The sequence below is a fragment of the Schistocerca serialis genome, chromosome 11 (assembly GCF_023864345.2).
Source record: "Schistocerca serialis cubense isolate TAMUIC-IGC-003099 chromosome 11, iqSchSeri2.2, whole genome shotgun sequence".
In the NCBI taxonomy this organism is placed as follows: Eukaryota; Metazoa; Arthropoda; class Insecta; order Orthoptera; family Acrididae; genus Schistocerca; species Schistocerca serialis.
The window spans coordinates 204,695,455-204,839,633 of NC_064648.1; the positions used below are offsets into that span (position 1 = coordinate 204,695,455).

The following is a 144,179-nucleotide window of genomic DNA, read 5'->3' on the forward strand; positions in this document are numbered from 1 at the left end:
ATGTTGTTGTTGTTGTGGTCTTCAGTCCTGAGACTGGTTTGATGCAGCTCTCCATGCTACTCTATCCTGTGCAAGCTTTTTCATCTCCCAGTACCTACTGCAACCTACATCCTTCTGAATCTGCTTAGTGTATTCATCTCTTGGTCTCCCTCTACGATTTTTACCCTCCACACTGCCCTCCAATACTAAATTGGTGATCCCTTGATGCCTCAGAACATGTCCTACCAACCGATCCCTTCTTCTGGTCAAGTTGTGCCACAAACTTCTCTTCTCCCCAATCCTATTCAATACTTCCTCATTAGTTATGTGATCTACCCATCTAATCTTCAGCATTCTTCTGTAGCACCACATTTCGAAAGCTTCTATTCTCTTCTTGTCCAAACTATTTATCGTCCATGTTTCACTTCCATACATGGCTACACTCCATACGAATACTTTCAGAAATGACTTCCTGACACTTACATCAATACTCAATGTTAACAAATGTCTTCTTCAGAAACGATTTCCTTGCCATTGCCAGTCTACATTTTATATCCTCTCTACTTCGACCATCATCAGTTATTGTGCTCCCCAAATAGCAAAACTCCTTTACTACTTTAAGTGCCTCATTTCCTAATCTAATTCCCTCAGCATCACCCGACTTGATTAGACTACATTCCATTATCCTTGTTTTGCTTTTGTTGATGTTCATCTTATATCCTCCTTTGAAGACACTGTCCATTCCATTCAACTGCTCTTCCAAGTCCTTTGCTGTCTCTGACAGAATTACAATGTCATCGGCGAACCTCAAAGTTTTTATTTCTTCTCCATGAATTTTAATACCTACTCCGAATTTTTCTTTTGTTTCCTTTACTGCTTGCTCAATATACAGATTGAACAATATCGGGGAGAGGCTACAACCCTGTCTTACTCCCTTCCCAACCACTGCTTCCCTTTCATGTCCCTCGACTCTTATAACTGCCATCTGGTTTCTGTACAAATTGTAAATAGCCTTTCGCTCCCTGTATTTTACCCCTGCCACCTTTAGAATTTGAAAGAGAGTATTCCAGTCAACATTGTCAAAAGCTTTCTCTAAGTCTACAAATGCTAGAAACGTAGGTTTGCCTTTCCTTAATCTTTCTTCTAAGATAAGTCGTAAGGTCAGTATTGCCTCACGTGTTCCAGTGTTTCTACGGAATCCAAACTGGTCTTCCCCGAGGTTGGCTTCTACTAGTTTTTCCATTCGTCTGTAAAGAATTCGTGTTAGTATTTTGCAGCTGTGACTTATTAAGCTGATAGTTCGGTAATTTTCACATCTGTCAACACCTGCTTTCTTTGGGATTGGAATTATTATATTCTTCTTGAAGTCTGAGGGTATTTCGCCTGTTTCATACATCTTGCTCACCAGATGGTAGAGTTTTGTCAGGACTGGCTCTCCCACGGCCGTCAGTAGTTCCAATGGAATATTGTCTACTCCGGGGGCCTTGTTTCGACTCAGGTCTTTCAGTGCTCTGTCAAACTCTTCACGCAGTATCATATCTCCCATTTCATCTTCATCTACATCCTCTTCCATTTCCATAATATTGTCCTCAAGTACATCGCCCTTGTATAGACCCTCTATATACTCCTTCCACCTTTCTGCTTTCCCTTCTTTGCTTAGAACTGGGTTTCCATCTGAGCTCTTGATATTCATACAAGTCGTTCTCTTATCTCCAAAGGTCTCTTTAATTTTCCTGTAGGCGGTATCTATCTTACCCCTAGTGAGATAGGCCTCTACATCCTTACATTTGTCCTCTAGCCATCCCAGCTTAGCCATTTTGCACTTCCTGTCGATCTCATTTTTGAGACGTTTGTATTCCTTTTTGCCTGTTTCACTTACTGCATTTTTATATTTTCTCCTTTCATCAATTAAATTCAATATTTCTTCTGTTACCCAAGGATTTCTACTAGCCCTAGTCTTTTTACCTACTTGATCCTCTGCTGCCTTCACTACTTCATCCCTCAAAGCTACCCATTCTTCTTCTACTGTATTTATTTCCCCCATTCCTGTCAATTGCTCCCTTATGCTCTCCCTGAATCTCTGTACAACCTCTGGTTCTTTTAGTTTGTCCAGGTCCCATCTCCTTAAATTCCCACCTTTTTGCAGTTTCTTCAGTTTTAATCTACAGGTCATAACCAATAGATTGTGGTCAGAGTCCACATCTGCCCCTGGAAATGTCTTACAATTTAAAACCTGGTTCCTAAATCTCTGTCTTACCATTATATAATCTATCTGATACCTTTTAGTATCTCCAGGGTTCTTCCATGTATACAACCTTCTTTCATGATTCTTAAACCAAGTGTTAGTTATGATTATGTTGTGCTCTGTGCAAAATTCGACCAGGCGGCTTCCTCTTTCATTTCTGTCCCCCAATCCATATTCACCTACTACGTTTCCTTCTCTCCCTTTTCCTACACTCGAATTCCAGTCACCCATGACTATTAAATTTTCGTCTCCCTTCACAATCTGAATAATTTCTTTTATTTCATCATACATTTCTTCAATTTCTTCGTCATCTGCAGAGCTAGTTGGCATATAAACTTGTACTACTGTAGTAGGCGTGGGCTTCGTATCTATCTTGGCCACAATAATGCGTTCACTATGCTGTTTGTAGTAGCTTACCCGCATTCCTATTTTCCTATTCATTATTAAACCTACTCCTGCATTACCCCTATTTGATTTTGTGTTTATAACCCTGTAGTCACCTGACCAGAAGTCTTGTTCCTCCTGCCACCGAACTTCACTAATTCCCACTATATCTAACTTCAACCTATCCATTTCCCTTTTTAAATTTTCTAACCTACCTGCCCGATTAAGGGATCTGACATTCCACGCTCCGATCCGTAGAACGCCAGTTTTCTTTCTCCTGATAACAACATCCTCTTGAGTAGTCCCCGCCCGGAGATCCGAATGGGGGACTATTTTACCTCCGGAATATTTTACCCAAGAGGACGCCATCATCATGTAATCATACAGTAAAGCTGCATGCCCTCGGGAAAAATTACGGCTGTAGTTTCCCCTTGCTTTCAGCCGTTCGCAGTACCAGCACAGCAAGGCCGTTTTGGTTATTGTTACAAGGCCAGATCAGTCAATCATCCAGACTGTTGCCCTTGCAACTACTGAAAAGGCTGCTGCCCCTCTTCAGGAACCACACGTTTGTCTGGCCTCTCAACAGATACCCCTCCGTTGTGGTTGCACCTACGGTACGGCTATCTGTATCGCTGAGGCACGCAAGCCTCCCCACCAACGGCAAGGTCCATGGTTCATGGGAAGGGCGCGGATAATGTGTCTGCTAATTTTCGTAGTTTCACCCGTTCTACCGCTACATGGCTGTCGCGACAGACCAGTACCGTTCGCGGCGGACCGTTGTGTAATACCGGCTGAAGTGTGGCTGGGCACCACTACTTAATATTGCCTCTGCTCGGAAATATAGTAAATCTGGGGCTGATGCACAGAGCAATCTGAGTTGAGGTGGGGAGCGTCCACGTGACCTGTGTTTACGTTTAGTGGTTTGTTGTTTCCTCTTCGTTTTATTGCTCTCACGTTAAATGATAACAAAACGGAATTTCGTCACCGGGAGCTATCAAATGAATTAAAATACGTTCGCATAATTCTAAAATATATTATTAGTTCCAGCTTTTATTTCCAGCTTTCTGACAGAACAATGAAGTTATTTTTGCCGGTTTGGTAAAGAGATTTGGCTTTTATTAATCTTTTCTGTTGAGGCAGTCAATTTATTTGAAACGAAGTGTTTAATTTCACACTATTGGCTAGTTTCAACTGTTCGCTGCATTTCAAGTGCACGTATGGCATTGTGCCATAATAAAGAACCACAGTACTGGTACTCCAAGAAAATTTACATACAAATGTGGATTTTAAGCTGAATTGTGCGTTTTACTATGGTTCACGAAATTCCGACGCTCTTGAACTATCATCTGATATCTTGTTTATTTTATGCCATACGTAAGATCATTAAATGTTTTACACGTACGAACATATGGGCTTCCTGTGTCATCGTAGCTGCACAAGTGCGGTGACGCCTGTTATTTGGCGTTCTCTTGCAACTGCTGAACGAACCTATTTCTAATAGGTCGCGAGAGTATATTGCGAATGGTGGTTTGAAAAGCGTTACATTCTAAGCAGATTTCCTTTCACGCAAGATGAACGATGTGCGAGAATGTACGATGAATTTCTTAAATTACAAAGCGTTTGACTCTCATTTAAAAATCAACTCTTTGAGGACGACCATTTAGAAGAATTTCGAGCCCAAAAGATCAGACATTTACGTCGTTTTACTGGCACATTTGTGTGATGTAGCTTAAAGTGTAACACGAGCAAAAACGATCAACATTATATATGGAAGCTTAGCTTCTCTTCCTGATTATTAATCTTAGAGACCAATATTATATGTGAATGCTATGTATATTAATTTAAACCATTAACTTTTCTTATTTGTGTGTTCGCGCTACTTACGAGTGATCCTCCTATTGGCTGACTACATCACATGTCGTATGCTGTCATCAGCTGGTGAGATCAAGTGGCAAGAGCTATGACTGTCTTACATAAATGCATCGCAATCTCGATTTCAATGTTTCGGAAAGTAACATGCGGTGTTTGGTGGTATTCAAATTTATACCTTGGTAATACGAAAATATGTAGCGTACATGTTGCTGCACATCAAAGGTCTTTCAAAACGTGTTTTCCCCCCTCTGAGTTTCGTTTTCTAAAGTACCGGGAAGTTCTACTCCTGCATATAAAACCATAGGACTGACGAGTTTCACAGTGCCGAGGAAGAGTATACTGTCACTTAACACGGAAAAAGTGTATTTTCATCCGGGAGAAAGTGTATTTTTAACCGGGAAATCCGGGAAAAATCGGTGAATTTTTTTTCCTTGACCACGTATACACCCTGATAATACTCGTGACATTTTCTCGACCTTTGCACGGAACCTTGTGATAGTACCTTTGCGTACACTGGTGGCTCTCGGAGTGACTGTGGTGTCGGGTGTGCCTTCGCGTCGGCACCGACGATTTTCAGTATCGGCTTCCGGAACACTGCCCAGTAGTTACAGCAGAGTACCCTGCCCGGTATTTGTTTGCTGTATACAGTCCACCCTGTAGTGCAACAGGTCCAGGGAATCTTCCAATTGTTCAGTCTTGATGGACCCACCGTGACTTTTATAAGTGGTGCTCCCTCACCACTTTGTGCTCACTATCGTCAACCTATGACGGTTTGCCGTTTCCTGACTGTTTGCCATTTCCTTTTTTTTTAACCACTTACATTCTGATGTGTGTTTCCGGTCTGTCAACCATGTTTTACTTTTTGTCCATCATAGCAATATGGCAGAGAACATTTAATCTTAAGTTCGTGATTGCCGTTGTCTCTACAGTGTATTTTGTGGTTCTTTCGCTCTTTGCTTCCATCAATTAGGAAATGTGTAGTTGCTTTTAACTACTTTTTCGGATTAGTGTTCCGAGGTTCTGACATGGGCGTGTAGGAACTTACTTGTTTTTTGAGACAGGGTTGTAGCCTCTCCCCGATGCTATTCAATCTGTATATTGAGCAAGCAGTAAAGGAAACAAAAGAAAAGTTCGAAGTAGGCATTAAAATCCGTGGAGGTTCGCCGATGGCATTGTAATTCTGTCAGAGACAGCAAAGGACTTGCAAGAGCAGTTGAACGGAATGGACAGTGTCTTGAGAGGAGGATATAAGATGAACATCAACAAAAGCAAAACGAGGATAGTAGAATGTAGTTAAATTAAGTCGGGCAATATACTGAGGGAATTAGATTAGGAAATGAGACACTTAAAGTAGTAAATGAGTTTTGCTATTTGGGGACCAAAATTACTGATGATGGTCAAAGTAGAGAGGATATAAAATGTAGACTGGCAATGGAAAGGAAAGCGTTTCTGAAGAAGAGAAATTTGGTAACATTGAGTATTGATTTCAGTATCGGTGAAAGTATTTGTACGGAGTGTAGCCACGTATGGAAGTGAAACATGGACGATAAATAGTTTAGACAAGAAGAGAATAGAAGCTTTCGAAATGTGGAGCCACAGAAGAATGTTGAAGATTAGATGGGTAGATCACATAACTAATGAGAAGGTATTGAATAGGATTGGGGAGAAGAGGAGTTTGTGGCACAACTTGACTAGAAGAAGGGATCGGTTGGTAGGACATGTTTTGAGGCATCAAGGGATCACAAATTTAGCATTGGAGGGCAGCGTGGAGGGTAAAAATCGTAGAGGGAGACCGAGAGATGAATACACTAAGCAGATTCAGAAGGATGTTGGTTGCAGTAGGTACTGGGAGATGAAGCAGCTTGCACAGGATAGAGAAGAATGGAGAGCTGCATCAAACCAGTCTCAGGACTGAAGACCACAACAAATGGAAACAAAACTTTACGCGTGTACGAAGTACGCAGCGTGGCGTCTCGTGTTATAAAAAAAAATGTCACACCCACTTAAGTCTGGAAATCTGACCCAAGATCTCTAAAAATGAAAAGCTGTCCCCTGATGATGACACTGTTCGCAATCGGGAGAAGGGATGAATGACAGAAACGTTTATGCTTCACTAGCTGTGATTCATAAGGGGTCTCTGTCATGGCGCGCCTTCCAAACCACTAGCGACGCTTTGTCTTGATGCATTTCACGGTCATCTCACTGACGACATAATAACATAGATCCACAGCCTAACCAGTGCTGGAGGAATGACTTCTGTGTTACAATCTCTGGATGTTAGTATAAATAAATCTGTCAAAAGTTACTTTCAGGAACAGTATGAAAATTGGTTTTATTAATCAAACTGTGAGCTGACTCTGTCAGGGAAAATTAAGAGTGCTGCACCTCAGATTATTGCAGGCTGGCTTTTGGCTGCCTGGAAAAGCGTCAAAGCACCTGCGATCGTTAAATTGTTCAAGAAATGCTATATTTCAAATACTCTGGATGGCAGTGAAGATAATGTGCTCTGGAAGGACGCAGGGAATGATAGGGAAAGAGTAAATTGAACCTATTTCTGGTGTAGGCTCCTCAGAGGATACCAGTAATTATGAAATTTGTGAATAATGATTAGTAATGCCTGTAATTTATGGTATGTATGTCTCCATGTCATGTAGGTGATCAAGTTGAGCATTCTTTTTTAATAATGACTGTATCACTTAACAGGGGATTAAGAGTTGTTGTTGTTTTGATAGTTTTGTGTATTGTGTAAAATAAATTTTGTGTACCTGTGATGTGCCAACAAAGTCTTTCTTATTATTTTAATTTTTAAAATAAGTGTCCATATTACATTCAATTGCGCTTTAGATTTGCCTAAATATGGTAGATTTGATTTTCGTTATTCTTGCTACTTTTGTCAGGTGATGGAATCTGAATGGCATGACTTACTTATTGCAGGTGTGCTGAAAAGGACTCTTAAAATGTCTTACATGTCTGATTAACTGCAGCATTACTATAAATATGCATCCAACCATTCTAAAAGTGAGTACTGTGAAACCATTGTATAAAAATAGAAGTGCGGAAGCACTCTCCAACTATAGACGACTCATTAATTCCCATATTTAGCAAGATATTTGAAATGATTGCCCTTTCCAGAATATTGACTCTTTCACAAAATTCAAAGTGGTAATAGATTTTTGTCACAGGCTCCAAAAAAGAGCTAAGCATGACCATAGCTTTCTGTCTGTTGGACCAGAGGTTGCCTATTACAGACATATTTTTAGACCTGGCAAAAGCTTTAGGCATTGTAAACCATAGGTTACTTCTAAGAAAGCTGAAGTCATAATCTACCGGGGATCGATCCGTGCACATTATAACCACATACCTGTTGAATCGTAAGCAATGCGTTAAACTAATATACAAATTGATGTTAAACTGTGAACTTTCAATGTACCATTGAAACAGTTACAGAAGGTGAACCTCAGAACTAGATCCTTTGTCCATTTCTCTTCCTGATATACACTGCCTGACAAAAAAATTGAAGCATCCACAATTGGATGTCAATTTAACTTTGTACATATATGTGCTATTGGTGGGTATAAAAACTATTTGAGTTGCAATTCTCTGTGAGAGTAGAATGGCCAGCAGAGCACATTAATGTTAGTGTTGTTATAAAAGGGACGCAAACAGGATCGGATGTTGTATGATCAATGTGATTGACATGTAGGTGACTGTTAACAGAAGTACAAGCATGTGGAATCGGTTCCCAAATACGGGTATAATGTTACAAAGCTATGCGAAATGGAGCGAGCGTGTAATGACTGCAGTAGGAAAGGCAACTTGCCAGCTTCAGCGTATTGGGTGAGTTTAAGAAATGTGTGTACCATCTGTAAAGGCATCTGCGTACAGAACTCTAGTGCGACTCATTCTTGACAACTGCTTAAGTGGTTGGGATGGAACAGGAAATGAAATGACTAGTGGTGGTTCAAGGTACCCTCTGCCATACGTCACATAGTGGCTGGAGTGTAGATGTAGATGCCACATACTTGTGTGAGGGAGCAGTATCAGTATTGGACAGAGTTGGAAAGGAGCCTCATTCTGATTCTCTTTGGCCAGTTGTTCAGATCTTGCAGTATCCAGATTTACAGTGCTTTCAGATTTGACAGTGGCTCGATGTCGTTTGCACGGGTATCTGAAGGCGCTCGTACTCACTGTCGAACTACCGGTCGACCACATCTGACTACCATAAGGGAGGATAGGCATGTATACTGAGCACATTGTAACCCCTTCACAGCTGTCGCTGCAGTTTGAGAACAGGTAATGGATTCCTTGCAACTTCTGTCATCCCACACGATTGGTTGGAGATTAGCAGCAGCTGGACTAGGGAATGGTCTGCCATTAACATCATAACACTGGCAGCTGCGTTTAGAGTGGTGTGAGAAACAGATGAAATTGTAAAATTGAACGGAGCTACAGCGCCCGATGGATTCCCTGTCGGACTGTGTACTGAATTTGTTAGCCTCTCTTCTAACTATAATCTATCGTAGGTGCCTCGAACAAAAACCGTGCCTAGTTCTTGGAAAAAGACACAGGTCACACCTGTCTACAAGAAGAGGAGCAGAAATGATCCACAAAACTACCATCCAATATCCTTGACGTCGATTTTTTGTAGAATCTTGGGGCATATTCTGAGCTGAAATATAATGAGGTATCTCGAACAGAATAACTTCCGCTGTGCCAACCGGCACGGATTTAAAAAACATTGATCGTGTTAAACCCAACTCGCACTTTTCTCTCGTGACATACCGAAAGCTTTGGATCGAGGCAACGGGTTGATGCAGTGTTTCTTGATTTCTGAAAAGCATTTGACTAGGGGAAATTTACATTTTCAGAGAAGAGCATTGCAAATGGTCACAGGTTTGTTTAATTCGTGGGAGAGTGTCACAGAGATATCAAAGGAACTGAACTGGCAGACTGTTGAAGACATGCATAAACTACCCCGAGAAAGTCTACTAACGAAGTTTAAAGAATTCGTTTTAAATTATTACACTAGGGATATACTACAAACCCCTATATATCGCTCACACGTGGACCTTGAGGATAAGGCAAGAATAATTACTGCACGCACAGAGGCATTCAATCAATCATTCTTCCTGCGCTCAGTATATGTGTGGAACAGGAAGAAACCCTAATACCTGGTACAATGGGATGTACCCTCTCCCACGCATGTCATGGTGGTTTGCAGAGTATATATGTAGATGTAGATTACTAAAGAATGGCCTCACATTGTGTTTGATGAATGATGGTTCTGCACTACTCCAGATGACAGTGGTCGAGTACGGTGCTCATCTGGGGAGAAGACCTATTCTTAACAATGCCACTGTGGTGTTACTCCTGGCATTACGATTTGGTGAGCCAGGGCTTCACACTACGAGGTGCATTCAAGTTCTAAGGCCTCCGATTTTTTAGTTAACTACTCACCCAAAATCGATGAAACTGGCGTTACTTCTCGACGTAATCGCCTTGCAGACGTACACATTTTTCACAACGCTGACTCCATGATTCCATGGCAGCGGCGAAGGCTTCTTTAGGAGTCTGTTTTGACCACTGGAAAATCGCTGAGGCAATAGCAGCACGGCTGGTGAATGTGCGGCCACGGAGAGTGTCTTTCATTGTTGGAAAAAGCCAAAAGTCACTAGGAGCCAGGTCAGGTGAGTAGGGAGCATGAGGAATCACTTCAAAGTTGTTATCACGAAGAAACTGTTGCGTAACGTTAGCTCGATGTGCGGGTGCGTTGTCTTTGTCTTGGTGAAACGGCATACGCGCAGCCCTTCCCGGATGCTTTTGTTGCAGTGCAGGAAGGAATTTGTTCTTCAAAAGATTTTCGTAGGATGCACCTGTTACTGTAGTGCCCTTTGGAACGCAATGGGTAAGGATTACGCCCTCGCTGTCCCAGAACATGGACACCATCATTTTTTCAGCACTGGCGGTTACCCAAAATTTTTTTGGTGGCGGTGAATCTGTGTACTTCCATTGAGCTGATTGGCGCTTTGTTCCTAGATTGAAAAATGGCATCCACGTCTCATCCATTGTCACAACCGACGAAAAGAAAGTCCCATTCGTGCTGTCATTGCGCGTCAACATTGCTCGGCAACGTGCCACACGGGCAGCCGTGTGGTCGTCCTTCAGCATTCGTGGCACCCACCTGGATGACACTTTTCGCATTTTCAGGTCGTCATGCAGGATTGTGTGCACAGAACCCACAGAAATGCCAACTCTGGAGGCGATCTGTTCAACAGTCGTTCGGCGATCCCCCAAAACAATTCTCTCCACTTTCTCGATCGTGTCGTCAGACCGGCTCGTGCGAGCCCGAGGTTGTTTCGGTTTGTTGTCACACGATGTTCTGCCTTCATTAAACTGTCGCACCCATGAACGCACTTTCGACACATCCATAACTCCGTCACCACACGTCTCCTTCAACTGTCGTTGAATTTCAATTGGTTTCACACCATGCAAATTCAGAAAACGAATGATCGCACGCTGTTCAAGTAAGGAAAATGTCGCCATTTTAAGTATTTGAAACAGTTCTCATTCTCGCCACTGGCGGTAAAATTCCATCTGCCGTACGGTGCTGCCATCTCTGGGTCGTATTGACAATGAACATGGCCTCATTTTAAAACAATGCGCATGTTTCTATCTCTTTCCAGTCTGGAGAAAAAAAAATCGGAGGCCTTAGAACTTGAATGCACCTCGTACAGTCATATGTTTCCTCATTTAACAGAAAATCTGGGACACTTTTGCACCTTGACCGGCCTACTTATTAACCTGATCTCGAACCTGTAGGAAAGATCTGGGACTATTTGAAGCACTGGGTGAAACATAGGAATCATTAATGAATTGGGTAGCTCTGTGGAATTTAATCATTGGTAAGTGACTTTGGCCTACCTGATAAATTTGTCAATTCTCTTCCTCACTGAATTGAAGCTGTTATAAAGGCCATATTTTCTGTTACATGGTATCAGTATGATATGTCCTGGATGGACCAATTTTTTTCTAGTGTGCTTATTAGAGATGTAGGAATAAAGATGATTCTCTCTCTCTCTCTCTCTCTCTCTCTCTCTCTCTCTCTCTCTCTCTCACACGCACACCACACACACACACACACACACACACACACACACACACACACACACACAAAGTTGATTTGATCTCTCAAAAGTGAGGATGTGTAAATGAACTTTCAAAGTATATTTATATCCCCTTTCACATGTGTTCCACTCTGTGACGGTGTTCTTTCAGAAATGTGTGTGGCTTATATTGTTGTTGTGCAATAGTATATAGTTAAAACCCATCTTAGCATCTTACAAAGCCCATTATTATTTTAGAATTAACTATGTTCGAAAAAGAATGCTCTCAAAATGTAGTCTGTTTTTAAAATGGTTCATACAAGCACCATGTGATGCCCTTGGCTGCTCAGAAGCCTTCGCCGAGGTCATTCAGGTTTCGACTTCGTTGCAAGATGAGAGAGTACCTAGTGCTAAGGAACCGTGAAGGCACTGGGGCACAATATGTCATCAGGGGAAGAAATTTCCCATTTGATGTGATTCCCTCTGTGCACAACAAGCACCAAAACTTAGAAACCCAGTAGAGAAAAAAACCCAGAATACAGAAGCCTCTCTTTGTGTCTCATTACAGTAGTACATATTTTGCTGCCGGATATAGAGACATTTCAAATATGGGGAAACGAGCTAACAGATACCTCAGCCAAGAAGGCTTGCAGGGGAGCCTGTGTGACAGTGTGTGCCAGTCCCCAGCTCTCGAGTCAGAAAGTCAGAAACTCTTACAGCAGGAGTGTCTGGCAGTGAAAGACGACAAGCTACGGTCAAGGAAATGGACTGTCTGGCCGTGGTGTAGCTCACAGCATCCACTGTGATGACACAAAGTCACCTTGAACTCTGTGATTTGTACGTTATATATAAAGCGTGGCTTTATACCTGAATTTGTTTGGGGGTGGGGGAGGGGGGATCCCACCCACTGCAGAATATGGTACTTATGGTGTACAGTCACCTTGTACCACATTTTAATAGTGCATTTTATCTTCTTACCAGGTGATAACACTAAATTTGACTGGTGAAGGTGACCTCTTTATTGTCTGACAGTCAGACGAGAGTAAGAAAGCATATTTGGGCCACAGCCTAAGCTCATAGGTGGGAGGTCGAGTGTCACCAAGTGGCTGGCCCATCCTCTTTTAGTTCAGTGCTCATCCAGACACATATATCTGCCTTTTGATCAGTTATTGTTTCCTCAAGCTCTTGCCTCCATTTCAAGTGTGTGTGTGTGTGTGTGTGTGTGTGTGTGTGTGTGTGTGTGTGTGTGTGTGTGTTCTGGAGGAGAGGCAGGGAAGTATTCCCCAGATCTTCCAGGGAAATATTTTTTTTATTTTAGTATCACTTTTTTTAACTTTTTAAACAGTGTAACCAAACACATGATTTAAGCGGGGCATGAACCGAAACATTCTTGTCACCGCCACACCAAAGGGGACTACTACTGTGTTTTCTCTCTCTGAAATAGTAAACAGTTTTTCATTATGCAGTGTTTGATAGGAAGTTTTTTCCTGGAATGAATACTGGCTCATCTGTAAGAAGCGGCTCTGGTGACAGGTCTGACGAAGGAAAATTGTTTCATCTAGTTTATACAGGCAGCACAACAGTGAATTCAGATTAATCTGAGCAGTGCTTGAGTAATGTAGTCCACAGGACAATTCAGGGTATGAAATAAATACATGAAGACAAGTAGTTGTGACCAGCACGCAGACTACAATTCTGCTAAATAAGGATGAATGCTGGGAGGAGAAATACGTGTTTGTTTGATAAGAGATGTAAAGAATCTACAGATTTGCTATTTAGTAACGTTTGAAAATTAAAGTTGTGTCACGTGTGTTTCAGAAGTGATCGTAATGGCTACAACCGACACCAAGGACGGCAGTTTCGCGAGTGATATGGGTGCTCTGTTAGAATCCGGCGAGGGTGCGGACGTGACCCTGGTGGTCGGCACCTCGCAGCTGCCGGCCCACAGTTTCGTGTTAGCGGCGAGGAGCCCCGTCTTTGCTGCCACGTTCCGGAACGACACGAAAGAAGCTCGCAGTCGTCGAATCGAGATAACTGACGTGCGGGAAGCTGTGCTGAGGCAGCTGCTGCATTTCGTATACACCGACGAAGCTCCGCAGCCAGCGAGCACGGCAGCCGAGCTGTTGGCCGCCTCTGACATGTACTACCTGCCGTTGCTCAAAAAGAGGTGCGAGCAGCAGCTGGCGCAGGGCCTGAGTGTGGACAACGCTGCCGCCACTGCAGTCCTAGCTGTGCTGCACTCCTGTTCGTGGCTCGAGAGTGCGGCTGTGAACTTCATAGCGAGCCACCCCGAAGTGATGATCTCTGCCGGTTGGATAAATGTGCTGCGGAGCAATGCAGAGGCCGCAGTACAAATCTGCACTCTGGCGGCGGCGGCAGCACCAAACATCAGGTCTGAGCAGCATTGTGTGTGTGTGTGTGTGTGTGTGTGTGTGTGTGTGTGTGTGTAAAAAAGGCAAAAAAAATTCCCTGTACTCATCACATGTGGGTTTTTTAGGTCAGAGAATTCCCTCCCTAGGCCCGACAAGACGCCTCCTGAGACGCGGCAAGGTAGGAGTAGGCAAAATGCAACAGGGAATAACAATATTAATGTGCTAATAGGCAATAGTTTGGCTTTAGGAAAAGTAAAGGGACGAGAGAGGCAATTCTGACATTACGGCTAATAATGGAAGCAAGGCTAAAGAAAAATCAAGACACTTTCATAGGATTTGTCGACCTGGAAAAAGCGTTCGACAATATAAAATGGTGCAAGCTGTTCGAGATTCTGAAAAAAGTAGGGGTAAGCTATAGGGAGAGACGGGTCATATACAATATGTATAACAACCAAGAGGGAATAATAAGAGTGGACGATCAAGAACGAAGTGCTCGTATTAAGAAGGGTGTAAGACAAGGCTGTAACCTTTCGCCCCTACTCTTCAATCTGTACATCGAGGAAACAATGATGGAAATAAAAGAAAGGTTCAGGAGTGGAATTAAAATACAAGGTGAAAGCATATCAATGATACGATTTGCTGATGACATTGCTATCCTAAGTGAAAGTGAAGAAGAATTAAATGATCTGCTGAACGGAATGAACAGTCTAATGAGTACACAGTATGGTTTGAGAGTAAATCGGAGAAAGACGAAGGTAATGAGAAGTAGTAGAAATGAGAACAGCGAGAAACTTAACATCAGAATTGATGGTCACGAAGTCAATGAAGTTAAGGAATTCTGCTACCTAGGCAGTAAAATAACCAATGACGGACGGAGCAAGGAGGACATCAAAAGCAGACTCGCTATCGCAAAAAAGGCATTTCTGGCCAAGAGAAGTCTACTAATATCAAATACCGGCCTTAATTTGAGGAAGAAATTTCTGAGGATGTACGTCTGGAGTACAGCATTGTATGGTAGTGAAACATGGACTGTGGCAAAACCGGAACAGAAGAGAATCGATGCATTTGAGATGTGGTGCTATAGAATAATGTTGAAAATTAGGTGGACTGATAAGGTAAGGAATGAGGAGGTTCTACGCAGAATCGGAGAGGAAAGGAATATGTGGAAAACACTGACAAGGAGAAGGGACAGGATGATAGGACATCTACTAAGACATGAGGGAATGACTTCCATGGTACTAAAGGGAACTGTAGAGGGCAAAAACTGTAGAGGAAGACAGAGATTGGAATACGTCGAGCAAATAATTGAGGACGTAGGTTGCAATTGCTACTCTGAGATGAAGAGGTTAGCACAGGAAAGGAATTCGTGGCGGGCCGCATCAAACAAGTCAGTAGACTGATGACAAAAAAAAAAAAAGGTAAACTGCAGGAGCGTCTATTGAAAGGTCCCAGAACTGCTGTCATTAATAAATGGTCACAATGACCACATAGTACTAGGGACACAAAGTTGGCTGAAACCAGATGAAAACAGTAATGAAATTCTAAACTCAGATTGGAATGTATACCACAGAGACAGGCTGACAGTGAAAGGGGAGGCGTGTTTATAGCGATAAGAAGTGCAGTAGTATCGAAGGAAATTGGCGGAGATCCGAAATGTGAAATAATTTGGGTGAAGGTCACGGTTAAAGCAGGCTCATACATGGTAATTGGATGTCTCTATAGGCCCCCTGGCTCAGCAGCTGTTGTGGCTGAGCACCTGAAGGATAATTTGGAAAATATTTCGAGTAGATTTCCCCACCATGTTATAGTTCTGGGTGGAGATTTTAATTTGCTGGATATAGACTGGGAGACTCAAACATTCATAACGGGTGGCAGGGACAAAGAATCCAGTGAAATTTTTTAAAGTGCTTTATCTGAAAACTACCTTGCGCAGTTAAACAGAGAACGACTCGTGGCGATAACATATTACATCTTCTGGTGACAAACAGACCCGAACTATTTGAAACAGTTAATGCGGAACAGGGAATCGGCGATTATAAAGCGGTTACTGCATCGATGATTTCAGCCGTAAATAGAAATATTAAAAAAGGTAGGAAGATTTTCCTGTTTAGCAAAAGTGACAAAAAGCAGATTTCAGAGTATCTGACGGCTCAACACAAAAGTTTTGTTTTAAGTACGGATAGTGTTGAGTATCAGTGGACAAAGTTCAAAACCATCGTACAATATGCGTTAGATGAGTATGTGCCAAGCAAGATCGTAAGATATGGGAAAGAGCCACTGTGGTACAACAACCGAGTTAGAAAACTGCTGCGGAAGCAAAGGGAACTTCACAGCAAGCATAAACATAGCCAACGCCTTGCAGAGAAACAAAAATTACGCGAAGCGAAATGTAACGTGAGGAGGGCCATGCGAGAGGCGTTCAATGAATTCGAATGTAAAGTTCTATGTACTGACTTGGCAGAAAATCCTAAGAAATTTTGGTCTTATGTCAAAGCGGTAGGGTGGCGGTAGGGTGGATCAAAACAAAATGTCCAGACACTCTGACCAAAATGGTACTGAAACAGAGGATGACAGACTAAAGGCCGAAATACTAAATGTCTTTTTCCAAAGCTGTTTCACAGAGGAAGACTGCACTGTAGTTCCTTCTCTAGATTGTCGCACAGATGACAAAATGTTAGATATCGAAATAGATGACAGAGGGATAGAGAAACAATTAAAATCGCTCAAAAGAGGAAAGGCCGCTAGACCTGATGGGATACCAGTTCGATTTTACACAGAGTACGTGAAGGAACTTGCCCCCCTTCTTGCAGCGGTCTACCGTAGGTCTCTAGAAGAGCGTAGCATTCCAAAGGATTGGAAAAGGGCACAGCTCATCCCCGTTTTCAAGAAGGGATTGTGCAGAACTATAGACTTATATCTCTAACATTGATCAGTTGTAGAATTTTGGAACACATATTGTGTTAGAGTGCAATGACTTTTCTGGAAACTAGAAATCTACTGTGCAGGAATCAGCATGGGCTTCAAAAAAGACGATCGTGTGAAGCCCAGCTCGCGCTATTTGTCCACGAGACTAAGAGGGCCATAGACACGGGTTCCCAGGTAGATGCCGTGTTTCTTGACTTCCGTAAGGTGTTCGATACAGTTCCCCACAGTCATTTAATGAACAAAGTGAGAGCATATGGACTATCAGACCAATTGTGTGATTTGATTGAAGAGTTCCTAGATAACAGAAGGCAGCATGTCATTCTCAATTGAGATATGGCTTCCAAAGTAAGAGTGATTTTTAGGTGTGCTGCAGGGGAGTGTCGTAGGACCATTGCTATTCACAATATACATAAATGACCTTGCGGATGACATCGTAAGTTCACTGAGGCTTTTTGCGGATGATGCTGTGGTATATCGAGAGGTTGTAACAATGAAAAATTGCACTGAAATCAGGCAGGAGGATCTGCAGCGAATTGACACATGGTGCAGGGAATGGCAATTGAATATCAATGTAAACGAGTGTAATGTGCTGTGAATAAATAGAAAGAAAGATCCTTTATCATTTAGCAGGTCAGCAATTCCATAAATTATCTGGGAGTAGGCATTAGGAATGATTTAAAGTGGAATGACTATATAAAATTAATTGTCGGTAAAACAGATGCCAGACTGAGATTCATTGGAAGGATCCTAAGGATATGCAATCCTAAAACAAAGGAAGTAGGCTACAGTATGCTTGTTCGCCCATTGCTCGAATACTGCTCAGCAGTGTGGGATCTGTACCAGATAGGGTTTATAGAAGAGATAGAGAAGATCCAATGGAGAGCAGCGCGCTTTGTTACAGGATCATTTAGTAATCGCAAAAGCGTTATGGAGATGATAGATAAACTCCAGTGGAAGACTTTGCAGGAGAGACGCTCAGTAGCTTGGTATGGGCTTTTGTTGAAGTTTCGAGAACATACCTTCACCGAAGAGTCGAGCAGTATATTGCTCCCTCCTACGTATATCTTGCGAAGAGACTGTGAGGATAAAATCAAAGAGATTAGAGCCCACACAGAGGCATACTGACATTTCCACGAACAATACGAGACTGGAATAGAAGAGAGAACTGATAGAGGTACTCCAGGTACCCTCTGCCACACACCGTCAGGTGGCTTGCGGAGTATGGATGTAGATGATCTAGTTGCTTGGTAACATTAACTAATTACTTGGTTGAACACTATTTGCCCTTGAGGTGATCATCTGTAGCCCTTGAACTATTATCAGAGGGCATTATAGGCAGAAAGACAGTACTATTCCATCTGCAGGTCCTTCAAAGCTTTCACAGATGGCTTCCGCAGTGTGTTCTCGGTGGTAGTATATGTTACATTATCTTTAAAATTAACTATGATGGAATGAGAGGGCACTGTTTTAAAGGCACTGGACTCATCTGGAAGGAGTGAATTTAAGTCCCTGTTTGGCTGTTTATGTTGATCACTGGTGACAAATGTTTGAGACAGTTTATTTATAAGGCCTTCAGTCGATCTCTTGCTCCCAAATGGGATTCTCGTGAGGATGTGCTCTCTGACGATTTTGTCATTGTTGTGACATTAAAAACTCATTTCCATCTGTTAACAGTGGCATTGTAGGTGCTTTGTGTAATAAATCAGTGACTCATTTGCTTGTATTGTTACTTGTGTTCTTCAAAATTTGGGAACGATCTAGAAAAATTTGCATAATATTTTGGATCTCTGTTTGGACAGTGTTATTTCATTTCATAGAATTATACATCTGTAGGATTGACTGTCGTGAGAAATTATGTGCGTAAGCCAGAAGAACAGAATAAAATTTCATTTGGCAATGGAGGGATTAAAACTATGTGCCAAAGTGGGACTCCACCCAGAACCTGTGCCTTTTGTGGGAAAACGCTGTTTCTGACTGAGCTAGTGAGGTATTGACTCATTAACAGCTCTCAAAGCTGTGACACTTTTAATCTAACAGGAAGTTTCAAATCGTTGCACATTCCACTGCACATTCTGGATGCAGTCCCTTAGGTTGTAGCTAAGCCATTGCTATACAGTATGCTTTCTTCCAGGAGTGCTAGTACCGTCAGGTATGCCTCACAACTTCTGTGAAACTAGGGAGGTAGATGATGTTCCAGTGGAGGTATAGTTGTGAGGGCGTGTTGCAAAATGCAAAGGTGCTGTATTCAAGTCTCAGTCTGGCACACAGGTTTAATCTGCCAGGAAGTTTCAAGCAGTCAGATGAAGGTCAGCATGCAGAAATGGCTGAGATAGTGACGAGGAGTAGATGCTGATGTAGGTTGGTGGAAGTCAGTAATATTCCTTTGTCATCGAGTTTTGTCTTGCTTAATTACATCTGTGCCCATGTTTCTAGGAACCTAGACACGTTCTGTTGCTTTAGTGTTGTTGGCTCCCACATTGCTGCTGCAGTCATCAACTGAACAGTACATGCTTGACAGTTCTGCCCTTCGTCTCACTGTAATTTTTTGTTTTTGAATTTTTTGTAATCTTTTGAGTGGTGAAGGTGGTCAAGGAACAGTTGTAAAGTTTGTTAATGAGACGTGTGACTGACATGTCATGTAGAGTTTCTGTGTGAGAGTAATATCTGTTCTACACAAGTCTACAAGTCTAGTGCAATATTAATCTTTTTGTCTTTGTTATTGTTTCTTGAAGTTGCCTCAAAAGTGCCAATAAGTGCAATATGTTTTTAACCTTAGTATGCCACTGCAGTTTACTACATTACTTATTGTTTTCTAGCTGTTGTCTGCAGATGTGCTTGCATATCACCGTGCTGGTGATATGCAAGCACATCTGCAGACAACAGCTAGAACACTGCCCAATAAACGAGCAAGCGCCGCATCACACTCTTCGGGGTCGATTTCTTTTTCTTGCTTTTAGGGATTGATTTTTTTTTTAATTTTTTTTTTATTTTTGAAGTAGCATATGTTCATCCTCAGCGTTCAAGCTGTCTCCAAACCAAACGTCATCCAGATCTTCAACTTTTGTACTCCTGTCTTCCTCAGTTGCATGTAATATTGTGGTATATTGATAATTTTTTGGACTGTCTGACTACTACTGAATCAAACACAATTTTCATGCCATATGCGTTTCGCCTTCATTCTCTGCAAGGAATCTTCAGTGGCCTGGAATATGTACATATTTTTTACTATTTAGTTTACATTTTGGGGCAATGTACCTATAGGTTATAAACTGTTTTGGTGGTTGCCAGAATGAGATTTTCACTCTGTAGTGGAGTGTGCACTGATACGAAACTTCCTGGCAGATTAAAACTGTGTGCCAGACCAAGACTCGAACTTGGGACCTTTGCCTTTCGTGGGCAAGTGCTCAGCCATCTGAGCTACCCAAGCATGACTCACGCCCCATCCCCACAGCTTCACTTCTGTCAGTACCTCGTTTGGAAGGTAGGAGACGAGGTACTGGCAGAAGTGAAGCTGTGAGGACGGGGCGCGAGTCGTGCTTGGGTAGCTCAGTTGGTAGAGCACTTGCTCACGAAAGGCAAAGGTCCCGAGTTCGAATCTCGGTTTGGCACACAGTTTTAATCTTCCAGGAAGTTTCAGTTCTGGTGGTTGGTTTTTGTTATGATGTAATAATATTTTAAATTCTACTTATAGGTTGAGCATACAGTTTTCTACATATTACGTTTCTATTCCATTTTTGGTGTTGATCCTTTTCTTATAATTGCCACTTTGGGTTTTTTCCACGTTTCACAGCACTAGGAACTGAACACCTAAAGATCAGGATGCAAGGTTTTGCTTTGCGTTGCCAATTGTCGGATGTTATCACCAAAGATTGAATGTTATTGTCAACTTTTGAGCGTAATTTTTGAAGTATTTGTGATCTGATTGCATGCACACATTCAATCGTTGGCAATAACATCTGGCAGTTGGCAACACAAACCAAAACATTGCACCAAAACAAGTGTTCAATTCCTAGTGCTGTGAAATCTGGAAAAAAACCCAGAGTGGCAATTACAAGAAGAGGAACAGCACCAACAATGGAACAGAAATGTAATATGTAGAAAATCGTCTGTGGAACCTGTAAGTGGAATTTAAAATATTAATAATCATACAAAAACAACCACCAGAACTGTTTATAACCTATAGGTACATTGTCCCAGAATGTAAACTAAATAGTAAAAAATATGTACATATTCCAGGCCACTGAAGATGCCTTGCAGAGAACAAAGGCAAAACGTGTATGGCACGAAAATGGTTTCATTAAGATGTAGTCAGACGGTCCAAAAAGTAAAAATTATCAATATACCGTAATTTTCATCAAAATCACTTCACCAGTTTAGTTACAAAAGTTTAATCAATAAAGATACTTTTTCATTTAATATTATTAGTATGGAAGTATGAATTAAACACGTTGACAATTGAATGAGGGCTATCCACAAAGAACATTACGTTTCGGAATTAAAAATAAATAAAGTATTGGAAATTTTTTTTATTATACAGATGAAAGCCACACTTAAATACTACTATTCTGCATAGTTGCCATTTAAATTAAGGCACTTATCGTAGCGATGGATGAGCTCGGAAATTCCGTGGTCGTCGCATCTGCAGTGACGAGCAGTCCCCTCTAAATATACTGAGGGTCTCACTTCACTGGCCGTAATTATCCTCCCATCCTTCTACAAAAACAAATCTGCCCTGCCTTATCTTTCCAGTCTCCCACCAACTCCCAAACTCCCACAGTCCGGCCACAGAGGAGCATTCACCTCGTAACTCAGTACCGTACGGGACTGGAGCAACTGAATTACATTCTCTGCCAGGGTTTCGATTGCCTCTCGTCGTGCCTTGAAATGAGAAATGTCCTGTCCACTATCCTTCCCACCCCTCCTACCGTGGTATTCCGCCGTCCTCCGACCCTACACAATATACTCGTCCATCCTTAAATGACCCCTGCTCCCAATCCCTTACCTCGTGGCTCATACCCCTGTAATAGACCTAGATGCAAGACCTGTCCCATACATCCTCCTACCACCACCTACTCCAGTCCGGTCACTAACTAAGGCAGGGCTACCTGTGAAACCAGTCATGTGATCTACAAGCTAAGCTGCAACCACTGTGCTGAATTCTGTGTAGGCACGACAACCGACAAGCTGTCTGTCTGCACGAACGGCAACCGACAAACTGTGGCCGAAAAACAAGTGGACCACCCTGTAGCTGAACACGCTGCCAAACGTGGTATCCCTCACCTTAATGACTGCTTCACAGCCTGTGCCATACGGATCCTTCCCACCGACACCAGATTTTCTGAATTGCACAGGTGAGAACTTTCCCTGCAGTACACCCTACGTTCCCGTAACCCTCCTGGCCTCGACCTACGTTAGTCACTGTCCTCACCCATCCAGCCCCCTCCCTGTTCCCATTCCAGCACTACACAGCCGTCATTTCACCGCCACACCCAGTCTTTTAATTTCTTTTACTTTTTATTTCTCTCCTTTCCACTACTTACCCCCTCCCCCTCCGCACCTTCTCTCCTGCCCTCCGTCTAAACTGCAACACTTCACTGACTGCCACTCCCCCCCCATACTATCCCTCCCCATACCTGCCGCAGCCTCCTCCTTACCCCCACCCAGTCGCCACTCCCATCATGCACTGGTGCTGCTGCTCACAGTGTAGTTTCAGCTCTCTGAGACTGCAGATGTGTGTGGAAGCTGTGAGTGTGTGTGTGCGCGTGTGTGTATGTGTGTCTACTGCTGACAAAGGCCTTAATGGCCAAAAGCTATGATTGTGTGAATCTTTTTCTTGTGCCTATCGCGGCTCAGCACATCCGCTATATGGTGAGTAGCAACTTTCCTTCTCTCGTATTGTTACATTCCATCCTGGATTTCCCCTTGTTTGACATGCTTATGTATAATGTTTGTATGCAAGTACGGATTAAACACATTTAGGATTGTGTTAGCTTTGTATTCGTTTTGTTGAATCAAACAATAAAAGTCTTTTCACAGATATGATAAAGCTCAAAAATTGAAGAGTAAATAGTTTTTCCAAAGAGTGCTTGTTGTTCCATATTTTGCATCATATGCTTCAAGTCAGTAAATATCTTGTACTACACGTGTTCTAATGTAGCCTTTATTCTTCCTCAGCATTCCAGCTATCTCCGTGCCAAATTTCATCCCACTCGGTTCAGCAGTTTAGTTGTGAAGCGTGACAGACAGTGTTACTTTCGCATTTGTAACATCGGTAATAATTACACGTGCCGTATCGCCAGTGTAGAGAATTGTGCTAACTGTGGTGTATTTTGCAGGACTTCGTCTGTGAAGCAGACACAGAACATGGCAGCAAGGCTGAGAGAGGAAGCTAAATGGGGCAGAGTGGATGAGCTGCAGAACCTGCTGGCCGAAGGCACACCAGTTGATGCGAGAGATACCAGTGGGTCTACAGCCCTGCACCTGGCAGTCATGAACGCTGGTACAAGTATGTTATCCAGTTCGAACAGAGCCTCAGATGTGGGACTGCGCACTGTCAAGTGTCTGCTGAATGCGGGGGCAAATGTCAATGCGCAAGACTCGAACAAGCAGACACCTCTGCACCTGGCTGCTTATCGAGGTGATTTGAAGATCCTGTGGGTGCTGCTAACGTCGCCAGTGCAGTTAAATGCCCGCGATCGTTGGGGGAAAACACCACTCCACTGGGCTGTCACCAAAAAGAAGAAAGAAGTGACGAGGATGCTGCTGCTTGCCAGAGCGGACAAGGATGCGAGCGATAGCGAAGGTTTTACCCCAGAAGATGTGGCGAGCTCGTCCACTAAAATATTATTCAGTTCGTATAGAACGTTGTGTAAATAAGCTTTCTGCTTTTGTACCTCTTAAATTTTGTGAAAATGAGTAATTTAAGTCTACTTTTCCAGTTGTATCAAAGAAAGCTTTCTAATAAAATATTTTGCAGGATTTCTACTCCATTGACTGCCTTCCGGGGGATAGCTGCTATTAATGTAGTGATGAAATTACAATGAGATGAATACCCCTAGCTGCATACAGGTGTCACTACATGTCGACGGGGACAGTTGAAAATGCGTGGCCCGACCTGGACTCGAACCCGGGATCTCGTGCTTACGTGGCAGACGCCCTATCCGTCTGAGCCACCGAGGACACGGAGGGTAGTGCGACTGCAGGGACTTGTGTCTGGCACGTCTCCTGTGAGACCCACATTCTCATCTCACATCTTCATATATAAATAATGTAGTGACAGTTTTGTTGTTACCCTCGACACTGTGAAACTAATTTGTTAATCACCATTAATAGTATAAATTTGCACTTCTGTGGCATTTATAATCAATATTTATGTGCTGGGTGCGCCAGTTACAGGAATGTAATTACTTTTCGTTAAAGTAATCTGTTTTATTTATGAAGTGATTTGTTTTGGGCCGTGCAACTCTACCAATCCGTGTGTGGTAAGTCGGGGATTCTTCACACACTGTTCTGTCCATATCTAAGTACTTATTTTAATGCTGAAGCATGTTACTTTGGATATGCAGAAGAGATCAGGACTTACATTTATGTCTTCAAAGGGTTCCAGAGGTCAATGCAATGTTCATCAAACACTAGTGATGAGATGTCAAATTAGTAAGCGTATTGTGATCAGTGACATAGTTCAGTTAAGTTCTAACAGGTAGTTTACCATAGAAAAGATGGTATTCTATTTTGTGCTGGTATAGTGCAGTGCCTGATGCTCTTTGTATATTTAGCTCCTTTTGAATTGTCAATTTTTTCTTGAGGAAAGTTCAGTTGATTGAAGTGCAGTACGAGATGTGTCAAGAGCTTGTTAGAAGTTGGATATTTTTCTAGTACACAGCATACTGTTTTCTCCATTTCCCTAGCTGATAGGAAGTACAGATGATATATTCACTTGCCACTCAGAAAGTCACACTAATATATATATCTTGATGAAATTTTGCACTTTGCACAAGTGACGTGCAAGACAAGAGGAAGATCAATGTCTACAGAAGACATTTGTAATCTGACTTGAAACATATATGTATATAATGTATACCATATTTACCCAATTATAAGACAAAGTTTTTCCCAAATTCATTGTTAAAAAAAAATACAGGGTCATCTTATTTTTGCAGATTAAACTGTTGCTCCTGAGGTCAACATTTTTATGTTGTTTAGTAGAGTATATAGGTGTAGGCGTACATTTTTCGGGGGGTGTCTTACATTTAGAGGTGAAGCTTTGGTTATTGAGGTAAGTGCAGATTTATTTTAAAGAATTTGGAAGGGCAGGGCTCGGGAAACAATACTTGCGTTCCAACACTCTTGATATTTTCCGGTACACTGAAGTGCTTTATACAGGATTCATGTTGCTCAAATAATCATGCAACGCTGACATCTGTGGTGCTACTGCAAGAGATATGCAAGAAGTTATGAAGTAGCCACTACAGCAGTCTACTGTTCTGACTAAAATTTCAGTTTTGTGAGACACGCGAGGAAGTAGCATTAAATTCTATCGTCTCACAAATTTTTGTTGTATTTCAGCAGATTTGCAGTAAGGTATTCATACATGCACGCATAAGATGTACAAATATTAATGCCACTCTTTGACTAAAGGTAACATTCAAAAACGGAAATGTTGTCCTTCAAAAAATATTAGTTAATTCAGAACTCAGACCAGTATTTTATTTTGTTATGAGAGGCTGTAATGATTTACTTAGTGGATTGCAAATGAGAAATTCGGTCACTGTTAGTGTATTAGAATACCATTTAAACATGTCACGGAATTTGGAAGGCAAATAGTGACCCCAGCTTGGCTGAAAGCTAGGACGATAGCAGTGAGGGTTGCGTTGAGCGAGCAGCAAATTTCGTAGTGTTGCCAACCGTGGGAATCCGTGCCACATACTTTGGCTTTTGTGAACATCATTTTTATACTACATTTAAACTGCATTTGCCTGAATCCATTTGTAGTCAGAATCAAACTGACTTAAAATTTGACAAATACTAACAATAGTATTCATTTCTCCAGGAGACTGTAAAAGCCTGGACAGTGGCCAGCGGTGTATTTGTGTGTTTTGTGTTGCAATGTTGTTGACACTCACCATGATGTATGACTAGAATGAAAGGGGATGTCCAGTTAGTTCAATACAGGAAAAGATAGTGCGTCAGGTGGGTGATATGGTTGGAAGCAAGAAAGAAAGTAAGCAAAATCTGATAGATATTTGGGGAAAAAAACAGCTGTGTTCTCAGGTCCCACCTCAAAGACAGTGTCAGAAAGAGCAACACATTAAGAAGAAACAGCCAAATGTTTGTGACAAAGAAAATATAAATTTCACAGCTGTGCTGTTAGGAGGATGATAATGATTAAAAATAATGATACCATTGACTAAAGAGTTTGCAAGCAAAAAAGGTAGGAAAGAAATGGTACCTAACTTTTAATGTAGACCATTTCTTTTCATTTATTTTACTTCTAGTATTGTCAAAATGTAGACAATCAATACATGGCATAAGTTTAGAATAGGTATGATGTTAACTTTTTGGTAGCTATTTCGCCAGTAAAACCGGGTATAATTTTGAGTAGTGAAATACGGCAAATGTTATCCCGGCTGACGTCCACAATTGAAATACGGCAATCCGACTACAGTCCACAATTGAAATATTGTATCCCGGCTGAGACACAAGTTGAAAATATGCTCACTATTTTTTATTTACTTAAATTTGCCATATTTCGTGACAGTACCTTTTCCATTAGACGTTTACACGGCGATATTAGTCTTGGCTTCAGTTGTCTAAGTATGATTCCACAATGCATCTTTGTTGGTTGCAGAATTGACGTGGTTCAACGTGTTTCTCTCATTTTGGTGTTTCAAATACAGTTTCTTCAAATGTAATTTCTTCTTTTTAGTTAATACAAAAATAATAGTAACATAATTTAAAATTATTTATGACAGCGACCTTCACATTATTCTTCCGTCAACACACACCAAGAGTTAGCTGCCGACTGACTACAGTCAAAGACGACTCTAGCGTCAAAGATATTTTACACCACACACAATCTTCCAGTTGTAATCAGTCTCTTTGCTATTCTTCGATACATTTTCTAATAGTAATCAATATGCTTTTACTCTCAAAAACAGAAGTAAATTAACATATAATAAGACAAATTATAATAAATCCTGACAAAAATATAAGAAAACATTTACAATTCGGTATCGACAAATACGGTAAAAAAATAACATCTCCCAGATCCATTACAACTGCTCCTCAGGGCTTTTGTTGTTATGGACATATACAACAAAATCCCGACCACACTCAGTAATGGATCTGTATTACACAATTAGTACATTAATGATGCAGTCTGATAACCTCTTCCAAATTTGGACTCTTTGAATCTGTGGACTTGTTACTGGCTGTTGTTGCAATGTTACTTCCCCATCAATACCATACACAAAAAATTCAAGTAAAGAAATTATTTAACATGACAAATATACATGGTATAAAACATACATGAGAAATATTCTAACATACAGCATACAGATTGAAAATAATAGAAAGGCAAAACTCATTTCCTAGAATAAGATTCAAATTTTTTTTTACTTACTTTTTTTTTGTATTTTTTTTATGATATTCTTCTTTTAGTACAGCTAACGATACATCAGTATTATCTAAATTTTTTGCAATTATTTATGTACACTTTCCTCTACAACAATGTTACTACAAATCACATTCTTGTGAAGAGTACTTTTGGTCCCCACAACATCAGTATAAACAACAATAAATTGCTCATATATCATGAGGTTTTATCTAAAATTGGTTTTGAAACTTATACCGTTGCATGCATGTCCTCACATGCATGCCTTAACCCACAGGGAAGACTTAGCTTTCAAAAATTAGAAAAATTCAGAAATGCTCACTAGGGAGACTTTTTTGTAAAAAAGTAAAAAATACATCTTTCTCTCATTTTTTGTTACAACAGTGTTTTTTCATCAGTTTCAATTAATATGTGACTTCAAATTATTAATTTATACATGCAAATATACACACTTGGTTGTACAGGCAGTTTTGTTCTAACAAGTGTATCCCAGTGGAGGACTTTTGTTTTAGATGCTCTTTCTCAACAGCAGGTCTTTTTGATATTGCAAAACTGTATGAATTTATGAAAAATGGTTCATGAGGTTTTACCTGAAGCTCACACTGATAACCCTTTACCCTACCAGGTATGTCACTGAAAACATCACTGTATTCCCACAGCAGATTTTCTAACTGTTGTTTTTTTTGCTCCCCAGATAAATTGTGTGTTTCTGAAATTTTCAAATTTACTAAATTCCCAAATTCAACTTCATCAGTATCAAATCTATAAGTTTCAATATTCTCCAATCTATTTTCTTTTAGTAAATTGATACTGTCAAAATTTCCATTACTCTGATCACCACGTGTGTTCACAAAATTTGTCTGAATGTATTCCCTTTCACTAGTTTCTACCAAGTTTTCTTCCGACCCAATCAAATGCTGTATTTACTTTTACTATCCAATTCATACCCAAAAGAAAATCCTCATTAAATTCCTGAATTACAAAACATCCATGTGTGAACAACTTGCCTTCAATTAAAAATGTCATTAAAGCCTGGCTTTTTATCAATTTACTGCTCTTCCCAGTAGCACCTTTTATCTTTACCCCAACAACTGGCATTTCAACAAAATCTTTCCCCACTTTCAATTTCTTGCTTAACCTTTCAGATATTCCCGAGATCTCACTTCCTGTATCAATTAAACATTTACCAATCCATGACCCAATTTGAACTTTTATATAAGGACTGCAAAATTGATCACGTTTCTCAGAACCTGTATCCTCATGTAATAAATCACTTTCAATTTCCCCAAACCTATACTTATCAGAATCATATGGTATATCATTACATGTATTATTTGTCACAGTTATAAAATTTGCACAAGATACAAAATTATCATTAGTACTCTCTATTATCTCAAATAGCCAAGAATTTTCATCCAAATCACATTGTATACTATTGAAGTACTTATCCTTCAGTTTTTCAAAAATAAAATATCTCGTCTTTTTCCACCACTCAGGACATACAGTTTCACATACATTAAATAGCATCTTTCTAAAGTTCTTGTCAAAAGAAATAGTTTCACTGTTCAGCCATATATTCATAAGAAATGTGTATGTGTCATTAGTATCTGTAAAAGTTTCACTTAGGTTAGAAGTTATACATGTGTCATCGTTATTTGTGTAGTCAGATTCTTTACCAACAACATCAAAATTCACACTTTCACATACATCCAGCTTGTGAGCTTTATTCATCCTGGTAACATCCCTGGGAATTTCTATAATATTCTCACTATTTAATCCATTTTCAACCATGTGCATACCCAACTCCCTATTTAAACTAATGAAATACCTTTCCTCCTCATCATCATCAATACCATTACTATCATTATCAACTTTATCATCAACATCATTATCATTATACATATTCAAGTCATACACATTCAAATTATTCCCCAAAATATTATTTCCCCTTTCTAAAGTTACCAGATCCCTTTCACCAACATTTTCATTCTCACAGCATGCATTCTCTCTTTCATACACACACGTCTCTGAACTACTACAAATTACATCATCTGACAAAGTGAGGGTCTTTTCTGCCCAAGTGTAAAACTCTGTTAAATTAAATGAATCACAATTACTTTTATCTACTGTATGTTCTTGTGTACTGAAAATTTTATCTTTATCAATATCATCATTATTTTCCTGTTGAAATTTCTTCAATAAGTAACAACTAATAACCTCATGTGATAGCTTAGGTTTGGAACTGTCATGTTTGGGTTTATGATAGTCACATCCATTGGTCCTTTCATCATGCTCACCTTCTGCCTCAACCTTGCAGACCTTCAAGGGGGCGTCTACTCGTTTTTTGTTTCCTGAATTACAACTTGTTCCTGCTTGAATTGCTGATTGTGGTTCTGCCAATGCCTCTGATCAACATTTCTGATCCCATTCCTATGCCAAACATTACCTGATTGTTGGTAGTTTCTATTGTACTGACCTCTATCAAAATTTCTGTGATTTTGATCCCTAAAGTGTTCTCTATTTTGTTGATTATTAACGCGAAAATGTTGTTCTTGTTTTGGATAAAAATTATGGTCCTTCTTCTGAAAATTGTTATATCCCCCTGAATTTTGACTGACACCATGATAATTGTTTTGTTCCCTTTTTTGAAAGTTATCATTTCCCCAATTTTGACCATTACCTTTCTGAGTAAACCCACTGTGTGTTGTTGTTGTTACCCTATCCAACTTATCAATATAATTGAGAAACTGCTCTACATTACTATCAGGACAATGAACTAAACTCAACTGCATTGCTGATGGCAATCTTCTCTTTAAGGTATCAATTTTGATCAAGTCATCCAAAGGTTTTGTTAAATGAATAAGTTTTTGAAGTTCACTTTTGCAAAATTGTTTCATGCTCCCATCTGATTCTCTATAGTATCGCCCATTCAAAAATTCACTTTTGATTCTAGTTTGTTTAAGATCATCCCAAACTTTTTCCAGAAATTTTGATTCAAATTCTGAAAAGGTCATCCCCAAAGTTACAATCTGGTTTGCCCAAGACAAAGCTTCCCCTTCCAAGAATTTTTTCACAAATTTAATTTTTATTTTATCTGATGAGTGAGGTAAAAAACAATCCTTACAATACTGCATAAAATCAACGGGATGTAAGGGTCCATCTACCGAAAAGTGCTTCACTGGAATATTAGATACAAGATTACATGTGTTGAAATTGTAATTTTTGCTTTGAAATTCAATATTAAAACTTTCAATTTTTTCGCTAAGTTCTTTGACAGATTTTTTGTTTTCTAAATCATTGCATTCTACTTTTTCTTCTAAAGTAACCAAACGATTGTCAGTTTTTTGTTCTACATTTTTTACTAAAACTTTTGTATTCTCATCCAAATTTTTAATTTCCCCTTTAATGTCATTAAAATCAATTAAATTTATTTACCTATCTGCCAGTAACTCATTTCTTACAGCATTAATTTCACCGCTCAATTTAGCATCAGTTTCATTTACTTTTGCTTCCACAGATTCAATTTTTTCCTCAGCATTGCCAACTCTGTTCGAAAGATCACCCACTTGGGTATTGACTGCTTGGACTTGCAACAAAATGTTATCAAGTTTTTCATCCCAGTAAGTCTTATTGTCGTCAAGTGTTTGTTTAATTTCTTTCGTGAAATTTACAAGAAAACTTTTTAAATCAAATTGATCGGTGCTTTCTTTTTCATTTGACCTGTCCTGATTTTCGAAGTCTATTAAATTACTACTTTCTACTTTAGGCACAATACTCTCGAAAATCTCATAAGTCATTGTGAAGAACAAAATTTATACACAATAATACAAAACAAGATAAAAATATTGTTTTAACAAAATACGAGGGTTTCGTGACTTATCTGGAACACTCTTCTACTGTTGCAAAACCACGTTTTCCATCCATGTGATTGTTGACCAAAATTCTTGAAATATTTTCTTCTGTTGAAAATTATATTTTATGCCGAAACATTTCTTCATCAAAACTTTCACTTCCCGATGAACACAAACACTGTAACACACATTCTGAAGAAACTGGTATTAACACACAAAAATTTTCTTCCTCGTAGCACTGTTGAAAATCTCGTGAACACAATATCCCGGCTGCTGAGCCCCCAGTTGAAATACGGCTAATGTTATCCCGGCTGACGTCCACAATTGAAATACGGCAATCCGACTACAGTCCACAATTGAAATATTGTATCTCGGCTGAGACACAAGTTGAAAATATGCTCACTATTTTTTATTTACTTAAATTTGCCATATTTCGTGACAGTACCTTTTCCATTAGACGTTTACACGGCGATATTAGTCTTGGCTTCAGTTGTCTAAGTATGATTCCACAATGCATCTTTGTTGGTTGCAGAATTGACGTGGTTCAACGTGTTTCTCTCATTTTGGTGTTTCAAATACAGTTTCTTCAAATGTAATTTCTTCTTTTTAGTTAATACAAAAATAATAGTAACATAATTTAAAATTATTTATGACGGCGACCTTCACATTATTCTTCCGTCAACACACACCAAGAGTTAGCTGCCGACTGACTACAGTCAAAGACGACTCTAGCGTCAAAGATATTTTACACCACACACAATCTTCCAGTTGTAATCAGTCTCTTTGCTATTCTTCGATACATTTTCTAATAGTAATCAATATGCTTTTACTCTCAAAAACAGAAGTAAATTAACATATAATAAGACAAATTATAATAAATCCTGACAAAAATATAAGAAAACATTTACAATTCGGTATCGACAAATACGGTAAAAAAATAACATCTCCCAGATCCATTACAGTAGTCAGAATACCTAAAAACTAATTTTTTTCTGAAGGAGCCTCATAAAAAAAACGTCGCCTCGTATTCAGGGCCATCTTAATTATTTGCCGATTTATTTCAGTTTCTGTATGATCCCCAAATGAACAATTGGGCAGACACAGGTTATATATTTTTTAATGTACACAATATATAAATACATATATGAATTATAAAAATGTATAAATGTATGTATGTGTGTATGAATGTATGTTCTATGTCTCCTAAACTGCTGGACTGATTTCAATCAAACTTGGTATGCATATCATTTACTGTCTGGAAAGAATCACTGTGGGGTAAGAACGACCCACTTATCAAGCGGGTGGGGGTGAGGGTGAAACAGCAGTTTATCCCATGATGCGAGAATACCCATACTTTAGTCATCCGGTGTTTGTGAATGAGAGCATTTTGACTTGCAACGAACTTCACACACAATTCTCGCTGGTGACCCCTTTACAAAATTGTGAAAGGAAGAAAGTTTGTCACTTACTAAGTTTTCGCTGTTCGTGCAGTAAAACTGCCTCGTGAAGCATGATGTTTTAATTTATTACTTCTAACTGTATTCATTTCACATTTTGCCGGCAGTATTCATTTATCCCACTGAATGTACCAGAAAAATACATCATCGCACAAAACTTAGTTCAGGAGATACAGCATCATAAACACTGAATGGATGAAAAACTGCTGTATCATGCTAGACATTTTAATTTATTACTTCATTGCAGTCAAGTCAATCGCAACACATTTTGCAGACAGTATTCACATATGCCATCGGATGTACCTACAAAAATGTTTCATTGTATGGCACACTTAAGGAGATGCAGCGTCGTAAACATGAGCGTGAGGAAGTGTCGCATTGTGCATGACATTTTAACGTATTATTTATTTACTACTAAATCTATTCACAATACATTGCAGACAGTAGTCACATATATTACTGGATGTACCTGGACAGTTGGTCATTGTACATAACATAGCTTAGGGGATGTGATGTCATAAATATTAATCTGCTTGAAAATAAAACTGCCAGGGTGAAATTTGCTAGACATACAGGTGTAATACAAGGTGTGTTGGGAAAGTAGTGATGCTGTGTTCTTGGAATTCTATACAATTCAAGCAAATAACACAAGTAGTTTTATTTCAATAAAGCAGATTGACAATACTTAGTGTCGCAAGCGGTGGGTGACAGGTAATATAATCAGTCCTGTTCTATATGCACTGTTGAGGCAAGTCTGTCACAGTTTGTGGATCACTACTAATTGGTCTCGTAGCACTGTCTGCTAGGCCGTGCTAATACCCCACGATTACTTTCCAGTAATGTCTGTATACTGAGCGGATCTCGGCAGCAGAGGCTGGCAGGAGTGGCACTCGTATTCATTTTGGCTTGAGGGCGCGCCTGTTGTGGTGAGGTCCTATTCGTGCACCATTGGCAGATGTCTTTGTTCCGGCACTTGTGATTACACCAGAACATTTTTATCCACTGAAGTTTTTATATTTGTTTATTTTTTTTTGGTAATATTGTCCCTTTTCAAAGTGGTTCCCTTTGACAGCAACACACCCACTGAGGCGTCGTACGTAGTCAGCGCTGCTGAAAGGCTTCAACTGGTTGGCATTTAACATGTCGGTAACACACTTTTGAATGCTCTTCAGAGTCCCAAAATGTCCTTTTAGGGCTTTTTCAATTTACTAAGGACTCCGATCAGGTGAATAGGGGACGTGTAACAACTGGAATGCTCTTTGAGGCCAAAAGTGCCATGATGGAAGTGGCTGTGTAACATGGGATGTTGTTACGGAGCACCCACTTGTCTGAAATTGTCACTCAATTCACCATCTTCCTGAACCTTCAGAGGATATACTTGTAAAACACTTGATTGTCAATTTGTTCTGGAGGAACAAATTCTTTATGCACAATATCCCTAGCATCAAAAGAAGCAAATCAGCTTTGTTTTCATCTTTGATTTGCTCGTATGAGCTACTTTTGGTCAAGATGTCTCTGTGTGCTACTCCTCACCTTGTCGCTTTCTCAGAATCGTACTCGCAAATCCAGAATTCGTCACCTGTGATCACACGACTGATCCATTCTTGGTCTTTGGAAATCCTTTCAAGAATACAGGGCTATTACAAATGATTGAAGCGATTTCATAAATTCACTGTAGCTCCATTCATTGACATATGGTCACGACACACTACAGATACGTAGAAAAACTATATAAAGTTTTGTTCGGCTGAAGCCGCCCTTCAGGTTTCTGCCGCCAGAGCGCTTGAGAGCGCAGTGAGACAAAATGGCGACAGGAGCCGAAAAGCGTATGTCGTGCTGGAAATGCACTCACATCAGTCAGTCATAACAGTGCAACAACACTTCAGGACGAAGTTCAACAAAGATCCACCAACTGCTAACTCCATTCGGCGATGGTATGCGCAGTTTAAAGCTTCTGGATGACTCTGTAAGGGGAAATCAATGGGTCAGCCTGCAGTGAGCGAAAAAACGGTTGAACGCGTGCGGGCAAGTTTCACGCGTAGCACGCAGAAGTCGACGAATAAAGCGAGCAGGGAGCTAAACGTACCACAGCCGACGGTTTGGAAAATCTTACGGAATAGGCTAAAGCAGAAGCCTTACCGTTTATAATTGCTACAAGCCCTGACACCCGATGACAAAGTCAAACGCTTTGAATTTTCGGCGCAGTTGCAACAGCTCGTGGAAGAGGATGCGTTCAGTGCGAAACTTGTTTTCAGTGATGAAGCAACATTTTTTCCTAATGGTGAAGTGAACAGACACAATGTGCGAATCTGGGCGGTAGAGAATCCTCAGGCATTCGTGCAGCAAATTCGCAATTCACCAAAAGTTAACGTGTTTTGAGCAATCTCACGGTTTAAAGTTTACGGCCTCTTTTTCTTCTGCGATAAAAACGTTACAGGACACGTGTATCTGGACGTGCTGGAAAATTGGCTCGTGCCGCAACTGGAGACCGACAGCGCCGACTTTCTCTTTCAACAGGATGGTGCTCCACCACACTCCCATCACGATGTTCGGCATTTCTTAAACAGGGGATTGGAAAACCGATGGATCGGTCGTGGTGGAGATCACGATCAGCAATTCGTGTCATGGCCTCCACGCTCTCCCAACTTAACCCCATGCAATTTCTTTCTGTGGGGTTATGTGAAAGATTCAGTGTTTAAACCTCCTCTACCAAGAAACGTGCCAGAACTGCGAGCTCGCATCAACGATGCTTTCGAACTTATTGATGGGGACATGCTGCGCCGAGTGTGGGAGGAACTTGATTATCGGCTTGATGTCTGCCAAATCACTAAAGGGGCACATATCGAACATTTGTGAATGCGTAAAAAAACTTTATGATTTTTTGTATGTGTGTGCAAAGCATTGTGAAAATATCTCAAATAATAAAGTTATTGTAGAGCTCTGAAATTGCTTCAATCATTTGTAATAACCCTGTAAGTGTGCACACATTTTTTCGATTGTCTTTCTGCTCGGTCACGAGGTTTTTCGTCACTGTGTTGGCACAAACATTTCGTATATGCAAATCTTCGGTCAAAATTCCTTATTGTTAAATGTCGGTCTGATCTCACGAGAGCGTGCACATCCTCAGTGTTTTCATCTGGTTTTGAAGTGGAAGGTCTTCCTGAGTGAGGTTCATCTTCAATGTGTTCTCGACCTTCTAAAAATGATTTGTGCCAGCGAAAAACTTCTGCTCTTATTCTCCATAGTGCAGAGGTCCACTTAATTCTGCTATTCCATTTTTGTAACACACGACAAAAACAAAACTTCACTGATAGCGCTTTCAAAAATCACTTGATGACTATATGGAGCTGAAATTGGGACAGAGTATTTGGATGGGATAAACACACTGGTCTGCACAAGCAGAGCAACACAGCATTGCCAGATCAATATTTTCAGCCTCATTACTTTTCTCACATCTCGTGTATGCGTGAAGTATGTTCCATAACGTGAATGCAAACAAAGCCGTGGGTAAAGAGCTCATCCTAAACTGCTGGAATGATTTTGATCAAATTTATTACATACGTTATTTACAATCTGGAAAGATACTGTGAGATTAAGAACCGCCAGCCTTGTACTGGTGTCAGTGTGATAATGTGGAGAGAGAACGGAGGACAGGCAGATGGACAGAATTGTGGGAGGGGGAGATGGACCAACAGAAGCCTGCCATACATAAAAATCCAGGCAATTTTCAGCTAGTTCCAACAAATGATACACTTACACTATAGGAGTCACGAATGATGGTGGTAGAGTTCGGGCTTGTTCTGCACCTACATCGTGCATATGTTGACAGTCCACAAGCACTCAGAAGTGTTGAGAGTGCTCTAGTCTGAATGCCGTTGCTAGTGCGTGCATTAAATGTGATAATAGCGAGTTGTTTAGTGATTTTATATTTCATTTGTTGCGAGTCATCATTGCTGATGGTGGTGGTAAGTGATAAATCCTGCATAAACAAGCGAGAGACATAATTTGTTGGATATACACTTCCTTCAACTGGAAAGCTTCCCATGCGCTTACCGTAACTGTCGCTTGGAATCGTCAACAGTGCCATTCTCGTCAGTGCCTCGAGATCTCGCCAGTCCCTTGAGATCTCGACACGCACGAAGCGCCATCATTCGTGGATTGGACAATACAGAACTAAACAAACTCTGTATACTGCAGAGTATGCTGAGATATGTCTCATAAAAGCAACAAGTACAAGTAAAGGTATATAAAAATGAGGAATTTATACAGGTCTGAAATCAAAAATTGCTAACTGCAAAGCAAATGAATGTGTTTTAAACTCTGAAAGTATTTGCAGAGTAGTCTGGAATCCCATTACAAGATCTGAATAATTGCAGTCAAGAAAATATAATATAAGTTGACTAATGATCTCGACGAATATTTGGTAAATTGCACTTATCTGTATACACTTCCTCAATAATTGTGCATTGGGTGCAGAAATCTACTTAAGCAACAGCCAAGAAATGTTAATTTTCTTGCTCACAAACCACTTTATATTAATAAGCCTATAGATGAACATAACAAGTGCAAACCAGACTATTTACTGTAATTATAAGGTGTGCAACATCTTTCCCAAATGTCTCAAGTTTACAGTTCACTGTCAGTGCACAAAAAGTGACAAAATGCTATAGGCCCCTCCCTGTTGTATTCAAAACAGAAAACTACATGCATAATATATATACTTCTACTAACAAAGAGATAGAGGGGCTGGCCAGTACTTACCTCAGCTCAGTACAGCTGATAGATACACAAAAAAACAGAACCGAAAATTTACGTTCCTAGCTTTCGGAACAGATGTTCCTTCATCAGGGAGGAGAGGGGGAGAAAGAAAGGAAAGAAGGGAAAGTAGATTCAGTTACTCACAACCCAGGTTATGAAGCAACAGGGAAAGGAAAACAGTGAGGGTAGCAAGGATGGAGGCATGGTTGTCAGAGGGAAGCCAAAGATATTTTACTGTAAGTACTATGCCAGCTTCAAACCAAAGAGGATGCATACAGAAGTAAAGAGGTATATATTATAAAGATAAACACAACTATGTAGGATGAAAAGATGCGTGAATGGCTAAAGAGGAAAGGGAAAGAGGAGAAGACTGAAGAGTAAATGGGAGTGAGGTTGTTTAACGTAGGTTCAGTCCAGGGGGATGGCGGGATGAAAGGATGTGTTGGAGTGCAAGTTCCTATCTCCGCAGTTCAGAGGGACTGGTGTTGGGTGGGAGAAGTCAAATGGCACGTACTGTGTAGCAGGTTCCTAGGTCCCTAGAATTATGCTGGAGGGCATGCTCCGCTACTGGGTACTGGACATCTCCTAGGCGGACAGTTCGTCTGTGTCCGTTCATGCGCTCAGCTAGTTTAGTTGTTGTCATACCGATGTAAAAGGCTGTGCAGTGCAGGCATGTCAGTTGATAAATGACGTGTAGTTTCACACGTGGTCCTGCCTTGAATTGTGTATGTTTTACCAGTAGCAGGGCTGCAGTAGGTGGTTGTGGGTGGATGCACGGAGCAGGTTTTGCAGCGGGGTCGGTTACAGGGGTAGGAACCGCTGGGTAGAGAAGGTAGTCTGGGAATATTGTAGGGTTTAACAAGGATGTTAGGGGGGCGACGAAAGGCAACTCTGGGTGGTGTGGGGAGAATTTTTGTTACTTCAGCAGTAACAAAATCTCAAGTGAACAACTGTTTCATTTTACATCTTATCTGTCAGTTATAGTGCTAGTTCCCACCTGCAGAGTTCTGAGAAACAGATGTCTGGAGGAAGAATCCAGATGGTGCAAGTGATGAAACAAGCACCGAGGTCATGACGTCGTGTTGTAGAGCATGTTCTGCAACAGGATACTGTGTGTTGGCTGTATACACCTTCTGCCTGTGCCCATTCATCCTGACCAAAACTGGATGGTAGTCATGCCGATGTAAAAATGTCGAATAGCATTTACATAACAGCAGGTATATGACGTGGCATTTCGGAGGTGGCTCTCCCTTTGATAGCAATGTTTTCCCAGCTACAGGACTGGAGTAGGTGGTGGTAAGAGGGTGCATAGGGCAAGTCTTGCAGTGGGGATGGTCACAGGGGTAGGAGCCATAGGTTAGGGAGATGGGTGCAGAAGGAGCATAGGGTATGACAAGGATGTTGCGGAGATTGGGAGGGTGACGACTAGCTATTGTAGGTGTGATGGGCAAAATCTCAGACAGAACTGATCTCACTTCAGGGCATTATTTTGGTTTGTTGCACGTACTAACACGAGTGCACAGCCTAACAAACTAAACTGAGTACTCAGCTAGCAAACGTGCCACTTATAAGCGTTACTTGCACTGGCTTGTTGATCGCGGAAACGCTTGTAAGTGTCAGCCACAGCGAACGTGTTAATTTTGACATGGAAAGGATGCTTTCCATGTCAAACATTCCCTCCCATACCGACTTGGCATTTGAGGCAAACATATTTGTCGAGATGCAGACTCTTTACACCAGTACACCACCACTCTCACTTTAGCCTTCACTGGACATAATTATCCCAACAGCCTAGTTCAAAAGCACATTTCCTGGGTCATCACTTCCAATCCTGGTACTGCTGATCCCTCAAAAAAAAACAACTTCGGTGCATACTACTAGTCACCCAGTATTTTCTTAGTCTTTAATGTATCAATCAGCTACTTTGACAAGGCCGTGACTTCCTAAAATAATGCCCTGAAATGATACCCGTTCTGTCAGAGATTTTGCCCACGACATCTAGAATAGCTTTTCGTTGCCCTCCCAATCTCTGCAACATTCTTTTCAGACACTGTGCTCCTTCTGCACTCATCTCCTTACCCTATAGATCCTATCCCTGTGACCATCCCCACTACAAGACTTGCCCTATGAACCCTCCTACCACCCCCTATTCCAGCCCTGTAAGTAGTGAACCATATGCTATAAAATGGAGAGACACCTGCGAAACCACACGTCATATACCATCTGTTATGTAAACACTGTTCGATTTTGGTTCCACAAAAAGTTTGGACACAAAGCTAGAAACTGTGTGGTGCTGATCAGTTTTCCTAGTGGAAACCTTAATAAGAACGCAAACATTTGTAGTGTACAGTGCTCTCAATGCTACAGTAGCAGTGCGCAGGTGTTCCAATAGAATGAAGAAAGAAATTAAATGAAATAGAATGAAAGAAAGAAATTCAGAATGCAGTTTTTTGGTCTATTTGGGTTCTGAGCCAATGTCAGCTACTTATCGTATCTCAACGGTGGCAGACAATACACACGTCAATTTGTACAGTGAATGGGAGATTTTGTTACACTTCTGTCCTAATTTTTCACCTACTTAGGGTTTTTTTGTCAGTGCCTCTATCTTAGGAGTTGATTTTCTGGAACATTTTGAAGTGACGGCAGATCTAGTGAAAGGCTGTTTCATCAGTACTAAAGTTGACAACAATTTACCTTTTGCAGATCCTGTACTGGTTTGCAATGAGTGTGTGAGTCCCGGTGTGGTCTGTACAAAGATTTCTGTGGTGCATACTTCGGATCCACGAGACTGGTACTGTTGTGTCCCAAGCGTGGGTTTTGCAAGGGACTGAGCGACACGGTTTGTGAAAGGGATTTAGCCAGTTGACTTTAGTGAGAGAGAGACTTTTCATCTGGCTAAGATGTTGAAATCCCTGGTGTGAAGGTACAAGGCTAGGAAGTGGGTAGAAGTAAAATTTCCCGAATGTTACACAAGTTCTGTTTTATTCAGAAATAGTACAGATTGCACTAACTGCTTAGTGATTGTACCTACAGGATGGCCAAGTCTATTACAGACACTGTGGGTAACTTCCACCACTCTGCCTGACTGAAGCTCTTCAGTACCTTCTGTCCACACTAGCACCCTACGTCAGAGTCCCGTGCCACTGCCTAAACATTCGGCGACTATCTCCAGATGCCTGCCTACAGCCCGCTCCTCGGCCTGAGTCGGCTGCTGCTGTCCACACTGACTACCCCAGCCCTCCCTGCCCCAGACTCCTCCTTACACCCATCCAGTTGCCACTCCCATAATGGACTGGTACCATTGAGCATCTCTGTTATTTTGAGAAAAGTTTTTCTTGCATAATTTTATAGACCAGATACTATTTTTATGAAGGCCACCCTAAACCAAATTAAATACATAACATAAATAAATAAATATACGAGGGTAAGTCTTATAATCTGCAAAGTAGTTAAAAACTTTTATTGTAATCAAATAGGAAACTTCAACTTTCAGCGTAGTCTCCTTGCGTTTCAACACACTTGGTCCTTTGTTGTACAAGCTTCCTGATGCCCTCATAAAAGACAGTTCTCAGTTGAGCTGCGAGCCAAGAATGTGCCGCTTCTTTCACTGCTTCGTTCAAGGCAAATTGACGGCCCCTTAATGCCTGTTTGAGTGGACCAAATAAGTGATAGTCTGAAGGGACAAGAGTGAGACTATATGGAGGATGATCCAGTTCTTCAAATTTGTGGTTCTGGACCGTTTCTGCAGTGTCGGCAGCAGTATGCGGACGGGCATTGTCGTGCAACAACACGACACCTTTTGACAGCAATCCTCGGCATTTGCTTCGAATTGCAGGCTTTATCCTGGCAGTAAGCATCTCACTGTAATGTACACTATTTATTGTTGTGTCCCTTTCCCCATAATGTTCCAGTACTGGACCTTGTGTCTCCCAAAAAACTGTTAGCACCAGTTTTCCTGTGGACGGTTGGGTCTTGAACTTTTTCTTGCATGGCGAACTTGGATGTTTCCATTCTGTACTCTGCCATTTACTCTCCGGCTCGTAATGATGGATCCATATTTTGTCACCAGTAACGATTCTGTCTAAGAAGTTGTCACCTTCGTTACCATAGCGATCCAATTTTTTTTTGCAGATGTCCAAGTGTGTTTGTTTATGCAACTGTGTGAGTTGTTTTGAGACCCATCTGCAAAAACTTCATGAAACCCAAGTCTGTTGTGGATGATTTCATAGGCACAATCGTGACTAATTTGCAGACAGACTTTGTCAATAGTTAATCGTCTGTATAAGAGGATCATTTCACGTGAATGCTCAATGGTTTCTTCATTTGTGGCAGTAAATGGTTGTCCGCCTCCTTCATCATGCATAACAATCCATTCGTAGACGCTCCGTTACGGCAAAACACTGTTACCTACTGTACCGAAAGTCTTCGATGAATTTCACTCCTGATACGGCTTCGGAACACAAAAAATGGATCACTGAACGTTGCTCTTCTTTGGTGCAAACAGACAGCAGAGCAGCCACGATTAACAGCACGGCAGCGATAACAAAACTAAACTATCAGCTTGAAAATTGCAAAGACATAACAACAAATAAACAGAGCATGCGTCATCAACATAAAACAACAGAACTACCAAAATAAACAAAAATATAACTAAAACTTCTTGGCAGATTAAAACTGTGTGCCCGACCGAGACTCGAACTCGGGACCTTTGCCTTTCGCGGGCAAGAGCTCTACCATCTGAGCTACCGAAGCCAGGCTCACGCCCGGTACTCACAGCTTCACTTCTGCCGGTATCTCGTCTCCTACCATCCAAACTTTACAGAAGTTCTCCTGCGAACCTTGCAGAACTAGCACTCCTGAAAGAAAGGATATTGCGGAGACATGGCTTAGCCACAGCCTGGGGGATGTTTCCAGAATGAGATTTTCACTCTGCAGCGGAGTGTGCGCTGATATGAAACTTCCTGGCAGATTAAAACTGTGTGCCTGACCGAGACTCGAACTCGGGACCTTTACCTTTCGCGGGCAAGTGCTCTACCATCTGAGCTACCGAAGCACGACCCACGCCCGGTACTCACAGCTTTACTTCTGCCAGTATCTCGCCTCCTACCTTCCAAACTTTACAGAAGTTCTCCTGCGAAACTTGCAGAACTAGCACTCCTGAAAGAAAGGATATTGCGGAGACATGGCTTAGCCACAGCCTGGGGGATGTTTCCAGAATGAGATTTTCACTCTGCAGCGGAGTGTGCACTGATATGACACTTCCTGGCAGATTAAAACTGTGTGCCCGACCGAGACTCGAACTTGGGACCTTTGCCTTTCGCGGGCAAGTGCTCTACCATCTGAGCTACCGAAGCACGACTCACGCCCGGTACTCACAGCTTTACTTCTGCCAGTATCTCGCCTCCTACCTTCCAAACTTTACAGAAGTTCTCCTGCGAATCTTGCAGAACTAGCACTCCTGAAAGAAAGGATATTGCGGAGACATGGCTTAGCCACAGCCTGGGGGATGTTTCCAGAATGAGATTTTCACTCTGCAGCGGAGTGTGCGCTGATATGAAACTTCCTGGCAGATTAAAACTGTGTGCCTGACCGAGATTCGAACTCGGGACCTTTACCTTTCGCGGGCAAGTGCTCTACCATCTGAGCTACCGAAGCACGACCCACGCCCGGTACTCACAGCTTTACTTCTGCCAGTATCTCGCCTCCTACCTTCCAAACTTTACAGAAGTTCTCCTGCGAACCTTGCAGAACTAGCACTCCTGAAAGAAAGGATATTGCGGAGACATGGCTTAGCCACAGCCTGGGGGATGTTTCCAGAATGAGATTTTCACTCTGCAGCGGAGTGTGCACTGATATGACACTTCCTGGCAGATTAAAACTGTGTGCCCGACCGAGACTCGAACTTGGGACCTTTGCCTTTCGCGGGCAAGTGCTCTACCATCTGAGCTACCGAAGCACGACTCACGCCCGGTACTCACAGCTTTACTTCTGCCAGTATCTCGCCTCCTACCTTCCAAACTTTACAGAAGTTCCCCTTGGAACCTTGCAGAACTAGCACTCCTGAAAGAAAGGATATAGCGGAGACAAGGCTTAGCCACAGCCTGGGGGATGTTTCCAGAATGAGATTTTCACCTTGCAGTGGAATGTGCACTGATATGAAACTTGCCCGCAAAAGGCAAAGGTCCCAAGTTCGAATCTCGGTCGGGCGCACAGTTTTAATCTGCCAGGAAGTTTCATATCAGCGCACACTCCGCTGCAGAGTGGAAATCTCATTCTGGAAAAATATAACTAAATTGTGGATAATAATTGACTTATCCCCATATATGCTGTCAGCATAAAATTAAAAACATAAGTCTCTATTAAGGCTACACTCAACCCGTCCCAGTATTACTATATGAATTCTTTAAGGAACACATTACATACCATACCTACATTATGTTATTACAAGAGAGATGTAACATTACCATTATTTTTTTATAGGCCAGGCTACAAGAAAAACTAACTCAATAATACCAATCAGTTAACTCTTTCGGTAAACATTGACTTGTACCTGAGTAAGACACTTTGGTCTGATAGTCTCCTTAGTAAATGTAAGAAAACAGTTGTGCACACATTCACGATATCTACACTGCTCACTGCTGCATGCAACAATGATGAAGGTAAAAAAAGATACTGGTATCATTTTATTCATTCCATATTAGTTTTCTTTCTTGCGGGAAACCTCTATTTTATACATTTCTTTACACTTTACACTGTGATCAGAATTAGCACTTTACCCATAAACAACGCAAGCTGGCACTTTGATCAAACAACTTTCATGATTGGAAACATTCAAAAAACATGAAGGTAATTTTTTGGGGCAGGTAAGATGGCAGATGTGAGCTTCAAGTTTTTGGAATTGTGACAACTTTCCTTAGTTTTACCTCAAGGGTGACTCTGGTTGCACTCTGCTCAAGCCATGGGCCCACAAGTCTCTCTTGTGGACCTCATAAAGTTATGTGTGATGTCATTATGATGTGTGCACGCAAGACCACAGACGACAGAGGCTGCATATCAACTTCTGTGATCATTGCAGAAGCTAAACTTTGGTAGCCATTTTTGCAGACGAAAGAAGCAGTTTATTATATCTTCAACTAGCTTCGCACCCACTGCTTTGCTTATGTAGACTGTATGGCCTGCAGAGATTTCTTTTTGTTTTTATTTAATCGAATTTTTATGTTGTTCAAGAACTGCAACACGTTCCTAAGCTTTCACACTAATTAGAGCCATATAAGCACGGTCTTTTCCGACTGTACTTCTGACCAAAAAAGTGATTCTCACTTATTTTACCCCTTAGTTGTTGAATTTCCAAAAATGCTAAAACACATATTTTTTTTATTATTTTCTGACTGAGAAACCAAATACCGCTATAGAGGGTCAAATGATCAGAGCAATTAAGCTAGTTAAAGATAGGAGTTTTACACTAATGAATTTAGTTAACATGTGAAGAAATGTTTGGAGCCAGAAGTCGTATGTGTGTTACATTCTGCTGTACAGCTGATTGGTATGTTACCGTGATGCGAGTGGATCAACAGAGTGTCGAGTTAAGCAACACGAGGAAGAACACTGAGTCACCAACCAGTGAAGGATGTGACAAGAAGCAGCCGTCCACACACAAGAGTGTCAACATTGAGGGCAGTACTCGGATCAGTTACAGCGACCGAGCGACACCAGAATATTCTACCGACCTACTGGTGCTGGAGAGTTGCAAAATTCAGCATCAGAAAGCTGTATTTAAGGACCGGCAGCCAGCTCGTCATCATCGACCTTTGTGAGGCGTCGGAGTGACACAGAGCTCGAGTCACTCGGCGCTGCCACCAGTTCGTAGTCGTCAATATCATCGCAGTCATAATAGTCACTATTGTAATGCAGTGCCTCAGTGATGCTGTAGTCATCAGTATCACTATTCTTGGACGCCGTCAGTAGGCAGCAGCCTGTAGTGGGAGTCATCGCTTAAGGTATTGAGGTGTCTTGTCAGAGGGGCGTTCTGAACACAATTTCAACACAAAGCAGCTCAATAGGCTGTGGAGTGGAAGGGGTAGGCTAGCAATAGAACAGTGCATCACCATTGACTAGACACTCATTTATTGAACACACAAGTCAGGTATTACCCAAAAGGAACAATCAGTACGAATTACAAAATATTATTCTTTTCCTTTAAGTCACTCAAACATTTAAACAGGCAAATAGCAATCATTTAACTGAAAGCCTTTTAAGGAAGCAAGACCAGAAAATTTGAATGACGAGTTTAAATCATATTTAAATAGACTCTGACCGAGCACATATTTTAAAACGAAATACTTCCTTTGAGGAACCAGCGATCAAAATTAATTACATAATCCTCAACAACCATTTTACATCCAAGACATTTAAGATTAAACAGTAATATATAACATCTGAGAGCTGCAGTCCCAAGTTTTAAGCAGCACGTTTCAGATGGACTGCACTGCAACAGTACAATACAAGTCTCTCAGAGGATCTCCCCGCACAGGAAGTTACTGCCGCAATCGACAAAATATCAACATCATTCCATGTACAGACCTAAAACAAACTAAAAGCTCTCTTAAGTTTGGTACAGTTAATTCCCATTCAACAAAACATACATCACAAGTCTAGCCCTAGGACGGCACCGACACCCCGCAATTTAGCACGCGAAAAACTACAGTGATGCACTCGTCACGTATCCTTACAAAATCCGAGAACAGAGGCCGGCTCTCCAATAGCGGAACATGTAACCACGCGCAGCGTGTGGGTTTGTGGGATGCTGATCTCGCCCTTTACCTCAACACCAGTTCAAATACTAGTCAGCCTACAATCTTGAACCACCATACACATTCCTTCAGTTACTGCATAGAAAGCCAATGTGATAGGCAAACAGACCAGCATATGATAAAAGCTTAAGCAATTTCCTTACTAGACAACCCTTATGAATAGTAGCCGTAATTTTTTTTTTTTTTTTTTAAATGTGAGCACACCCACAATCAAAAGACAAACAATGCCAGTCATAAGGACAGTAGCACATAAGCAAGTAGCAATGGTAACTTCTGCTTAGATTGGCTACAAATCAGCGTGTGATTTAACACACCAGAGAACAGTCTTTACAACGTAACCATCAATACAATAGAAAATTACTCACACGTGTACTCCCCCACAATTTCGATTTGAAAGCCATAGACAAAACGTGGAGAACGTATCACTTAGACCAACATAATGGTGCTCCCTCAGCTACCCCAAATAACTGACTCCCTCAGTTGCACAGCAAAGAACCAGACCTAATGAAACCACCACAGTTTTCGCCTCTAAATTGTCACAGTACAAGTGAGAATCACAAATGTAATTTTACATCACCAGTTCCCGTACGGTCAATGCGAGCGCCTGATTTTCACCCATTTATAACGGCAGGCAGCAACATCGTACAGAAAAGAGTGTAGACACGAGCTCTTACCAATTCTCTGCTCCGAAAGCAGCCACCGCAACTCTCGGGAACCACTGGGACATCCAATGCAAAAATTGTTACTCCTTCGCACAAATTACAGGACGCCCGCTTCCCGCTGCTTGCTACGGTGCCTTCCGTTCAGAGCCAATTTGTATATCCGTGCGATAGGTCCGGTCCCACACTCGCCGCATCAACCCGGCAACTGTCTTCCACCACGTCCCGGAGCACACACCCCCCACAGGACTTCGCCTCGTTACTCCTCGCGTAGGCCCCAGAGGGCACTGCTTACCGCCCTGACCGTGGCAGGAAAGATAAACCACCAGAGTGACACTATCGATATGAGCCGCCACGGCTCAGGTATGTTAGGGTAACACACTGTCACTATTGTCCTGCGACGCTGCCTCCACAAACACTGTGACCGGGGGCGGAGCCGGGGACACTGGGCTGTCGACGCTAAAGAACCACCCGCCAGGGTCGGTCGCTGAGACGGGGCACTGACCTGTCCCACTGTGTCACCACCTCACACCTCCAGCTGCGATCACAACAGAGACCCACGCAGTTCTGTCTGCCGTGGTACGACCCGGTGAGGCCGTAGTGCCACTGCTGAGGCAACAGATTCCAGTTATGCCAGAGCATCTACAGTTGCAGCAGTGGGCACACGTGTGAGCATCCACCGGTAATCTTTGGCATTGTCAAGAATATTACGAGAGGAAGCAGACCTCACCCAGAAATCCGACGTATTGCAGTTGATCGATGAATGTTGTTGTTCTGCCATCAGGAGCCATCTGTGCACACATCCCCACCGTCCTCTTCCTCATGTCCAGCAAAGAACCCACGTTCAAATCTGGAGACGGGCAGTGGATTCCGTGCCTTCTTACATCTACATCTACATCCATACTCCGCAAACCACCTGACGGTGTGTGGCGGAGGGTACCTTGAGTACCTCTATCGGTTCTCCCTTCTATTCCAGTCTCGTATTGTTCGTGGAAAGAAGGATTGTTGGTATGCCTCTGTGTGGGCTCTAATCTCTCAGATTTTATCCTCACTGTCTCTTCGCGAGATATATGTAGGAGGGAGCAATATACTGCTTGATTCTTCGGTGAAGCTATGTTCTCGAAACTTCGACAAAAGCCCGTACCGAGCTACTGAGCGTCTCTCCTGCAGAGTCTTCCACTGGAGTTTATGTATCATCTCCGTAACGCTTTCGCGATTATTAAATGATCCTGTAACAAAGCGCGCTGCTCTCCGTTGGATCTTCTGTCTCTCTTCTATCAACCCTATCTGGTACAGATCCCACACTGCTCAGCAGTATTCAAGCAGTGGGCGAACAAGCGTACTGTAACCTACTTCCTTTGTTTTCGGATTGCATTTCCTTAGGATTCTTCCAGTGAATCTCAGTCTGGCATCTGCTTTACCGACGATCAATTTTATATGATCATTGCATTTTAAATCACTCCTAATGCGTACTCCCAGATACAGTACATAGAACTTTACTTTTGAATTCATTGAACACCTCTCGCACGGCCCTCCTCACATTATACTTTGCTTCGCATAATTTTTGTTTGCCTGCAAGGCGTTGGCTATGTTTATGTTTACTGTGAAGTTCCCTTTGCTTCCGCAGCAGTTTTCTAATGCGGTTGTTGTACCACGGTGGCTCTTTTCCATCTCTTACGATCTTGCTTGGCACATACTCATCTAACGCATATTGTACGATCATTTTGAACTTTGTCCACTGATCCTCAACACTATCTGTATTTGAGACAAAACTTTTGTGCTGAGCCATCAGATACTCTGAAATCTGCTTTTTGTCACTTTTGCTAAACAGAAAAATCTTCCTACCGTTTTTTAATATTTCTACTTACGACTGTCAGGGAGACTGCTGAGGCGTCACGGAGGATGGACCTTGTGGAGTTTGGAGTCAGCAGTATGGAGCACCCACAATGACAGTGGACCACACAGGAAAGGAAGCAATTGCTGATTTCAGTTATTTTGGTTTCGAGACTGTCGGGTTGTCCCTTTTCCTGTCTTTTGCCTGGATCTTTTTTGTATTGTTTGGGTATACTTTTCTCTCGATTAAGTAGTACTCGTGGCAGAGTTGCTTTCAGCAACTGAGGTTATTGAGCAACTTAGGGATCAAGTAGGTAAATTACAGATAGAAGTAAATGGGCTCGAAACAGCAGAGAGGGAACAGTCACATCCCAACCCGTCCATTACCATCAGAGGAAACTGACTCACTATTTAGGTCACTGAACATTGGACAGTGTTTAGTACATACATAAATTGTTTTCTTACATGGACAAAAGGGTCACTTACAACGAGACTGCAGACATTAACATTGTAAGAAATGTGGACATTCATATTGGCAATGCCGTAACAAAGCAAGTTTCAAATGCAGGGTAGATCTTACGGGCAGTAGTTAAACAGCCCAGGGGGCTGGTTGTCCACTGTGCCATGATCCTTGTGAGAGTTAGCACATGTAAGAAAGCAGTTGCAGACATTTTTATGACCGGTTATGTGGGGGTTAAATTATGTAAAATGTCGATGGATACTGGTTCTCAGCTATCGGTTACGAGTAAGCGAGCATCTGGGGAAAATAGACTAAGTGCACTACACTGAATGTTAGTGGCATAGATGGAGGGCATGGGCATTCACTTGGTACTGGAGTGTTGAAGTTCAAAGTGGGTGACATTAACTCCCAAGTGGATGCATAAGTTCTTCCTGTTTTAGCAGTAGGTACGACATTATTCTCGGACAATTTCCTCATAGCATGTCGTGCCGTAATTGACTGGTATGGCATATGGTAAAAATGAATGGAAGTTTGTTTCAGCTAGGCTCTGCAGTAGCAATACCTTCACGGTCGCAAGGTCTGCCCTGTGGCCGTTGGAAGCCAACTCGGCTGCGTACAGTGTGCCTTAAAGTCAATTCGCAGGATCACATACAGGAAGGTACAGGGAAGGCAGTCTGGGCTGATATTGGTACTGACCTGCCAGTGAACTCGTGTGTCATTGAACCTTTGGCAGGTAATGAAGTACTAGATGCAGTTAGCTGTTTAATACGATGTAGCGTGTCCTATGTTCGAGAGGTAGACGGGATGAGTGTATTGCGTATCAGTATTGATATTTTTGACCCTGAGAAAGTAAAAGTTGTCACAGGGTACCTCGTTTGTGAATTTAGACGTGTTAGATGAAAATGAAATAGACTACGATTTTGCGGCAAACGATGCCGGAAGGATCTGTTGACTGGTGAGTGCTGAGGGGTAAGGTAGCACACCTGGAAGCACAGGACAGAGCATTAGTGGAAAAACCATTGAGTGAGCACATGGAATTATCTAATCTGTTGGTCCATTACCTGCAATACCACTTGTTCAGCATCGGATTCCTTCTGGAAGTGAAGCAACCATCTGCAAATGATTGTATTGAGTACCAGGGCATTTACAGCGGATTATGGAAGACTTTATAGGTCAGCACTTAGAGATGGCATTGTAGAACCTGATTGTAGTCCCTGGTCTGCTCCCATTGTAATTGTAAGCAAAAAATCACCAGATGGTGGCAAAGCTTATAGTTTCTGTCACGATTATCGGTTACTCGACTAGAAAATCTTGTCAGATGTGTGTCCTACACCTAATATAATAGAGACATTGCACAACTTGGGTCAGTGTCGGTACTTCACAATATTGGATTTGTGTAATGGTGAAGCCAGGGGGCCAACTGAAAACCGCATTTTCAATGCCAACTGGACATTTTCAGTTTTGCCACATGCCCTTTGGACTCATAACATGCTGGCAACTTTTCAGGGTTTGCTGGACAGTGTGTTGCACGGATTAAAACCAAAACAGTGCATGGCATACCAGGATGACATAACCATGTATTCAAAGCATATTCCAGAACGTTTAAGAGTGCATGCACGAAGTGTTTGATCATCTGTGTGCAGCACGGTTAATGTTGAATTTAGAGAAATGTCATTTTGTATTGCAAGAAGTTTGATATTTGTGTCACAGTATACAGCAGGGTAGAATTTGTACTAATCCAAAGCTACTTGAGGCTGTTCAGAATTTTCCAACACCCACCAAGGTAAACTTTATAACTTCAAGTTGAAAAAATATATTTCAAGGACGACACAATACATGTAAGTCACAGATCAAGTAAACAAGGTAAGACGTGTGTACACTTTAACAGTCAAATCAGAACTGAGTCCGAGTATAGCGGCCACTGGCTGGCTGGCCGCTTAGGTGTCACTGCTGCTGCACGGCTGGCAGACAGCACCACATGTAGAGGACGCACGTAACTGCGCAGCGGCACTTTGAAAGATCGGCGAGTCACAACACTTTTCCCCCCTTTGAATTTTTTGCACAGGTCTCGATGGAGGTGGCCTGTAGATTGCTAACGTCCATAGATGTTGTTTGACTGGCCGTAAAGTCTCGAGGAGGAGGCTTCCCGTACAGACGGAAGTGTCCCCGACGATAACGGGTAACGGGTCAAAATGACAGGAGAAGCGGGGGTGGCATCTGCTGGGGTCCCGTGCACCAATCTGCCCGTTGTGGCAAATCTGGTTGTTATAACAGGAGCCATGGGTGACGTGTCCGCGTCCGTAGGAAAAGGATGCGAGTAGAGTTGTTCCGACAGATGATGGTCATCTGGTTCCTGCACGGGCACGTCTCCTGTTGGCGTCAGTTCTTGTGCTGACACCGAGATGATGATGAGAGGGCTGTGTTGTGAGTAATGAGAGAGTCCAGGATCCCGAGCGTCAGGTAGAGTCAAAGGTGGTGTAGCGGCATCCGGAACAGGCGATGGCGGCACACGAAACTGAAGCTGGTCCGAATGACACGCTGCAACACCCGTGTCCGTCTGGATTTCATGCAGGTGTCGGCCACGGTGTCGTAAGATGCGGCCGGGACTCCATTATGGCCGCCTGCCGTATCCCCGTACCCATACGAGGTCACCGGCGGTAATCCGGCCCAGCGAAGGCACCCGCGGCCGTGAGGTGGAAGGCCGCAGAAGATGAAGTAGCGTGCGGGGCTGTCGGCCGTGTAAGAGCTCGGCCGGGCTGTGGTCGCCCGTGGTGGTGAAATGGTAAGAAGCCGGAAATTGGAGAAGCGCATCATCAGCAGCAGAAGAAGTCAGGAGTTTCCTCATCTGAGCCTTAAATGTGCAGACCAGACGTTCAGCCTCACCGTTTGATTGTGGATGGAACGGAGGGGCCGTGACGTGCATGACCCCGTGACGGGCACAAAAATTCGCAAAATTGGAAGAGGCAAATTGCGGACCATTATCAGTAACAAGAGTAGAGTGAAGGCCTTCCAAAGAGAAAATGCGAGCGAGAGCATTTGAGGTTGCCGCGGTGGTAGTCGACGTGCAACGAACAATGAAAGGAAAGTTAGAGTAGGCGTCAATTACGAGGAGCCAATAAGTACCTAAAAAAGGTCCCACAAAGTCAGCATGAATGCGCTCCCAGGGCTTCTCCGGTGAAGGCCACGGTGACAAAGATGACTTTGGGGCGGCGGCCTGCGAGGCACGAGGGCCGCAGGCAGCGACCGTGTGTGCGATTTCAGAGTCGATGCCGGGCCAGTACACGTGACAGTGCGCCAGAGATTTTGTGCGAGAGACAGCCCAGTGCCCTCGGTGAAGGAGGCGCAAGACCGAAGCACACAAAGATGCAGGTACCACAACACGCGGCGAAGCATTTTCGGTGGAAAGGAGGATAACACCATCCATAGCCGTGAGGCGGTAACGCAAAGTGTAGTAGTTCCGCAACGGATCAGAAGTCTTAGCGGACGGACGATCTGGCCAACCCTTCTGAACACAGCGTAAAACCCGGGAGAGGGTAGGATCAGAACCCGTAGCAGCCCCCAGCCGGTCCCCGGTGATCGGGAACCTGTCCACAACCCGCTGCTCGGCAACATCCAGGTGGAAACACATAAGTTCGTCCCTGTCGAATGCCAGATCAGGACCCGCGGGAAGGCGAGACAGTGCATCAGCATTCGCATGTTGAGCCGTCGGTTGGAAATGAATCTCATAATTGAAACGAGACAAGTAAAGAGCCCAATGCTGGAGGCAGTGTGCAGCCTTGTCGGGAAGTGACGTTGGTGGATGAAACAAGGAAACAAGTGATTTGTGATCCGTAATGAGATGAAATTTGGATCCATAGAGAAAAACACCAAACTTATGAAGAGCATAAATAATGGCCAAAGCTTCGTTTTCAATTTGAGAATATTTTCGTTGGGCATCCGTGAGCGTTTTTGAGGCATAAACAATGGGTTGTTCAGAAACGTCACAAAAACGGTGCGCAAGGACTGCACCGACTCCATATTGAGAGGCGTCCGTGGCAAGAAGAAGATGTTGGCCAGGTCGATAAGTAGCCAGGCGCGGGGCCTGTTTCAGCATAGTCTTCAATTTCTGGGAAGCTTCATCGCATGACGCGGACCAGTGAAAAGGCACTTTTTTATGCATCAGGTGATGCAACGGCTGATCCATCGAAGCAGCAGACGGTAAAAACCTGTGATAGTATGCTATTTTCCCCAAGAAGGCCTGCAGTTCCTTAACAGATGTAGGGCTGGGAAGGGCATTGATCACAGCGACAGTTTGCTGAAGTGGACAAATACCATCCTGAGAGAGTTGAAACCCCAAGTACGTGATAGATGCCTGAGAAACTTTTCATCTCTGAAGATTACACTTAAGAGCGGCAGTCTGTAAGACATGAAAAAGTGTGCGGAGATTCTGAAGATGCTCTGCAGTGGTGGAGCCAGTGACAACAATGTCGTCCATGTAATTTATACACCCAGGGACAGGGAGCAATAATTGTTCCAAGAATCGCTGAAGGAGAGCAGGGGCGCTGGCAACCCCGAATGGCAATCATTTGTATTGATAGAGGCCGAATGGCGTGTTAAGGACCAGAAACTGCCGGGAAACAGCGTTGAGAGGAAGTTGATGATAAGCTTCTGACAGGTCAAATTTAGAAAAATACTGGCCTCCAGCAAGTTTAGTGAACAATTCTTCAGGTCGAGGCATAGGGTAAGTGTCGATGAGGCATTGAGCATTTACAGTGGCTTTAAAATCGCCACAGAGACGAATATCACCATTGGGCTTAGCAACGACAACGACAGGAGAGGATCACTCACTGGAAGTGACAGGAAGCGAGACCCCTGAAGCAGTGAGACAATCCAGCTCCCGTTTGACCCGATCACAAAGGGCCCCAGGAATGGGCCGAGCCCGAAAAACTTAGGCCGAGCAGTGGGGTTGAGCGTGATATGAGCTTCAAAGTTGTTTGCACGGTCTAACCCAGGAGAAAAAAGGGACAAAAATGTCGTCGACAAGGAATCCAATTGAGCGTAAGGAATAGCATCAGAGCCAATATTGGAGAACCCAAAAACGCGAAAGGCATCGAAACCAAAAAGATTCTCCGTGTTACTATGGTCGACCAAAAATATGGAAACAGTGTGAACGACAGAAATTGTAAGATACCTCAGCATCAAATTGTCCCAAGAGAGAAATCTTCTGTTTATTGTAAGTCCGTAATTGCCTAGTGACAGGTGACAGGATTGGAGAACCCAACTGAAGATACGTCTGAGAATTTATGATAGTGGCAGCAGAACAGTATCCACCTGCATGCAAACATGGCGACCAAGTATTTGGACAGTGAGGTATAACTTCCCTGAAAGGGAAGAAGTACAATTGACAGACAACACAGAAGCAGAATCAGCATCATGTATGCATCACGTATGCGGTCGGATTTGCAAACTGATGACACATGACCCTTCTTTTTGCATTTGTGACACTCGGCCCTACGTTCGGGACAATCCTCTCGTGAATGTTTCGTAAAATACTGCGGACATGAAGGAAGTTGCTGTGGGGTTTGCTGCAGTTTCTTAGCGGTTTGTTTACGGTTAGGCCGAGGCTGCGCTTGGGAGCGTACTGCGGCCACGTCGGCCGGCGGGGACATGCCGCACGCTTCGTCAACAGCGCACAGAGGTTGTACGTCCCCGACGTCACCCCACGCCTCTATTTGCGCTCCAGTGGCACGAGAAATTTCAAAAGACTGAGCGATGGATATGACTTCATCTAGAGTCGGATTTGCCAACTGAAGGGCACGTTGCTAAACTTCTTTGTCGGGCGCCGACCGGATAATAGCATCCCGTACCATGGAATCGGCATAGGATTCTTTGTGACCTTCAGTAACAAATTGACACTTTCGACTGAGGCCGTGAAGTTCAGCAGCCCATGCGTGATAGGATTGATTCAGTTGTTTTTGACAACGATAAAAGGTAACAAGAGAGGCTACCACATGCGTTTGCTTTTGAAAATAGACAGACAGAACTGAGCACATTTCAGCAAAGGACGAAGACGCAGGATCTTTCAAAGGAGCCAATTGCGGCAATAACCAATACATTTGAGGTGAAATCCATAAAAGGAACAGAGACTTACATGTTTTGTCATCCGCGACATGAAATGCCAAGAAGTGCTGTCGAAGACGTTTTTCGTAATCAGACCAGTGTTCCGCCGTCTCGTCGTAAGGAGGAAAAGGAGGGAGAGACAACGACGAGAGACGCCCCACATCTGATGCCGCGACAAAATCATGAATCGCATTTGTGAGAAGTGTTTGCCGTTCTATGAGACCTTGCAATAGTTGCTCTAAAGTAGCCATGGAAACCTGTGGGTCAACGATGAAAAAGAAAAATTCACTACCTCGTCGCCAATTGTTATAACTTCAAGTTGAACAAATATATTTCAAGGATGACACAATACATGTAAGTCACAGATCAAGTAAACAAGGTAAGACGTGTGTCAAATCAGAACTGAGTCCGAGTATAGCAGCCGCTTAGGTGGCACTGCTGCTGCACGGCTGGCAGACAGCGCCGCATGTATAGGACGTGCGTAAGTGCGCGGTGGCACTTTGAAAGATCGGCGAGTCACAACAGTAAAGGAATTGCAATCTTATTCGGGACACACAAATTTTTACCGTAGGTATGTTTCAAAATTTGCAGAAATTGTAAGACCTCTCACGTAATAGCTACAGAAAGGTGTGTAGTTTCATTGGACAGCTGAGTGTGAGGCAGGGTTCCAGAAGTTTAAAGATCTGTTGACTAGTCCCATTTTGTTCTATCAAGATTTTGAATAACTGTTTATACTTTCAGTGATTTAAGCAATTTTGTGCTAGGGGTTATTTTGAGTCAGGAAGATGATGGACAGGTGCACCCAACTGCATGCATTTCATGGCAGCACAATAATGGTGACTGAAACTATTCCACTACAGAAAAAGAAATGCTTGCAGTGATTTTTGGAATTGGGTACTTTCATTATTACCTGTCTGGTAGACGATTTAGAGTGGTGACTGATCGTGCAGCGCTTGAATGGCGTTTAGGATGTAAAGATCCAATGAGTAGATTGAAGAGATGGATTGTGCGGTTAAGTGAGTTTGATTACAAGGTAGTACATCAGCTGGGAATGTTGCACAGTAATGCAGATGGACTCAGCTGTAATGTAAGCACTGTGGAATGCACAGACATTGACGTAAGTGAATGGAGGGCAGGACAAAGTGCTGACCCAGACTGTCAGATGTTTGCTAAACGAAGCAGTTCTGCACGGAGGAGAGATTATTGCATCAAACAACACAAAATGTGCCACAGTTACTGTTACTGCAGAGATCACATAACTAAGTATTGAGCCAAGTACATGATTTGATTTTAGTGGGACATTTGGGCTGAAGAACAATGGAGAGGTTGTAGTGCAGAATTATTGGTAGATCACACGTAGGCAGGATGTGGACCATTATGTGAAAAATTGTGTTCCGTGTGCTCAAAGAGCGGAACTTACCGGAAAATTAAACTACAGAAGTTACTGGAAGCTAATAAAGCCTTCCAAATGGTAGGACTGGACATCCAAGGACTCCTAGCACAAACACAAGCAGGGAATCATTACATATTAACCATAATTGACTATTTTTCCGATTACATTCCCATGGTAGCTTTACCAGACCAGCAATTCATGGCAGTAGCTGAGGCACTAGTCATCCAGTGGATACTTTGGTTTGGAATGCCTGAAACCCTAATCATGGATCAGGGTGCAAATTTTATATCAGAATTAATGCAGCAGCTATGCAGGCTGTTGTGCATTAAGAAGTTATGGATGAGCCGTCTACATTCTCAAGCTAACGGTTGAACACAACAAGTCCACAGGACAACTGCAAAAATGTTGCGTTATTACATAAATTCCCAGCATAAAAATTGAGATGTTCTATTCGCCTATGTCTTTCCTGCATACAACTCAAAAGTTCACCAGATCACAGGGTTATTATTCTTCTTCTTCTTGCGCTACGGCCTCTGTAGGACCACGGGTAGCCCCTTCATGGACTGTATTTTTCTCTTCTTCTCCCAGAACCTCTTCATTCTTTCTCTTCTCCTCTCCCGCTCTTCTTCCGAGATCTTCAGTTTCCGTTTCTCCTGGCGGCTCCACTGGTGACATTCTAATCTTTTCCTGTATTCTTCTCTGTCACTGATCTGCGGCATATTTGTCGGTGTATATTTCTTCCTCCAATTTTCCTTTCCTTCGACCTTGATCCCCAGTTCCAACCAGCCCTTATGAAGTTCAACAACCCACTTGGTTCCTGTCTTTCCCCTTGCCCTCCCTGTTGTTTCCCACACTCTCTTCGTCATTCTGTCCGTACTCATCCTAACTACATGCCCAGCAAACCTTGCCCTTTTCAGTCTGATTTCCCCGGATAGTGTTCTCATGTTCCGGTACAATTCTTCCCTAGGTCTTCGCATCCACCTCTCTCCACCTCTTTTAGGACCTAATATTTCTCTCAGTATTTTCCTCTCTTCTTTCTCTAGTTGCTCTGCCCCATTTCTTCCTAGTGTCATCGTCTCAGCAGCATATAATACTGCATATCTCACTGTTGCTTGTAGTGGCTTACCTTTGCCTCAGTGGATATATTCTTTTTATTGTATACCTCTCTCGTCATGCAGAAGGCTGACCTCATCTTCTTTATCCTTTCTGTTATTTCCTCCTAGCTCCTGTTGCTTCCTGTTATAAGTCCTCCCAGGTATTTAAATTTGTCCACCATTTGCACAGTGCCTTGCGGTGTTTCCCAGTCTGCAGTGGTGTTTAATGTCTTTGCCTTGTTATAGGCAATCCTCAGTCCCACCTTTCTGGTTACCTTCATTAGGTTGTCGAGTTGTGTCTTTGCATCTTCTTCCATCTCACTTACTATTGCTATGTCATCTGCAAAGGCTAGGCAGTCGACTTGAGCCCTGTTGTCCTTTTGTCCCCCACATGGGTCTTTGGTATACCCATTTCCTCGTTTATTGCTCTCCACTGCCTTATCACTTCGTCCAGTGCTATATTGAACAACAATGGTGACAATCCATCAACCTGTTTAACACCAGTCTTGATCTGAAATTCTTCAGACAGTGCTCCTCTGAATCTCACCCTTGCTTTTGTGTCTGTCAGAATTTCTTTTATCCCCATAAGAAGTAATTTTTGGGTGCAAGATGCTGTTGCCCTTTGAGTTTTGCAAAGCTCCACCACAAGAAGACACCTAGTCAGTGAAAGATTTTACTAGGAGAGTGAAATTTATGTGGAGGCAAGTACAAAAAATGAATATGAAGGCTTTAGTGAAACAGGAAAATATGCATGATGTGAAAGTAGTGTTGGCTAAGTACCACTTGGGTCAATGGGTTATGTTGGCATATCCTTATGTGCCAAAGGGGAAAATGAAGAAGTTTGTGTCACGGTATAATGGACCTTACCGGGTAATAGAGATGACGTCACCGGTTAAACTTAAATTGCAGCTCCCCATCCACCCTTTGATAATCCACGAATTGGGCCGTTTAAGGGGGGGTATGGACAATTTGCCTTGTGTGACCCCAGTTTCTGTAGAAGGGGGTGGGGGGAAAATGATGGACAAGAAGGAGAAAAAGGAAAAAGCAAAGCAAAGAAAACAGGATAATATGGCAAATCATCAGTGTATGCTAAGACCTAGAGCAGGGATGCAAGACTGACATAAGAATTTTCTTTCCCCACAGGACACACGATCGCACCTGGGGACAGGAGAAGATGGTAGCAGCATCCATGAGCATGTTCATTCCATAGAGGAGAGCTGGAGCAGAGTTTTGTTGTATTAGGCCTGTTGGACTAAGGGTGCGTGGCCGAAGAAGTTAAGGCACATTCTCTGCTGGGAGGTGTTGCATTTTCCAGGCAGACGGAGATTATTATGTTGGATCACCAGTGGACATTAAGGATAAACTGCAACATTTGTTCACTCAGGAATGACATGTGGAGCCTGGAAGAAAAGTTTGGGAAATTGTACAGCATGATGAGTCATCAGTCAGGGTATAATGGTACACATGGAAAGTATCATCTGTTGCGATCAGAGTTTGTAAAGCTACAGGTGCAACTACAACTGGCTATGGAGTTGATCCCATGGCCTAGACAGAAAAAGAGGATGGCTGGACACATGTTGTAGGATCTGAAAGACAGTCCCAATTAATAAAATATTCCAGGCTATTATTGTGTGGTCGAAGGGATTTAAGACCTGACGTTCCATCCACATCTGTGGAGGACGTTTTCGAGTGGGATCGTAACTTGTTGAACATCTGATTGACACCTACACTCGCTACCAACTACAGCAAAATTCCACTTCTGTGAGATCCTGCTCAGGGGCTTGATGTCACGTTTTGAATACGTGATCGCAATTGTCCGCTGTTGACTGCCGTCGTCTGCTGTTAATATCGTGCCGTGGTGGATGACTGATACACATCTTCAGCACAGGAATCCAAATTTCATTCAGTTTCATGCCCTCTTCCTTTCTATCAAAATTCCTGGGGTGTTTTACAATCTCTGTGGTTTCTTTGTATAGCCTTTCATGGTATCCGCATGTGGCTGCCAGAACTTGAGTCCCATAAAAATGAATGTGGTGGTCTGTGGACTGTAAAGCATGTTTCTGAGCAGCTGATCTGTCAATCTCCCCTCTTCTGCAATTGCCCTTGTGCACTTCGAGTCTTTTTTTGACAGTTCTTTTTGTAGTACCCACATACACCTCCCCACCACCATCATCATCATCATCATCATTTAGGACTGATTATGCCTTTCAGCGTTCAGTCTGGAGCATAGCCCCCTTATAAAATTCCTCCATGATCCCCTATTCAGTGCTAACATTGGTGCCTCTTCTGATGTTAAGCCTATTACTTCAAAATCATTCTTAACCGAATCCAGGTACCTTCTCCTTGGTCTGCCCCGACTCCTCCTACCCTCTACTGCTGAACCCATGAGTCTCTTGGGTAACCTTGCTTCTCCCATGCGTGTAACATGACCCCACCATCTAAGCCTGTTCGCTCTGACTGCTACATCTATAGAGTTCATTCCCAGTTTTTCTTTGATTTCCTCATTGTGGACACCCTCCTGCCATTGTTCCCATCTACTAGTACCTGCAATCATCCTAGCTACTTTCATATCCGTAACCTCAACCTTGTTGATAAGGTAACCTGAATCCACCCAGCTTTCGCTCCCATACAACAAAGTTGGTCGAAAGATTGAATGGTGCACAGATAACTTGGTCTCGGTACTGACTTCCTTCTTGCAGAAGAGAGTAGATCGTAGCTGAGCGCTCACTGCAGTAGCTTTGCTACACCTCGCTTCCAGTTCTTTCACTATGTGGCCATCCTGTGAGAATATGCATCCTAAGTACTTGAAACCGTCCACCTGTTCTAACTTTGTTCCTCCTATTTGGCACTCAATCCGTTTATATTTCTTTCCCACTGACATTACTTTCATTTTGGAGATGCTAATCTCCATACCATAGTCCTTACATTTCTGATCTAGCTCTGAAATATTACTTTGCAAACTTTCAATTGAATCTGCCATCACAACTAAGTCATCCGCTGTGATGACCTCCCCACAACTATATGAAATCACATACATTCCAACTTTTTCTAGTGGTTGGCAAGCATCTTTGGCCGATTTTATGTGATCATGTATCTTCTGTGTGGGTGTGTAAATTACCGTGATGTTCCACTTTTTCAAGATTTTTCATATGAGGTCAGTCACCTCCTTAATAAATGGCAGGAAAACTTTTGATTTCACCGGCACTTGAGCATCACTGTGATTTCTACGCAGTGGTGTTAATGCTCTTTTCACCTCATTAAATGAATAACCATTCTTGAGCAATGCATTGCTGAGATGTTTTAATTCTGAATCAGGCAGCTCTGGTTCACAGCCTTGCTCCATACGCCAACGTTTTTATGATGCCTCACATTTGTTGTGGGTGGTGGTTCAAATCCCAATGTACGTAACAGTCTGTGTTTGTGGGTTTTCAGTAAACAGTGTTGCCTGAGCTACCATCTTCTTTCCTGAAAACTGGCACATCAAGAAAATTTAATCTTCCTCCTACCTCCTTCTCCGTGGTAAACAGAATCTTCGGATTGATCCGTTCAGATGTATGTGAAAACGATTCAGTTCCTGCCTGTCAAGGCACCACAAAACAAATGTACCATCCACATAACGAAAACAAATATTCAGTTTCTTGTTTGCAGTTTCCCATGCCTGCTCCTTGAATTTTTCCATAAAGAAGTTCACTATAATTGGACTTAAGGGATCCCACAGTGATGCTATCCAACTACTCATAGAACTCTTTGTTCCACTTGAAATACTTGGTTGTAAGGCAATATTTAAACAGTTCTGAAACATCAGGAGGAAAAATCCGATTGATTCATTCATTTCTGTGTCCGGTCAGCATTTCCGGAAGGTAACAACTCTGATGGCCTTGTTGTTTCCCTTAATCAGGTCTTGTGTTGTGCCGGGTTGTTCAAGTTGAGGACAAATTAGCGGGTGGGCCGGGTTTTATGTTGTTGCGCACTTGCAAGATGTATCTCTATCAGCTGGAAGAACGCCCCATTTTCGCATGTCGGTCTTGCGAAGAGAACACCCACCCTAAAACAATTGAGTGATCTGCAAATAGGGCAGGGCAAGCCATTTCCTGGAGCTAGCTCTTCCTTTACAGGGATATCAGGTGGTTGCTTGCTCTTCCACCTGGTGATGCAGTTAGACTCTGGTGTTCCCTCTAGCGGTCGAGTCCTGGCTATGAAGCTCTTTCTCGACTTCAGTCGACTGACTACAGCCTGATGATAGTGCAGTGGATGTCGGGGATCATAAGTTTGCTTAGCCCTCTCTACATCAGCAGCCACAGCCCTTCTAATAGTGGGGGGAGCTGTTCCATCAATCGGGTAGATTTTATCGACTGGAGGTGGCTCCGTAGGTCGTGACAAGATTCAGACGGTCTCATTGATTGCAATATCAGCCTGTTTGGTATGAGTGGATGCACTCCACATAGGTGAAGCATACTCTGCTGCGGACACACACAAAGCAAGAGCCAAAATTCTCAGGACGGGATGACTTGCTCCCCAGGTGGTGGATGTGAGCTTTCTCAAGCTGGCAATGGCAATGTTTCTTGAAGGACAGAGTTTGGTCGAGGGTAACTGGTGTTGAACAATAATCCAGTTGTTTGCCTTGCCAGGTAACGTCCAGCTGTAGCAACACTTCATTGATCAGAACCGATACCACATTAAAACTAACTAATATGTCCTTCAGCTGTACCACTATGCCATTTAATTTACTGATAAAATGTGGAAAATTCTTCATACACGAATCCGATTGGCCCTCATATGGTCATAATAATGCTGTCAAGAACTTGGCAATTGCATAGATGGGCAAACCAATAGCACTCACTATAGGCCTTAGAGGAACATGTTCTTCGTGCACCTTTGGCAATCCATAAGGCCTTGGTGCTAGTACAATTGAATTGAACAGACTTTTCTGAAAGATCTGTTCGATAGAGGACTTCTTTATCAACCCCGTCACAGTTCTAGGAACTTTTTCATTGGGATCTTTACTTAGATTCCTATATGTTTGTGGATCTTATAAGTCTTTACTCTTACTATAATAGTTGGTCACATTCAAAACAACCATTGCATTTCCCCTGTCATCAGGGAGAATGATAACACTATCATCCTTATTCAGGCCCTTTAAGGCATTCCTCTCACCCGCAGTTAAATTGCTTTTTCGAGGCTTTGTACGAGGCATTACTCTCACAGCTTTTATACTGATTTCTTCATCCATAAACTTGTCTACACTATGAATGCCTGCTTCTACACTAATTGTGACAATTCCGGCCGTGGAAGTTTACATTTTACAATCTTAAAGACAGTTTTTGTTAGAACCGATGCAGATGACATAGCTAACGCCTATAATGCACTCACAACAGGAAGTTGGGAAGGGGGCATAAAGCAGTGAGGAAGCAGCGACTTTCCACAGCACCCAGCTTGACAGTCTGGAAAGTATTGTGCTGAACAACACTCACCAGCTTTGTGATTTGACTGCTATGTTAATGACACATATTAGGTTATCTGCCAACACCAATAATCGAGACTTGCGTTTATTGGTAATCAGTTGGACAATATTGATGCACTGTTAATGATTGTCACATGACTGCACAATCTTGCTGACAGCTTGATAGATGCTTGTATTGAAACTGTGGAGTTGCAGGAAGCACTGTTGCACGCTACACGTGGGCAACTTACACCAGTTTCTTCCATCGGAACGGTTGTTAATGTGTTTGAAAAAAATCCAGAATGTTGATCCAGTGCTTAGGGACTTGTTAAACTGGTGAAGAAGGAGTACTTGACTGTGTACTATCGCTTAGCTACCGTTATGAGCTAGCAGAGAGGGACTCACCTTGAAGATGGCATACAAATATCACTAACTTATAGACACTGCCATTTGGAGTGCTATGTGGTACACACATACCCAGTAGCATAGGAAGCTTTGCAGAAGTACGTCAGACTAAAGGTGCAGGAGATCTTACTGATGGCACATGATAGACACAGCCACGCGTTAATGTCTACAGAAGGATTGTTAAGCTGTCGCATCAGACAAGTTAACACCTGCCATTCAAAGTTAGTGCATACAGTGCTGAAGTCTTGCAAGTTCGCATTGTTTAATTCTGAGAAGGGGGTTGTGGAACGCCCTAAGGAAGTATTGTCAGAGGAGGGGAAATGTTTCCAGTGGGTAGGACAGCACTGGTTATATTCGGTGGCTGAGCCGACAGTCTTTTCTACATGTTGTGAGCAGGGCAAGTTAGGTGGCACAAAAAATATGTTGGTTCAGCGTGGTCAAGGATTAAGATCAATGGAAATCACTGTGAATACCTGGACCCACTTCCTGCTTACCAGCTATGATAATGGGAATCATAGTTGTCAGTATGATCCATTCCTTAATTTATGTATCTGACCTACCTTCCTAGCTTTTGTCCCCCCGCCCCCCCCCCCCCCCCCAAAATAGATTTTGTTTCTTAACAGTACCATTGATGGAGATCTGCTCACCGCTCTGGATCAGATGAATGATCACCACCCAACATGGTCGTGTTAGCATGGAAGATCTCTTAGAACATGTGAAAAGCTACAGAAGTAAGCAGCAGCAATTGCTAGTCATTGGTTCATCATCAGCCACTTGTGTATTCCTTGTAGTGATTGGAGATACACATTTCTTGTTCAAGAGACGAGTTACTCAAATTCCACCCGACCTTCAGCCTACGGGTTTAAAATGATCAGAACGGCATCCCGATGACAAGACAATGTAAGGAGTGAAGAGTCTTGAAGGCAGAGACCAAGCGTGCTCAGGATCATAATGAACAGTGATGAATAAGAGAGAGAACTGTGGTGTAATGAGTAGTGACAAGCTACAATGTATAGTTCCAAAGGAAGTGAACTGGTAGAGGTTTTAGAACCATGTAGAGTTGAGTATAAACAGATGTAGAGGCACAATGTGGGTACACATTCTTTCTGTAGAAGGAGGGAATGTAGAGGGTCAAACGATTAGAGCAATTAAGTTAGTTAAAGGTAAGGGTTTTACAGTAATAAAGTGAGTTAAAATGTGAAGGAATACTGGGAGCCAGAAGTCGTATGTGTGTTACATCCTGTTGTGTAACTCAGCGGTTTGGTAATGTGACTGAAGTGGGTTGGTGGAGGCCGAGTTGAGCAATACGAAGGAGAACACTGTATCACTGACCAGTGGAGGATGTGACAAGAAGCAGCTCGCCACATGCCAGGGTGTCAACATGAAGGACAGTAATTGGGTCAGTTACACTAGCAGAACAACACCAGAATATTTCGCCGACCTACTGGGAAGGAAGAACCGCAAACATCAGAGGCAGAAAGCCATATTTAAGGATCGGCAGCTAGCTCATCATCATTGATCATCTTGAGCTGTTGGGGTGATTCAGAGCCCGTGTCAGTCAGCTCCACCACCAGTCCATTGCAGTCCTTGTCACGCTTTTAAGGCGGGCCGCAAGATGAGACGCAGGCCCGTGAGGTGACGCAGGGGGGCTAACACCAAATTCCTCATGACAGCGTGAGTCACGGCGACAATCATCGCAAGTTGGATCGCAGTTTCAATACGCAGTTTGCTGAGGAACTTTGGCTCTGGCAGAGATGGCGGCTACGTCTGCTATGTTAATAAATATAAGTTCAGAATCGGATTCCGATTCTGAGTTTGAGTTCAAAACGGTGTGTTACATCGCTTTGATGAAACTGGCTACGGGTTCTCACGCTGAAGAAGGTACGAGGAGGACCATACGGTGTGAGTCAGAAGGGGCAGAGTAGCTGGTGAGAAAAGCCCTTGCTGTCGCCAGGGCTACTGTATATATAGAGAGAAGTGGGCAAATTTCATTATTATCAATTAACAGAAACCGTATTTTCGTAGCAGAAACAGAATCCTATTAGTCATCAGGACTATCCAACAACAAATCAAATTTAAACAGTGCTCATAGAACTTTGTGTCATTCTATATACTCGGACGACAGTTTCGATTCTATATTGATATCAAAGACGTGGTTAAATCCATCTATTCCGTTATCGCTGGTAGATATGGAGGGCTACACGCTAGTAAGGAATGATATTGTAAGGAACCTAGGCATCTTTTTCGATAAACATTTAACCAGGGCAGAGCACATCACGAAAATTTGCTACAGAGTTTTTATAATGTCAATGTAGAATGTTAACAACGAATTACAATGCAACTTTCCATTTCGTACATTCATTTCCTTGGGCACTTCCTCCCACTTCTCAGCTTTCAGCTTCGTTTTCAAGTAATCTTCGTGGCTCGTATCATACAGAACTCTGGTAACACGTACGGCTTCAACTAGCTTTTCCTCCATTTCGAACTACCAACAGGCAGAACCACCGTGAGCCTCGCAGTAAACTGCGTACAGGAGACTGCGCCGCACAGGGTCACCGAGCACAGGAACTGCGTCACGTCATGCTGCAACGTGCGCAGGACCATTCAGTTGTGCGGTTCCCAAAAACTCACCGTGAGTCACCCTGCGTCACCTCACGGACCTGCGTCTCATCTTGCGGCCAGGCTAATGCAGTTCATTGCCTAGCAAATGGCAGAGAGATGCCACCACTGTACTCATCACAGTCACTATCGTTGGACGTCATAAGCAGGCAGACACCTATAATGAGAGTCATTGACTGGGGTGTGTTGTAGTAACGCACTGTCGTCACTGTCCTGGGACGCCGCCTCCACAAACACCGTGACCGGGGGCAGAGCTGGGGACCCCGGCTCACTGATGCCAGACAGCCGCCACTGGTGTCGGTCGCTGAGACGGGACACCGACCTGTTCCAGTGCTGCCGCTGCCTCACCCCCCAACCCCCCAGCTGCTATCACGACGCGGCCCGTGGCGCGTGGTTCCGACCACCACGATATGACCCGGCAAGGCTGTAGTGCCGCTGCTGAAACAGAGTTATGCCAGCGCAGCTATAGTCACAGCAGCAGGTGCACATGTGAGCATCTGCTGGCCACCTTTGGCGCCACTGACAAGGGAACCTCCCCATCGCACCCCCTCAGATTTAGTTATAAGTTGGCACAGTGGATAGGCCTTGAAAAGCTGAACACAGATCAATTGAGAAAACAGGAAGAAGTTGTGTGGAACTGCGAAAAAATAAGCAAAATATACAAACTGAGTAGTTCATGTGCCACATAGGCAACATCAAGAAGAACGTGAGCGCAGGAGTGCTGTGGTAGCGTGAACAGCTGCAGGAGGAGAGGTCCTTGGTTCAAGTCTTCCCTCGAGTGAAAATTTTACTTTCTCTATTTTTGCATAGTTATTATCTGTCCATTCGTTCATTGATGTCTCTGTTCACTGTTATAAGTTTAGTGTCTGTGTTTTGCAACCACATCGCAAAACCGTGCGATTAGTAGACGAAAGGACGTGCCTCTCCAATCGGAACCGAAAACATTTGATTGCAAGGTCATAGGTCAACCGATTCCTCCACAGGAAAACACATCTGATATATTCTATACGACACTGGTGACGGCATGTGCTTCACATGACAGGAATATGTTGTCGACCCACCTAACTTGTACACTTGGCGAATGGGTAAAAAGATTCTTCTACCTTGCCCGATTTAGGTTTTCTTGTGGATGTGATAATCACTCCCAAAAAAGTGATGAAAACATAAGTGTTTGTCACATAAACTGAAAATAAAAAATTAAACTTTTCACTCGATGGAAGACTTGAACCAAGGACCTTTCGTTCCGCAGCTGCTCACGTTACCACGAGACCACGACGCTCCTGCATTCCCAATGTCCTAGATGTTGCCTGTCTTCCCATGAACTACTCAGTTTGTATATTTTGCTCATTTTTTCACAGTTCCACACAACTTCTTCCTGTTTTCTCAGTTGATCTGTGTTCAGTTTTTCAAGGCCTATCCACTGTGCCAACTTATAACTAAATCTGACGGGGGTGCGATGGGGAGGTTCCCTTGTGAGAATATGCGAGTGGAAGCAGACCTCACCCAGAGGACCAACAACTCATGTATTGCAGTTGGTCAATGAATGTTGTTATTCTGTCTTCAGGAGCCATCTGCGGTCCCCACGCTCCCCCCCCCCCCTCCCCCCCATCCTCTTCCTCGTGCCACATTCAAATCTGGTAATGGGCAGTGGAACCCGTGCCTGTTTACATCAGTTTTCGTAGTCCTACCTTCAAAATTTCCTTAATAGTGACATACGAGGGGGGGACCCAAAAGATACCGGATTGTTGTCATAAAAAATTTATTGATGAACCTTTTCACAAAATTATTTCAGTCACCTTCAAAATACTCTCCATTACATTCGATGCACTTGTCGAGTCTCTTTTCCCACTGTTGGAAGCATGTTTGGAACTCTTCAAGTTTGATATTGTCCAGTGCCCTTTGTGAAGCTGTTTTTACCGCCTCCACATCGTCATAACGCTCCCCTTTTAGCGTTTTTTTCATTCGTCGAAATAGGGAAAAGTCGCACGGGGCTAGGTCCGGCGAATACGGAGCGTGGGGAACGGGAGACCGCCTCTGAGATGCCAAATAGTGGGTCACTCGTAAGGCCGTGTGTGCTGGAGCGTTGTCGTGATGCAGAAACCAGTCACCTGATCGCCAAAATTCCGGGCGTCTCCTCCTCACATCCTCTCGCAGACGCCTCAAAACATGCAAGTAAAAGTGCTGGTTAACAGTCTGGCCAGGGGGTACGAATTCCCGATGCACAATTCCACGAACATCAAAAAAGACAATGATCATTGTCTTCTCACATTTGACCTCACTTGCCTCACTTTTTTTGGTCTGAGAGAGTTGGGAGTCCTCCACTGCCTTGACACTTGCTCAGTTTCTGGGTCATACCCGCAACACCAACTCTCACCCCTGTAATGACTTTGTTGAAGAAGTTTGGATCACGTGCAATCTCTGTTTTCAAGTCCTGACACACATTCGTACAGATGGTTTTCTGCTCCTGTGTCAGAAGGCGCGGAACAAATTTAGCAGCAACACATCTCGTGTATGCAAATCCTCACTCAAAATCTGCTGGCACGAGCTCCAACTGATTCCTGTCTCTGCTGAAATTTGGTCGATCATTTGGCGACGGTCCTCGTTGATCTTTTGGCAGACCTTTTCAATGTTCTCCTCATTTCGTGATGTTGAAGGGGGTCCAGAACGAGCTTGGTCTTCAAAACACATCTCACCACGTTTAAGGGCCCAAACCACTTGAAAACCTGTCTGCGGCTCATAGTGTCCTCCGGGAAAGCTTCCTGAGGCATTTGGTGTGTCTCCGTTGCAGTTTTTTTTAAGCAGGAAACAAAATTTCACACACATTCCTTGTTCTTTTAAAGTTGTCACAACGACTTCGCAGAGGTAATGCGCCAACAGTCAGAGAAACACAATGCCACACTTGCACGTTCAGCTCTACACTGACGCCGTCTGCACAGCTGTTTCATGAAGGTCTCTACTAACACCATCTAGCGTGAGAAACCTGCACTACGTCTACGAGTGGCAGCACCCTCGGAGTCCGGTTTCTTTTTGGTCCCCCCTCGTACTTCCAAAAAGCCTTTCATCCCCAGTTTCACCCTCTTAGGATGGGAATTTCGGACAATTTCTTCAAACTGATGCCTATGGTATAATAATTACACCCTCTCCAAACGTCAAGTTTCCATCCTTAGCAGTTTGGGCTGGGTGATGAGTCAGTGAATCAGTCCAACCCTATTTCGGCTCCTTAGGGGTTGAATATCCAATTTATTCATCTCTAACCAAAAAGTCAAACAACACTCTTCAAAGATTTAGCTTTAAAAATGCTTTCGCAATGAAATATTTTCATAAGACATTTCACATCCTATTTCACCCCTTAGGTGTTGAATTTCCAAAAACAGTGACATGCGTATGTTTGATTTCTAACAGAGAAGCCAAATACAAATTTTCATAGATGTAGCTTCGAAAATGCTTGCACAATGGAATATTCCCCTAAAAGCTTTCATCCTCTGTTTCAACCCCATAAGGGTTGAATTTCCAAAAATAGGTGCAACCCATTTTTTTTTTAAATTTCTAACTGAGGAGCCAAATTTAAATTGTCATAGATTTAGCTTTAAAATCCTTTCTTAATAAGATATTTTCATAAAAAATCTCATCCCTTATTTCACCCCCTTAGTGTTGGATGTAGCTTTAAAAATACTTCAGTAGTTTTTCAATAAAAGCTATCACTCACTATTTCACCTCCACAAGGCTAAATTTTCAAAAATGCTGAAACCTGGATTTCTTCATTTCTGACGGAGAAACCAAATACGTTTTCATAGGCCTGACTCCAAAATTGCCATAATAGTGACATTTTTCAAAAAACCCTTCATCCTGTATTTCACCCACTTGGGGTTGGAATTTCAAAAAATTCCTTCTTAATCAATGCCTATAGTATAAGAACAACACCGTTTCCACACTTCAAGATTCTATCCTTAGCGGTTTGGCCCGGGTGGTGATGAGACAGTCTGTCATCCTCTATTTCACCCTATTAGGGTTTCAATTTCTAAAAACAGTGACATGTGTATGTTTTATTTCTAACAGAGAAGCCAAATACAAATTTTCATAGATTTACATTAAAAAATGCTTGAACAATGAAACATTTTTGTAAAAACTTTCATCCCTTCTTTCACCCCTATATGGACTGAGTTTCCAAAAACAGTGGAACAGTTATTTTTTTATTTCTATCTAAGAAGCCAAATTTAAATGTTCATAGTTATAGCTTTAAAAAAATGCTTTCATAATAAAATATTTTCATAAAAATCTCATCCTCTATTTCACCCCTTAGGGACGCAATTTCCAAAAATACTGAAACACAATTTTTTTAAATTTGTAACCAAGAAGTTAAATACCAGTGTTCATAGATGTAGCTTTAAAAATACTTTAGTAGTTCTTTAATACTATATTTTGAAGAAAAGCTTTTGCCCACTATTTCATTCGCATAGGGTTACATTTCTAAAAAATACTGATACATGTATTTCTTTATTTCTCACTGAGAAACCAAATAACTATTTTCATAGGTCTAGTTTCAAAAGAGCCTTAACAGCGACATTTTGAAAAAAGCCCCTCATCCCCTATTTCACCCCCTTAGTGTTGGAATTTTGAAAAAAACCTTTCTTAAATGATGCCTACAGTATAAGCTCAGTCAGTCAGTCAGGACGTAGTCTTTTTATGAGGTGTGATTGGAAAGTTTTATGAATGGGCTTGCAATTGTACAATGGTTGTACTTACATGGTACTGTGATGCATCTCCTCCAAAATAGTTCCCTTCTGACGGAACACACTGACTCCAACAGTGTTTCCACTTTTGGAAACTTTCCTGGACATTTTTTCCACAAGTGTGTTAAGGACACACTCTGTATTTACCTGGATGCCTTCAATCGAGTCAAATCGCTTCACTTTCAGTGAAAATTTCAGGGGCCAATCAGGAGAATATGGCAGTTGTGGAAGCACGGGAATTTTCAATTTGGTAAAAAATTCAACAATGGAGAAGGCTCGATGAGCCGGAGCATTGTCACGGTGTAGCACCCAACTCCTGTCTTTTCACAATTCAGGCCTTTTCTTCCGCACCTTTTTGTGCAAATGCTCAAGGACACATTTATAGTATTCCTGGTTAATTGTCTGTCCTCCAGGGGTAAATACATGATGCACAATACCAGTAGAACCGAAAAAAAATCACCAACATTGTCTTCACCTTCGACCAACCTTGCTGTGCTTCTTTCGGTCATGGTGAACCTGGAGTCTTCCACTGTGAAGACTGCACTTTGGTTTCAGGATCATATCCATATACCCGCAATACGTCAACAAATCTGGGTCATTTTCAGTCCAATTAATCAGTTCTTGGCACACTTCAAGTCAGTATTCTCTCGTGTCACTTGCAACACTTTTGGAATGAATTTTGCAGACACTTAACACATGTTCAAATCTACAGTTAAAATTGACTGAACTGCATAAAAACTTAAATTAAGTTCATCAGTTCCAGAATGAGATTTTCACTCTGCTGCGGAGTGTGCGCTGATATGAAACTTCCTGGCAGATTAAAACTGTGTGCCCGACCGAGACTCGAACTCGGGACCTTTGCCTTTCGTGGGCAAGTGCTCTACCAACTGAGCTACCCCAGCACGACTCATGCCCCGTCCTCACAGCTTTACTTCTGCCAGTACCTCGTCTCCTACCTACCAAACTTCCCGACCAAGTCACGGTCGGGCACACAGTTTTAATCTGCCAGGAAGTTTCATATCAGCGCACACTCCGCTGCAGAGTGAAAATCTCATTCTGGAAACATCCCCCAGGCTGTGGCTAAGCCATGTCCCCGCAATATCCTTTCTTTCAGGAGTGCTAGTTCTGCAAGGTTCGCAGGAGAGCTTAAGTTTGGAAGGTAGGAGACGAGGTACTAGCAGAAGTAAAGCTGTGAGTACCGGGCGTGAGTCATGCTTCGGTAGCTCAGTTGGTAGAGCACTTGCCCGCGAAAGGCAAAGGTCCCGAGTTCGAGTCTCGGTCGGGCACACAGTTTTAATCTGCCAGGAAGTTTCAAGTTCATCAGCTGTCTCCCTAATTGTAAGTCTACTATCAGAGTGCACTAAGTCGCGATATTTCACATTTTCATTCGGTTTGAGATGGAGGACAGCCGGACTGTGCTTGATCTTCAAATGATTCATGGCCAGTTTTAAATCTGTTGAACAGGACAAAAACATTTAACTGGCTCATACAACTATCTCCAAAAGCTGTTTTTAATAGTTCATAAGTCTCAGAAGCTGATTTCCCAGTTTTAAACCAAAATTTCACACAAACTCATTGCTCCGTTTTTACGTCCATTTTCACACAGACTGAATTCAGCAACAAGCCCTAACAGACCCACATTCAACCAGCTACCACAACAAACTGAATAAAGGAAATGCAGTTTCCTGTCAGAAGGTGTTCAAGGACAAGGCAATGACTCACTCCCCACCCTCTGTGTACCTGCCCGCCAAACCAGTAAGCAGTAATGGCTCCATTCTTAAAACTTTCCAATCACACCTCATATATATAGAGGAGATTGGTATGTTCATTGCAAGTTTGAAAGCTATTGGTGTCTTTATTTTCTTTGAAAGTGTGAACCTGCCAACTTTTGGAAGAAATGAGCTCACAATAAGACTTGTAAATGCTGAATTTGGCAGTCAGAGTAGCAACATCATGGTGGATCAATCAGGTAAATGCAGTTATGTGGCGACTAACAAATAAATCTACCCAACAGATACAATTTGATTTCAATCAGCTTTGTATGTGTTGTAGTGTAGAACAAAGTGAGAGAAACCTATTTTTTTTTTTTTTTATACATGCCCATATAGCCCTTTGAAAACAGTTGAGATTAATGTTTCTGAATGAATGCCCTCTAAATGGTAACAGATATAAAAAAACTTCAAATAACAGTTCTGTGGTTTTTAATGTATGCTCTAATGGTTCACTCAGGTTTGTCAAAAAAGTTATTTTTTTTCTTAATGTCCTCCCCCCCCCCCCCCCCCCCCCCACTTCCCCTACTAGTTTGATTTTCATTTTGACAAGTGACTAACAGCAAATTCGCCGTTGAAAGCAAATTCAATCTTACATGATGAAATGGTATTCCAAAGATGCATTTGTCAGAAATAGTTAGAAATATCTCTATACCACTATATGTGTGCCAGATATGTGTTGGTTTCAATGCCAGTTGTCCTGTTGGGTTATTTAATAAGTCTTTCACAGATAAATATACACTATACATATATATTTTCTTTTAATTTTATGAAATACAAAATATCTTGTGTTGTATTTACGTTTCCTTTTTACATTTGGTGTTTTTTTCAGATTCTAACCTTTTCACAGTTAGTCATGTTATATTTGAAATTGTTTGCACATTATTTTGGAACATAATGGAAATTTGTACAATAATGAGAAAGATGCAGAATTGTTTGGGTTAAAAAAATGCTGAATGCACTTTCACCTTGTCTTTAATGAAAGCACCATTTCTGTTTATTTCATAGTCTCTTTCTTTCATTACCTTCTGTATGGGCCTGTGAATGCTTCTGGGGCATTTTTGTTGTTTACTAGGGTATGAAACTAATGTCTGTTATACAATCCATAGTATGTACAGCATGATCGCCATTGTGAGATCCTGAAGAGTATGCAGAACCGTGTTCCTATTGCCATATCCATTCTCACAACAACTTGTCGCTGTTACCGACCCACTGCTGTTATCAACCTGCTGTAATTGTCAACCTACTGTAGTTATCAAACTGAAGATATCGAACTGCACTGTAAATCAGGTGCAAGAGAGATGCCGGAAGTCGTCCTGTTGTCGGTTTTTGAAAGGGGACGTTCACCCGACAACCTGTGGGTGAATGTCAGGGTGAAGCAGTGTAAAGGTTTGTCCCTCTCATTCCACCAAAAGCCACCTCTAAAAAAAACTGGCATTCTCCAAGAAAAACAGCTTGTATCAAAATTTGTATTAATTCAAAGTGGTACACCTATATGTATTGTATAACTCAAGCCATTATGAACACTAAAGTTATTTAATACTATGAAATATTAATGTGTTTTTTTAAAGATAACTGGAGATTATTTTATGTTGGAATTTCTCCTGGCATCAAACTATAGATGATTAGACTTGTTAGAAGCATTGTCAATGTTCAAACTAGCATGTTTCATGTTTTAATAATGTAATTGGTATAAGCAAGCAATGCCTCATGTAGAAGTAAAGTAATAATTGTATTTATTAAAAACTGAAATGGAAAAATGTTGATACTTTCAGGCAGAGTGTATGTTTTATCGTTTTCTTGTTAAAATTATATATTGTAATTTAATTTTTGTATATACAATTATTGGTACAATAAATGTGATAAGTCTTCTCAATTTTTGTTGTGTGATAAAGAAGCTTTCAAGCTATTAATCAACTACTCTGTTTGTACTAAATAAACATTATGCACCTCCTTACTACGTTCAGATAAAAAGGAATAATCATTTGACTCTTCAAGCTTCAAGGAATAATCATAATACAGGTAAAAATCAGAAGTTGTGTCTTAGTGAAAGCTGATCTGAGTATTGTAGTAAACATGGGGAATAATGTTCCACTGATAACATGTATCTACTGAAAACATTTGCAACAAAGAATAATCCATTTATAGAAGTGAATGGTGCTTATCAGTCTCCATAAGCTTGTAGCATATTGAAATATAAATCTAATGATGCCATCAAGTCCTAATAAAGTATTAGAGATGCCTTATGACTCTTGCTAAAAGTACTATGTTTCACTGCAGAACTAGTTATGAAAAATGGACATATATACTTGAAAAACTCAACTACAGTTCTCACTATTGTTTAGTACACAATATGTTTTACATGTTCCCATAGTAGAAGGTTAGAAGTGAGTTCTGGGAAACGGGTGTGTGGAACTTAGAATCTATTTCTGTTTACCAATTGAAAGCAGTACAGTATTTGAACTGGGGGCTGTGAATGAACAAATATCTTGCATGAAGTATCTACAAGTATGGTTACATAGTAATTTAGGATCGGGAAAACATGAACTATTTAATAAAAGGATGAGTGGTGGTGGTAAGTTCCTATGGGCCAAACTGCTGAGGTAATCGGTTGCTAGGCTTACACACTACTTAAACTAACTTACGCTAAGGACAACACACACACACCCATGCCTGAGGGGGGACTGGAACCTCCAACCAAGGGAGCCACGCGAACCATGGCAAGGTGCCCTAGACTGCGTGGCTAAAAGGATGAGTAAATGCCGTTACATATAAAGAATGTTTCAGAACTGCTGATACATTTAAACAGTGTAAGTGTTGGTACACAAAGCATATTGCTATTTGACAAACTGAGTACTGAAAATATTGTGTCTTAAAAGGACTATTACGTCAGACAGTGATTGTATTTGGTACTGTGTCATAGGAGAATGAGGCTGTCATAGAAGTGTTCTGATGTGCAGGAAAATTTGGTCATCATAATGGTTTTTCGTGGTAATAAATACAGAAAAAAGCCAAGTTTCTTGGAAATTGTATAGTATACATCATTTGCACAATTCCTATAAATCAGCTTACAGTCATTCTATGAGACTTTGATCATAAATAGTCCGAGGGCTTAACAGATAATGCAGGTAGGCACCACCACAATGCAGTCATATCTATGGAGCACTTTGGGGTATTTCAGTCAGATATATCGCTTCCTATTTGGAAAAATATCAAGAGCTCATATGAGAACCCAGTTCTAAGCAATGAAGGGAAATCAGAAAGGTGGAAGGAGTATATAGATGGGAGGAGTATATAGAGGGTCTATACAAGGGCAATGTACTTAAGGGCAATGTTATAGAAATGAAAGAGGAGGTAGATGAAGATGAAATGGGAGATATGATACTGCGTGAAGAGTTTGATAGAGCACTGAAAGACCTCAGTCAAAACAAGGCCCCAGGAGTAGACAACATTCCATTAGAACTACTGACAGCCTTGGGAGAGCCAGTCCTGACAAAACACTACCATCTGGTGAGTAAAATGTATCAGACAGGCGAAATACCCTCAGACTTCAAGAAGAATATAATAATTCCAATCTCAAAGAAAGCAGGCACTGACAGACGTGAAAATGACCAAACTATCAGTTTAATAAGTCACGGCTGCAAAATACTAACGTGAATTCTTTACAGACGAATGGAAAAACTGGTAGAAGCCGACCTCGGGGAAGATCAATTTGGATTCCGTAGAAATATGGGAACACGTGAGGCAATAGTGACCCTACAGCTTATTTTGCAAGCTAGATTAAGAAAAGGCAAACCTACGTTTCTAGCATTTGCAGACTTACAGAAAGCTTTTGACAATGTTGACTGGAATACTCTCTTTCAAATTCTGAAGGTGGCAGGGGTAAAATACAGGGAGCGAAAGGCTATTTACAATTTGTACAGAAACCAGATGGCAGTTATATGAGTCGAGGGGCATGAAAGGGAAGCAGTGGTTGGGAAGGGAGTGAGACAGGGTTGTAGCCTCTTCCCAATGTTGTTCAATCTGTATATTGAGCAAGCAGTAAAGGAAACAAAAGAAAGAGTAGGTATTAAAATCCATGGAGAAGAAACAAAAACTTTGAGGTTCGCCAATGACATTGTAACTCTGTCAGAAACAGCAAAGGACTTGGAAGAGCAGTTGAACGGAATGGACAGTGTCTTGAAAGGAGGATATAAGATGAACATGAACAATAGCAAAACGAGGATAATGGAATGTAGTCGAATTAAGTCGGGTGATGTTGAGGGAGTTAGATTAGGAAATGAGACACTTAAAGTAGTAAAGGAGTTTTGCTATTTGGGGAGCAAAATAACTGATGGTGGTCGAAGTAGAGAGGATATAAAATGTAGACTGGCAATGGCAAGGAAAGCGTTTCTGAAGAAGAGAAATTTGTTAACATCGAGTATAGATTTAAGTGTCAGGAAGTCGTTTCTGAAAGTATATGTGTGGAGAGTAGCCATGTATGGAAGTGAAACATGGACGATAAATAGTTTAGACAAGAAGAGAATAGAAGCTTTCGAAATGTGGAACCACAGAAGAATGCTGAAGATTAGATGGGTAGATCACATAACTAATGAGGAGGTAATGAACAGGATTGGGGAGAAGAGGAGTTTGTGGCACAACTTGATTAGAAGAAGGGACCGGTTGGTAGGACATGTTCTGAGGCATCAAGGGATCACCAATTTAGTATTGGAGGGCAGCGTGGAGGGTAAAAATTGTAGAGGGAGACCAAGAGATGAATACACTAAGCAGATTCAGAAGGATGTAGGCTGCAGTAGGTACTGGGAGATGAAGTTTGCACAGGATAGAGTAGCATGGAGAGCTGCATCAAACCAGTCTCAGGACTGAAGACCACAACAACAACAATTTGGAAAAACAGTCAGTGGGGTAAGACACCCTTAGGAATGCAGTTGTGAAAGGAACAATATATAAGCACATCTCTGGAAATCCAAAGAAATTTCTGGCACATTTTGTACACAAGAAAATACTGTTAGGATATGATGAGTACAACTCTGTACAATCTTGTAGAAGGAACTGGTTACACAAGACATTATCCCATGCCTTATTCTCCTGAAAAAATCATTCATCTTCCTAAAATTCTCTCTCTCTCTCTCTCTCTCTGCGTGTGTGTGTGTGTGTGTGTGTGTGTGTGTGTGTGTGTGTGTGTTTTATTTGGCTATGTGAAAGGCTAAAAAGATGAAAAATATGCACAAGACACTGTTTTGGTGGTTGGAAGGGAGGATGGTGGGGGGTGGGTGGGGGGGGAGGTGGAGAAAGTACAAGCGCGCGAACGCGCTCGGACGGACGGACGGACAGAAGGACGGACACACACACACACACACACACACACACACACACACACACACACACACACAATTACATATAGTTTTATTCCTGTGATCTGTTTCCTCAGTGTATTTATGATTTATAGAATTCTTGGGTGTCCGGCCAGGCCACATCGTAATTCCTCTATGATATTTCAGCAAACAGACAGATGGCAATGTGTCTGTTTGCCGAAATATCATGGAGGAATTACAGCGTGACCTGGCCAGACACCCAAAAACTCCATAAATTAGAAATTCACTGGGAAAGCATCAGATTGCATATTAAGTACCATTATGGGGAGGAAACGCTTCAACAGATAAAGATGATGGACACATTATGGAACAAGAAGGAGTGGCTTGCTCCACTCAAGTTGATTTCCCGCTTAGAGGTCTAGACGGCACTGTGATACCACCTTTCACCAAGACATCTCACCACATAAGGGCTGCAGCGGCCTTTTGCACCACAAGATGAGCCAGCTCGGTGCTGGTGAGAGAGAGAGAGAATCCTCTATACTTACAGCTGTCTGGCCCCCACCTTGAAGAAGCTGTCGGAGACCACCTCAAGGTAGCTGCAGTTCTTTCTTCCATATCTACATCTACATCTACATCTACATTTATACTCCGCAAGCCACCCAACGGTGTGTGGCGGAGGGCACTTTACGTGCCACTGTCATTACCTCCCTTTCCTGTTCCAGTCGCGTATGGTTCGCGGGAAGAATGACTGCCGGAAAGCCTCCGTGCGTGCTCTAATCTCTCTAATTTTACATTTGTGATCTCCTCGGGAGGTATAAGTAGGGGGAAGCAATATATTCGATACCTCATCCAGAAACGCACCCTCTCGAAACCTGGCGAGCAAGCTACACCGCGATGCAGAGCGCCTCTCTTGCAGAGTCTGCCACTCGAGTTTGCTAAACATCTCCGTAACGCTATCACGGTTACCAAATAACCCTGTGACGAAACGCGCCGCTCTTCTTTGGATCTTCTCTATCTCCTCCGTCAACTCGACCTGGTACGGATCCCACACTGATGAGCAATACTCAAGTATAGGTCGAACGAGTGTTTTGTAAGCCACCTCCTCTGTTGATGGATGACATTTTCTAAGGGCTCTCCCAATGAATCTGAACCTGGCACCCGCCTTACCAACAATTAATTTTATATGATCATTCCACTTCAAATCATTCCGCACGCATACTCCCAGATATTTTACAGAAGTAACTGCTACCAGTGTTTGTTCCGCTATCATATAATCATATAATAAAGGATCCTTCTTTCTATCATGGGTAGACACTGTCACACAGGCACGGGTGGACAGCATATGAAGAAATGCCACCACTAAACAGATGTCGAAGTTCGGATGTCTTCCAGCGTGACAGAAAAGCGTGCAAGAACCACCTAAGCATACTGTTACTGTCCTTACGGGAAGAACTGTCGACGACGCAGCAACGTCAGTGCACAAAGGAGGACTCAACTTCACACTGTCTCGGACACCACTACCACTCGTAGACATCGTGAGCGGTGTAGTGCAGGCCACCTGTACTCTATTGGCTAATGAGACTGAGGGAATGTGTTGTGTGCTCATGAGGGCCACACCACTGAGGGATAACCTCTCAAAGAGTGGCTATCCATGAGCTACGTAACAATCCTGCCTGCCTGCTGACAAAGGAAACTGGTATGGCTCCTGTTCTCAGAACAGAAACAGAAAATGTATAAACTTCTCGACGGTGCAACATACAGGAAGATACGAGGAGGCCTGACAAGTCACCCCAGAAAAGAACCACAGAACTTCTTCGCAGTACCTTTGCTGCGAAAATTGTCAAAAAGCTTCGACCGTGAGCTGCTGCACTGTTATGACTGTATGGGCTCCCAAAGGTTCTCAAAGAGAATACCCAATAGTTAGTAACAAGGAGCAGCAACATATGCACTGTCCCAACGCCTTACTGTTTTTCTGAGTGAATCTGGGGGAAAATGCAAATTTCATATTCACAATTCCACTCACTTTGTGAAACATCTGCAAGAACTTTGCCTCCGTGATTGTGACCTGTTGGTGAGTTTCGACATAGTGCCCCTCTTTGCCAGGGTACCATTGAAGGGCTCCACGGATCTGATAAGCAAGAAATTCGACCAACCTGACAAGGCTCTTTGATTTTGTACCCACTTCGATGTATTTCCTGTTCAGTAGAAACTGCTACGGACAGACAGATGGTGTTGCAACGGGATGTCCCCTGCCGTCAGTTGTCGTGAATTTGTTGATGAAGAACTGCAAGGAGAAGGCTCTGGAAAAAGCTGATCTAAACCCGACTCGTTTCTATCACTACACAGATAGCGCTTTTGCCGTTCGGTCACAGCTTTAGTGAATTTCTCCATCTCAACTCGCTGTGTCCGAACGTACAGTTTACGATGGACATGTAACAGGGCAGCGCCCTTCCATTTCTTGATGTCCCATTAAAACAGAAACTGGATGGCAACCTGGGACACAGTGTATACAGGAAGCCTACACACAGATCTGTATCTGCACTCTTCCAACAGCCACGACAACTCCCAGTGTGATGGCATTTTATGCACACTCGTTCACAGGACACAATCGACCAAGAGTGCCTTCCAGCTGAGCTGAAGCACCTTGAGATGACATTCGGGAGAAATGGGTACAGCAATAAGATGATAAGACGTGCATTCAGAGAGACTGTTCCAAGGCAACAGCAGGATGAAGAAAAAGAAAAGTGCAAATCAGTGGCGCACATACCATTCGTCGGGAATTCTTCCAGAAAAATCGGCAGGATCATAAAGCGACACATTGTAAAATGTGTATTTTGACCTCCTGCAAAATCCTTGACTCTACTAGGCATAGCCAAAGACGATCTAGGCCTCTGCAAACCAGATGTTTACCAAATTCCCTGACAGTGCGGCAAAACATACGATAGGGAAACCGTTTGCACAGTAGAAGAGAGGTGCCACGAAAGTAAACGCCATACTGAACGACGCGAGACCACCAAATCAGCTGTGGCTCGTCATAGTATAAAAACTGGCCGCACTATGGATTACGGAAACACCAAAATACTTAGGCAATCCTGCTCCTGGAATTGCTTAATTAAAGAGACCATCAAAATAAAACTGCAAGATGGTCTAATTAATAAAGATAGTAGCCTACAACGGAGTCAGACTTGGAACCTTGCCCTGGACTTGGAAAGGAAGAACTGTTCCTGGATGGTGGTGTCTGCAAACGGTGGCGGTAGCACGGACGCTATAGGCCAGAGCGCCAACCGAGGTGCCGCTTCTCCCACCACTGCCACTGTCCACCGCAGCGGCCGACAAGCAGAGTGAAGTGGTGGAGGGGGTAGTGGACAGCGTAAACGTGATGCCAAAGAGGAGCAGCACAACATTCATCAGGGACCACCCGAAGATGATAATGTGTCTGTTTCCTGAAATACTGTGTAGGTATTACAACGTGACCCGGCCAGACACCCAAGAATTCTATAAATTAGTTTTATTCCTGTAGTGCATAATGTGGCACAACGTAATATACCAACATGCCATTGCTCAGTCCTCTGCATAGAGTGAATCACTTCCTCATTTCAGCTATCTCGTGGTTTTACAATGAATGTTCTGTAAATACTTTCCTTAGTGGTCTATATCATAACTGAATTATGTCCATTTGTTCACCTATACACTTCTGTAGCTTCCACATGGAAAGCTCACTCCCGAGAACAAAATACAGGGCTATTACAAATGATTGAAGCGATTTCATAATTTCACTGTAGCTCCATTCATTGACATATGGTCACGACACACTACAGATATGTAGAAAAACTCATAAAGTTTTGTTCGTCTGAAGCCGCACTTCAGGTTTCTGCCGCCAGAGCACTCGAGAGCACAGTGAGACAAAATGGCGACAGGAGCCGAGAAAGCGTATGTCGTGCTTGAAATGCACTCACATCAGTCAGTCATAACAGTGCAACGACACTTCAGGACAAAGTTCAACAAAGATCCACCAACTGCTAACTCCATTCGGTGACGGTATGCACAGTTTAAAGCTTCTGGATGCCTCTGTAAGGGGAAATCAACGGTTCGGCCTGCAGTGAGCGAAGAAACGGTTGAACGCGTGCGGCCAAGTTTCACGCATAGTGATGTGAAAGATTCAGTGTTTAAACCTCCTCTACCAAGAAACGTGCCAGAACTGCGAGGTCGCATCAACAATGCTTTCAAACTCATCGGTGGGGACATGCTGCGCCGAGTGTGGGAGGAACTTGATTACCGGCTTGATGTCTGCCGAATCACTAAAGGGGCACATATCGAACATTTGTGAATGCCTAAAAAAACTTTTTGAGTTTTTGTATGTGTGTGCAAAGTATTGTGAAAATATCTCAAATAATAAAGTTATTGTAGAGCTGTGAAATTGCTTCAATCATTTGTAATAACCCTGTACTTACTCTCGTCATACTTTGAACTAGAGTGCTGCAGCGCTCAGTGTTAGACCGGTCACGGCTCGCCTGTTGATGGGGGGGACCGAGCCGCTCGTGTCCGGCCTCACACGACTCGGCTCGGTCACGTACTCGTCCCATGTCTGTTGTCCGGATTCCGGACACGCGGATAACCGAGCATGACCGGTCACCACTGGCGTCTCTCCTCGCCTCGCCCCTGCTTGCTGCACTGTACTATACAAATCCAACGACTCTCTCTCTCTCTCTCTCTCTCTCTCTCTCTCTCTCTCTCACACACACACACACACACAAAATGTATTTATCTCTGTCTGTCTCTCTTTTAATACAAAAGTAACGTTTCCATGAATGGGTACGTGACACAACTAAATTCATAATGCACTTGGAAAGCAAAATGATATTTCAATACAATCGTGGATAGAAGACAAGTCTCATTTCCAAACAGAAGATTTATTTTTCCTTTCATTAATAGGAAACATTAAATAAGTGCTGTCTCCGTAATCTAGAAGACAACCATAATTTAGAAGACAACCATCTTCATAAAGAAAGCATGCAAAGAACATTAAACATTTACAGATGTAATTTGTCATACTTTTCACTTGTTTGTAACAGAAACAATATTATAATTATTGTTGATCAGCAGTAAATCACTAATGCGTTCCGGATTTAATTTGTCTGCGGTGATTTGTTAGTAACATGCCAGCTTTACCTCAGAAGTTACATCCCATAGTGCTCAGAGCCATTTGAACCATGCCGGCTTTACCAAAGCATCTTTCAGTAGATGTGCTTGCTGCTGGGATACATAAAATACGTCTTGCAACTGCAGCCAGGCCTAGCAGATCTTTTTAATGTTTACTCCACCACTTTAAGATGTCACCATCATCTCCGGGGTGCCTTAAAATGTAGATATCTACTTCATCTCCTGCGCATTATCTGTTGTTCCTCCATTTCTTGAAACGATCTCTCTTTCTGGGTGGTGATGACACAGTACTTGAAGGATCTACGATAATAAACAAAAAGGATAAGAAATACAGAACTGATGTGGAAATCATCGAAACGTTCTCGTAAAAGTGAAGTGTTTTATGTCAATGAAATGTTATACGAATTATAACATTCCCATTTGTCTATAACACACTAACCACTAACCATGCAAAAACGATTATGTTAATGATTGCATGTTGTACCTGCATAAGTAGCACATATTTGTCACACATTGCTAAGAATTTCCTGCTTTTCATTTATTTCAAGCATATTAAGATCAAGGAAAGACGGTCAAAGAAACGTAGTAATTTTATGTTTGGAAGTGATCACAATCTTCTCACAAACGAAATTCAAGGCTCGATTTTTAATCTTTTGTACCTCCTGTTAAAAAATACATATGTGTTAGCACACATCAATTACGCTGGTTAATTATAAATCTATCGCATATCATAATGAAACAGTGCTTTTATTTGTAGTAATTACTCACCTGACAGTCGGTGTCATTGACACTGCAAATTTGTTGCAGTTTGTGAAAGTAAAGACGAACTAATTAGGATGTCAGTTCTTTTTCGCCTTCTAATTCATCTGTGGCCTCTTTAAATGAACTCAGAAAATGTGCAATTTTCCCTGCAAGCTCATTATCATATACTTGCAATCTGTAAGCGGAGTCTTTTTCAGAATGGTTCAAATGGCTCTGAGCACTATGGGACTTAACATATGAGGTCATCAGTCCCCTAGAACATAGAACTACTTAAACCTAACTAACCTAAGGACATACGCATCCAAGCCAGAGGCAGGATTCGAACCTGCGACCGTAACAGTCGCGCGGTTCCAGACTGAAGCGCCTAGAACCGCTCGGCCACGCCGGCCGGCCAGAGTCCTTTTCCCTTAGCAAAGGAGCAACTTCGTTATACTGAGTGTGTAAGGATTCCAGCATAGTGTACAAGATGTTCCAGCGTGTGCAGACCTCTTGTTTCAACGATGATTTCAAAGACGAGCAGAGGCCACTTTTCTTAATGTACCTTACAATTCATTTTGCAGTATTTATTGTTATTGCGATGTTCGGGGCATGATTTAACAAAAAGTTATCTTCATCAAAAGTATGGCTAAGTGCTGTGATTATATAATGAGCAGCATAGCACTAGGACCCTTTCGTGATGCCGGCCACGGTGGCCGAGTGGTTCTAGGCGCTTCAGTACGGAACCGCGTGACTGCTACGGTCGCAGGTTCGAATCCTGCCTCGGGCATGGATGTGTGTGATGTCCTTAGGTTAGTTAGGTTTGAGTAGTTCTAAGTTCTAGGGGACTGATGACCTCAGATGTTAAGCCCATAGTGCTCAGAGCCATTTTGAACCCTTTCATGATTTTCCAAAGCCTTTATTACATTGGCACCCTGGTCGGAGAAAAAACAAAACTGTGCAACATGTTCGGCGAAATGTCCCAAATCAACCATCCTCTCTTCAATTTCTTTCATAATATTTACTCCCGTCTTCTTAACGTCTGGGAATTTTGTTGTAAATAAAACATTGTTGACAAGAGACCAATCTGTGTTAATGTAATGTGTTGTAAGCGTCAAATAGTGCACCTGATTATGCGAATCAGACCACATATCAACAGTCGCAGCACATGTTTTATTAATAACTCCCGCAATAACATAAGACATTATGTTATTTCGTATTGCATCAGCTTGTTCTTTGACATGTCTGCTTATAGTAGAGGAATGCGGCATGACATCTGCCACGTTAAATTCTTCATAATGGCACCTATGTTTATTAATTCTTGGCCTAGTTCTCTGAAACCTTCACCGGAAACAGCATTAAAAGGTTTCATATCTTTAGCACACATTGCAATTCACTTTGCTGTAATACTATTTTTTATTACTGCCCGTATCCCTGAAGGAGCTTTATCTTTGTGAGATTACTTGCAACTGTGTTTCTTTAAATGATTGGTTCCTGGCTGGAAACGCAATAATGTGGAGCAGTTTATGCATGATACTTACCCAGTAGATGCTCTGTTTTCGTCTACAACCAAGAGAAATGTGCTCCATTCTTGGCTTTTTAGAACTTACCGTTTTTTCAATGTGTAAACATTGGTTTCAATCTTATGTCTTACTGCACTGGATTCCTCGCACCGCTTAAATACAGAGTTAGACACACCGCAAATGAGAAGCCCGTACTGGCTGCAGACTCACCCGGATAATGACACATGTAATGTGGTTGAAGTTACGTGCTACGTATTCGGTCACGGCTTCTATGCTCGGTCACAAGACCTGGTGAGGGCAGACTATCCAGTTAGGGTGTGCTCGCCCCATCTCGTTCTTTGTGCTCGCTTACTCGGTCATGCAGGACTCTACTTTGAACCTCTGGAGACACATTCCCCGTTCTCATGTGTAGTCCTTCTTGTACATGTTTGTCTATATTGATTTGACATGCAGTGAGAGCATCTATACTATCATCGTGGGTAGTTCCACTTACTTTGCCGTTGCCAACCCACACAATTTCACATTTATTTTGTGAACAGTAACATATAATGGCCTGTCTGATTGTAGAATAGACTAAGAAGTGTAGTACGTAAAAGATACATTTTCACAGGCTTTTTTAAGGTAAAATAATTTTTTGAAACTGGACATTATTCTGACACATCTGTCCATTCAGACTATTCACTGTTGACGTTTTTCATGTGCAGTACGTGCATTACTCATCAGTCTGGTATTTGCATCACTAGGGGTTCAATTAGCCTACACTGCTAGAAAATTTGAACAACACACTTATGTGTAATAATTTTCCGGTGTAAGGAACAAACTTAAAAAACCTTCTCAAACATTTGTAAAGTGAAGGAAACTGTAATTTGGACACAAAAATTTATAACCTACTTGCTTTTTCTTATGGTAGATAATGCCTGAGAATCTGAGGATCGAGTTCTCTGCCAACAATGTTTAGAGCAAATTATTACTTCATGTTTAGGTGAGACAGCATTACAATATTTCTCTTGCAATAAGAGCTACATAATGAGGACAAATAATGTCTGCATAAATTGGCAATAGTTAATGTTCCCGCATCACAGACATATTGTTGTTGTTGTTGTGGTCTTCAGTCCTGAGACTGGTTTGATGCAGCTCTCCATGCTACTCTATCCTGTGCAAGCTGCTTCATCTCCCAGTACCTACTGCAACCTACATCCTTCTGAATCTGGTTAGTGTATTCATCTCTTGGTCTCCCTCTACGATTTTTACCCTCCACGCTGCCCTCCAGTACTAAATTGGTGATCCCTTGATGCCTCAGAACATGTCCTACCAACCGATCCCTTCTTCTGGTCAAGTTGTGCCACAAGCTCCTCTTCTCCCCAATTCTGTTCAATACCTCCTCATTAGTTATGTGATCTACTCACCTGATCTTCAGCATTCTTCTGTAGCACCATATTTCGAAAGCTTCTATTCTCTTCTTGTCCAAACTATTTATCATCCACGTTTCACTTCCATATATGGCTACACTTCATACAAATACTTTCAGAAACGACTTGCTAACACTTAAATCTATACTCGATGTTAACAAATTTCTCTTCTTCAGAAACGATTTCCTTGCCATTGCCAGTCTACATTTTATATCCTCTCTACTTCGACCATCATCAGTTATTTTGCTCCCCAAATAGCAAAACTCCTTTACTACTTTAAGCCTCTCATTTCCTAATCTAATTCCCTCAGCATCACCCGGCTTAATTCGACTACATTCCATTATCCTCGTTTTGCTTTTGTTGATGTTCATCTTAGATCCTCCTTTCAAGGCACTATCCATTCCGTTCAACTGCTCTTCCAAGTCGTTTATTGTCTCTGACAGAATTACAATGTCATCGGCAAACCGCAAAGTTTTTATTTCTTCTCCTTGGATTTTAATACCTACTCCAAATTTTTCTTTTGTTTCCTTCACTGCTTGCTCAATATACAGATTGAATAACATCGGGGAGAAGCTACAACCATGTCTCACTCCCTTCCCAACCACTGCTTCCCTTTCATGCCCCTCGACTCCTATGACTGCCATCTGGTTTCTGTACAAATTGTAAATAGCCTTTCGCTTATTTTAACCCTGCCACCTTCAGAATTTGAAAGAGAGTATTCCAGTCAACATTGTCAAAAGCTTTCTGTAAGTCTACAAATGCTAGAAACGTAGGTTTGCCATTCCTTAATCTTTCTTCTAAGATAAGTCTTAGGTTCAGTATTGCCTCACGTGTTCCAATATTTCTACGGAATCCAAACTGATCTTCCCCGAGGTCGGCTTCAACTAGTTTTTTCCATTTCTCTGTAAAAAATTCGTGTTAGTATTTTGCATCTGTGACTTATTAAGCTGATTGTTCGGTAATTTTCACATCTGTCAGCACCTGCTTTCTTTCGGATTTGAATTATTATATTCTTCTTGAAGTCTGAGGGTATTGCCCCTGTCTCATACATATTGCTCACCAGATGGTAGAGTTCTGCCAGGACTGGCTCTCCCAAGGCCGTCAGTAGTTCTAATGGAATGTTATTTACTCCTGGGGCCTTGTTTCGACTCAGGTCTTTCAGTGCTCTATCAAACTCTTGACGCAGTATCGTATCTCCCATTTCATCTTCATCTACACCCTCTTACATTTCCATAATATTGTCCCCAAGTATGTTGCCCTGGTATAGACCCTTTATATACTCCCTCCACCTTTCTGCTTTCCCTTCTTTGCTTAGAACTGGGTTTCCATCTGAGCTCTTGATATTCATACAAGTGGTTCTCTTTTCTCCAAAGGTCTCTTTAATTTTCCTGTAGGCAGTATCTATCTTACCCCTAGTGAGGTAAGCCTCTACATCCTTACATTTGCCCTCTAGCCATCCCTGCTTAGCCATTTTGCACTTCCTTTTGAGCTCATTTTTCAGACATTTGTATTGCTTTTCGCCTGCTTCATTTACTGCATTTTTATATTTTCTCCTTTCATCAATAAAATTCAATATTTCTTCTGTTACCCAAGCATTTATACTAGCCATCGTCTTTTTACCTACTTGATCCTCTGCTGCCTTCACTACTTCATCTCTCAAAGCCACCCATTCTTCTTCTACTGTATTTCTTTCCCCCATTCCTGTCAATAGTTCCATTGTGCTCTCCCTGAAACTCTGTACAGCCTCTGGTTTAGTCAGTTTATCCAGGTCCCATCTCCTTAAATTCCCACCTTTTTGCAGTTTCTTCAGTTTTAATCTACAGTTGATAACCAATAGATTGTGGTCAGAGTCCATATCTGCCCCTGGAAATGTCTTACAATTTAAAACCTGGTTCCTAAATCTCTGTCTTACCATTACATAATCTGTCTGAAACCTGTCAGTATCTCCAGGCTTCTTCCATGTATACAATCTTCTTTTATGATTCTTGAACCAAGTGTTAGCTATGATTAAGTTGTGCTCTGTGCGAAATTCTACCAGGCGGCTTCCTCTTTCATTTCTTAGCCCCAATCCATATTCAGCTACTACGTTTCCTTCTCTCCCTTTTCCCACTACCGAATTCCAGTCACCCATGACTATTAAAGTTTCGTCTCCCTTCACTATCTGAATAATTTCTTTTATTTCATCATATATTTCTTCAATTTCTTCGTCATCTGCAGAGCTAGTTGGCATATAAACTTGTACTACTGTAGTAGACGTGGGCTTTGTGCCTATCTTGGCCACAATAATGCGTTCACTATGCTGTTTGTAGTAGTTACCTGCAGTCCTGTTTTGTTATTCATTATTAAACCGACTCCTGCATTACCCCTATTTGATTTTGTATTTATAACCCTGTATTCGCCTGATCAAAAGTCTTGTTCCTCCTGCCAGTGAACTTCACTAATTCCTACTACATCTAAGTTTAACCTATCCATTTCCCTTTTTAAATTTTCTAACCTACCTGCTCGATTAAGGGATCTGACATTCCACGCTCTGATCTGTAGAACGCCACAAGCTCCTCTTCTCCCCAATTCTGTTCAATACCTCCTCATTAGTTATGTCATCTACCCACCTAATCTTCAGCATTCTGAGTGGTCTCCGCCCGGAGATACAAATGGGGGACTATTTTACCTCCGGAATATTTTACCAAAGAAGATGCCATCATCATTTAACCATACAGACATTTTACAACACGTGAATTAAAAGCAAAACCCTACACATAAAACCTTTCATTTAAGTATCTGGGTACTTTCGGATGGTATCAACCATATATAATGGCAAAGTAATGATAGCCTACGATTACACGAAACCTTGCTGCCGTGTGATACATATGAATCTTCATCAGGTTTGATTCCATGGAGATTTTTGTCTGATACATGAATCTGCTATCAAGTGGTGCATCACTTTCAACAGAAAATACTGTCACCTCAAGTATTTGAAAGCAGTCATCATTTCTGTGTCTGCTCTATCCGCACCTGCCACCAACACACCCTTATTCTTCCATCCACATATGATGGTTCTTAGTTTCTAATCTGTTACCTAAATGTGCAACCAACTACAAATTATGAGTACCTGACAACAAAAACAAAAACTGAAGACAGAGAACTACTCATCTGTATATAATTTGACATTTGATTAATACAGTCATTGCTTAGTGGCTGCTGCCTTCACTTAGTTACAACTGCAGGACTGGATTAGGCCTGAAGCAGGAAAACTTACTAATCTAAATTCTTACTTTCCTCAACTATTATCTCTCACAGACACTTCTTGTTTTGCATACTACAGCCAAGGCTAGAAGTTCTGTTGTTGATCAGAGTTATAAAACAAGGGCAATACACAAGAATGAAATGCATCTGGGTTTACCAATGATAGCAACTGCTACAGAAAAGTGCCACAACTTTAGCAAGGAAACACAAAACTACATAAGTAACTCTGTGTTGCTCAAAGTGCTACATCAGGTATTGCTACATAAGGAGTTACCATTTGTCTGCATTTGTGCAAACATATCCACATTTTCAACATTTCAATATAATGGAAGGAAACATTCCACGTGGGAAAAATTATATATAAAAAACAAAGATGAGGTGACTTACCGAACAAAAGCGCTGGCAGGTCGATAGACACACAAACAAACACAAACATACACACAAAATTCAAGCTTTCGCAACAAACTGTTGCCTCATCAGGAAAGAGGGAAGGAGAGGGGAAGACGAAAGGAAGTGGGTTTTAAGGGAGAGGGTAAGGAGTCATTCCAATCCCGGGAGCGGAAAGACTTACCTTAGGGGGAAAAAAGGACAGGTATACACTCGCACACACGTACATATCCATCCACACATACAGACCAGAAGAGAAAGTATGGGAGGGGTAAGTCTCCAGTAGGTTTATCGATGTGGGGGGCTGTTATTTTGGGAGCTGGGTATGTGGATTGTGTTTTCAGGTTTTGGAACAGTTTGTTGCGAAAGCTTGAATTTTGTGTGTATGTTTGTGTTTGTTTGTGTGTCTATCGACCTGCCAGCGCTTTTGTTCGGTAAGTCACCTCATCTTTGTTTTTTATATATAATTTTTTCAACATTTCATGTAGTGTCCGCATTCATTTTTACACTTTCTGCTAATGTCCATATTTTTTCAGTTTTGGGAACTAAGATTGTTTGATTTTTGTTTTCATCACATCTCATCAACAATTTATATGCATTTTACTTCAGTTATTGAATTACATCATCGTGGACTTAAGTGCAAGATTCTATCAAATCTATGATAAAAATATTGAAACTGATGATGAAAAGTGTTTTGATCAGTTTTCAGATTTAAAAACAGGCATTACCATTTATGAAGGAAAATCTGACCAAACCAGAAGAAATGGTGCAAGTACATTAATTGTGTAGTAGCGAAGCACAGTTTAGATAATTAATCAAAATTACACACTTTTTCATTGAAGTGCCAGCCCATAATGCTTGTGTTGAAGGACTGTTCTCCTTACAGGTGCAGTGGACAAAGGAGAGAAATAGAGTGACATTTTAATCTGTAAAATGGATTTCAGTGGTAAAATTTAGTTTGTGTAAAATAGATTGCAATGGTAAAATTTTATTTGCGCTCACAAAAGGGGGTCAATGGAGGCATCCGATCCCACCAGTCTGCTTAGAGCTGTGACATAAGGGCATTGTGGTGTGTGACGTCATTATAGTGCAGAGTTTAGTTTAAGAGTCTGTTGTGTTCATAGATGTCATCTTGTTGTGGTTGATGGTGTCCTCTGGTGGTGGTGGTGGTGGTGGTGGTGTGTGTGTGTGTGTGTGTGTGTGTGTGTGTGTGTGTGTGTGTTGTATTAGATTCATTTGAGCTTTGGTATTGGCAGAGTGGAGTTTTTGCGAGTGTCTGTGACTGAAGAATTGAAATTGGTTTCAGTGAGTTATCATCCATTTTTTTTTCAATGTGATTTCGTTGTTGGTAGAAGTTATTAGTTTGCGGTTTGTGGTGTAGTAAGAAGTGCCTTCTTTTGTTAGGTATGGATATGATTATGAAATACAATAGCACAAGGTTTCTTGCGGATACGGGTGAGGGCATGATGTCTTTGATCAAGTTTCTCCAGATGTTCAGACTGTTAGCAGAGGTTGTGAAATGTAGCACATTCAGGAAAAACATGAGGTTGGCGTCTCGGACCAGGGACTGTTATATGTGGCGCTGTCGAAAGGATAACTTTTGGCACTCCATCAGACATGGAACCTGGTTCAAGAAATCTAGGTTGGCCATGAGAGAGATTGTTTTGATGACTTACTATTATTGTTATCGGTCTTCTATCAGTTTTTGCACACATGAGGCTACAGTGAGTGAGAGGATGGTTTTAGATTGGTTTTCTTTTTGTAGGTAAGTGTGTTCGGAGTATGTGAAGTACAGGGGTAAGTTGGGCGGTCCGGGGTTGGTGGTTGAGATATATGAATCTCAATATCGGAAGAGAAAGTATGGGAGGGGTAAGTCTCCAGCAGGTTTATCGATGTGGGGGGCTGTTATTTTGGGAGCTGGGTATGTGGATTGTGTTTTCAGGTTTTGGAAGGGCCTATTAGGAGTGAATTGGTGGGGTTAATTGAAGAGTATATAGAGGAGGCGAGTACTGTAGTGACAGATGCTTTTTCGTCATAGAGGGGGTTGGGGAAGAGGGGTTATGGTAATTTAGTTGTAAACCATAGTTAAACGTTCAAAAATTATGAAACTGGGGCGTGCACCAATACAATTGAGGTGTTTTGGGGGACAGTTAAATAAATCAGTCATAGGGAGGGGGAAGAGGTGTTCTTCTAACCTGTATTCTCATTTAGATTAGTATTGCTGGCTGAAGAGTTGATCTGAGAAGTATTGTTGTATTGTTTTTTTTTCTTTTTTTTTTAAAAAAAAGGTGGTTAGTAAGATGTACAGGCCAAGGATGGTTAGTTGAGGGCATTCTGTGTGTGGGAGAGAGGGGGGGGGGGGGGGTTGTAAGTAATGGTTGTGGATTTATGTGGGTTGGGGGTGGGGACTTGTTTTATGATTATGTTGCAGAGGATCTGTTTTTTTTTTTTTTTTTTTTTTTTTTGCAGTTTTTTTTTAGCTGCAATGTGTGATTGAGTTTCCTTTATTTTGTGGGTTTTATTTGTTGGCGGATTTTTGGTTTTGGGGAGGGGTGTTGAAGTTTGGGGGGGGGGGGGTTGGGGTTGGGAGGCTGTGGATGGTTTGGGAGTTTTTTGGTTGTGTTTTCTTTGGTTTTGTGTGTGTGTGCTTGATTGGGGTGGCTAACCTAGTGTGAAGTGGCGGAATTTGTTTGTGGTAAGTAGTCATTTTTTTGGTTATATTGTTCATTAGTTGTGATGTTTTGTGGGGTTTTTATGTATTGTGGGTTTGGTTTTATTTATCACAGTTGTAGGTGTTTGTTTTTTGGTATTGTCAGCTGTGGTTGACATGTAGGTTCAGGGAAATGTCCGACTCCAATTTGTGTTGTCAAAATGTGTTTTGGTATCGTCAGCTGTGGCTGACCTATATAGGTTCAGGGAAGTGTCCAATTCCAATATGTGTCTTCGTAACTGTATGTGTTTTGTTATCGTCAACTGTGGTTGACCTATATATGGGTCAAGGCAAGTGTCCGATTCCAATTTTTGTTGTTTTAGGTGTTGGTCTTGTGGTATCGATAGTTGCGGCGAGATTCTAATTTTTGTAGTTGTAGGTTTTTATTTTGTGGGATCAACATTTGCAGTTGAGCTATGTACATCAAGGGAAGTGACCGATTCTTGTGGATTTTGTGGGTTTAGCGAAATGTGAGAATCTTGTGTTATTTTTCGACGTCATTTTGTGTAGTTTGGGATCGTGGTGTCCTTTTTTATATGTTTATAGTTAGCTTGTCCCCACACTAAAACCCCCAATTTCCCGCTAATTTGATTATATTTTTGGGGGGAGATGTTATTGTCGTATTTATATGTTTTTTGTGTTTACGTAGTGACGTCACAAGTGACATATTGGAGACAAAGCAGTAGATAGTCACTATCCACTTATCACAAAAAGATGCACCCCTAACAACAGAAAAAAAAACCTCAGCACTCTAACAAGTGGTACACTCTAGAGCTCAAGCAAATAAGGACACTGCTACTTATACTAAAAAATAACAGTGATAAAAATGAGGAAGCCAGGAAACACTATGTGACCCTTAAGAAGTTGTACAAATCTGAAATAAAATCAGCTAAATGTAAAGTAAATGATGAATATATTGCAGGCTCAAAAAATGCCTGTCAAGCAGCTTGGAATATAATAAAAAGTTAAATCAAGATGAGCAAACAGGAAGCCACAGTGCCTATAGATTGCAACATCCTTAACAAATATTTTATAAATTGTGCCAGCTCTCATTCTTCTTCTTCTTCTTTTGGTAAAAATAATTCTGATAATATTTCAGCTGCTGTAACCCTTCTTAAACAACAAGCACCAGCAACCAAGAAATTCTCTTGGTCAAAAATCACCTCCCGCCACATTATCAAATCAATAAAGAAACTTAAAAACTCAAAAATAGAGGACTATTACGGGCTTAGTAACAGTATTGTTAAACACATAGCCACTGCAATCTTAATGCCACTAACATATCTGATGAATCACATACTTGAAGAAGGACTATTCCCTGAATGTCTGAAAATGTCAGTTATGCTCCCAATCTATAAGAAAGTTGACAGAAAAATGCCAAACAATTATAGACCCATATCAATAGTTCCCATTGTATCAAAAGTAATAGAAAACTGCATACATATCCAAATTAACAATTATTTTGAAAGTAATAAATTATTGAGTAAGAACCAGTTTGTCTTTCGATCTGAACTATCGACAACCAAAGCAGTTGAATGCCTCCTTAGTAATATATATGAAAACAAGAAACTCACTTGTGCTACACTGTTAGATTTAAAAAAGGCCTCAGTCACACATGAAATAATGATAAAAAACTAGAACATTACGGTATTGTAGATAAACCATTACAATTTTTTCAATCGTACTTAAGCAATAGGGTACATTTAGTAAAAATAAACTATCAAAAGTCAACACCCATGAAAGTAAAGAGAGGAATTCCACAAAGCTCAGTGCTTGGCCCTTTCCTGTTCATTGTTTACATCAATGACTTCTCAAATTGTATGCCATGCAACAATGTACTGCATGCTGATGATATGACACTAATAACAGATGGAGAAAATAAGCAAGATGTCATAGAATACAACAAAGTAGTAACTGAAATGAGCAGTGACTGGTGCAGAGCCAACCTTTTATCAATAAACAAACTGAAAACTGAAGAAATTTACTTCACCCTGAAAGCAACTGAACAGAATACAAAAAATGTCAAGTTACTAGGTTTACATATAGATCAAAAACTTACATGGGTCAGACACACAAATTATCTATGTGGCAAACTTGCTCGAACTCTCTATTACATAAGCTGAGACACGTTATTAGTAAAAATCTGCTAATCTCCACATACTTAGCTTTTTTCCATTCACAACTGCAATACGGGGTACTTCTTTGGGGTAACTCAGTGGGTTAAAGTACCATCTTCAAGTGGCAGAAGAAAGCAGTCAGGTGCATTTTAGGACTAGCGCCAACACAAAGTTGCTGAAATCATTTTAAAGAACTAAAGATAATGACACTACCCAGTACATACATTTATAATTGTTTAATATATGCTAAAGAGAACGTAAAGAACTTTAATTTAAGATCTGAAGTGCATGTTCATAATACTCGAAATAATAGTAACATAGACCTAACATACACAAGGCTGACATTAACACAAAGGAGCCATAAACACCTTAGCTAGAAATTTTATAACAAACTCCCAAAGGCTGTGAACGAACTACCGATGAATAACTTTAAGCGAACAATATAAGTGTGTCACAAATGTACACCATATTACTCACTTGATGAGTTTCTAAACAGTGACACAAAAGAGATATGCTACATGAAACAAAAAACTGCCATATGAATTATACCTATATGTTTGTGACAGTAATATACCAACACAGACCTTTTACATGGATACATAAGATGTACCATAAATATATGTCAATACTATTGTATATTTAACTGTTATGATGTATTATTATTATTATTACTATTGTGAATGAATAATTGTTGCATTATCAATATTACTTTAGCACGCATATCTGCTTGCCCTGCACAGGCATAATTATGTACAATAATAATTATTGTAATTAAAAAAAATGTATTGAACACGCTGACGATGCCAATTGTAAGGAAAACATACTGAAAGGCAAATAAAGATTCTATTCTATTCTAATGAGAATGGTTGTTTCCTCTGGATTGAATAATGTTTCATTTGGCAGTCCTAAAGGGATTAGTCCAGATCTCGATTGGCACATCACCGTCACTGTTTTTCAGCAATCATACTTTATTATTTTAAAAAAAGGAAAATTTGAAACTAATATCGATTACCTGAGTTATGTATGCTATTCTAGAACAGTTATATATGATATTACGCCAGCAATCTTCGCCTTAGTCTACCCTCTTATCGAGGTCCAGACTGCAACTGTCCTAATAACATGATGTTCAATCCCATTGTAGCTCTCCTCATTATGGGGTTTCAGGACATAGTAGCCCTATCAAAATTGCAAAAAATATTCAGGTGTTGCAGACGTCATGTCTCCAATAACAACGCATGTTGCTACTGGGCAAATGTTGGCTGATCATGTATTTGTTTTGAGATTTGTAAAACAACTTAGGTAATGAATAGGTGGCACATAAGTTCAAGTAACGATAATTTAATAAACATGCTTTGACTTATTTTCTCTTTATTTTTTTCAATATGTGCTTTTCCTAGTTTTTTCCTTCTTTGTATCTTGTCGTCCTGTGGTTGGAAAATACATTAGTATTACTAAATACCTGCTATTTCTAGCACATTTCACCATCGGTTCTAATTAACCAAGTATCAGTACACGATTTTTTATCATTACCTTTTTGATGACTTCCACAATACAAAATCAAATTAGGCCTACATACACAAAATTTCATGGTGAATCTTGGTTTTGTGGGGGTATGAATACTCATTTCCCTTTTCACTGGTGCACAATGTTTACGCTGCCACAGACTTCATACAGAATCAATGAATTCCACATTAGAATATAAATGAACACGAAATATTAAATGAAATATGGCCGTCCTATTGCCCTCACTCCCACCCTTAAGTACCTTGGCGTCACCCTCGACCGTCGTCTCTCCTGGACTCCCCATCTCCGGACAATCCAAGCCAAGGCACGCTCCCGGCTCCGTCTCCTCAAGCTCCTTCCCGGCCGTATGTGGGGTCTGGACCCCTCCACCATACTCCACACCTATAAATCCCTCATCTGCCCTATCCTTTGTTATGCCCATCCGGCCTGGATCTCCGGCCCCCCTACCTTTTATAAATCCCTACAAATCCTTGAACGCCATGCTCTCCGCCTCGCCTATCGCATCCGCCTCCCCTCCCCCACGCGGATCCTGTACGATCTCATCCCCTTCCCCCACCACCTCCTTTTCCTTGAAAGGATACGGATCCTGTACACCTCCCACAAACTCGATCCTCCTCACCTGCTTGTCTCACCCATCCTCTCCCACCCCCGCCCGCTGCCGTGCCTGTATTCCCACGTCCCACCCAGTCTCCATCTCTCCACCCTCCTTATCCTCTCCCAAGGTGGCTTCCGACAGCTCCCCCTCCCTGATGGTGTCCTCCTCCCCTCCAATCAACTTTGATCCTCCACCCCCCCCCCCCCCCCCCAACTTCCTGTGTCCTTTCCTTTAGGCACCCTCCCTCCCTTCTCTTCCCTTCCCTTCTCTTTCCTTTCCCCCGTCCCATCCCTCCTCCCCTCTTCCCCCGGGCTTCTCCTCCCCCTATCTCCCCTGCCCATGGCATCTGCTCTCCCCTCTCCCACCCCCACCCCCCTCCTCCTCTCTTGGCAGGTCACCGGACTCGTACACGGTTAGTGAACAATCGCGCGCCGGAGATCAACGCCCGTGTTCTGTGTGTGCCGTCGTTTTGTGCTTAAGTGTTATTCGTTTTGTGCACCTACGTTCACGTGTGACAATTTTCGTCTCTGTCTGTGTTCAAACGTCTGAACAATTTTATCTTGGACTCTACGCCCGTGAACGGCACCTTGTATTTTAAAAAGTGTTTGTCTCCGTTTATATGTCCGCCATCTTTTTTCTAATTGTCTTCATTTGTATCTTCGTGTTTCTCTGTGGCCAAAGAGCGGCATGGTATGCTGCTGCAGGCCTGCCTGTAAACAGGTTTCAAAATAACAATAAAGAAAAAAAAAATTAAATGAAAGGTGAATCACAACTTTGTGAGGGTAAAAGGAGACAACGTACATCGTTTCGCGGTTTGCCAAATTGATACGAATTATGATTTATTGATCATTGCAACTCCCAGCAATTTCGTCGCAAATATTTCTTTCCATTCTTGATCATTTACTGACACAAGGCTGTTTGTGTTTTGCCAATGCCAGCGGTTAATTTCCTTTCGATTCGCGCCGAACGGTTTCGTTGGTTGATGGTAATTTTGTTCTCATTGGTTCTCTGCATTGTCGAGAGTGCAATGGAATGTATTTTTGATCGAGAAAGTAAGCGTGCATCTCCAGATGCGTGGGAAGTGGTGATTTGTGGGACGATGACGAATTGTGTTTATTAATATCAATGGCGGCATTAGACCTCTGTGCTGAGATAACTTGTACTGGATTTGGAATACCACAGGATTCTTTTCATGCCTTTCATTAAAGGAAACATGCATTTCATGCCTATACCTTTTATCAGAATTATCAAAATCACCTAATAAAAAGTGTGTACGATATGAAATGCAATACTCATGTTTTCCGAGGCGCTAAAAACAACAGCAGTATTACATCTTTTGAAACAATTATAACAGCTCGTAATTTGACATTCTGTAATGTTAATATTGTGATTGTAATATTAATCAGTTTTTACCAGTGAGTTATTTCTGTTTAAATAATTTTGTAACATACCGGGAACTTTGATTTGTAATGGTTGGCAACGGTCCTCTGGCGGGCTGACACAAAGGGTTAGCCGACACGCTATTCTGTTTTGTAAATTTGCTTGCGGGTGTTGCTCATTAGTTTCTAGTCTTTTGACGCTGTGTTTGTTACTTGGCTTCAGTATTAAAAGGTATATGTTATATTATTTTGGTTGTGTTTAGTTAGGATGATATGTAATTTATTTTAATTCCCTTATTTTATTAAAGGCTTAGTAGTAGCAGCGTCGCTGAGTTCTAAGCTTTCAATGATTGTAGAGATCTGTAGTCATGTGACACGTTTGTATCGTTAAAAACCATGAAAAACGAGTAGTACTACCTCAGTAGCGAATTATTATCTTGTAAAATGAGTCCATAGCTTTTATATTTCTTTTAAATGTCGTTCCTTGTAGCTTTTACTATTTTTATTTCATTACACAGTTACTACTCTTAGGCGCCCTTGTCATTTTGATGCATAACATTTTATTTTTTGTCGTCTTAGAAATAAGTTGCAAATAATATTCTTGTGTAACTGTATTACGTCTGATGGTAACATAAATTTCAATATTATTTTTTACCCGCTTTTATGTCGTAATGTAACATCAAATCTTATGGGGAAAAAAAGCGTGTAATGTTGTACGTACTTATTCGTAGGAAGCATTCTACAAATTTTGCATTGAATGGCGATTTCTTCGCCTGCATTTTTTAAACTTTTTATGTACCTTAAAATGGGACTACATAAATGCAGTTTTGGAATATTTTTGCACCTGCAGCGAACTTTTATCTCCCCACCCCCACCCATCGCTAGGTCCAGTTTTCTTGTGAAAGCTTAAACACTCTTCACAACGTTCAGCTCTTGTTTAGGGTTCTACGTGCATTTTCAAAAATGTAGTTATGTTACTCCATTATGTGGTATTGATTGTACTAAATCGTATGCCCTATGCAGTTAGCGTAGCAGAGAGTTATGCAATACTCTCACCCTGTCATTAACGTTCCTTCAGATTAAGTTGCAAGACCAATTTCTGATAAAATCACATGTTTTCAATCAGTTTTATGATTTTCAAGAATATTTTGACCATTTCCGACTTTATCGTTGTCGCTATAAAAGGTCACCAAAAAGAATAATAGAAACGCTACCAAAATATAGAGTAGCTTTTATCATACAGTAAGAACAAAAATGCTGAAAAAACTTTGTGGGAATAACTTTGCCCTTGTATTTTTATCTTTCCTTTAAGAATGTCAGTCATTGACCACAGGTTACGTTAGATCTGTTGCAACTATAAAGTCACTTTGAATAAAGACTTACAACCAAACAAGAAATAATTAGTGGACATCTCAGATAGATAAGTTTCACTTCATGTGAGTCATAAATTTCCCTCGTAGAAATTTTAGTTGGAGCAAGTTTGCAAATTATCTGTGATACTTTATACCAAAAGTTTGTCAACTGGATTGGGCCAGTTTGAGAACTTGCCACATTTTGTCATACATGAATCTTGATGCCTTCATCAATCAGTATGACAGGCTCTGGATGTGTGATTCCGTGTAATCAACAAAAATGTTTTCTATGACAAGTGCAGTGGCTTTGGAAGGGAAGTTGGCAGCTGGGGCATACTAAGCCAATTAATTTTCTTTGTTCTCTTGACTGTGTCATAGCACAGAGCTCACATACCATAGGCAAATTATCAATATACTGTTGTATAGGCAAACAATGTTTGCTCTCTGTATATCACACAGAAGCCACAATTTTCCAAAGTCGCTGCCATCCCTAGTTCATTTTCTCTTCCTTCCCCATTGGTTCTTCTGATTTTGTTTTGATATAATGGTGAAAGTGAGGATTTCATGGGGAAAACCATAGAGTATAATCCCTTGGCCTTGAACATTTACATTTTTGCTCCTCTTTTTAGATCAGTCCTTGCTTGTTCTAGATTTTCCATGGATGAATCAGATTTGTGTTTATTGGGATTCTCTTTTTCAGCTTCCAACATACTACTGCTTTGTTTCTGTACGATGTGTGGGCCACATGGACATATTCCAAAAGATCTGAAACTGGATTCTCCGCTCCCCCCAGATAACGGTAACTTATTGACTAGTTTTAGGAAGACAGTTTTCGACACTGTTGGACATTGTTTCCCAATTTTTGCCTGCTGTCAGTTAGTCAATAACTCTCCCCATGAGCCTTATACTGACTGAAACATAGCCGTATCTAAGATCTAAGCGAAGTGTCTTGAGTTGGGAGGGAGACATACAAATTGGATGTTTTCCTTACTTTGTGTAAAGACCTTGTAGCTGAAACGGGAACTTTAATTGTTCCCTATCAACACTTACATCATCTGATCAGACAGCTGCTCGTTTCATTATGTTTTTAATCAACCTCTGATTGAGCTTCTGCTTGTGTCACTTCAGACAGGAGTAAGCCCAGTATTTTCTTGGTAGGCTCCATTGAGGACTCGTGTACTTTTCCTACTGAAATGGCAGTGCTTCTCAGATCCACCAAAGTGGGAGGAAACCTCATAAGTAAGAATGCCACAACCTGCACAACTGTATTTTTTTCCTTTTCTGAGGTGAAACTCATCCGTCTATAACTTTTCATTGCATCTGGGTTGATGCTGTTTTTCATTTCAAGAATTAAGTTGCTCAGTGGAATATCATACCCATAAATAAATAAATAAATAAAAAGAGTAAATTTAGTTTTTATTTCTGTTTTTTCCTGAAATTACCAGTACGAGAAATCCACCTACAGATATTACAATACATAATTAATTATGTACTAAGTGCAGGTCTGTCTTTCAAAAAGCCTTGCAGAAACTGATTTACTTACTGGTACCCAATGGACCATACATTCCATTTTTCAATGTGGCGTGGGCATAATCATTAGACTTTACTTCCAGTCACTTTGTTATGACAGCCAGATTTGTTACTTTCACATTTGTTGGCTCGCCGACTCGAAACCAAATTGTCACCCTCCAACCACCACGACCAAGATTTAAGGAGGGTAGAAGTGCAGTTTGTAACTTCAGCACTGATTTTCTTTCTCTTGATTTGATCTAGGGCATTTTGTGGGTTTCTGTTGTTGTATTGATAGCCTTTGACCCCAGTTTACGAATATACTGCCAAGGCATTGTTTCTGGAATGAAAAGTCTTCTGCAATCTAAAATGTATCAGACTCATCCTTCTAACCATTTGACTAAACAGGTGTGCTAAACTGTCACCACCAAGCTTCATATTAACATTTCAGTGAATTACTAAAGTAACACATGCAGGTAGAAAGACAAATGTTGTTGCATATTAAACAGATATATGCTGTTGCCATTATTCACACTTACCTTTAATTTGGGCATAATCACAATCAAGTTGGTGGCATCAGTAGGTTTTTAGAACTTAACAACTTACTACTAAAACAATCTTGTACATAACCTCCTGTTGTGCGAATTAAGAAAAAGAATAGGTTATTGGCCAGTATAATAACCAACCCAAACAAACTTAACCTACACAATGAAACCTACACCCCCCCCCCCTCGTTAAATTTGAACTAAGTTATGAAATGCTAAATGTATAAAAATGTACTGATGTAAGTTCATTTTATGGAAATGTTTTGTGAACTTGAAAGTGGAAAAGTTCACCAAATAAAACTCTCAGCAGATGTAAAGAGTATTAAATTTAACATATGTCAGGTTGTGGTGAAGCTGATGTGGGAGGCACTTGGCCTTTGATGTACTTCTGCTGATTGAGTTTGCAAACAACTTTGAATAGTGCCTGGCCCAGCTGCATTTACTACTGCCATGTGAATGCTCTTCAGGAGTTGAAGAAAGCACAACTGAAAACTTGCACTGCCGTTTTAAATGTCATGGTACGATCTGCTGGGTGGGACACAAAGCTCAATGGTTTCAGTATGGAAACTTGTTGTTGGAAATGGGAAAACAATTTGGCTATAATGAAAAAAAAGAGTAAGTGTTCAATGACCACCACCCCAACTCTGGTAAAATGGATGACATAAAGGAGGACAGTATACTGTTCAACTACTTCTGCGGTATACTTTTGCTCATGTCATGTTTCATTTTTTACGCTTCATTGATTGCACTCATAGATGCTGCAGAGATTTGAAAAGAAGTTATAGATATATGTTTTAAGTACAAAACAGTAAAATGACACATTATATTACTTTATTATACTAATTGTAGTTGTAAATTGATTTAAAACATTAATTTAGAGAGTTTCTGAGGAGATAATCAAGAGTAGAAGCAGCTGCCCATCAAATCGGCTGTAAACCCCCCCCCCCCCCCCCCCCCCCTCTCTCTCTCTCTCTCTCTCTCTCTCTCTCTCTCTCTCTCTCTCTCTCTCTCCCCCCCCCCCCCCCCCCCTCCCATGCGTGTTTGTTTAAAGGGATTTGTGCATATAGCACAGTTATGCATTGTGAAAACACTATTCCTGTAATTTGAATTTATCAATAAAATTATTCCATAACACAAGAGTGAGTGGAAATATGCAAAGTAAATTACTCCATCTGTTATTGCTAGCAGTGGTTGGTGTCTACAGGCTTCCTTTCACATCTACAATTGGCAGTTTTTGGCATTTTGTGTTATTTCCTTTGCTGCACTATTTACAATTGACTTTCTTAACTATTTTTCATTCATCACTGCCTGCAAAATGCCAAATGCAGATGTGAAAGGAAGCCTGTTGACACACTGTTAGCAAGAAGGGAAGGAGCACATTATGTAAAAGAAACACTAGTACCACAGAAGACGCTTTGTAAATAAAATCGAAATGTGGCTGATGTAATTCTTTTTAAGATTCCAGTCAGATAACCTATGACAACAGATTGTCAGCTGCTGCAGAAGATGGCTACACAAACAAACAAACATATTAAATTACTTCATTTTTTAGGGTTCCAGGCCTCAATCTGTAAAAACAGAAACCATATACTATCACTTTGTTATCTATCCCTGCCTGCCTGTCCAACTGTTAAGAATCATTTTTCTCAGGAACAAGTAGACATATAAAAGTTCAAATTTGTCACCTGCCGATGTCTGATCCCTTGGTTGTGTAAGACTTTTATGCTACTTAGCCACTGCAGTGAAAAGACATGACCGTTTATACCACATATTTTGATAATCGAAAGCTCTCATCAAAACCTATATGGTACTTCCCATTGACCTAGAATTATGAAATTTGTCCAAAAGCAAGCTTTCACAGTGCAAGTCAAGGGAAAAATTGTAGATTTGTAATTATATCGCATGAAAAAATTTCTTGTCATTTCGTATCAGACTTTTAACTTGAAACAAAAATATTCTCAAAAGTCTTGGATTCCCTTACCTTGACAGTATCAGTGTCGATAATAGGCAAAAATCATCAATCACTGATTCCTGGAATGGATAATCTGTCTAAATACGTAATTAAGTTTGTATGGAACTCTGTGCTGGAGTCCTACTCGCACCTGGCCAGTTTAAGCCACCTATAGCTGGTAACTATACACTGCAAACATAGCTGAAGCAATGTGTTTCAGTAATTCTAGGCAATGGATTTTACAGCTGAGGCTTAACTTACTGCGTAATTTCCTTATTTGAGAAGCTTACTTTTTGTAGCTTAGGGAGTTCTGTGAGAACTGAGATGGATGTACTGAGTCTTGTCAGAATTATATGACAATCTATTTGCATTGAACTGTTTGTTGTTCTTGAATAAGTGATTAGCTGCCTTTTCGGTACAGGGGCTGGTACTATATTTTTATTTTGTTACATAAATTGATAGATATGGGTTTCCAGAACAGTTTAGGTAGATAGTAAATTCCCAATTTCATGTAAGAGATATTGAGTAGTGTTAGAGTTGTGTAGAGATAATTTTACATTGTTGAAAAAAGTACATTCAACTTGAGACATGGAAAGCAATGTGTTTATCTCCATGTTTGGGGTGTTACTTTAAAACTTTGTACTGAAAGTGAGGTTTATAACTACATAATTTAATGTATATAAAAACAAAGATGAGGTGACTTACCGAACAAAAGCGCTGGCAGGTCGATAGACACACAAACAAACACAAACATACACACAAAATTCAAGCTTTCGCAACAAACTGTTGCCTCATCAGGAAAGAGGGAAGGAGAGGGGAAGACGAAAGGAAGTGGGTTTTAAGGGAGAGGGTAAGGAGTCATTCCAATCCCGGGAGCGGAAAGACTTACCTTAGGGGGAAAAAAGGACAGGTATACACTCGCACACACGATTAATGGTATGTCATGAATTTCATTGTTAATTTACTGTGTAGGAGATGTGGGCGTAGACTTCTAGAAACTACTTTGTTGCGGTGACTGCTCTTTGCTATTTTGTAATGTTCTCTACACTTCCTGATAATTTACACTCTGTGCTGCCTGCAGTAAATGTTTTCGTTCTTAACGTCCTCTTCATTGTCTTTCCTCTTTCTTAAAATGTATTGTTTACCTAAATAAAAAGGTTGCCCAATTTTAATTTCTGAATGTTAAAGCCGTTTTCAGTGTCTACTGTAGCTGTCATACAGCATGAAATTTGTTCTTCATGTATTCCATTACATTATGGGTAAGTGGTCATTTTCAAATGCCTGCAAAAACAATACCAACAAAGTTAAAATAAAAAGCTTTTAGTGTTGTTACATTCTGCGTATTAAAATTCTATAATCCTTGCTGTTGCAACTGCAACTGTGTCGCACTCACAAACAAATTAGTGCTATGTGGAACACAAATAGTTATGTGAAATAAATGCTGAAGTGGAAGTTCAACTTATCCAGTAAATTAAGCACTCTGTCCTGCAAAACATAGTTTTTAATTTTAAACAAGCAAATGTCTTATAGCACCATAAGTATATACCAACGAAGATATGATAAATGAATGAGTGTGAAATCCATAACGCCATCTAGAAAGTTGGAGTAAACACTTCGGCGAACTAATGTAGATGCTCAGTTCAGCATGTTTTGCTCAACTTGGAGTTTAGAATTATTTCATTACGTTGACCTAAAGAAAAGTTTCCTAAGTTTGTATCGTATCACTTCCTTGTCTTCTAGAATTTTCTTCTGGGGGAGTGCATTTCAAGTGTGTAGTGTTTATTCAACAGAAGCCAGCAGTCAGAAAATTGTGCAAACTAGATAATCTTTAAGGAATGTGAATGGTCATTCAATTATAAATACATTTATTTCCTTGCAGTTTTTCTTGTTCTCAATAAAAATGAGTTTAAGGTGAAAAGTGACTTCCTCAAACACTAATGTGCAGACATAATTTCAGGTTGACTTTGAGTACTTCTGTGGAGTTGTAGGCAGAGTTCCACACACCAGTGCTAAGATAATCAACAAGATCTCATCCAAAATAAAGCAAAAACATGAAACCCCAAGCAACAAGAAAATTAAACACACAGCTCACTAGTCATAATACTAAATAAATGTGTTGTCTAGATTCAAGCATTAAAAATATCAGCCTTGTAACTACTGTGTCCCAGAATGAGATATTCACTCTGCAGCAGTGTGTGTACTGATATGAAACTTCCTGGAAGATTAAAACTGTGTGCCAGACCGAGACTCGAACTCGGGACCTTTGCCTTTTGGAAGGTAGGAGACGAGATACTGGCAGAAGTAAAGCTGTGAGGATGGGGCATGAGTCGTGCTTGGGTAGCTCAGTTGGTAGAGCACTTGCCTGCGAAAGTCAAAGGTCCTGAGTTCGAGTCTCAGTCCGGCACACAAGACTGTGTCCCACTTCAGTGATTGACAGAATGTAAATGTAGATTCTTAAGCCTTCATAAATTCTCCAACTCTCAACCAGCTACCTTTAAACCCAACATAGGTCATCGGCTATACTGCAGAGTAGTCTGTCACACCAACTCATATTCCAAAAAATATATACACTCTGTGTGCATGTGCTTGTTTATGTACTCTTCCCTTCCCGTTTGTGCACGTGTCACACACCACACTATGGGGCGAAGCCATCAGCAGGTATCGGTAGGTTCAGTTGACGTAATCGGCAAATAATAAAATAAACATATTGTACCTTAGGTGCTGAAAGTACGAAGAATACTACTCTATTCTGCTCTAAATAGATACCATTTGTAATGCCACAGATTTTCTTGGTATGATTAATACACTGCTGTGTGGTGTTTAGCATTGTCAATTCCATTTGTCCGCACTGTGTGAGGCAGCAAGCACACATACCCCATCTCTCAACACCTGAAGATGACTAATGGTTTGGTCATTGAAATACTGTGCAGATAAATGCAATTAACTAAACTGAACACTTGAAACCATGTTATCAGTACAAGTCATGTAAAAGTTGGTCTGAATTACTACAAAAGTTTGGTCAGTACAGTTGTGTTCCTGTACAATAGGCTTAACGTGTCATTTCCTTAAGGGCAACCTCCAAATAAATATGCATGAATTTTAAATGGTGAAAGAGGGCAAAGTGCTTTAGACTTCTAAATGGTGGTGGTGGTGGTGGTGGTGGTGGTGGTGGTGGTGGTGGTGCTTGTTATTATTTCTGTTAGGTGATCAGAAAGTAACATACAGTAATTTTTTTTCTCCCCTGGTATTGCTGCTGGAATGTTGAAATTGCACTATGGTATAGTTTGAAGCTTGTGCTACAGATGGTATTTTGTTTCTGTTTGCAGCTATAGTGAGAGAAGCCTGAACTATGAAACAATCTTGTCGAGCATGCTACTGTCGCCAACTTGTGATGGACAGTGAAGTGTAGTTCGATGTTTGTGGGCCAAAGGGTATAAGCTGACTGAAATTCACAGATACATATGTGGCTTATACGGGGATGACTGTACGGATGGTAGCAATGTCTGCATGTGTTGTGCCTGCTTCCAAGAAGGCCTTATGAACCTTGGTGATTCACCACACTCCTGGTGGCTGGTAACAGCTGCAATCCTGTAGAATGCTGCAGCTGTTGCAGCAGTTTTGAATGACTGGCATGTGTGCAACTGTAAACCTTACCGCAATAGTTCAACATTTCCTGTGGTGCAGTGTATGATATTGTTCATGATACGTTGAAACTGTGCTCACTGGGTGCCCAAGAATTGACAGACAACCGCAAGGGTCAATGAATGATAACTAACTTGGATCACCTAACATGTTACAGTGCAGAAGGGCATGACTTTCTGAAACACATCGTCACTGGTGCTGAGTTGTGGGCATACCACTGCACGCCCGATACAAAGCAAGCCTCTGTGATGTGTAAGAGAAAACTGAGTGACTTAGTCTGCTAGGCAAGTGCTTGTGTGTGTTCTGGGATAAGCATGGTGGACTTTGCCGAAGTTGGGAACACTGTGAATGCTGCAGCCTACATTAAAACTCTGGTTAAGTTGCTTCATGCCATGCTGATTGTTTCTAATTTCTTCGTGAAAATGCTGCTTCTTCTATTAGTGAGAGAATTTCCAAATTTGGATGGAACTGTTCCAGCAACCACCATAGTTAGGACCTTGCACTTCTTGGACTTCAATCTGTTTGGTCCCATGAGGAAATGCCTGGCTCGCCAACAGGGATTTTTTTGTGTGTGTGTGTGTGGGGGGGGGGGTTGATCTAAAATATCTTGTTGTTGTTTTTGTTGTCTTCAATCCTGAGACTCGTTTGATGCAGCTCTCCATGCTCCTCTATCCTGTGCAAGCTTCATCTCCCAGTACCTACTGCAGCCTACATCCTTCTGAATCTGCTTGGTGCATTCATCTCTTGGTCTCCCTCTAAGATTTTTACCCTCCACGCTGCCCTCCAATACTAAATTGGTGATCCCTTGATGCCTCAGAACATGTCCTACCAACCGATCCCTTCTTCTAGTCAAGTTGTGCCACAAGCTCCTCTTCTCCCCAATTCCATTCAATACCTCCTCATTAGTTATGTGATCTACCCATTTAATCTTCAGCATTCCTCTGTAGCACCACATTTTGAAAGCTTCTATTTTCTTCTTGTCTAAACTATTTATCGTCTATGTTTCACTTCCATACATGGCTAAACTCCATACAAATACTTTCAGAAACGACTTCCTGACACTTATATCTATACTCGATGTTAACAAATTTCTCTTCTTCAGAAACGCTTTCCTTGGCATTGCCAGTCTAAATTTTATATCCTCTGTACTTCGACCATCATCAGTTTATTTTCCTCCCCAAATAGCAAAACTCCTTTACTACTTTAAGCGTTTCATTTCCTAATCAAATTCCCTCAGCATCACCCAACTTAATTCGACTACATTCCATTATCCTCGTTTTGCCTTTGTTGATGTCCATCTTATACCCTGCTTTCAAGGCACTATCTATTCCGTTCAACTGCTCTTCCAAGTCCTTTGCTGTCTCTGACAGAATTACAATGTCATCGGCGAACCTCAAAATTTTTATTTCTTCTCCATGGATTTTAATACCTACTCCAAACTTTTCTTTTGTTTCCTTTATTGTTTACTCAATATACAGATTGAATTACATCGGGGAGAGGCTACAAACCTTTCTCACTTCCTTCCCAACCACTGCTTCCCTTTCATGCCCCTCGACTCGTATAACTGCCATCTGGTTTCTGTACATATTGTAAATAGCGTTTCGCTCCCTGTATTTTACCCCTGCCTCCTTCAGAATTTGAAAGAGAGTATTCCAGTCTACATTGTCAAAAGCTTTCTCTAAGTCTACAAACGTTAGAAATGTAGGTTTGCCTTTCCTTAATTTATCTTTTAAGATAAGTCGTAGGGTCAGTATTGCCTCACGTGTTCCGACATTTCTACGGAATCCAAACTGATCTTCCCTGAGGTCGGCTTCTATCAGCTTTTCCATTCGTCTGTAAAGAATTCGCCTTAGTATTTTGCAGCTGTGACTTATTCAACTGATAGTTCGGTAATTTTCACATCTGTCAACACCTGCTTTCTTTGGGATTGGAATTATTATATTCTTCTTGAAGTCTGTGGGTATTTCGCCTGTCTCATACATCTTTCTGACCAGATGGTAGAGTTTTGACAGGACTGGCTCTCCCAAGGCTGTCAGTAGTTCTAATGGAATGTTGTCTTCTACGGGGGCCTTGTTTCGACTCGGGTCTTTCAGTGCTCTGTTAAACTCTTCACGCAGTATCGTATCTCCCATTTCATCTTCATCTACATCCTCTTCCATTTCCATAATATTGCCCTCAAGTACATCGCCCTTGTATAGACCCTCTATATACTCCTTCCACCTTTCTGCTTTCCTTTCTTTGCTTAGAACTGGGTTTCCATCTGAGCTCTTGATATTCATACAAGTGGTTCTCTTTTCTTCAAAGGTCTCTCTAATTTTCCTGTAGGCAGTATCGATCTTACCCCTAGCGAGATAGGCCTCTACATCCTTACATTTGTCCTCTAACCATCCCTGCTTAGCCGTTTTGCACTTCCTGTCGATCTCATTTTTGAGACGTTTGTATTCCTTTTTGCCTGCTTCATTTACTGCTTTTTTGTATTTTGTCCTTTCATCAATTAAATTCAATATTTCTTCTGTTACCCAAGCATTTCTATTAGCCCTCGTCTTTTTACGTACTTGATCCTCTGCTGCCTTCACTACTACATCTCTCAAAGCCACCCATTCTTCTACTGTATTACCCTTAGGTGACTCAGCATTCATTTGCTGGGTACGGGCTTGGCGAACCCGGGGTCCCCGAGCTGTGGACTGGTGTGTGCCGCCAGTCTGCTGATACCGTAAGCTCTGGGCATGCTTCAGTGACCACCGTTTGGCGCAACGGTGGAACGTTGTGTGTCGCAGGGACCGGGATCTTGGCTTGATTGCCTGGATTGCGAGGACGGTACATACCTCTATAAAAAACCCTTCAATCTTAAGGTGTGCTGCGCGCCGATAAGATGCATGGCTGTTGAGGTGGAACAGTCGCTAGCGGGCAACCTCTGGGGAACCTGCAGCACCTCAGTTGTACAAGGCTTATCCAGGCATGCGGGGCTCTGTCTGGATGGACATAAGTTTCCCTAGCTGCTCGTGGGACGACCATGGATACCGCGAATTCTTCCTCTTTTCCTCCTCCTAATTTTTCGCTGGCCAGTGGGATGGGTGGACTGCTGGTAGACACTACCACCCAATCTAACAAGAGGGCTAGGTTAGCCAGTCCTCCTGACTCAGGTGTCAGCAAACGTACTGCAGTTCAGAGTAACAGAGCACATACTGACAACCAGAATGTGTTTTTAATAATAAAAGGGAAAGAGGGTTCCTTTGAAAAGGTTTCTCCATTCTATATCCAAAAGGGTCTAGAAGGAATAGCTGGAACTTTAAAATCAGTGAAGCGTTTACGGAATGGGACACTGCTTGTTGAAACATCAACTGCTCAGCAAGCAGTTAACCTTCAAACAGCTAAAAGCTTGGGGGAATACACAATCGATACAGAGCTTCACAGCACCCTAAACTCCAGTAAGGGTGTTGTTACCTGTAGGGATCTCGTTGACATTCCTGTAGAAGAATTAAAGAGTGAGTGGGCTCAGGAGGGAATTGTTGACGTTCAGAACATCATGAAAAGGGTGGATGGAACCTGGTGAAATCTGACTCCTTCATTCTTACTTTCAATACCCTCGAACTCCCAGAACACGTCAAGGCAGGATTTCTTCGACTAAAAGTCCGGTCGTATGTCCCAAACCCAATGCGCTGTTTTAAGTGCCAGCATTTTGGGCATACAACTCTAGGGTGTAAAGGAGAAGCGATGTGTGGCAACTGCAGTAAGGCTGCCCGTGACAGAATTGACTGTTCGTCGCCTGTCAGATGTATAAACTGTTCTGAAACCCACCCTGTTTGGAGTAGGGACTGTAGAATCTTCCTAGAGGAAAGCAAAATACAAGAAATCAAAACAACTAAGCGTATCCCCTACAGTGATGCCAAAAAGATCTTTAAGGCCATGCAGCCTCCCACATTCGTTAAGTCTTTTGCTTCCCCCCAGGGGATCCACAACTCTTTTGTGGATACGTGTGTAGCGAGCACGGGACCCCGAGCTAATGTGGCCTTCCTTCCTTTCCGGGCTGCATATCTTCCCTTTCCGTATCCTTCCCCATCCCCCATCTTCGCCCCCCCCCCCCCCCCCTCACCTCTGGCTCTTTCCTTCCCTTTCTCCCCCTCTGGGAGTATGGTTTGTGCCTACGTCCGGAGACGGACGCTTGTAAATGTACCGCACTCTTCGCCTTCCTTGCTTGTATGTCTTCATCTTTCTTCGTCCTTCTCTTTTCCTTACCTCTTCTCTATGCCTCTTCTCTTTACCCTTTTCTCCGCTGCGGCGTTTGAGACCTCTCTTCTTTCCTTTCCCTGTCTTTCTTCCTCCCTGTGCGTGTCTGAAGGCCGACCCACGCACTTCCATGCGTAGCCGGTGACGAGGTAACGCGTAATTCCCCGCCCCGGGTAGACAGGTAGGACACGTACGTACCCCCTGGTAACGGCCAGGCCCAGGGAGGGGTGATTACCCGAGCTGATACCTTCCGAAAGTGCCGATTAGTCCCTCCGTCCGTTTGTCGGGAGGTGTGACCTGAGGTGTGAACAATCACCTAAGGCGGGTGTGCCCTCGGTGAGGGCCCCCACAAGGGAGGAGCGCGCCATCGGAGACGCCGGTAATCATGGGGATTCTTCCGCAATGGTTTCCTCACCTTCCACTATGTCTGCTCACAAACGTAAGTTCACTGAGTCTCAGCCACAGACGGTTCTTCCATCGTTGCCACAGTTCCTTGTTGTTTCTCGGTCTGACGAAGGTCACGACTTTTCCACGGTCAACCCTTTCATTATTCAGAAAGGTGTCGACGCAATTGCGGGTCCTGTAAAGTCTTGTTCCAGATTACGGAATGGTATCCTGTTGTTAGAAACACACAGTGCCCTCCAGGCTCAAAAATTGCTGCGTACTTCTCTGCTCCACACCTTCCCTGTCCGGGTGGAACTGCACCGTACCTTAAATTCCTCGCGTGGAGTCGTTTATACACGCTCCCTCGATGGATTGTCTGACGAAGAAATTCAGCACTACCTGTCTGACCAGGGCGTCACCGCTGTTCATCGGGTTATGAAAAGGGTTGACTCGAACATCATTCCAACCCGCACTGTCTTCTTGACATTTGACAAAGTTCAACTCCCATCAACAATCAAAGCAGGCTATGAGATAATTTCCGTTCGCCCTTACGTCCCAAACCCTACGCGTTGCTATCGATGTCAGCGGTTCAATCACACCAGCCAGTCCTGTTCCAATCCGGCCAAATGTGTTACGTGTGGCAAGGATGCCCATGAGGGTGCTTGTCCACCTCCATCCCCTCACTGCATCAACTGTATGGGTGACCACACTGCTTCCTCTCGAGATTGCCCCGTTTTTAAGGATGAAAAGCTCATCCAGGAAATAAGAGTGAAGGAAAAGGTGTCGACCTTTGCTGCTCGAAAGTTACTCGCCAGTCGACAGCCCACCGTGCCTCAGAAAGGAAAATACAGCACTGTCCTTGCTTCTCCTCGGCCAACAAAGGAGGCGGCCACACAGACTTGCGACCTCACATTTAGTACCACGGTCGTCAGATCGGCCAGCGCAAAGATCGCCCGTTCAACCTCACCACTTTCGCCTGCCCACTCTATGGCTCACCCTTCGTCGGGTTCTGCTAAATCTCGAGCCCAAAAGTCAGACGCCAAGTCTTCGAAAAAAGAGCATTCTCGTGAAGAGTTTTTACGTACTGCAACTTCACAACCATCGGTTCCTCCTTCCTCTAAACATCATACCTCCAAGAAGGCTACGAAGAAACACAGTTCCTCTCCTTCTCCGCCAAGGCGTGTCCCATCTACAGCACCACCTGGCGGAAATCGCCCTCGGCCATCTTCTGTGTCGCCGAAGCGCACTGCTGGTGGCCGGTCAACTGGCCGATCGTTGGTGGCAGGAGCTACTCCTGACCAACCTATGGATCAGGATCTTCTGCCTTCGACTGAATGCCATTCCATGCTGTCAGTCGCAAGCTCTGAGCAGTCATTGAGTTGACAGCACCCTTGGTCACGTTTCTCCATTTTCTGTTCACCCTATGTCCATTATCCACTGGAATATCCGTGGCATTCGCGCCAATCGGGATGAATTGTCGATCCTCTTACGATCCTACTCGCCGGTCATCTTCTGTCTTCAGGAAACAAAGCTGCGTCCCCATGACCGCTTTGTTCTCCCTCATTTTCAGTCCGTCCAATATGACCTCCCCTCTGTTGAAGGCACTCCAGCCCATGGAGGACTCATGATTCTGCTCCATGATACTCTCCATTATCACCCAATCCCCTTAAACAGTTCCTTCCAAGCTGTCGCCGTCCGTCTTTCCCTTTCTGGATACACGTTCTCTCTTTGTACGGTATACATTCCATCGTCTACACCACTGGCACGAGCTGATCTCCTTCATCTGCTTGATCAGCTTCCACCCCCCCTATTTGCTGGTTGGGGACTTCAATGCCCACCACCCGCTTTGGGGATCTCCACATCCTTGTCCACGTGGCTCACTATTGCTAGACGTCTTCCACCAAGCGGATCTAGTCTGCCTCAACACTGGGGTCCCCACATTTTTGTCTGCCTCCACGGCAAATTTATCTCATTTGGACCTTGCGGTCGGTACTGTTCCGCTAGCTCGGCGCTTCGAATGGTTCGCCCTTGATGATGCACACTCGAGTGACCACTTTCCATGTGTTCTTCGACTGCAGCCTCAACTGCCATATATGCGCTCGCGACGCTGGAAGTTTGCCCAAGCCGATTGGACACTTTTTTCGTCTCTAGCGACATTCGATGACCGTCGCTTTCCCAGCGTCGACGATGAGGTCACACATTTTACCGACGTTATTCTCACAGCTGCGGAACGTTCAATCCCACGCACCTCCAAATTGCCCCGGCGCCCCCCAGTTCCTTGGTGGAACGAGGCGTGCCGTGACGCAATACGTGAGCGGCGACGTGCTCTTCGCATTTTCCGTCACCATCCAACTTTGGCCAACTGTATCCGATATAAGCAGCTCCGTGCGCGATGCCGTCGCGTCATCCGCGATAGCAAGAAGGCAAGCTGGAAATTCTTTATTAGCTCATTTAACACCTTCACTCCCTCCTCGGAAGTTTGGAGTCGGCTTCGACGGTTCTCAGGCGCGCCTAGTTTCTCCCCGGTATCTGGGCTCACTGTCGCGCATGATACCTTAGTGGACCCCGTCGCATTTTCTAACTCATTGGGTCAGCACTTTGCTGAGATTTCGAGCTCTTCCAATTACCCGCCAGCGTTTCTCCCGAAGAAACGTGCAGCGGAAGTGCGACATCTTGCTTTCTCCTCTCAAAATCGCGAAAGCTACAATACTGTTTTCTCCATGCGCGAACTCCAACATGCACTCTCTTCTTCTCGCTCCTCCGCCCCAGGACCGGATGGTATCCATGTCCAAATGTTGCTGCATTTATCAACCCATAGCCTGCGTTACCTCCTTCGCCTTTATAATCGAATTTGGACCGACAGTACCTTTCCCAGGCGATGGCGGGAAGCTATTGTCGTTCCCGTTCCGAAACCTGGAAAGGACAAACATCTCCCCTCTAGCTATCGCCCCATTTCTCTCACGAGTAGTGTCTGTAAGGTTTTGGAGCGTATGGTGAATTACCGTTTAGCTTGGTGGCTGGAATCCCGCAGTCTTTTAACACCAGCCCAATGCGGATTCCGACAGCATCGTTCTGCCGTTGACCATCTTGTTGCTCTCTCCACTTATATCATGAACAATTTCCTCCGGAAACGCCAAACGGTAGCAATATTTTTTGATCTGGAGAGAGCATACGATACCTGTTGGAGGACCGGCATCCTCCGCACACTGTTCTCTTGGGGCTTTCGAGGCCGGCTGCCCCTTTTTCTTCGCGAATTTATGGCAGAGCGCACATTTAGGGTGCGGGTGAACACTACTCTCTCCCGTACTTTCTCCCAAGAAAACGGGGTACCCCAGGGCTCCGTGCTGAGTGTTGTACTGTTTGCCATCGCCATTAATCCAATTATGGATTGTCTCCTTCCTGATGTCTCGGGCTCCCTCTTTGTGGACGATTTTGCGATCTACTACAGCTCTCAACGGACCAGCCTTCTTGAAAGACGTCTTCAAGGATGTCTCGATCGCCTCCACTCGTGGAGCATCGAAACCGGCTTCCGTTTCTCACCCAGTAAGACTGTTTGTGTTAATTTTTGGCGACGTGAGGAGTTTCTTCCGCCCTCCTTACATCTAGGTCCTGTCAACCTTCCGTTTTGTGACGTCGCTAAATTCTTGGGTCTTATGTTTGACAGAAAACTGTGCTGGTCCTCCCACGTTTCCTATCTTTCGGCTCGCTGTCTGCGTTCCCTTAACACCCTCCGTGTCCTGAATGGTACCTCTTGGGGAGCGGACCGAGTGGTCCTTCTCTGCCTCTATCGCGCCTTAGTGCGCTCGAAATTGGATTATGGAAGCATAGTCTACTCCTCTGCTCGGCCGTCTATTCTTCAGCGTCTCGACTCTATCCACCACCGTGGATTACGTTTAGTGTCTGGAGCTTTTTACACCAGCCCTGTGGAAAGCCTTTATGCTGAGACTGCTGAACCTCCGCTGTCCAATCGGTGGGCAGTCCTTCTGAGTCGTTATGCTAGCCATCTGTCTTCCATGCCTGCTAATCCAGCCCATGACCTTTTTTTCGACGCCTCCTTTGATGTCGGGTATGCAGGCCGCTCCTGCTCCCTACTACCCCCGGGAGTCCGCTTCCGTCAACTGCTCCATTCTCTTTCCTTCCGCTTTCCTAAAACCTTCTTGACAACTTGGGGTACAGCACCGCCTTGGCTCCGTCCCCGGATCGACTTGCTCAGAGACCTATGTCAATTTCCCAAGGATGGTACCCCTACACTTGTTTATCGTCGGGCATTTGCTGCTCTATGTGCACAAATGACGGAAGCCACATTTATTTACACCGATGGCTCGAAAACATCGTTAGGTGTAGGGAGTGCCTATATTGTTGGCGTCACCCCAAATCACTTTCGGCTTCCCGACCAGTGTTCGGTTTATACTGCGGAGCTTTATGCTATTCTCCAGGCTGTCCACTACATCCGCCGCCATCAGCGGATACAGTACGTAATCTGCTCAGATTCTCTCAGCTCTCTCCTAAGTCTCCAAGCTCTTTACCCTGTGCACCCTCTGGTCCACCGGATTCAGGACTGTCTGCGCTTGCTCCACCTGGGGGGCGTCTCAGTGGCGTTCCTCTGGCTCCCGGGACACGCTGGTATCCGTGGAAATGAGGCGGCCGATATAGCGGCCAAGGCTGCAGTCTCTCTTCCTCGGGCAGCTATTCAATCTCTTCCGTTTACCGATCTACGGAGGGCTTATGTCGCCAAGTTGCTCATTTATGGCATGCGCATTGGTCAACACTTCCCCATAATAAATTGCGGGAAGTGAAAGCCCTTCCTTGCGCTTGGACCTCTTCCTCCCGAACGCGTCGTCGGGAAGAGGTAATTTTAGCTAGACTCCGGATAGGGCACTGTCTTTTTATTCATCGACATCTTTTAAGCGGTGATCCTCCCCCTCTCTGTCCCCACTGCTCTCAGCTGTGGATGGTCAGACACCTTTTAATTGAATGCCCCTATTTTAATCCGTTACGCTCTCGTCTACAGCTATCGCCTGATCTATCGTCGATTTTAGCAGATGACATGCGCTCAGCTGACCGCGTTCTACAGTTTATTAGTGACTGTGAAATGACGTCAGTCATTTGAAGCTTTTTTTGGGGACAACCAACCCCTTTCTATAGTGGATTTTTAAGCATTCCTTCTGCCTTTAGTTTCTCAAATTTTATGACCTTGTTCCCATTGCTGCTGATTTTAAATTTCGTTTTTTTTCCTGTTTTCTACGTCACGGGCTGGGCGCTAATGACCATAGAAGTTTTGTGCCCTAAAACCACAAACAAACAAAAAAAAAAAAAAAAAAAAAAAAAAAAAAAAAAAAAAAAAAAAAGTCTTTTGCTTCCATTGTTCAGAAGCCGCCTCCAAAAGTCGCTGCATCTACGCAGACGGAGGTTGTTAGTGTTGGCACGAACACCTGCATGTGTCAGTGCACTTGCAAGGCAGCAAGTGTATCAGAGCCTCTAGCCCCTCCTCGAACAGCAGAGAAAGGTACAATAGCTAACATTGAAGAGCCCCAGGCATCTCCGATTGCTGAGGCTCTTCCAAAGCCCAGCCTGGTCATAAACACCCCTGCTCCAGTTCTAGCAAAGCCCCCTAAACAAAGGAAAGCACACGTCAAACAGCACCAACAGATTAAATCGGCTGGTAAACCCACGGATCATGTTAATGTGGTCCCACTAGACGCTTCATCAGACTCTTCCCCAGAGCTGATGGAGTCTGAGAATATGGGGCAATCATCTCGCCCCAAGACTGAGCCTCCACCCGCTGCAGTCTCCCTACCTCAGCGGAAAGAGAGGCAGAAAATACAACCATCGTGATGGCTCCCATATTGCAATGGAACCTGCAAGGGTTCAGGACACATGTAGAGGAACTACGTCTATTGATTCAGGATAGACCTATGTGTGTGTCTGTCTGCAAGAGACACATTTCAGTGAAACATACACCCCTGAGCTACGTGGTTATGTCCTCCACAAAAAGGACGATCTGAGTGGACAGAGAGCTCGAGGAGGAGTAGGTATCTTCGTCAACACCGACTACCACTCCTCACCTCTCTCCCTCACGACGAATTTACAGGCAGTTGCAATATTAGTACATGTGCGTCGTATGCTAACAGTATGTTCCCTTTACCTGCCCCCACATGATATGCTCGACGAAGAGGCTCTCAGTGATCTTCTTACACAGCTCCCCCACCCCTTCATCCTCTGTGGTGATTTTAATGCACACAATATGCTTTGGGGCTCTGTGAGTACTTGCCCCAGGCGTAGAGCAATCGAGAGGCTTCTTCTGTCTTCCAGTGCCTATTTGCTAAATATAGGTAAAAGCACGCATTTTTGCATTGCAACTGGGTCGTTCTCTGCCATTGATCTATCGCTTTGCTCTCCAGCCATCGCCCACACTGCTGCATGGGAAGTGGTTGATGACTTACACGGCAGCGATCACTTCCCCATCTGGATTCACCTGCCACATGCAGTGGAACCGGAAAGGAAACCGCCTCGATGGGTGCTCGGTAGAGCCAACTGGGCACTGTATAGTCAACTGGCCCAGTTTGAACATCGGGTCAGTGTCCAGGAATGGGTGGATCATATTACTGAAGTGATCCACCACGCCAGTGAAGTGTCCATCCCACAGTCCACGGGACAACCGAAGCGGCAGCCTGTCCCTCGGTGGAGCAACGAATGCCGCTCTGCAGTCAGGGCTAGGCGGGCGGCTCTGCATAGGTTCAAATGCCGGCCAACTGTAGAGAACCTTGCAGCCTTTTGGGTGGCGAGGGCAAAGTGTCGTCGGATTATACGAGAGAGCAAGAAGAGGTCGTGGCAGCAGTTCCCGAACACCATTAATTGTTCTACACGAAGTTCCATTGTATGGGAGACCATCAGGAGGATTTCTGGGAGAGATGGGAGGTGCCCTATGGCTGCTATAATGTGGAATGGTACTCTCCAAACGACCCCGAAAGATATTGCCCAGTCTATGGCGGCTCATTTTGCAGCTATTACTGCAACCGCCAGTCAGAATCCAGCTTTCCAGCCCCACAGAGTGGCTGCTGAGAGGAGCAGTTTTGACATCCGCTCACCCAATACAGAAGAGTACAACTGCCCATTTTCCATGTGGGAACTGGATCCTGCGTTGTGAGAGGCTCGTGATACAATCCCCTGGTCAGGATAGAATCCACTATAGCATGCTGCGGCACCTCACGGGGAGAAATAAAGAAATCCTCCTCAGACTTTTTAATCTTATTTGGATGTCCGGTCACTTCGATTCGTGGCGTGAAGCAATTTTAATTCCTCTTTTAAAATCTGGGAAAGACCGCATGTGCCCGGGTAGTTACAGTAGTGTTGCCCTCACTAGCTGTGTGGGAAAGACCTTGGAGCGGATGGTCAACCGCCGCCTTCTCTGGATGTTAGAATCCAGACAACTCCTTAGTCGCTTTCAGTGTGGGTTCAGGAGGTATCGCTCCACCTTTGATAACCTGGCCCTCCTGGCGGCGGCTATACAACAGGCTTTCCTGCGCCAGCATCACCTCTTGGGAATATTTTTTGACATTGAAAAGGCATACGACACTACTTGGAGGCATCTTATTATCAGGCAGCTCCACGAATGGGGTTTTCGTGGATGTCTTCCCAATTTTATTTGGTCCTTCCTGTCGCCACGTTATTTTCGGTACCGAGTTGGAGACGTACTGTCAAGTCGCTTTGAACAAGAGAACGGTGTCCCTCAAGGTAGTGTTTTAAATGTGACAGTCTTTGCTATTGCTATTAATAGTATTGCGTCTGTTGTGAAAAGTCCTGTGCAGTGTTCCTTGTTTGTGGACGATTTCTCTGTATTTTGCTCTTCTTCAAGCCTTGCAACGACGATTCGTCAGTTGCAAGTCACTCTGCAACGTTTGGATGAATGGGCACAGAAAAATGGTTTTAAGTTTTAAACTGATAAGTCGGTGTGTTCAATGCAGACAGGACTTGTCTGCTCCGGTTTTACAGAATCTTCGTGTGGTCCTGGCTTGAGTATGGATGCACGGTGTATGGGTCTGCAAGACCCACTTATTTGAAGCTGCTGGATGTGGTGCACCATGAGGGGATTCGGTTGGCCACTGGGGCATTCAGAACGAGCCCCATACCGAGCCTCTGTGCAGAGGCAGGTGAACCGCCACTTCACCTCCGGCGGCGTCTACTAATGGTGCACCAGGCCTATCAAACATATCCACACCATACACACCTGCATACCACACTGTTGCTCGGCCTCCACTGGAAAGGCTTTTTCGCAACCGCCAACGAGCAACAAGGCCCTATGGGATTCGTGCAAAGGATTGCATTTTAGAGATGGGTGTGGCCGGTTTTAATGTTTCACGTTGAGGTTGGAGCAGATATCCACCTTGGCTGCTTCAGAGGCCCAGACTGATTTTAGATTTGGCAAATTTTAAGAAAGACAGTACATCAGATTTTACTTTCAAATCTTTGTTTTTTGCCATTTTAGATAGGCATCATGATTTTACAGTATTCTACACTGATGGATCCCAACAGGGGGATTTTCTTGGCTGCTCAGCAGTGTTCCCTGAACGTGTACCCCCCCCCTGCGGGTTCGGGGGTTAGAATAGGCCAGCGGTATTCCTGCCTGTCGCAAGAGGCGACTAAAAGGAGTCTCAAATGTTTCGGCCTTATGTGGTGGTCCCCTCTCGGGTTTGACCTCCATCTTTCTAAATTGTTCCGAAGAGCGAGCCAATTGGGGAAGGGCGCCTTACATGGTGCACTGTATCTGTCGTGCATTGAGACCTTTAGCCGCCTTTTTCTCTGTTCCAATGGTCCAGCTCGTTTTCCATCTCTTGGGTGAGGATATGTCCATGGGTGCGATTTCCACGCTGCACTCTGCAGTGTTGCCTTTCGCTGTGATAACGACCTCATACATTTTTGCACCTAAGATCCAGCACGGATGCCAGTTTGATGTGGTGGGGCTGCCATGTACCCTGTTGGTTGTAGCCCCCTGACAACACAGGGATCGCTCTACTGATGCCTGCGCCGTTTACTCCCCATGTATGCCAAGGAGTAGATGCCCATCTCCCTGGGGCATCGGGACTCCCGACAACGGCCATCCTGCCAGGTGGCCCTTGCTGTGGCTGGGTGGCGCCCATGGGGAGGGCCCTTGGTCGGAGTAGGTGGCAGCAGGGTGGATGACACGCAATGAAGCGTGGCACATCATCTCTTGCTGGTGGCCAGCCACCAGCAGTCTCTAAGCGCTCGAGGGCTCATTTTAAAGGTACCGTTTATGACTCCAAATCGTTCCCATCCCTGGCCACACTGTGGGAGGAACGAAAGGCAGTGAATGACAGTGACAAGTATTCGCCCTGGTATCTCGTCTGTACCAGAGCTGATGGGGAATCCTTTGTATCCGTGAAGCCTCAGTTCTTCGTAGAGCATTTAGAGGACAAGTTTGGGGAGGTGGAGGGCTTGTCCAAAATGCGCTCTGGGTCAGTTTTGATAAAAACGGCATCCTCTGCCCAGTCACGCAGGTTACTTGCTTGTGACAAGTTGGGGGATGTTAACGTTACCATCACACCACATAAGAGTTTAAATATGGTCCAGGGTGTTATTTTCCACAGGGACCTACTTTTGCAGTCTGATGACGAGCTGCGCGCCAACTTAGAGCGTAGAGGTGTTCATTTTGTCCGGCGCGTTCATCGGGGTCCGAGGGACAATCGGGTTGCTACCGGTGCCTTCATCTTGGCCTTAGAGGGTGATACATTACCGGAGAAGGTCAAGGTGATGGTCTACCGTTGTGACGTCAAGTCCTATATCCCTCCCCCGATGTGGTGCTTTAAGTGCTGGAAGTTCGGCCATATGTCTTCCCGCTGCACTTCCAGCCTCACATGTCGAGATTGCGGACGCCTGTCTCATCCCGATACTCCGTGTGCTCTGCCTCCCATCTGTGTCAACTGTGGAGAACCTCATTCACCTTGCACGCCAGACTGCAGGATCTTACAGAAAGAACGCAAAATCATGGAATATAAGACCCTGGACCGACTGACTTACACTGAGGCTAAGCGGAAAATTGAACGGCTACATCCCGTGCGCATGATGGCATCTTATGCCTCAACTGTCACTCCTGCTCAAGCTCCTTTAGCTGCAACACACACAGTCAGCTCTGTCAGAGGACCTCACCTGCCCCCTTGACGATGGGGGCCCCTTCTCTCGCTGTTGCTCCCACACCATCTACCTCGGGAGCAGCACCTACTAAACCACCGTGGACACCAGTCCCCACTTCTAAGCCGGAGAAGCGTAAGTCTTCTTTGGCTTCTCTCACTCGGAAGGGATCCCTTGTGTCACTCCCTTCCCAGGTTCCTACCAGCGGCACAGCAGACACCAACCAGTGGCTGAAGAAGCCACAGGTCGCTGGTTGTCGAGCTTCGCGATCATCTTCGGTCCCGGAGACTGACTCCAATAAGCCCTCTCAACGACGATAACCAAAGGTACAGCAAGAGAAAACGACAATGAAGACCCGTAAGACCAAGGCACCTGCGGTGGCACCTACTCCACCGCTGCCTACAAGCTCTGCGTCTGAGGATGCGGTGGAGATTCTTGCGTCCGCTGAGGACCTCGATCTCGCTGGTCCCTCAGACGCAATGGATAGCACTTGTACGAGTGCTCCATCGGAGGCAGCAGGTGACCCAGAGGCGTAATCTGCTTTCCCAGTCCCGTCACGCCTTTCTCAGCCATGGACAATACCATCCTCCAGTGGAACTGCAGCGGTTTCTTCCACCATCTAGCTGAGCTCCGACAACTTATCAGCCTTCACCCTTTCTTCTGCATTGCTCTTCAGGAAACTTGGTTTCCAGCAATGCAAACCCCCGCCCTCCGTGGCTATCGGGGTTATTATAAGAACCGGGCAGCTTATGAAAGGGTGTCTGGTGGTGTCTACATATGTCCTTAAATCTCTTCACAGCATTTTGCTCTGAGTTCCGCTTCTTCCAATTACTCCCTGGCCTTTCGCTCCATTAAAGAGCGGATGGAACGTCGGAGCCTTTCTTTTTGCACCCACCATTCTGAATCTTACAATGCTCCATTCAGTGAGTGGGAATTTCACAGTGCCCTTACCGCTTGCCCTGATACCGCTCCTGGGCCAGATCGCATCCACTGTCAGATGCTGAGACACCTTTCAGTGGACTGCAAGCGACGCCTCCTTGACCTTTACAACCGTCTCTGGGTCGAGGGTGAGTTTCCGTCACAATGGCGGGAAAGCATTGTCATCCCCGTTTTGAAACCGGGCAAGAGCCCTTTGGAGGTGGACAGCTACTGCCCCATAAGCCTCACCAACGTTCTTTGCAAGCTTCTCAAATGGATGGTGAGCTGGCGCTTGAATTGGGTACTGGAGTCTCGGGGCCTTCTGGCTCCATGTCAGGGTGGGTTCCGTAAAGGTGGCTCCACCACCAACAATCTGGTGAGTCTGGAGTCGGCCATCCGTACTGCCTTTGCCCGCCGTCAGCACCTGGTCGCTGTCTTTTTCGACATGCAGAAGGCGTACGATACGACATGGCGTCATCACATACTTTCTACGCTTCATGGATGGGGTCTTCGGGGCCCTCTGCCGATCTTTATCCGAAATTTTCTGTCATATCGTACCTTCCGCGTGCAAGTCGCGGCCTCCCATAGTTCCTCCCGAGTCCAGGAGAACGGGGTACCACAGGGATCTGTCCTCAGTGTCTGCCTGTTTTTAATCGCAATAAATGGGCTCGCTGCAGCGGTGGGAAATTCTGTCTCCACTTCCCTGTATGCTGACAACTTCTGTCTTTACTACCGCTCTACTGGCATTGCAGCTGTTGAACGTCAGCTACAGGGCACTATCCGCAAGGCGCAGTCTTGGGCTGTAGCGCATGGTTTTCAGTTTGTGGCTGCCAAGACCCGCGTTATGCATTTCTGCTGGCGCCGAACAGTCCATTCTGAGCCGCAGCTTTATCTTGCCGACGAACTCCTTGCTGTGGTGGAGACCCACAGGTTTTTGGGTGTAGTTTTTGATGCCCGGCTGACTTGGCTGCCTCATATTTGGCAGCTTAAACAGGCGTGTTGGCGGCATCTAAATGCTCTGAGATGCTTGAGCCACACCCGCTGGGGCGCTGACCGATCTACCCTGTTACGGCTCTACCAGGCGTTAATCCAGTCTCGTCTGGATTATGGGAGCCTGGCTTATGGCTCAGCATCCCCATCTGCGCTGAGAGTACTGGACCCAATCCTACACAGCGGAATATGCCCTGCCACTAGTGCTTTCTGGACCAGCCCAGTGGACAGCGTACTTGCGGAGGCAGGTGTCCCTCCATTGCAGTTCAGGCGCCAAAATTTACTGGCCGCTTATGCTGCCCATGTTTTTAGCTTGCCCGGGCATCCAAACTATCGTCTCCTGTTCCCGTGATCGGTCGTCCATCTGCCAGAACGTCGGCCCCGGTCGGGTTGTACGATCGCGGTCCGCGTCAAAGAGCTTCTCTCCGGGCTTAGGGTTTTCACTGTTCCACCTCCTTTCCGGGCCACTTTGCGTACACCCCCATGGTGTGTTCCTCGCCCTTGCCTTCGGCTCGACTTGGCACAGGGCCCGAAGGACTCGGTCCCTTCAGAGGCCTTCCGTCGCAGCTTTTATTCCATCCTGGCCACGTATCAGGGCTCTGATGTTGTTTACACTGACGGTTCGATGGTTGCTGGTCGTGTCAGTTATGCGCTGACTCTAGGGGACCATTCCGAACAACGTTTCTTGCCGGCTGGCTGCAGCGTTTACACTGCTGAGCTGGTCGCCATCTTTCGAGCCCTAGAGTATATCTGCTCCTGCTCAGGTGAGTCCTTCGTGATCTGTAGCGATTCCCTGAGCGGTTTACAAGCTCTCGACCGGTATTTCCCTCGTTCTCGTCTGGTGATGGCTATCCAGGAGTCCCTGCATACTCTTGCCCATTGCGGCCGCTCTGTGGTCTTTGTGTGGACTCCCAGTCATGTCGGTATCCCGGGCAATGAACATATTGACCGCCTGGCGAAAGAGGCCACCAGGCAACCGTCTCTGGATGTTGGCCTCCCAGAGACTGATTTGCGAGCGGTCCTCCGCCGAAAAGTTTTTGTGCATTGGGACGATGAATGGCGCGATCGGATCACGCCCAGTAAACTCCGTGCCATTAAGGAGACGACGACTGTGTGGCGGTCATCCATGCGAGCCAACCGCAGGGACTCAGTCGTCCTTTGTCGGCTCCGCATTGGCCACTCCCGGCTGACACACAGTTATTTACTGCGTCGGGAGGACCCTCCTCTGTGTCACTGCGGGGCGGCTTTGACAGTGGCCCACATTTTGTTGGCCTGCCCCCTTTTAGCTGTGGTCAGGCGGACATTTGCGCTGCCTGGTACGTTCCCTGCCCTTTTAACTGATGACCCTACTATGGTTGGCTTAGTTTTAAGTTTTATTCGGGCAGGGGGTTTTTATCATTTGATATGAGTGTTTATGTTTTATTTTATTCTTTTGTGTTGTTTCTGGCCTTTGGCCTACGGTTTTAAACTGAGTTTTTAATGTCTTCTCGGTGGTTGGCTTTTCCTTTTTTATTCTATGGTCGGCCAACCACTGCCACACTCCGTGTGATTTTAATTTGTTATGTCTGTTCTTTGTCTGAGTTTTTCTTGTCCTGTGTTGTCTCTATTATCCGATTTTTTACCCTGTGTGGTAGTTTTCAAGTTTTGGAACAAGGGACCGATGACCGTTGCAGTCTGGTCCCGTTAATCCCACAAACCAACCAACCAACCAACCAACCTGAACGTGTCCTCAGGATTCGCCTTCCCCAGGAATACACTGTTTTTTCCGCAGAACTTCACGCGATCCTGAAGGCATTGGAGCAGATACGGTGTACTCAGGGCAAACACTTCCTAATTTGCTCTGACTCACTGAGCGCATTGCAGTCACTGCAGAATCTGTACCCAGCGGAGAAGTTGGAACAGCTGATTTACGACCAACTGTACATCCTCCAATGACAGGGCAAGCAAGTGTCCTTTTGCTGGGTGCCAGGGCATGTGGGCATACGGGGAAATGAGCGAGCTGATAGAGCTGCCAAGGACGCCTGCAGATTACCGGAGGTGACACAATGTTCTATTCCTTTGCAAGGTGTCGTTTCTATGCTGCGGCGGAAGTATATGCAATTGTGGGAGGAGGAATGGCTGGCGGTGAGGGAAAATAAGCTGCGGTTGGTGAAACCCACCATCCAGTTGTGGTCTTCCTCCTGCCGGTCACCTAGGCGGGACGAAGTGACCCTTACACATCTTCGGATAGGGCACTGTCCTCTTACGCATGCCTTCTTACTACGGTGAAAGGAACCCCCGCTGTGTGATGCCTGTGGTGTACGAATCACTGTACGCCACATTTTAGTTGAGTGTGCTTTATATCGTTCAGTCAGGGCAGAAGTTAATATTAGTGGGGATCTGCCCTCGATTTTAGCCAATGACGAGGCGAGTGTCAAAAAAGTTTTAAAGTACTGTGATGTTTCTGGGCTTCAGCCTAAAATTTTAGGTTGGAATTTTTAGTGTGTTGCAGAGTGGCTGACCACTCCTTTTTATTCTTGTAAATAGGCCAGTTCCAAACATGTGCTATGCGTTTCATTTTAACCCCTTCCCCTACATTCTCTTGCAGTTCTCCTCTTTATGTGCTGCTTTCCACTTTGCTACTGTTGACGTGCACACTGCCTATGTAGACTGTCACCTTTAATTTTACTCCTATTTTTGCACTTGCTGCATTTTAGTGACACTCGTCCGTTGTTGTTTCCGTTCGGGCGCTAAAGACTACACTGTTGAGCGCCCATAACACCATATCCGTCCATCCATCCATCTACTGTGTTTCTTTCCCCCATTCCTGTGAATTGTTCCCTTATGCTCTCCCTGAAACTCTGTACAACATCTGGTTTAGTCAGTTTATCCAGGTCCCATCTCCTTAAATTCCCACCTTTTTGCAGTTTCTTCAGTTTTAATCTACAGTTCATAACCAATAGATTGTGGTCAGAGTCCACATCTGCCCCTGGAAATGTCTTGCAATTCAAAACCTGGTTCCTAAATCTCTGTGTTACCATTATATAATCAATCTGAAACCTGTCAGTATCTCCAGGCTTTATCTTTTAGTATCTCCAGGGTTCTTTCATGTATACAACCTTCTTTCATGATTCTTAAACCAAGTGTTAGCTATGATTAAGTTATGCTCTGCGCAAAATTCTACCAGGCGGCTTCTTTCTTAGCCCAAATCCGTATTCACCTATGTTTCCTTCTCTCCCTTTTCCTACTCTCGAATTCCAGTCATCCGTGACTATTAAATTTTCGTCTCCCTTCACTACCTGAATAATTTCTTTTATCTCATCATACATTTCATCAATTTCATCATCATCTGCAGAGCTAGTTGGCATATAAACTTGTACTACTGTAGTAGGCGTGGGCTTTGTGTCTATCTTGGCCACAATAATGCGTTCACTATGCTGTTTGTAGTAGCTTACTAAAATATCTTAGTCTTTTATTATTGGTTGTGCACAAGCAACCTGCCAAATGAGCAAAACTAGTTGGCAGTAGTTGAGACCTTGCCCTTGTTAGCACTCACTTATAGGTTTGGGGTCTGTAGAGATGAACCATCAGAAGTGAGGAGAGGAGGTTGGTTGGTGGCCGGTATCCTCGTTCTATAACACAAACTGCACACAGTTGATAACTGGGTTCTTTATTCATAAACAGAGCTACTTAAGTTTTCATGTGCTGTGGTACAAGCTCTCTTCTGTATAGTCTGTGCAGCCTCAATGCTGTTGAAGTAGAAGACCACTATGTTCACCATAAGGTCGCTATGTACTGCCTGTCTCTGTGCCAGAGGCTAAGCATGTGGCTGTCTCAGTGACATGTTGGAATGCCATGGCGTAACAGGCTCGAACTAACTCGGGATAAGTGAACTCGCCTTCCTGTCTGCGGTGGCTGGGAGGGTGTTGGCGGCATGTTTCCAGCGAGTCTTGTTGCTGGCCTCTATCGATAAACCTGTAACGTCTATGCCACATGGTGTGCTGGCACCAGCATTTGCCAGCACATTTACATTATTTCCCCTGCTGAATCAGTCCAGTAGTATATATGAATATGGTATCTGTTCTTTCGGACACGTCCAAAAGAACAGATACGTCGGTGACCATGCAGCTCGTTATAATGAAATGAATACTCCTAGCTGCATACAAGTGTTTATATAAGTCAATGGGGACAGTTGAAAGCGTGTGCCCCGACCGGGACTCGAACCCGGGATCTCCTGCTTACATGACAGACACACTATCCATCTGAGCCATGGGAAGCGTGCCAGAGATACTACCTACAGGCAACCCCCGGAATAAGAATAGGCCTGAGGTATTCCTGCCTGTCGTAAGAGGTGACTCAAAGGAGTTTCAACCATTTCGGCCTTCAATGTCATGGTCCCCATTGGGGTTAGACCTCAATTTTTCAAAATTCTACAAAAGTACGAGCCTTTTGGGGAAGGATACATGGTGTATCACCGGTCCTCAGTGCACTAAGATCTTGGCACTCATCGTAACGGCTCGTAACTGCACCCACTGTTCATCAATTTGGGCCTAAACTCCTGACGGGTTGCACAAGTTACGCCCATAGTGCGGCCCCATCTGCACCTACGATCATGATGGACTTTCCGTGGCACCCGAAATCCAGCACGGTAGCCAGCCCGTTGTGATGGGGTCGTCATGTGCCCTCTAGGTTGTAGCCCCCTGACAACACAGGGATCGTACTGCCGATACCTGAGCTACACCCTCCCCACGTCAGCGAAGGAGTAGGTGCCCGTCTCCTTGGGGCATCAGGACTCCCGGCAGCTGTCATCCTGCCAGGTGGCCCTTGCTGAGGCTGGGTGGCACCCTTGGGGAGAGCCCCTGGTTGGAGTGGGTGGTATCAGGGCGGATGTTTCGCAGATGAAACGTCAACATGCATCAGGTCACTCTGCGGCCGCATCTTCCAAGAGGAAAGGTTATGTCTCTGGTTCTGGTACTTCTGCCTTTTCCCCCTTGGCCACTCCCTGGGAGGAAGGACAGGCCCACCGGCTTGGGGCGAAATACTTCCCCCGCTATTTAGTCTGTTCTCGGACCGATGGGGGGGACGTTTGCCACCTCCAAGCCAATGTTCTTTGTACAGCATATCAAGGATATCTTTGGAGAAATTGAGGCTCTTAGTAAAATGCATTCGGGGTCCATTCTCATCAAGACCACCTCCGCTACACAGTCGGCGGCGCTCCAGGCATGTGACCGACTAGGGGACATCTCAGTGTCCATTGTCCCACATCTGGCGCTCAATAGGATGGAGGGGATTATTTTCCATCGGGACCTGCTGCTGCATTCTGATGAAGAGCTCCTCAGGGTCAACCTGGAGCACCGTGGCGTGCATTTCGTCCGGAGAGTCCAGCACGGCCCCAAAGACCATCGTGTCGACTCTGGGGCCTTTATCATCACCTTCGAGGGGGATGTTCTCCCGGAGAAGGTGAAGGTGATGTGCTACCGGTGCGACGTGCGACCTTACGTCCTGCCTCTATGCGATGCATTCGATGTTTGCGCTTCGGGCACATGTCGTCACGGTGTGAAGCTGAGCCCCTTTGTGGCGATTGTGGACGTCCTCTTCGTGAGGGACATACATGCACCCCACCACCTCGGTGCGTCAATTGTCCTGGCCTCCACTCACCTAGATCTTTTGACTGCCCTACATATCAGAAGGAGAAGAAGATACAAGAATTGAAAACCTTGGACCTTCTGTCTTATTCTGAGGCCAGGAAGAAAAATGTCCGCCTCCATCCCGTGATTTTGACAACGTCGTTTGCTTCGGTCGTGTCCACTCCTTCTGCAGTATCCTCACCCCTATCCTGTCCCCCCCTCCACCTCCTCACCCATCCGGGGTCCATGCCTCCGCCTCCCAAATCCCTCCCTTCCAAATCCTCCTTCCTCTTGGCCCCTGCCCCCTCTGCCCCAGGGGCCACCCTTCCTCCTCCTCCTCCTCCTCCTCCTCCTCCTCCGCCACCTGAGAAGCGATCCTCTTCTCAAGCGTCCATCAGGGAAACATTACGGACCCCGGCTTCAGAGGTCCGGCGTTCCAAAAAGGACCCCGAGCGTGAGGACTTTCTTCGGGTTCAGCCCCCACAGCCCACCATCCCTGTAACTCAACCGCCTTCCAAGAAGGCCTCAAAGAAGACGTCTTTATCCCCCTCTCCACCCCGGTGCGTTTAGTCTGATGCTCCATCCGACAGTCGCTTCTCCCGGCCATCCTCAGTTTCGCCGGGACGCTCTGCTGCCAGGCGCTCAGCTGGTCTGTCGGCGGCGGACGATGCTGCCCCTCCTGTGCAACCCAGGAATGTGGCCGCGGCTGGCGACAACTCGATGGAACAGGATCAGCCTCCCGACAGTTGTAGCGATGTTCCCTCGAAACCTGGCCCTCCGCGGCCGTCGAGATGACCATCTCTTCACCCGTTTCGTTCCCCCTTTCTCTGATTCGCGATGGCTCTGTTACATTGGAACATGAGGTATTCGATCTAATCGGGAGGAATTAAAACTGCTCCTCCGCCTGCACTGTCCGCTCGGCATTGGTCTCCATGAAACGAAGTTACACCCAACTGACTGTATTGCTTTTACCCACTATACCTCGGAGCGGTATGACCTAACCCCTGTGGACGGTATTCCAGATCATGGTGGGGTCATGTTGCTTGTTCGGGACGATGTCTATTGCCATCCCATTGACCATCCCACTGCAAGCAATAGCTGTCCATATTACTCTTTCTGCCTTTACTTTTTCTGTTTGTACTGTCTACACTCCATCGTCATCCGCCGTTAGTCGGGCTGATATGGTGCCCCTGGTTGCTCAGCTTCCTCCGCCGTTTTTATTGTTTGGCGACTTCAATGCCCATCATCCCCTTTTGGTCCCCCTGCGGGTTCGGGGGTTAGAATTGGCCCGCGGTATTCCTGCCTGTCGTAAGAGGCGACTAAAAGGAGTTTCAACCGTTTCGGCCTTCCATGTAATGGTCCCCCTTGGGGTTTGACCTCCATTTTTCAAAATTCTACAGAAGTACGAGCCTTTTGGGGAAGGACACCTTACATGGTGTACCACTGGTCCTAAGTGCACTAAGACCTTGGCACTCAGCATTGCACCGGCGTTGTAACCTTACCCACTATTCCTCAAATTGGGCCTCAACGCCTGATGGGTTGTCCAAGTTACGCCCATAGTGCATCTCCATCTGCACCAGCGATCATGATGGACTTCCCATGGCACCAGAAATCCAGCACGGTAGCCAGCCCGTTGTGGTGGGGTCGTCATGTACCCTCTAGGCTGTAGCCCCCTGACAACACAGGGATCGTACTGCCGATACCTGAGCTGCACCCTCCCCACGTCGGCCAAGGAGTAGATGCCCGTCTCCTTGGGGCATCAGGACTCCTGGCAATGGTCATCCTGCCAGGTGGCCCTTGCTGCGGCTGGGTGGCGCCCGTGGGGAGAGCCCCTGGTCGGAGTGGGTGGTATCGGGGCGGACGTTTCGCAGATGAAACGTCAACATGTATCAGGTCGCTCTGCGGCCGAGTCTTTCAAAAGAAAAGGTACCGTTTCTAGTTCTGGTTCTCCTGCCCTTTCCCCCTTGGCCACTCCATGGGAGGAGGGACAGGCCCGCCGGCTTGGGGCGAAGTACTTCCCCAGCTATTTGGTCTGTTCTCGAACCGATGGGGGGACGTTCGCCACCTCCAAGCCCATGTTCTTTGTTCAGCACATTGAGGACGTCTTCGGGGAAATCGAGGCTCTCAGCAAGATGCGATCAGGGTCCTTCCTTATCAAGACCACCTCCGCCACACAGTCGGCGGCGCTCCAGGCGTGCGACCGCCTAGGGGACATCCCAGTATCCATTGTCCCACATCTGCCACTAAATAGGACGCAGGGGGTTATTTTTCATCGTGACCTCCTGCTACAATCTGATGAGGAGCTCAGGGCCAACCTGGAGCGCCGAGGCGTGCATTTCGTCCGGCGAGTCCAGCGCGGCCCCAAAGACGGTCGCATCGACACCGGGGCCTTTATCCTCGCCTTCGAGGGGGACGTTCTCCCGGAGAAGGCGAAGGTGATGTGCTACCGGTGTGACGTGCGACCTTACGTCCCGCCTCCTATGCGCTGTTTTAGGTGTTTGCGCTTTGGGCACATGTCATCACGGTGTGAGGCTGAGCCCCTTTGTGGCGATTGTGGACGTCCTCTTCGTGAGGAACATACATGCACCCCACCACCTCGGTGCGTTAATTGTCCTGGCGTCCACTCGCCTAGATCCTCCGACTGCCCCGCATATCAGAAGGAGAAAAAGATACAAGAAATCAAAACTTTGGATCGGCTCTCTTATTCTGAGGCCCGGAAGAAGTACGACCGCCTCCATCCCGTGCCATTGACCACCTCGTTTGCCTCAGTTGTGTCCACTCCTTCCGCGGTATCCTCACCCCTATCCTGTCCCACCTCCACCACCCATCAGGGGGCTCTGCATCCGCCTCCCAAATCCCTCCCTTCCAAATCCTCCTCCCCCGTGGCCCCCACCCCCTCTGCCCCAGGGGCCACCCTTCCTCCTCCTCCTCCTCCCCCCCATGCCACCTGAGAAGCGATCCTCTTCTCAGGCGTCCATCGGGGAAACGTTCCGGACCCCAGCTTCCGAGGTCCGGCGTTCCAAAACGGACCCCGCGCGTGAGGACCTTCTTCGGGTCCAGCCCACCATCCCTGTGCCTCCTCGGCCTTCCAAGAAGAAATCTCTATCCCCCTCTCCACCCCGGCGCGTTTCATCTGACGCTCCATCCGTGAGTCGCTGCTCCCGGCCGTCCTCAGTTTTGCCGGGATGCTCTGCTGCCAGGCACTCCGCCGGCCTTTCGTCGGCAAATGATGCGGCCCCTCCTACACAACCAGGGACAGCGGCCACAGCTGGCGACGAGTCGATGGAACCGGATCCGCCTCCCGTCGGTTGTAGCGTAGTTCCCTCGCAACCTGGCCCTCCGCGGCCGTCGAGGTGACCAGCTCTTCCCCCGTCTCGTTCCCCCAACCTTTTGACTAGCGATGGCGTTGTTTCATTCGAACATACGAGGTATCCGATCTAATCGGGAGGAATTACAACTGCTCCTCCGCCTGCACTGTCCGCTCGTCCTTGGTCTCCAGGAAACCAAGTTGCGCCCGACTGACCGTATTGCCTTTACCCACTATACCTCGGAGCGGTAGGACCTCACCCCTGTGGACGGTATCCCAGCTCATGGTGGGGTCATGTTGCTCGTTCGGGACGATGTTTATTACCATCCCATCCCATTGACCACCCCACTCCAAGCAATAGCTGTCCGCGTTACTCTTTCTGCTTTTACTTTTTCAGTTTGTACCATCTACACTCCACCGTCATCTGCTGTTAGTCGGGCTGACATGATGCACCTGATCGTTCAGCTTCCCCCGCCGTTTTTATTGTTTGGCGACTTCAATGCCCATCATCCCCTTTGGGGCTCTCCTGCGTCCTGTCCAAGAGGCTCACTCTTGGCGGATGTCTTCAACCATCTCAATCTTGTCTGCCTCAATACCGGCGCCCCGACTTTCCTTTCGGACTCTACTCATACCTATTCCCACTTGGACCTCTCGATCTGTTCTGCCACTCTTGCCCGTCGGTTCGAGTGGTATGTCCTTTCTGACACCTATTCGAGCTACCACTTCCCCTGTGTCGTTGGTCTCCTGCACCACACCCCATCCCCACGTCCTTCGAGCTGGAACATACTGAAAGCTGACTGGGGACTGTACTCATCCCTGGCGACCTTTCCGGACCACGATTTTCCCAGTTGTGACAGTCAGGTCGAATACCTCACGGCTGTTATCATCAATGCTGCCGAACGTTCCATTCCTCGTACTACTTCTTCTTCACGTCGCGTTTCCGTCCCCTGGTGGAACGAGGCTTGTAGGGACGCTATCCGTGCTCGACGACGTGCTTTACGCACCTTTCGCCGCCATCCTACGTTGGCGAATTGTATAGAATACAAACGACTCCGAGCGCAATGCCGTAGAGTCATCAAAGACAGCAAAAAAGCTTGTTGGGCCTCTTCCACCAGCTCCTTTAACAGTTTCACTCCCTCTTCTGTCGTTTGGGGTAGCCTGTGCCGGCTGTCGGGCATTAAGGCCCACTCCTCGGTACCTGGCCTGGCCTCAGGTAATGAGGTCCTTGTTGATCCTGTGGCTGTCTCCAACGCCTTTGGCCGCTTTTTCGCGGAGGTTTCAAGCTCCGCCCATTACGATCCTGCCTTCCTTCCCAGGAAAGAGGCAGAAGAGGCTCGGCGACCTTCCTTCCACTCGCTGAATCTGGAAACTTATAATGCCCCCTTTACTATGCGGGAACTCGAACGTGCGCTTGCACTGTCCCGGTCCTCTGCTCCGGGGCCAGATGCCATTCACGTTCAGATGCTGGCACACCTTTCTCCGGCGGGCAAAAGCTTCCTTCTTCGTACCTACAATCGCGTCTGGACCGAAGGTCAAGTCCCCATGCGTTGGCGTGACGCTGTTGTTGTTCCTATACCCAAACCTGGGAAGGATAGACACCTTCCTTCTAGTTACCGCCCCATTTCTCTTACAAGCTGTGTCTGTAAGGTGATGGAGCGCATGGTTAATGCTCGGTTAGTCTGGATTCTTGAATCTCGACGACTACTTACTAATGTCCAGTGCGGCTTTCGTCGCCGCCGCTCCGCTGTTGACCACCTTGTGACCCTGTCGACATTCATCATGAACAACTTTTTGCGAAGGTGCCAAACGGTAGCCGTGTTCTTCGACTTGGAGAAGGCTTATGATACCTGTTGGAGAGGAGGTATCCTCCGCACTATGCACACGTGGGGCCTACACGGTCGCCTGTCCCTTTTTATTGATTCCTTTTTAACGGATCGAAAGTTCAGGGTACGTGTGGGTTCCGTATTGTCCGACGTCTTCCTCCAGGAGAACGGAGTGCCTCAGGGCTCCGTCTTGAGCGTAGCCCTTTTTGCCATAGCGATCAATCCAATTATGGATTGCATTCCACCTAATGTCTCAGGCTCCCTCTTTGTCGATGACTTCGCGATCTACTGCAGTGCCCAGAGAACATGCCTCCTGGAGCGCTGCCTTCAGCGTTGTCTAGACAGCCTCTACTCATGGAGTGTGGCAAATGGCTTCCGGTTCTCTGAAGAGAAGACAGTTTGTATCAACTTTTGGCGATATAAAGCGTTCCTTCCGCCATCGTTACATCTCGGTCCCGTTGTTCTCCCATTCGTGGACACAACTAAGTTTTTAGGGCTCACGTTGGACAGGAAACTGTGTTGGTCTCCACATGTCTCTTATTTGGCGGCCCGTTGTACACGTTCCCTTAATGTCCTAAGAGTTCTTAGCGGTTCATCTTGGGGAGCGGATCGCACTGTCCTGCTTCGCTTGTGTCGGTCCATAGTCCGATCGAAGCTGGATTATGGGAGCTTCGTCTACTCGTCCGCTCGGCCGTCCCTCTTACGCCGGCTCAACTCCATCCACCATCGGGGGATACGTCTTGCGACCGGAGCCTTCTACACTAGTCCTGTGGAGAGTCTTTATGCTGAAGCTGCCGAGTTACCATTGACTTACCGGCGCGACGTACTGCTGTGTCGGTATGCCTGCCGGTTGTTGTCTATGCCCGACCACCCCTCTTAAGAGTCCTTCTTCGCCGATTCTCTCGACCGTCAGTACAGGTTGTATGTGTCTGCCCTGCTGCCACCCGGAGTCCGCTTCCGTCGCCTGCTTCGACAATTGGATTTTGCCCTCCCTACCACCTTCAGAGAGGGTGAGAGCCCGACACCACCTTGGCTCCAGGCTCCGGTTCCTATTTATCTCGACCTCAGCTCACTCCCGAAGGAGGGTACTCCGGCTGCAGTGTATTGCTCACGGTTTGTCGAAATTCGTGCTCGACTTGCCGGTCACACCTTTATTTACACCGATGGCCCCAAAACTGACGATGGTGTCAGCTGTGCCTTTGTCGTCGGGGCCGCCACCTTTAAATACCGGCTCCTCAACCAATGTTCCAGCTTTACGGCCGAGCTTTTTGCTCTCCATCAGGCCGTTCAGTATGCCCGCCACCACCGCCATTCATCGTATGTACTCTGCTCTGACTCGCTCAGTGCTCTTCAGAGCCTTGGAGCTCCCTATCCGGTCCATCCCTTGATTCAACGGATACAGCAGTCCCTCCATTCTTTCGCTGATAATGGTGGTTCTGTCCGCTTTCTGTGGGTTCCCGGACATGTCGGAGTGCCTGGGAATGAGGCTGCGGATGCTGCAGCCAAGGCTGCAGTCCTCCTGCCTCGGCCAGCCTCCCATTGTGTCCCGTCATCTGACGTTCGTGGGGATGTATGTAAGAGGCTTGTCGTTGTGGTGGGATGCTTGGTCATCCCTCCAAGGAAACAAGCTCCGGGCAGTAAAACCGCTCCCAACTGCTTGGACAACATCCTCCCGACCATCTCGGCGCGAGGAGGTCCTTCTGACCAGGTTGCGGATTGGGCATTGCCGGTTTAGCCACCGCTACCTGCTCTCCGGTGATCCAGCCCCGCAGTGCCCTTGTGGTCAGGCATTAACAGTGCGCCATGTTTTATTGTCGTGTCCCCGTTTTAATCAATTTCGTGTTATCCTGTCCCTGCCATCTACTTTACCGGATGTTTTAGCTGATGACGCTCGAGCAGCTGCTCGTATTCTGCGTTTTATAACTTTAACTGGCTTGTCCAAAGACATTTAACTTCTTTACTTATTTTATCTGCATCTTTGTCAGGTACTTCTGGTGTCCCCCCGTCCCCTTGAGTTTTAGCAGATTCCATTTGCTCTAACACCAGTGACTGGGCTCTAATGACCTCAGCAGTTGAGCGCCCTTAAACCCTACCAAAAAAAAAAAAAAAAAAAAAAAAAAATCCCCTTTTGGGTTCTCCTGCATCCTGTCAGACAGGCCCCCTCTTGGTGGATGTTTTCAACCATCTCAATCTTGTCTGCCTCAGTACTGGCGCCCCGACTTTCCTCTCGGACTCTACTCATACCTATTCTCACTTGGACCTCTCGATCTGTTCTACTACTCTTGCCCGTCGGTTCGAGTGGTATGTCCTTTCTGACACCTATTCGAGCGACCATTTCCCTAGTGTCGTTCGTCTCCTGCACCACACCCCATCACCACGTCCCTCGAGCTGGAACATACCGAAAGCTGACTGGGGACTTTACTCCTCCCTGGCGACCTTTCCGGACCAAGATTTTCTCGGCTGTGACAGTCAGGTCGAATACCTCACGGCTGTTATCATCAGTGCTGCCGAACGTTCCATTCCTCGTACTACCTCTTCTTCACATCACGTTTCCGTCCCCTGGTGGAACGAGGCTTGTAGAGACGCTATCCGTGCTCGACGACGTGCTTTACGCACCTTTCGCCGCCATCCTACGTTGGCGAATTGTATTGGATACAAACGACTCAAAGCGCAATGCCGTAGAGTCATCAAAGACAGCAAAAAAGCTTGTTGGGCCTCTTTCACCAGCTCCTTTCACAGTTTTACTCCCTCTTCTGTCGTCTGGGGTGGCCTGCACCGGCTGTCGGGCATGAAGGCCCACTCCTCGGTACCTGGCCTGACTTCAGGTAATGAGGTCCTTGTTGATCCTGTGGATGTCTCCAACGCCTTTGGCCGCTTTTTCGCGGAGGTTTCAAGCTCCGCCCATTACCACCCTGTCTTCCTTCCCAGGAAAGAGGCAGAAGAGACTCTGCGACCTTCCTTCCGCTCGCTGAATCTGGAAGATTATAATGCCCCGTTTACCATACGGGAACTCGAACGTGCACTTGCACTGTCCCGGTCCTCTGCTCCGGGGCCAGATTCCATTCACGTTCAGATGCTGACACACCTTTCTCCGGCAGGCAAATGCTTTCTTCTTCGTACCTATAATCGCGTCTGGACTGAAGGTCAGGTCCCCATGCGTTGGCGTGAGGCCGTCGTCGTTCCTGTACCCAAACCCAGGAAGGATAGACACCTTCCTTCTAGTTACCCCCCCATTTCTCTTACAAGCTGTGTCTGTAAGGTGATGGAGCGCATGGTTAACACTCGGCTGGTTTGGATTCTTGAATCTCGACGGCTACTTACCAATGTTCAATGCGGCTTTCGTCGACGCCGCTCCGCTGTTGACCACCTTGTGACCTTGTCGACGTTCATCGTGAACAACATTTTGCGGAAGCGCCAAATGGTAGCTGTGTTCTTCGATTTGGGGAAGGCTTAAGATACCTGTTGGAGAGGAGGTATCCTCCGCACTATGCACAGGTGGGGCCTACGTGGTCACCTGCCCGTTTTTATTGATTAATTTTTAACAGATCGAATGTAGGGTACGTGTGGGTTCCGTATTGTCTGACGTCTTCCTCCAGGAGAACGGAGTGCTCGGTTTTGAGCGTAGCCCTTTTTGCCATAGCGATTAATCCAATTATGGATTGCATTCCACCTAATGTCTCAGGCTTGCTTTTTGTCGATGACTTCGCGATCTACTCCAGTGCCCAGAGAACGTGCCTCCTGGAGCGCTGCCTTCAGCGTTGTCTTGACAGCCTATACTCGTGGAGTGTGGCTAATGGCTTCCGGTTCTCTGAAGAGAAGACGGTTTGCATCAACTTTTGGCGATACAAAGCATTCCTTCCACCATCCTTACATCTCGGTCCCATTGTTCCCCCATTCGTGGAGACAATGAAGTTTTTAGGTCTCACACTGGACAGGAAACTTTGTTGGTCTTTGCATGTCTCTTATTTGGCTGCCCGTTGTACACGTTCCCTTAATGTCCTCCGTGTTCTTAGTGGTTCATCTTGGGGAGCGGATCGCACTGTCCTGCTTCGCTTATATCGGTCCATAGTCCGATCAGAGCTGGATTATGGGTGCCTCGTCTACTCAGCCATCCCTCTTACGCCATCTCAACTCCATCCATCATCGGGGGTTACATCTTGCGACCAGAGCATTCTACACTAGTCCCGTCGAGAGTCTTTTGCTGAAGCTGCCGATTTACCATTGACCTACTGGTGCGACGTACTGTTTTGTCGGTATGCCTGCCGGCTGTTGTCAGTGCCCGACCATCCATCTTATCGGTCCTCCTTCGCCGATTCTCTCGACCGTAAGTATGGGTTGTATGTGTCTGCCCTGCTGCCCCCTGGAGTCCGCTTTCATCGCCTGCTTCGACAATTGGATTTTGCCTTCCCTACCACCTTCAGAGAGGGTGAGAGCCCGACACCACCTTGGCTCCAGGCTCCGGTTCACATTCATCTTGTCCTCAGCTCGCTCCCGAAGGAGGGTACTCCGGATGCAGTCTATTGCTCACGGTTTGTCGAACTTTGTGCGCGACTAGCCAGTTACACCTTTATTTACACTTATGGCTCCAAAACTGACGATGATGTCGGCTGTGCCTTTGTCGTCGGGGACGTCACCTTTAAATACTGGCTCCTCGACCAGTGTTCCAGCTTTACGGCCGAGCTTTTTTCTCTCAATCAGGCCGTTTAGTATGTCAGCCGCCACCGCCATTCTCCGTATGTACTCTGCTCTGATTCACTCGGTGCTCTTCAGAGCCTCGGAGCTCCATATCCGGTCCATCCCTTGGTGCAACGGATCCAGCAATCCCTCCATTCTTTTGCTGATGATGGCTCTCCTGTTAGCTTTATGTGGGTTCCAGGCCACGTAGGAGTGCCTGGGAATGAGGCTGCTGATGCTGCGGCCAAGGCTGCAGTCCTCCTGCTCGGCCAGCCTCTCTTTGTGTCCCATCGTTCGACATTAGTGGGGTTGTTTGTAAGAGTATTGTCATTGTGGTGGGGTACTTGGTCGTCACTTCAAGAAAATGAGATCCGGGCCATAAAACCGTTCCCAACAGCTCGGACAACCTCCTCCCGACCATCTTGGCGAGAGGAGGTCCTTTTGGCCAGGATGCGGATTGGGCATTGCCGGTTTAGCCCCCGCTACCTGCTATCTGGTGACCTCGCCCCGCAGTGCCCTTGTGGTCATCCATTGACAGTGTGCCATGTTTTATTGACGTGTCCCAGTTTTAATCAATCTCGTGTTGTCCTGTCTCTGCCATCTACTTTACAGGAAATTTTAGCTGATGACACTCGAGCAGCTGCTCGTGTTCTTCATTTTATTACTTTGACGGACTTGTCCACGTCTAACTCTTTTAATTATTTTATCTGCGTCTTTGTAGGGACTTTCTGGTTGCCCCCCCCGAGTTTTACCAGATTATACGTGCACTTACATTACATTTGTGACTGGGCGCTAATGACCTCAGTAGTTGAGTGCTCTAACACCCCCCCCCTCCCACAAAAAAAAAAAAAGAAAGAAAGAACCCTACAGGCGCACTAACCTGTGTGTCCTCAGTGGCTCAGATGGATAGAGCGTCTGTCATGTAAGCAGGAGATCCCAGGTTTGAGTCCCGGTTGGGGCACACATTTTTAGCTGTCTCCGTTGGCTTATATCAACGCCTGTATGCAACTAGCGGTATTCATTGCATTGTAATTTCAGTTCAGTAGGTATTTTGACTGGGGTTAGTTGCAGAACACAGCAGGCAGCAACCTTTGTTGTGAAAGATGTGAAAAACTGATCCGCGATACATTTTCACTTTTCTGCTATTACCTCAGATGTGACATGCATATCTTAATGGAAGCATCTGCAGTTCTTCAGTTCAGAGAGATGGTGTGACACTTCATTCTTAGTCTGTCTTTTATTTGATCACAGCGGACACATCTGTCCACCCAGCTGTTGTCCAGTGACAGTGGATTGTCCTAATTTCCAGCAGGTTTTGCTGAGCATTTTACCCCTTCAAATACAGAAATCAGATTAGCACAAGATACTCCACTTTATTGATGGGCTGTGCCATTCTGTTTTGTTTACACTAGCAGTGCACCACGGTGCCAATATACAGAGATTTCAGGTGTACCAGGACTTGTAGGTGCTTAGCTGAAATAAAACAAAAAATGTGACCTTTTTATTAAGATGATTATTAAAGCTTTGACATATGTGTGATGGGAGGGTAATGTCTAATATTTTATTTCAATAATTTAAGCATTAACAGATGCTGGTTACCTTCATTTTTGAATCCTTATCCGGGCAGCAGAATAAATAATATTCCAGATACTAAAAGGTCTCACTATAGTTGACCCTTAGCTCCATTCACATAGCCAGTAAAAAATCGCTGTTGATGAATAAGTTTGTAAAACTGAAATAAAATCTTTGGTCCATAACCTGTTTGGACTGTGCATGCACTGAAAGTGATCAGTGCACTCGTATTTCTGATTTCACTAACTGGCAAAAGTAAAGAAACCACTGCTCCAGGTTTATACCATCTCTCGAATTACAGGCAAGGAGAACTGACAGTCACAGATGTTGACTTGAGCAGAAGTTCTCAAAATTGATTATAAATTATTAGAGGTCGCGTTAAGTAATAAAATGCACTGTATTAAACTTTAAAAGTTTAAACCTCTTGTAAATTGTACTTTCACATCACCCACTGTAGCTGTGTGCAATAAAGTAAAGTCGTGTGACATACTAGTTAATGAAACCTGTGTTCTGCTTACTGCTAGAACCTGCAAACCTGACACAGCCGCTTTCAGCATGACAGCACTGGTGTGCCACTATCTGATTGGGTTAAACATTACAGCATTCATGATAATTTACAGAAACGTGTTGAAATGTGTTAGACAAAAATGCTGTAAACAATTTGTGCCCAAATTCAAAATTAGTGATAGGAAGATAAAGCAAGGCAGCAAAAGTTGCACTAAGTGTACTAGATTGCCGCTAACCTTAATTAAATGCCAACTACTATCAGGCTACAGTTTTCTGGTTGTCTGTTTTCTGTGGTGTTCTGTTCCTGTATGGAGCAAGGGAAAATGTTGTTTGCATGTGAAATACAGGGCAAGAACTGTAGTTACAGAAAGATCCTAACCCGCAGGGACCAGAGGAAAAGTGTAACATCTTGTCAATGAAAGAGGTTCATCATGACCATTTCTCAAGTGAACTTTATAAAGAGAACTGCTTGCAAACACGTGGAGCTGAGTACTGCAAGAGGTCATTGCTCACAGCAGCAGGTAAAGCTGCATGTCTTCGATGGACCAAATTACGTAAACTGGCCAGTAAATGGCTGGAGGCAAGTAATGTGGTCACACAAGTAAAGACCGTCCACTACGGTGTGTTGATGATTTTCACTTATGGACCGTCTGACAGCAACTGAATAAAACACAATTTTAGTGCCATACGCGTTTCGCCTTTATTTTCTGCAAGGCATCATCAGTGGCAGGTTGCGTAGACAGTTTCTTATATATTACGCTCCTGTTACATTTTTGGTCTTATTCTTCTTCCTATGAGCGCCAATTTGCTGTTTTTTTTCTGCATTCCACTATGCACTGAACGTTTTTTTTTTTTTTTTTTTTTTTTTTTTTTTTTTTTTTTTTTTTTTTGATTAAAAAAAAAGCGTTCAGTGCATAGTGGAATGCAGAAAAAAACAGCAAATTGGCGCTCATAGGAAGAAGAATAAGACCAAAAATGTAACAGGAGCGTAATATAAAAGAAACTGTCTACGCAACCTGCCACTGATGATGCCTTGCAGAAAATAAAGGCGAAACGCGTATGGCACTAAAATTGTGTTTTATTCAGTTGCTGTCAGACGGTCCATAAGTGAAAATCATCAACACACCGTAGTATTACGCGCAACTGAGGAGGACAGGACCAAAAAATTGAAGATGTAAAGACCGTCCATTTTAATAAATAAATCTGCGTCTTTGTAAGAACTTTCTTGTGCCCCCCCCCCCCCCCCCCCTCTCCGCTTGAGTTTTACCAGATTATATGTGCACTTACATTTGTGACTGGGCACTAATGACCTCAATAGTTGAGCGCCCTAAAACCCCACAAAAAAAAAAAAAAAAATAATCCTCAGTGGCTCAGATTTAATAAAGACATTTAACAAGATCGTTGCACAGTGAGATTCATTTGAGTTTCATGTGGTGTCCAGATCTGGCTGGCTGTTGCTGCACTGCAACATAAACAGAGCAGTGAGTGGGAATAGCAATGGTGCAACTCGTTTAGTTTTGTGTGAGTTGATCTGAGGCTAAAGAATAAAGTGTTTAGTTCTGAAATGGGGAAAGTGATAAGCAATTTGACTAAAAGACTGCCTGTGATCTCACTGCAGTAGCCCAGAAGCATACTGTGTTTTTGTACCATCAAAATGTTCCATGGGTGGCATAAAAGAATAATTGAAAGTGAGGATAGTACTAATGACCAAATAGTGTGTTTTAGACAAAAGGTGATAACAGAATTTCATAGAATTCAAACCCCGATATGGAGGAATCACGTGAAAGTGAGGACATTGATGAGATGTTGGAAGAACTTGCTGCGAACAGAGAAGGGAAATCGAACTCTGTTGGTGATTCATTGGACATTATCCAGTGGAATGAATTCACTAATGGGCAGCAGTCGTTACCATCCACCGAAAAGGTGGGCTTCTGATATATTTGCCATGTGGTATTAGTGCAGATAAGGTGCTTTCGCTATTTTTTTAGATGGGAAAGTGATAAACTTTTTAGTGACAGGCTAATAGATATGCTGAGCAAAAACTGCAGTAGCATGAA

At 43.8% G+C, this 144,179-nt stretch overlaps 2 protein-coding genes across 3 annotated transcripts in view; both read left to right on the plus strand.

Annotated features, from left to right (window-relative positions):
- The first annotated feature begins 7,412 nt into the window (after nt 1–7,412).
- On the plus strand, nt 7,413–66,800 carry LOC126426656 (poly [ADP-ribose] polymerase tankyrase-1-like). The gene is made up of 4 exons (XM_050088542.1): nt 7,413–7,498; nt 13,402–13,975; nt 23,216–23,734; nt 66,563–66,800. Exons 2-4 carry the CDS (start codon nt 13,413–13,415, stop codon nt 66,798–66,800), a joined length of 1,320 nt encoding a protein of 439 aa, XP_049944499.1. The 5' UTR covers nt 7,413–7,498; nt 13,402–13,412.
- A 32,287-nt stretch (nt 66,801–99,087) lies between these two features.
- LOC126426977 (poly [ADP-ribose] polymerase tankyrase-1-like) overlaps nt 99,088–144,179 on the plus strand; it is a 70,118-nt gene continuing 25,026 nt past the window's right edge. The window contains exons 1-2 of one of the 2 annotated variants that reach the window (XM_050089135.1): nt 99,105–99,201; nt 101,022–101,120. In XM_050089135.1, the coding sequence (XP_049945092.1) occupies nt 101,054–101,120 (67 nt within the window). In that variant the 5' untranslated portion in view covers nt 99,105–99,201; nt 101,022–101,053. Of the gene's footprint in view, nt 99,202–101,021; nt 101,121–144,179 lie in introns of both variants that reach the window. The other variant, XM_050089136.1, reaches the window with a different exon arrangement.

What these genes read in the sequence shown, in the direction of transcription:
- LOC126426656 (XM_050088542.1), top strand. Translation starts at nt 13,413, where the DNA reads ATGGCTACAACCGACACCAAGGACGGCAGTTTCGCGAGTGATATGGGT. An exon ending in GCGGCAGCACCAAACATCAG is followed by an intron (nt 13,976 to 23,215) that starts GTCTGAGCAGCA and finishes TGTATTTTGCAG; the next exon opens with GACTTCGTCTGTGAAGCAGA. An exon ending in ACTAAAATATTATTCAGTTC is followed by an intron (nt 23,735 to 66,562) that starts GTATAGAACGTT and finishes GGTGTGTTGTAG; the next exon opens with TAACGCACTGTCGTCACTGT.